The sequence below is a fragment of the Pseudorca crassidens genome, chromosome 11, assembly GCF_039906515.1.
Source record: "Pseudorca crassidens isolate mPseCra1 chromosome 11, mPseCra1.hap1, whole genome shotgun sequence".
Lineage (NCBI taxonomy): Eukaryota > Metazoa > Chordata > Mammalia > Artiodactyla > Delphinidae > Pseudorca > Pseudorca crassidens.
In genome coordinates, this window is record NC_090306.1 from 60,930,391 (window position 1) to 61,039,613 (window position 109,223).

At 37.0% G+C, this 109,223-nt stretch overlaps 3 protein-coding genes across 8 annotated transcripts; 2 read left to right on the plus strand and 1 right to left on the minus strand.

The window, feature by feature from the left end:
• Positions 1-9,113: 9,113 nt before the first annotated feature.
• ZFC3H1 (zinc finger C3H1-type containing) lies at positions 9,114-58,349 on the minus strand. 3 transcript variants are annotated; one of them, XM_067697350.1, is made up of 35 exons: positions 57,525-58,349; positions 52,263-52,679; positions 45,666-45,730; positions 42,343-42,538; positions 41,871-42,094; positions 39,938-40,061; positions 37,712-37,809; positions 36,040-36,249; positions 35,676-35,840; positions 34,606-34,743; positions 33,841-33,962; positions 33,276-33,425; positions 31,346-31,520; positions 30,973-31,104; positions 29,802-30,344; positions 29,610-29,719; positions 28,626-28,757; positions 28,398-28,519; positions 27,332-27,433; positions 27,008-27,127; positions 25,918-26,101; positions 24,396-24,582; positions 22,867-23,055; positions 21,986-22,223; positions 19,582-19,687; positions 19,301-19,499; positions 18,634-18,728; positions 15,279-15,389; positions 14,905-15,009; positions 14,608-14,773; positions 13,387-13,487; positions 11,126-11,227; positions 10,455-10,494; positions 10,125-10,187; positions 9,114-9,995 (listed from the first exon to the last, which is right to left on the minus strand). In XM_067697350.1, the coding sequence occupies exons 1-35, from the start codon at positions 58,120-58,122 to the stop codon at positions 9,858-9,860; spliced, it is 5,967 nt and encodes a 1,988-aa protein (XP_067553451.1). In that variant the 5' UTR covers positions 58,123-58,349; the 3' UTR covers positions 9,114-9,857. The 3 variants fall into 3 exon arrangements, with proteins under 3 accessions (XP_067553451.1, XP_067553450.1, XP_067553453.1); XM_067697349.1 differs by having other exon boundaries at positions 42,343-42,541; XM_067697352.1 differs by lacking the exons at positions 45,666-45,730; positions 52,263-52,679; positions 57,525-58,349 and adding an exon at positions 42,700-42,717.
• A 42-nt stretch (positions 58,350-58,391) lies between these two features.
• Positions 58,392-72,223, plus strand: THAP2 (THAP domain containing 2). 2 transcript variants are annotated; one of them, XM_067697361.1, is made up of 4 exons: positions 58,392-58,750; positions 58,883-59,077; positions 65,127-65,322; positions 68,375-72,223. In XM_067697361.1, the coding sequence occupies exons 2-4, from the start codon at positions 59,007-59,009 to the stop codon at positions 68,762-68,764; spliced, it is 657 nt and encodes a 218-aa protein (XP_067553462.1). In that variant the 5' UTR covers positions 58,392-58,750; positions 58,883-59,006; the 3' UTR covers positions 68,765-72,223. The 2 variants fall into 2 exon arrangements, with proteins under 2 accessions (XP_067553462.1, XP_067553461.1); XM_067697360.1 differs by having other exon boundaries at positions 58,392-59,077.
• A 3,243-nt stretch (positions 72,224-75,466) lies between these two features.
• Positions 75,467-90,586, plus strand: TMEM19 (transmembrane protein 19). 3 transcript variants are annotated; one of them, XM_067697358.1, is made up of 7 exons: positions 75,467-75,636; positions 76,138-76,176; positions 78,386-78,499; positions 85,822-85,959; positions 86,339-86,593; positions 87,593-87,802; positions 89,769-90,586. In XM_067697358.1, exons 2-7 carry the CDS (start codon positions 76,149-76,151, stop codon positions 89,933-89,935), a joined length of 912 nt encoding a protein of 303 aa, XP_067553459.1. In that variant the 5' UTR covers positions 75,467-75,636; positions 76,138-76,148; the 3' UTR covers positions 89,936-90,586. The 3 variants fall into 3 exon arrangements, with proteins under 3 accessions (XP_067553459.1, XP_067553457.1, XP_067553458.1); XM_067697356.1 differs by having other exon boundaries at positions 75,497-76,176; XM_067697357.1 differs by lacking the exon at positions 78,386-78,499 and having other exon boundaries at positions 75,497-76,176.
• Positions 90,587-109,223: the final 18,637 nt, after the last annotated feature.

Consider the following 109,223-nt stretch of genomic DNA (forward strand, 5'->3'; position numbering starts at 1 on the left):
CCACCTGCTGATATTCACACCCTTGTGTAATCCCCTACCATATTGTACCAAGGTTGGTCTGTGAGACCAACATATGGCAAAGGTGACGGTGTGTCATTTCCATCGTTAGATTATGAAAGGCTGCAACTTCCACTTTTAGCGCCCCCTCTCTGTCTCTTTCCGCCTGTCTCTGTCTCTCTCCCCTGGCTCACTAGCTCTGGGAAAACCAGCTGCCATTCCATGAAGCCACTCATGCAGTCTATGGATACATACATGTGGTGAGAAACTGAGGCCTGCAAACAACTATGTGAGCAAGCTTGAAAGTAGATCCTTCAGCCCTAGTTAAGCAAGCCTCAGATGACTGACTGCAGCCCCTGTCAACAGCTTGATACAGCTTCATAAGAAATTCTGAGCCAGCTGAGCCACTCCTGGGTTCCTGATCCACAGAGACAGTGATAGAACAGTTTGTTGCTTTAAGCTGCTTAGCTTTGGGGTCATGTGTTATACAGCAATACATAACGAATCCAACTCTCCTTTATTCACAATAAACAAAGAGTTATCATTCACTAAAATTTCAAGACCACTTAAAAGATTTAAAACTTGGGGAGCCAGAATTACTCCTTAGCATCAGTCTTAGTGTGAAGAACACTGATAGGATGTAGATCAATGGTTAGTGCTACGTTTCTGTACTTGGTAGGCACACACCTCAAATGAGACAGAGCCTGAAGAAAAATATGCTACGTGTAGCCACTGTATTCCCAACATTTAGATGTTCCAGTGATTTGGGACCACATTCCTGCATTCTTTTGTATTTCAAACAATGAAATCCATGCGTTTTTCTCTAGCCTTGACCAGTGCTTCCCAAATTTTAATGTGCGTAAAATCATACAGGGATCTTATCAAAATGTAGTCTCCAGTTCAGTAGGTCTGGAGTGGGGCCTGAGATTCTGCATGTCTAACAAGCTTCCAGATGTTCCTGATGCTGTAGATCTAGAATCATTCTGAGGAGAAAAGGCCTAGATCACTGTAATCTCTTTAGTACATTTCCCACAGTAGGGAATTTCCAACTTTTTAAAAGCCACAGTTTCCTTTCATCTCTTTGCAAGTGCTATCCCCATCCGTCAGCACCGTTTTGTTTCCAAACCTTCAATGGAACTTTATTTGCCAAATAAATATAGGTCCAAACTAGCTTCATATTTTTTATATATATATATATATATATAATGGAGCATTACTCCACTTTCTTTGTCCCAACTTGTTCTTCAGGTCTTAATTACTCTCGGGAATTGAAAGTAATTAGACCCCCCCAACCACAAGCCTTCTCTAGTTACACTGAAATGCTGCCCTAACCCACATTTCTGAAGCTTCTTCCCTCAAACTGCTTCTATAATCTCACATCTGCTAAGGAAGGCTAATGTTATTGAGTATTTAGTGCTCCAGGCACTGGCCTAAGCCCTTAACCTGTATGATCATATTATCCTCACAACCTCAAATAAGATATATAAATGCTAGCTTTAATCTCCTCTTACACAAGAAATGTTGGCTTAGAGGAGTGAACTTTCCCAAGGTTATGTAGCCAGGCGTTGAACGCAAATTAAAGAGACCTTAAGCATTATTGTGATAGTTGTCTCTGAATTTTCAGTCTTCTCTTCTCAGCCCCACCCCCTACATATCTAAATATGCAACTTTCTTGCTTTCCATTCTTCCATACTTCTCAACAAGTTACTACTTAAGTTGCTTAATTCATGTGGCTCTAAGAACATACTCCATCTTCTGTCTTTAGTGTCTTAATCAGTGATGCAACTTAATGATCTTCAGACATAGGTCCATGAATTTGGTTAACTTACTGTGTTGTCAGAAGACAACTCTACTGAATCTCAGAAGCTCAATTTAAAAAAAGGTATGTGGGGCAGGTGGAGGTAGTGATGAGAATAAAAAAATTTAAATACCTGAAAAATCTAGGGGTATCTGATTTCAGACACAGTGAATCCTGCTAGCACCAGAATATCTCTTTCCCCATCTCAGTTCCATGTTCCTCCTGGACCTCATTCTCAATGGGCTTTCACATTGCTTCTGAAGTAGTTCCAGGCTGCCACAGTTCCAGGCTTATGTTCTACTAGTTTAGTAACAACAACAAAAAAGAGCCTCCTTCTCAATAATTCCCCCAAAGGCCCCAGGATTGCTTCTCAGTGAACCAACTTGTCACTTTAGAGGTCGTAGGTTTCCAACTAAGGGCATGCACTCAGAAGTCAACTTCCCGGGTTTGTCATTTACTGTGCCTCAGTTGAGTTACTTAACCTCTTGTGACTCAGTTTATCATCTATAAAATGGGGATTTTTAACAATATCTCATAGGGCTGATATAAGAATTTAAATAAGTTAATCAACCTCAAGCACTTAGAACAGTGTTTGATATAGACTAAGGCCTCAACTAAGCATTAGTTATTAAATGCCCATCCCTGAACCTACTTTAATCAGCTAAGTCTGGGAAATGTGCTTTCTGTTTTCCTATTCCAAACTTAAGATTTATAGAGTAGGATTATAAAACTGGAAGGGATTTTAGTGGTTCACCATTAGTTTTATTTAGAGATCAGAACTAGGTTCAAGCCACTAACCTCATTCTATAGTCTGTTTCATTTCATGGTGTGGGAGAGATGTTTAGCTGTCCTCAAATAGGTTGTCTATGCTTCATCCTTGAATTTTTGCTGTCCATATAGCCACCTAAATAAAGACTACATTCCCCAGCCCCCCTTGCAGTGCCAAATGTCAGAAGAACGGGACAAAAGTGGATATGGTTATATTTAACTTCTATGAAGTACTCTTAAGAGAGGAGGTTTGTCTTTCTCCTTGTTTTTCCTTCCTGCTAAACAGAATGTGAACAGAAGGCCTGGGACTGGAAAAGCCATCTTGAACCATCAGGACCATGACACTGCTCTGTGCGATTCAGAAAAAGCCCCACGCTCCCCATAGAACTTGGGGTCCAGGTGGTCCCCTTTCGTGAATTAGAAAAAGACCCTCCTTCCTCCAGACCGACTCAACCAGTGCCCTAGGATGCCTGATAAGCTAGCTGATCATGGGCTTTGACCATGTGCAGGACATGACAAGCAGAACCATATGTGGCAGCTCTCTTGGGAATAGTGATCACACAAGACAGAAGGTGCCTAGGCCCTCTATCACCAGGGAGTGCCACACTGCCTGGATTTTTACTTAAGAAACTTTTCTTCCTTCCTTCCTTCCTCCCTCCCTTCCTTCCTGCCACATCGCCTAGATTTTTACTTGAGAAATTTTCTTCCTTCCTTTTCTCTTCCTTCCTCCCTTCCTTTCTTTCCTCATTTCTTTCTTCCTTCCTCTTTTTCTTTCCTTTTTTCTTTCTTTTTTGTATTTATAGCCAATTTTACATTTTTTTTATTTTTCTGCATAATTTTATTATTTTTTAATAGTTGATTTACAATGTTGTGTTAGTTTCAGGTGTATAGCACAGTGATTCAGTTAAATATCTATACATATACATATTCTTTTTTAGATTCTTTTCCCTTATAGGTTATTACAAAATATTGAGTACAGTTCCCTATATTATACAGTAAGTAGGTCCTTGTTGGTTATCTGAGCCACTGCTATTTTCATTTGCCAGTCCTAACATAGGAGGCTCATTTACAATATATTGGAAGCCCTGGATTTTACTCTTGGCTATTTCTACTCAGACTCTCCTCTCCCACCCCCCACTAGATCACATTGCTTTTATTCAGTACTGCATTAATCAGTCACCAAAAGTCAATGCTGCCAATTACTTCCTCCTTTACGTTCTGTGATTTTTATCTCTTTCCACCACTGGGACCAGAGCTCCCACCAGATTTGGCCTCATTACAATAAAAAGTAAAATCATAGTTAAAAATAAGGCAATTCTCTACTCTTAAGATTATGTTCCTGGAGGGCTGTCTTCCAGCTTGGGGATCATGCAAACTTTATGCAATTTCTCTTGCCTGATTAGGTCATTTTATTACTTCTGCCTGGAAGCATAAGTAAGCTTAAATTGGTCAATACTGCCATGCCCTTTATAAGCAATTCCAATAAAAAAGTATGGAAAGTGGCTTGGATTACTGGCTACTCTTTGCACTTAAACGAGCAACGAATGCTCTTTCTAGACCCATCAACAAGTGAACACTGAGTCCCGAATTAAGGAGTGGTCTTTATCCTCCATTACACCATAAAAAGAGCCCACCCAACATGCTGAGAATCCTCAGAACTGAAAAATAGTCTTCATATCGACCCTTTAGACTTAAAAGTTAAGACCATCTGCTAATGGATTGTCTTACCTGTTATTTTAGGCAATAACACCAGGAATGAACCACTGAATTTAGATGGCAGTGATCGCCGTTGTGTTTTTTAATTAGACAGCAATTAACTCATGCTTGACTATTGGTAGTCATATGCTCCAACTGATGGCAATGAAATTATGTCCAAAAAAAGCAAATTGTTATTTTATAGCATCTCTTTGCCCTCAAAATTTTGGAAAATGATCCCAAACTCAAAATATTATTTTTTTAAAGATAACTTCTATTATATGATCTCTCAACACCCCTGAGGTAAGTACTCATATTTCCATATTTTGTATATGTAGAAACAGACAAGAAGCAATGAAATGTCCTGTCATGATTACACAGCTAGTGGGAGCTAAATCTAATATCTAGATCTTTTAGATATGCTTTTTTCATTACAATGGTTCACACTCCTCTATTTCTTTGTAGCTCCATTTCAACCAGCATAAAGTGCCAAATATATCCACAGGCAGTCTCATAACTTTGACTGTAGGATGTGCCAAGCTGAGTGTTGGTTTTGGTCTTGGCAGGAGATGTCCTGATTACCTCCATTAATGCAAACAGCTCACCAACTCCTCTATCACCCTTCCTAATTGGTTCAGCTCCCTTAGGCTGCTGGCTATTCTCTTTCATAAGTCTTACATCACTAGGTAAGAACATTGCAAGACTTAATTTGCTTGACAGACCAAACAACATTGTAAACCCACCTTTGATTTTGGCTGAATTGATATTCCATCTTGAAGCTTTAAAATGACCAAGTAAAGGACAAATGCAGTATATTCTCTTTTAGAACAGCTGCGCAAATAGCTTTCATGTTTGGATTTGGGCTTTTACTTCATACATTGAAGATGCCCTTGAAGAATCGTATTTGTTTCTGTTTTGGGTGGGCTCCAAAACTTACTAAAAACTTTGCATAAAAGCAAAATATTCATAATTCTATGTGGTAGCTGTGATACAACAGACTTATATTCTTAACAGTCTATTCACTGTCTTCTATGCAGTTGTGTCTTTAAACTGGAGGAAAAAATTCAGACCCACCAGCACTCGCCATAGTCACATCACTTAAGACCAATCAAATTGGCCTTGAATATTTCAGATCTTCTGCTTTCTTGTTGAAAACAGGAAGCATATATTCATTCTAAGTTCATGCAAAATTTTTTCCTCCCCAAGTGAATTATTTTATTCCTGGCATTACTGAGTTCCACGTCAATTGAAACATTTTTGGAACTGGGCTAAAATATGTCATTTGGAAAAATCAGTTTAAAGCACTGAAGACTGGGCCATCTCCAGGTAGTTCTTCTATATAAATAGAATAATAACCATGATTCATAACAGAGCCACAGAATATACCTTATAGCCTTGGCTGGGAATGAAACAGGGCTCTGCAAGTTGCAGATACTAGTAAATGTTCAAAGTAGCATTTTATTCATACGTTACCCAAAGTTAGGGAAAAAAGAAAGGAAAACACTAGTAGCAGCAGTTGTAACTCCAATTTGACTTTCTTTGTCAAGGCTTTTTAAATTGGGCCTCATAAGACTGACTCCTACTCAATCATGCTCATATGGATTTAGAAGCACAATATGCCTCAAGAGGTCTCTCTTCTGGACCTGTGTGACTGCTATGGAGTTTCACATGTCTTACAGTGTCATCATGTCTAACAAATTGTCAGTTGTGCATAATTAGCACAAAGCCAGAGAAGGTTTTTAGGAGAGGAGCTTCAAGATGGCAGAAGAGTAAGACATCAAGATCACCTTCCTCCCCACAAATACATTAGGTTTTTAAAAATCCACAGGTTTTTAAACAGTGCAAATCATCCTACAACATTTAGGTGTAAGTGCCACATAATTTTTGAAAATAGTATTACCTGCCTCAAGTTTTCATCCTTCTATTTTATGACTTAGCCAATAATCCACTTCTATCTGGGAAGACTTTCCCAACCTCCAACCCCAAATTTGGAGCCCCCTTGGAAATGCTTCCTTGGCATATACTCTTCTGTTCTGTTAGACTAAGGGACCTCTATTCATCCTTGTGTTGAGAGTGTCTTAGCACAGTGCTCAAATTGATTCTGGAATGAAAAAATGCCTGACTCTCTACTATGGGGCCTCTGAAAACATGTTTTTGGGTCCCTCGTCAAGGTCACTGAATGAAAAGTGGAGACAAATTCAATAGCCGTTTCACCATCTATGAAAGACAGAACAGCTTCCTAATATCTACCTCAAAGATGTCAGAGAGAAAAAAATGAAAAGCTCTTTTCACATTTAATGCAGATATCTCAATCAAGTAGTACTCAAAAAGTATCACCTAACGATTACTGAGGAAGGCTATGTGAGTGGTGGTGGAAGATGGGAATGAGAGTAGGGTGGGGCCACACACCCTTAGGTGGCTGTTCACTGGCCCCTGAAACAGTGAGCACACAACTGAAGAACACCTGCAGAAAGTGAGGACATTTTTTGGTGGTATATGGAATAGAGCCCTGAAAAAATTTCTTTTAATTAAAAAAAACAAACTCTTTTTCAGCTCAGCTCTATGACCTACACTAAAAAGTACCATGACTTGGAAAGATAGAGACCCAATTGTGAAATTGTGAGGGACAAAAAAGAATATAAAAAATGTTCCTTAGAAGCCTACCTTTTCTTGAAAAGCTCTTGTTCCAAAATGCTCTGTATGATGGCTGTTAATTTGTACTGAGGGGCAATGATACATTTGCAGGCATAATCCCCAAACCTGCAAGGTCACTAAAATCATATTTCCCCATTCTTCCCTCGCACTAATGTTAACAGAGAGATATGAAAGCAGACTTAAGGAAATTATGACCTATCTGTGAAAACATGACAGCTTTCAGCAAGAATATTGGTCCTGCTTTGTATTATAGCCACATGTTCCTACTTTTTCAACAACCTTGAAAAATAAATATTTAAACTCCAATCTTCAATAAAGTCCCTCTACATTTGTTGTCAGCTTTTGCTTGTCTGCTTAGTGCCTTTAGTTCTTAGATGTTGCACCTGGAGATTCTTGCTTGCTTTATGATGTAGGTTTATATGCCCTTTAATTGAAAGCAAACCGCCTTAGATAAGCCAGTGACAACAATGTTACAAGGTCCACTTTCCGTTAAAAGGCAAATAGAAATATTAGGCTGTTCTCTAAAATGAAGAAAAACACGTAAAAATACACTGCAATCTGCCACACCACTTCCTTTATTGGAGATAAAACCCCATGGCCTAAAATGCCTCTTTTGTGTTTTTCCCCCCCTGACAGGAGTGGGAGAGTGTAAGGAACTACAGTTCTCAATGACTAATCTTTTCTCACTGTATAACATTTCTTTGCCCAAAGAAAGACTTTAGTCATAATGTTAAATATTATATTCATGTTACTATAATAACTATCAACTTTCACCCCAAGTTTTGTTTAATATTCTAATTATTACTTGTTCAAAGCACTTCATTAAAAAGAAAGTAAAAGTGAATATGGAAGGATGACAGGAACATATACTTCACTCATAAGCAGTGCTTGCTATTCTTTTGTGGAGGTTAAAGTGAGTCTGTAAAATGACAGGAAGAAAAGGTGACATTATCTTTAAGGCAATATAATTTCTATAAGATAGCTTCATGATTTTAAGTAGCAATACGACAACTGAATAAAAAGGAAACAGCTGCTTAACATATGCTAAGGCCTCTGCCTGCATGACTGTGAGCATGTGAACTGGGACCTCTGGAGTTGTCACAATGTACAGCCTGTGTGGCTGGATCTTGCAGTTGCATTCTTTTTTTAAAAAAAGAGACAAACATTACTGCTGATGGAATTGTTAATGCAACAAATGGTAGGTTTTAGTTAGAATTTACAAAAATTCAGCAGTCTCCAAAAAACTATGAGACATTTCAATTAATACCAAAAATATTACACTATGGGGAGACAGACTGGAAATATTTTTCCAAGCACCTAACAGTGGTTTTCAAATAATCAGGGAAGGAAAAACTTTCAAGGTTGAATAGTTAAATGCATACAATGGGGGAATACCCCTCTGGGATTACTATCTTCCACCCAAGTTTCTTTGGTTTTAGATAGAAACCATATAGCCTCTTTTTGGTTTAATGAAAGACGCTAGACAAATGGGTTCTGTTCTTGACCTCACGAAACAGCACTTACTAGCTAAATATGCACCGTCTGGTAGGCACCTTAGTAGAGCATCAAAACATGGCTTTATTTTAACTAAGCATTATAAAAATGTACAGATGTACAAATTTGCCTAGTATTTCATGGGGCTGTTGCTCTGTCTTCAACAATTAGATTGCATTGTAGCTGTAAGACCAGATTTGTGGCAGTGTGTGTCATTAACAATTTTTCTACCAAGCGCAAATAACCCACTACAGACTGAAAACAAAACAAAACAAAGCAAAACAAAAACAAAGTCACCTTTACATTTGGTCATATTGATATTCAACGTAAGACCGCATGTCACTAAGCAAATCATTCAAACTATAGTTGGGAGATACTTTCTAAACCCCGTGGTCGTAAGAACAAGAAATTGAATGATAGTGCAAGCCTATCTGTTCACTGTCCTCAAAATAGAACAGGACCCATCTTCTCGTGAATTTAAAAAGACACTGGAATGTTTTTATGGGAAAGCAGTTCAAAATAAGAAGTACTGATATAGTTATAGTGAATATCCATATCTCCTACTTCAACCCTTTCCCACCGGAATGTGAAAAGTGAATAAAGACAGCAACATTTTTCAAAAAGTTAACTTATATTAAAAATATTTTTATAAACAATTTTAATACTACAAAGTAGTATTGCAATACAAAGCAGTTCAAATATTAACTGTTCTTTAAACTGTTAAACTTTATTATAAATTAAAATTTCTTTACAAAAAAAATTGCACATAATATTTGACCACTCTTAGGTTCTGATGCACTGGCATTTGCAATAGTTTCTTTAATCTTCAAGTTAAACAGTCTCGGCAAGGAGTCCAGAACGTAGAAAGGGCAATAAACAACCCTGTTAGAGCATTCAAGTGCAACTAGCAGACTTGTGGCCATGGCAGTTACACTTTCCTTAAGATGGACTGCTTAAGTTTTAAATCCTGAAATGAAGAATCTCAAAAGGTTTAAAGAGGAAAAACTAAAAGGGACTGCCGGCTTTTTACTGTAAACACAGCCCTGGAAATTAAATCCCAAACAAGAATCTCTCAGGCATCAGAGAGTGTCAAGTGAATCAGGAATAGCACAACATAAAGGAAGGGGGAAAAGTAAAAAATAAAAACAAAAACAAAGCAAAATGAAAATAAATGTCAGTCACTTTGAGGAACTATACTTACGTACATGATGTTATGAGAATCTGGCAGGGCCTAGAAGCAGGCCAAACAGGAAGTTCATTTATCCAAGCGAAGAGGGTCATGTTCATTGCTTCCGGTTTTGAGGATAGGATATTGTAGGGGACTTGATATGATCAGTAATGCTTGTCTGCCTTACACAGACCTTAGCCAGGGATCAGCCTAATCTTGAAGGATCATTCAAATAATTTTTGGCAATTATTATAAGGACTTAGAACTGACTGCACCCAGTGTTCAGTGATTCTTGCTTTCTGTTTTGTAACTGTTTAAATTTAAGAGCTCATTTAGGCTGACTCCAATCTCTTGGCACTTGGAAACTAGTTTTCTCAGGTTATCAGTTTTACCTCCTTCTGACGCTTCAAACAAGAGTTGCTGTAAAAGACAGGGAAGCATAGAAGTAAGACTTAGCTAGATTTTGAGCATTACCACATCAATGGATATGGCACATGCAGAAAATTTATAGGAAAACTTCAAGATGAAATAAAAGATAAAAAGCATTACATCTTTCCACAGTGATGCACAAAGAGGTAACTTCTGTAAGGCTCTCTGATATAAACGGTGGACCTATAAGATAGATATATATACAATTCCATCAGGAAATGTGGTGGAAAACACCTTCATAATCCTAACTATTTGAATGGTACTTCATAATATAACAACATTCAAGACAACATGGTTATGCTGGATTTTGGAGTTTCCAAACATTTAGAGTTCTTAGGATGTTAACTTCTATGCTTTAATCCTTTTAAATTGAGAAGTCAACAAAAAGGGCAGAATAGCTATTTTAAAAAAAAAAAAAAGCAACCCATCTGATAGTCAATCACGGCTTACCTCTCTTTGTCCCTTTAGAACAATCTCAGCAGCAATGGCTCTAAGAAAAAGAAAGGAATATAGAAAAGGGAAAAGAAAAATTTATATATCTTTGAACAAAATGAGATACTACCACTGGCAGAATACTGACTGTGGGAATCTGAGTACAAAACTTCCTGAAAGTAACAGGCTAAATTTCCAAGGAGGGTAACCTATAGTGAAAAGAAAAATTCAACAATTTTTATCAACTTTACAATAATAAAGCAGACCAGTGTTTTGAACATAAATAACGTTCATGAAAAATACTCATAATTACTAATAAAAAAAAATACTTGGCACTAACACCTTTAAAAGAAAGAAGACATCAGATTATAATAGGGGGAAACCCCGCATTTCAAAAGCGATAGTCTTAATATGTGTATAGCAGATCTGTTTGTTTGGTAACAGTATTGTTATCTATATGTTCTCCTTCAAGGAAAATTAAAACTATCCATTTTGCTTCTAGAGGCAATTGTTAATGAGCACGCCTTCACTCTTGGTATAAAACCTCAGCAAGTGCCAAAAACAAATCTAAATTAGAAGAGAGATCTCTCCGGGGGAAAAATAGATGTCATTTCAGATTTACCTGTCTGGAGCAAACCTTATAAATAAAAGCAATAGCTATAAAAACATGTACATGATTGTTGCATTACATTTTCCAGGTGGCCAGGCATGTTGGGATATTATATGTAAACATCTTGGCTTGAAGTTTCAGAATCTGAACATTGCTTTCTTCCCATTCATGTTGAAGTAGCCTGTAAAGTACATTCAGGAAAATGAACAAAAGCATTGCAAGTATAGGGAACTTGAGCTCTATGAGCAGAATGTTTGATGAAGCATAATTTTTGGTCAGTTAAATTCTATCGAGGCTATTCAGCAAGTATTTGTAGAATGCCTCTTACAAAACTTACCCTGGGAAAGAAACATGCAAACTAGCAAAAGGTCTAGTCAAGACCCATACCATCTTCAACAAACTAAAATAAGGCTGATGTATTCCTATAGGATACTAAAGCATTCTCTCCAAATTACACTCCACATTCTCCCTCCCCGTAAATTTTCTAAAATAATGAATTGATATATTAGTGCAATTTCTTGGTATTTTTCTTTCTTTATTAAACACAGTATACTTAATTGTGAATGTTTCTTGAGCTAAAATGTAATAAGTACAGTGACTAATTATTAAGTTCTCTATTCTGAAAAAAAAAGGACAAGGATGACCTTAAGGAAATAAGAAGTATCAAAAGTAGAACTTTACCAACAAAACCAACAATTAAACTACCTATATTCCAAAATGCCTATCATTATAGAAACTACTCAAAACATCAGCACATTTTCTATTTCACATGTTTTATCAAAGGTGATGTTTTATAATACAAATTTCTATAATTAACTTTGGCAGATTAGCATGCTTATTACTAAGAATCTTTATTATAAAACGCTATGGTGTTATTTTGTTACTCTTATCACAGTCTTAAGCCTTTGAATTTTTTTCAATCTCTTATATCATTTTCCTACATACACGCTAAGTGGAATGTAAATGCTCTAGAACACAAAGGGATATTTGATAACTATTTTAGGCACCTTATAATCCATAAAACAAGCTTAGAAACATAAGACACAACTGATGCAGTGGAAATGACAGCACAAGTAGAAGCCAAAGCTTTAGTATGCAGTGTACCTTTTTGAATCAAAAAGCACAATTCCTGAGGGTTGAAATGGGTTTTACTCTATCAGAGCAGAAAAACTACAAAGAAATGCTCTAAAAAAAATCTTGTAATTGAATGTATGAAATCCCTGGATAAGTGTTTCTCAAATGTGGTTTGAGGGCTCTAGCTCAGGAATCTGCATTTTAAATAACCATCCCAGGAGATTCTGATACATGCTAATATTTGAGAATGACTGACGTATATGAAAAGAAGTCATAGTAGGACTTCCCTGGTGGCGCCTGCCAATGCAGGGGAAACGGGTTTGAGCCCTGGTCCGGGAAGATCCCACATGCCACAGAGCAACAAAGCCCGTGCGCCACAGCTACTGAGCCTGCACTCTAGAGCCCGCGAGGCACAACTACTGAGCCCACGTGCCACAACTACTGAAGCCTGCGCACCTAGAGCCCGTGCTCCGCAACAGGAGAAGCCACCGCAATGAGAAGCCCGCACACCACAAGGAAGAGTAGCCCCCGATCGCCGCAACTAGAGAAACCCCACGCACAGCAATGACGACCCAATGCAGCCAAGAATAAATAAAAAATAAAATAAATTAATTAAAAAAAATAAGTCGAGACTTCCCTGGTGGCACAGTGGTTAAGAATCCACCTGCCAATGTAGGGGACGTGGGTTCGAGCCCTGGTCCGCGAAGATCCCACATGCGGCGGAGCAACTAAGCCCATGCGCCACAACTGTTGAGCCTGCACTCAAGAGCCCGCAAGCCACAACTACTGAGCCCGCGTGCCGCAACTACTGAAGCCCACGCGCCTAGAGCCTGTACTCCGCAACAAGAGAAGTCACCGCAATGAGAAGCCCGCGCACCGAAATTAAGAGTAGCCCCCACTCGCCGCAACTAGGGAAAGCCCGCGTGCAGCTTATCTCTTTAACACTTAAAAACCTCTTAAGTAATACTCCTTTGCTGCATAAAACATGCTTTGTGCTTATAATGCATGTACCATGGACAGATGGTATGTGCTTAGGGGACACAGGTGAACTTTACTTGAATTATATGCCCCCTTATAATCTGCAGTTTTCTGAAGTAACTAGTTCTCCACATTGACTTTTACACGAATAGTTACATATTGCTTAACAACTTTGAAATTAAAGTGGAAATGAGGCAATAGCCAAAGAGCAGACTATTAGCAAGTTTTCAAGAATAATTTTATATGAAGAGCCTATACAATTGAGCTAAGAATTTTATTTTTTCTTACCTCAGTGCAAGTCCAGAATTAGTTGGCATAATTGAGCAAAACCGTTCCAAGGTTTTGGAATGCTGGATCTTTGGAATACAGCTCAAATAAAAGAAAATAACCTGTGAAGGTTGGGGAGGTGGGGAAAGGAATACAACAAAATGTGAAATCCAGTTACCTATGTGTTTTAATGAGAAAACCAAAATGGTCTTTAAGACATGAATGTATAAATTATAACAATGTATGATGCTGTGAGTTACAGTTCCTACCATTAATTATATTAGTGACTTTCCAAATATGAATTAGGAAATATGGTCTAGTGATGAGAGCCATGGACTGAGAACACTGACAAGAAGCCAGGAGTCCGGGTTTTCATTCCTGAGTCTACCTTTACTTGCTGTATAGCTGGGCAAGTCATAGGGCTAATAATACCTGCCACATCTTGCTCATGGAATGCCCGTGTGTAAATGACTTAATGTCCATAAAGTAGTTTGAGATCCTGGGATAAAGAATGGCATAGAAGTACAAAGCATAATAATTGGTTATCCCGGTAACAACAAAACCACCCCACCAAAAAAATAAATAAATAAAACACAGAGATGTTTTAGTCTATACTGAGCTTTAGTAGCTTTTAGCTTACACGCACTGAATAAAAGGGGTCTCTGAAAATAAATCAATTTTTAAAAAACCCTTTGCTTCACTGCCTACAAGAAGATGACCTTATAAATATATCAATATCCAGACTCTACTCTTAAAATTCCAAACAGCATCTGATTTCAGCTTTCTTATGTCCTATGTATAGCTATATCTGCTTGACAAAATACTGATAAAAAGAGCAGCTATAACATGTAAGCACATTCTTACTTATTTTGAAGTTATAGAATTTTTCATTCAGTAAAATTTCCAATTACTCAAGCAAAACATTACTGACATTATTACAATTACTTCTTTTGATCTCTCTTCTTTAATACGTATTAAACCTTAACATCTCTTCACTTTTGCTTCAATGCTGAATTTTCTTAAATAGAAGATAATCAATATGCACATTTTATCTTAACTGAACTTTAAAGGGCTCTGTGCCTAGATTTTGAAGAGATAAATAGAAAACGTGGTCAAGAACAATAGTAAATGCTAGTAAAGTGGTCCTAGGAAAATCTCTCGATATTAAACAGGAGTTTTGCTATCATTTAAGTCCCCTACTTTTGTATAAATATCTAAAGAAAATAAGTTTTAAATTCTTACCCTATTATGAAATTCATAGTTGGACCAGTAATCAGCACTGCTAAAAGGAATGGGGTATCGGGCAGGGACTGTAACCAAACATCTATTCACTAAATCAGTAAAAAATCTGAATTCCTGGACTTTGTTTCTGGATCCAGCAGCTCTATTATTGGCAAAGACAAGATAACTGCCAAAAGAAAAACATCATAATTTAGAATAATTAAGCCAGTAATTCTCTAACAAGAAAGCTCATCAACCCTTCCCCAACCATATCCCCTTATTTCAAATCCCATTCTTATTAAGAGGAATTAAACTTACTCCAGCCAAATCTTCTGCACTATATCAGACTTCATGGCCACCCCTAACGCTGCCTCATATGCCTCCACTGTCTCTTTAATACTTGATTGAAGAGGATGACAAAGGCTGTTTAAAAAATGAAGGAAAACATTGTATGTCTACACCTCAATTCGATCAGGTAAAGGAATGACAAAGTATAAACATTACAGATATTATTACAATAGAATCCTTCTTTTGAGCTTTCTTTTTTTAATAACATATAAACCTTAGCATCCCTTAAATTTTGCTTCAATGACTTTAGCAACAGGTTAATTTTAACACAGTGTAATTCAGTAATAAATAACAGATGCAAGCCTAGTATGCAACATTTCTCTCCACAGTAGATAATGTCTCACCAGTATATCAGCCACAAATAAGGAACTTGGTGGTTAAACATTTCATCATCAAAATTTCCTTTACATAAACGGGCTGGAATGTCAAGTGGTCCTGGGATATTTAAGAGATACCTGAGGAAAAATATCATGTTTAAAATTATGCCTATGTACACATGGATTACTATTGCTTTTTTTAAAAAAAAAATTCTGTTTCAACTAAAACTTCCTTGTTTATACAGTAATGAGACTTTATTTTCATGTGTATACCATACCGCTTTGGTCACATCTCTAGCATCATATATTTATTATCTTATACTTACTTGAATAATTCTTCTTCTATAATGATTTTTAAAAATTTTATAGCCCAAATTAAACAAACCACCATAATCATCTAATGAAACCTAATTAAAAACAGAGAATAACAAATGAGACTACCAAGTATCTAAAATTTTCCCAAAAAATCTGTACTTTCTTGGAAAAAAAAATCTTTGAGTTATAAAACTTGATATCTGAAAACAATTTCTCTCTCACATACACACAAATACCACTCTACATTTAATTTTAGACATGATATAAAAGCGTATTCTATAACATATTGGCCCATAAGGCACTTGTCAAAAAGAGGTCTATGATCAAATAAGATTGAGAAATACTGCAAATTAAAGCCCCCTCTTAAAAAGCCACAAAACGTATTAGGATATTAAAGGCTCTAAGAAGCCAATCAGTAAAAAAATCTATTTTACTTTGGTAATTCAGGTTTCCCCCCAATATATTTGAATCTGTGTGTATAACATTACTAGCATCTTCAGGAACAATGTTTTTAAAGGCAATACGTTGATTTCGACAATGACAACCTAGTATTAACTGTTCACAGTGAATTTAGCAATTATTTCAAGGAACTAAGTTTTAATGGATTAGAGAGGCTGTATGGCGGCTGGGGTGGGGGAGGTTGTGTGCTGGGGGCCGTAAGAAAGGGAAGAAATGGTACTTCTAGAAGGCAGATTATCATCCTGACTTGGCCGTAACTAGCTGTATTACCATGAGTTAATCACTTAACTTCTAAGAATATTGACTTTTCTCAACTGAAAACTGCAATAAGTAAGAAGAGATAACTTTAAATCTAATCTATATAAGACTATCCCTATGCCAACTTCAGTAAGGTGAATGAAATCCCCAAGTTAACTTTTATGGTTATCTACTAGTCTTCAAATTGATTTGAAACACACGAAAATTACTCCATCTCAATCTTTCTGTCTGTCCTTATACTAAATTTTACACATAAAATTTTCCAGTATAAAATTTATACTAAATGTTATATAGAAAGAAAAATGACAGACTCTAATTCTAAATAAATATTACAGTTCTACGTACTTTGCTTTACAATTTCTACTCAAGAAATAAAAAAGTATTTTGAACTTATGAAGAGCACTGACTTCTCCTATTAATAAGCTTCGGCTCTTTTATAAATTTTAAAAATTTCTATCAATACCAAGTTAAGTGTGGCAATGCTGAAAACTCTCTCACTTACTGCCATTCTCTTAATATTTGACTTTTGTATAAATATCTAAAAAATAGATAGGCTCTCATCTGTGCAAGCTTTCACCACATCTACCCAAAATAAGGACTTCAAATTGTCTAAATAAGCACAGGATACCTTTTCCTCATAATTCTTGGTGAATTATCAATTATAACTTTACACACAAAAAATAATAAAGCAAGATGACTTAGCAAATAATGAGAAGATTATTTGGAGTAGCCCACTTTCACATTTTTATTGTCACTTATTTATTCTGCTTCATTAAGCTGACATCAAGAAGATCTGAAGATCTTTGACCATGGCACAAACTGGCAGCATCTTCTTCAAAGCTAAAGCAATTACCTCCATGCTGAAGGGAAGATCAGAACCAGCAAGTCTTTAAAAGTCTGGTTCAGCCTTGAATTTATCCTGTGCTTAAGTCTGAGATGTTAAAGCAATCTAATTTAAACAGGGAGAAAGTCAGCATGGGGAAGCTAAACAATCTCTAAATTTCTCATACAATAGTTTAATTTTTCTCTATTAATTTGCATTTCAAATTATTCTTTTGTAATTAATTATAAGATGTTAATCTATATGTAGCAAAGCAGAAAGACTTTCAGGAAGAGTACTAACATCACTATGTCAATAAACTGGCTATCTACCGTAAGAGGACAGATGTAAAGACTCAAGTCTGGTAAAGAATGGTGACCCCAAACTTTTTGCCATATCTCAAATAAAACTGCCATGTTCACAAAATATTCTAGGGTGGATAGACCACTGACTTAACAAAATGTGGGTTATTTTTGAAAATATTTTTTTATATAACACTGCTATACTGTGGGTGGGTGCAGGGAGGGAGCACCTAAGAAAAGAAAAATATATGCAAACATTAGACTTGCATATATAAATCTAAGACTCTATCTTCACTTAGTATTTTCCACAAGAATATTTTTTTAGGAGATATCCAGCTTAGACCTATCTTCTCTCAGTTCTTCCTAACATACAATAAAAAAGTATGTCATGACAAATATCTTCCTTTTGATTTTGTTTTACTTAGGATCAGCAAACTACACCTACCTTCATAAATAAACTTTTATTGGAACACAGCCATGTCTATTCATTTATATACTGTCTATGGCTGCTTTCTTCCTACAAAAGCAAGGTTGACTAGTAGTGACAGGCCATATGGCTTGCAAGCCTAAAATATTTACTATCTGCCCCTTAAGGAAAAAAGTTCGCTGATCCCTACAGAGAGATGAGGAAGAAGGAAAGAGAACGTTAAAAGCCTCCAAAAAAATCCCACTCTTTAGGATCTGAACAAGAACTCACAGGGAAGCAAATAAAGGTAGTAAATACAGAACTCTATATAAGCTACTGAGAAAGTGATGGTTGAGAAAAGAATTCTCCAAAGTTTCTTACTCAACAACTTTCAGAAGTTAAAGCGGTTCTCTTTAGAATTTTTTTTTAAAAAGGCATATTATTTACATTCACTTTAAAATCACCAATCCAATAAATTAAAACTCATTTTTTCGAAAATCACTGAGATTGTCTCAGGATAATTTGTTGCTACAGTATTAATTGCTAAAATTAACAATGACAGTAATTAAAAGAAGCATGAATCACCATGGTGTTAACATAAATTTAGTGTTCTTAATCCAAAGAATGCAAAACATTTTACATCTTGTGTCTATTTTTATTAAATTCTACTGCCCTTATAACAATTCTGTAAGAGGGTATTCAAGTGTCCTAAAAAAAAAAAATCAGTCTAAAGTATAATCAATCCACCAAGAAACTGGTAATCTTTCCACTGAGCTACACTATTTCTCATTCCTCTACAAATCAAGAGTTCTACAAACTTACCGAAACAGATCCAAGTTACTATACTTCTCAAACCCAGGTTTAAAGAAGGATGCGATAAATTTCCGCAAAAATGGAAGAAGATTATCTCCTCGATTCTATTTTTAAAAGAAAGAGGAGGGATACACATTAGGCTTACAATGCTTAATTAAAATCTTTCAAGGGAGGAAAAGCCCTCCCCCGCCCCCCCAACCACTGATTAGATTAGGTTTTTTGAGTAGGTGGAGGTAGAGATGACTTTTGTATTCTGACCTCCAAATTGAACTAAACATTAAACAGTTTAACACCCAATATACCACAAGCTCAAGTTTCACTCACCAATTTCACCAATTAGCCATTAAGCTCTATTTACATGTTTGGCACTGTGCTAGGTGTTGGGAGTAGGGGAGCTCTAAATCAGAATAAGACATGGTCCCTGCCCTCTGGGAGTTCTTAGAGTAGTATACAAAGTAGTTATAAGCAAAATTACAATGTAATGTAATTACGTGCAATGGTAGAACTATGCATGAGGTATTATGGCAGAAAGAGAAGGAATACCTAACAGTATTGCAAAGGGCAAAAGGATCAGTAAAAGCATCCCAGAGAGGCTGATGCCTGAAACATCTTAAAGGATGAATAAACGTGAAACATAAAAATATCATATTTAAGAATTATGACTTTTTTTTTTTACCTGCGAGATGAAGAATTTGCATGTATGATAAAAAACCTCTGCATTCTGAAGATTTTTTTCAAATGCAGTAAGCCACACTGCCCTAGCTTTGTCGTGCTGATTTGTTTCCAAATATAAAGCAACAAGGGATTCCAACAACTGGCAGTTCATGGGACATGATTCCAATAAATATTTACAAAGCTTCACTGCAGCCTCATACCTTCACAAGAAAAACACACATTTAAACACATGAAAAAATCAATTTTTAATATGAGGTTAACTGCTTGTCAATTAAGTTTTACCTCTCAAGAAGCTGGTGCAGAACAATCATGTTTGTGTAAAGTGGAACACAAGCCTCTACTCTTTCCTCAACAGTAAGGCTCTCATCTGTGCAAGCTTTCACCGCATCTATCCAAAAACACCACAATAACATGAATCAAACATAAAATGAATTATCTGACTGTGTTATTTAAACTCTAAGGTAGCCTATTCTTTTGTTTGACTACATCTTATTCACCTTTACTAAACTCCTGGTTTTCACCCAAAGGAGGTATTTCAGGTATCTCCAAACTCCTAAAATTAAATCTTTCACCCTCACTTTCCTGTTAAGAATAAAACACCCAGTATGAGCTCTTGCATCTTTGCATTTATACTAAATTCCTGAAAAATTATGTCAAAGAAATTAAAGAATGAATTATCTTTTCATCTTTCTCCGACCCACTTCAAGAGGCCTTGCTCTGCTGATCTACAGCCATTTAAACGTCTCCCCCTAAACTTGATCTTTTCCTTACTCCTTCAAAACACTTTTCCCTTTGTAAAGAGTCCTTTACTCGATCTTGCTACTTCTTAGAGAAAAGTCCTCCACTGTTTCACTTTGCCCAACTGTCACCATTTCCTCCTTGCCCAAGGTGGTATGACTTCCCAGAACTGCTGAGTTTAAAAATGAATGTCATTCTGAAACAGCACTTTTGAAGTTCACTTATAAGGATCCTATCTAAACAAATCTATCTCTACATTCATTTTATCTGATTAGCATTTGATAATGTTCTTCCTCTTCTTTTTAATTTCTTCTTGCCTCTGCTTCCAAGAGATTGTTTATATTTTCTCTTGGTCTCATTCACTGACTCAATCTCCCTTTTACCCCTTACAGCTACACTTTAAAATCTCCATTTCCTCAAAGAAAGTATCTCATAGCTTCAGCTGGTGAATAACTTACTGGGAGTGCACATTAAAAACTGTAAAGCACTATATAATACAATAATTTCTATGTTGATAACTTTCAAATCCATTTCTCTATCCATAATTGTCCATTTAAGGTGCACTTCCTTATTTCCTTCTGCCAACAAGCATTTCCACTTGGGTGACCAATTATCATTCATAAATACCACTCCTACTACCAAAATCAGTCTTCCCAATTCACCAGTTTTCTATTAGTACCCTTACCTTTTCCTGGTCTCAAAACCCTGAAATCATCTTTGACTATTTTTTCTCTTCTTCCCTGACATTTAATCTGTCCCTAATCTCTATATGGTAACTTAAAATGTCTCCAATAAATACTCTCTCTTTCCCAGGTTACTTTTTTTAATGCCTCAGTTATGGCTGTCAGCTTCTGGTTGGTTTTCCTACCTTTGGTATCATTTCTCTCCAGCATATTCTTTCTTTCTTAAAGAATTTCTATTGTCATCAAGCCTACCATACTTAAAAGTTCTTGAAAATCTGGTATCATTTCCACTTATCAAGCTTAATTCCTACTGTTCTCCAGCACAAAAAGTCTCACTTTGATAAGGACTCTCCCTTCTTCTAAGCTCCCTTTAAATCCATTGCACCAATTCCTATCTACTTGTTGCTTTTTGTTTACTTAGCTCCCCTAATAGGAATGTCCTTTTACTTCCTTTCTTCCCTAGTTTATTCAATGAACATTTACTAAGCGCTCAGTACACTGCCAGACATTATAGGCCCTTGAGAAATACAAAAATAAGACAAGAGTCCCATCTTTGAGGAGGAGGTCCACCATGTCAGTCACATTATAGGCAAGCTTCAAAGTCTAGCTCTAAGTCCTAATTTGTCTGTGAAGACATACTTGATCATGCCAACCTGCAATAATCTCTTTCCTTCAGGTTTATGGCCTGTACCATGTAATTCTCTAAATCACAGATCCCAGTCTCTTCTCTAAGCACAGAATTTAGACTATATACTAATAGTTATGTGGCCTCATATGTTTATTAATTATGTCAGATGTATAGATTTTATCTTTTGACTAGGCTATATACTTATTAGAAGGGAACAGGCTTTATATCTTATGTATGTTCCAAAGCAGATACCTCGGTTAGTACATAGAGGAATCAAACTCACTGACTGATGGAAAAAAGATTAATTACTTGAAAAAATAAGATATTATCTTTTAACTTTCACCTTGATAGATTGCTTTACAAAATTTACCTGGTTCTATGATTCAATCAACTCATTAAACCTATGTAAATATGCTATATTATGTACATATTTAGCTGATATCCTTTGCCATAATCAGAAAAACGTAGCTTTCATAGATGCCAATGCCCATCTTATCTGATTCAATCCTTAATTTTTTAAGCATTTATATAATAAAGTGTAAAACTTGCAATACATAAATTTGTTTCATTTAATTTTGAAGAATCATAATAAGCAATAAGTTGATGTTCTAAATAATTTATAAACATTTATACTTACCTTCAAATACTGCTAACAACATGTCAGGATTAGTCTTTACATCTTGAACTGCTTGCCACGGCATTAGAAATGGTTCTATATTAACAATTCTTGAAGGATTGGCATTAGACGGATCATAAAATTTTGAAGGGAGAACGTTGAATTCGATAAGATGTATGTAGGCCAGCCATGCCAAACATCGATCACTTGTTTTAAGGTATTCAGCTACTATTCCATCATTAGCCAATTTCAATGCATTCTAGGTAAAATGGAAAAATAATCTGAAGGTGTTTTTAAAAATATTCCTAATAAGATTCAACTGTGAAGGCAAAGAAGATTAAAAGTGTTTTATTTCTTTGGCATGGTTCTTAAATACCTAAGTCAAAATTCTGATACTCACCAATTTTTTGAATGGAGAAACTCTTTAGAGATATCAATACCAGATTAACATAATTTTTACTATGCTACGGTTTATAACATAATTAATGAAAAGGTTAAATTTATTTGTATATTTTAAGTATTTTGAGATTCAAAATCTAATAAGATAAAGAGAAAAGAGTAAAAATAAACAAAAAACCTCACCACACCCATATAGAAGATTTCCACTATGGACTAATTTTTTCCCTTTATGGTTTGAATATTGAAGTTTATTCTGGTGGGTACTCAGCAAATATTATTTTCATTTAAACCTCATAAACACTCTAAATAAGATATTATCCCTACTAAATAAGCAAAGGAGGAAACAGCTGTAAACTTACCCAAATTCACACAACTTACCAGTAAGTGGCAAAGATTCAAATCTAAAGCCTGTGTCCTTATCTTTCAACAATGCTACCTGTACTGTTTTAAACCTTTAAAAAATTCTCTACAGAATGTCATTAAATGCTATAATAAATGTTTACCTGTAAAACTGCAAGTGCACTTTGGCATCTTCCAGTAAATATGTGTAGCTGAACTCTAAACAAAAGAGCCTCTAAAAGCTGAAAGGACAGAATATCTGATGCTTCCCGCTTGGCTGCTCCCATCAGGAACTCCACCATTCTCTCACATACGTAATCCTTTTCTTCAAAGGTGCTTTCTAGGTGCAGAAACTGCCCAAATGGATTTCACATGATTACTCCTGCTTCATAAGAATATCTAAAACTACAGATTTTTCACATTTCATTAAGAAACTATCACATATTAAAAATTCAATTTCTATAAAAAGGATAATTACAAATATGTATAAACCCATTGTACAGTACTATAACCTAGATTTCCCCTTCTACCACAAGTTGGAAAGTGGAATCAGATGAAAACTAAAACAATACAGATACACTCTCAGAATTATCACTAAAGCAATTTCACGTCTCCTTTCCTTGAATCAATAAATGGCAGCAAGACCATGATGGATCTCCAAAAGCTCACGTTTATGATCACATACAATCTGAATTGCTCAGGTGTGTGACTGTATAAAAATTTTGAGAATAGCATTCATATAAGAAATATGTGACAAAATAATTAAAAGATTTAATCTTTTAAAGAAATTAAAAGGTCCTTTAAAGACCAAACAACTTAAGGAAAAACATCACACCCTATAATTTGTGGTGATCAATAGCATTAACTTTGGTACAAGGCTGCAGGTTAAAAGCCAAGCATTTTTCATTGTCTAAATCTATTCAGTGAGTTAGGAGAGTAACAAAGTGGCAAGTTCATTCATTAAGGGATACTATGTTATCCAAATCTGTCTGTTCTGAATTTCAGTTAGCAAGTAAATGACAGATCTGATAGTAACAGTTTATATGAAAGTTTATCTGAATCTAATAATTCCTGAGTTCAGCTGGTAAAAGTTCACATATTAATGAATATTTATTTTATAAGTGAATTAATCATAATTTTAAGTTTAAGCCTGGGTAAGAAACACCCCATTTTCTCAGAGAATGAGGAAAAACCCACTTTTTCACCAAATCTTTTAAACTTAGCAAGGTTCGATATTAGTATGATTTACAGATAAAGTTTTTTCCATAAGTAACAAGGGCATATAATAAAAAGACCAAATTATTTCCTAGCTTTCATGAAAATGTTATATAAGCATAAAAAGAATATTATTAAATTATTTTCAGGTGCTCAGCAAAAAATTCATTTAACTTTGCCCAAACCAAAACTGCTTAAGAATAGGTTAGTGTAAAATGTTTTAAAATGTTTGTTTCCTCATTACCAATAAAGTAAACAACAACAAAAATCACCTCTTCACTAAATACTGTCTTGTTTAGTCTAAGTTAATCCTGACCCAGAGAAGTGGCTTTGAGGTTACTGGACAGTGAAAGTAAGGTTATTATTATATCTATATGCAGACAAAACATATGATCTATTAACCTACACATCAATATTTAAGATAACCTAAAGAATTATTGATAACAAACACACACACAACTTTATCTTTTCTACTCACAGTCCAAAAACTTTGATAATCAGGAGCATATTCAACAGCTGTTTCACACATTTCCTGCACCTCCTCCTTGGTTCCTCTTTTTGAGAACAATCTGAGGTAATGACACCAAATTTCTGGATTGTCTTTGTTGTTTTCCAAAGCTCGAGCCAGAACATTTAAAGCAGAATCCAAGGACTCGGAACATAGCCTACATGTTTGAAAGAAAAAGTAGGACCATTTTTTTTAACACTTGAAGATACTTTTTAAATCAGTCTAGTTCTAATAAGTCAACTTTTTAATTCCATTTTCTATTAGAACCTACCAAGAAGTTAGAATCACCAATGACAAAGGGAGGTAGATTAAGATTTTAAATCACATCCATCCAAAACAGGTCCCGATTTCCCACTGACCCAACAATTCCCTTTTAAGTGGATGTTCAATGCGCATTTACCAGATAAAAACACAGTGTTATAAAACCACTAGATTATCAACTTCAAATGTGCTTTATGTCCATGTTCAGCAATACCTTTTATGATTTCCACTGGTCTGGGAATGGGAAAAGTTAAACAATTCTCCCTCAAGGCCAGCTACTACTAGCACAAAATAATCAAAGCTTTCAATATAATAGTTCTTTTCAACAGTCAAGGGCTCACTATCTCTTGGAGGAGAAAACTGTCTCTCATGATCCTATTCATAAAATAATGTACAGTTTTTTGGCCTTCACTCAGTAAATGAGTCAGAAAAGAAAACATTGTAACTTATCCTATCAACATGAAAATGACACACAAGGTAAGTTAAATAAGCACCATATTCAGGTATGTGTGATGTATTAGCATTCTGCAGTGCTACCTTAAAAAAGTTTTTATACCAAGTTTTAAGACAGAGCAGTCTGTTTAAAAAAAAAACAAAAACACCTTACTATTGTAATTCTACAATTACAGTAATAAATATTACTCCTGGTAATAAGAGATTATTCCTGGCAATCCTATCAACAAGTAGGAGTCAAAAAACACAATTATTTAATAGGAGCTGTCATTTTTGAGATAAATTACTATTTATCTTATTTGAATACACATAATATAACACCACACACAGAAAAAAGTCAATTCACCAGAATTTAGAGTTTCTTAGACAAGCTTTAAATCTCCAAATTAAAATTAACATAAAATTTAACCTGTTCCACTGTGTCTTTATCACAATTTTATTGAGACCATGACTACCTGACGTATTAAAAAATCCAATGATTAATTCTTGGACCACTCAGAATTTACTGTTTTAACTGACACTACTTTGAAATAAGAGCTTACTTAAGTTAAAAACTGTAGCTAATTAATTACCCATACACTAAGCCAAGCACATAACTCAAGATCTAATCTTAAACTTTTTCTAATAGCTTTAAAACAATTAAGTGCTTTTGGCTTTGTCAAAAAAACAAAGACTCCATTGATAGTAGCAAGGAAACCTGATTACCAGAGATGAAATAAACTTCAAACATAAAAATATAAATGTGCACCAGTTTACACAAAGATAGAAGGGGACGTACCCCTCATTTTGATTCAAGTACTTGTATGCAAGCTTGAGCCAAAGTTGTACATGAGAAGGATTTTCAAGCACACTTGCTTCTAAATTAGCAATGTCATCAGTCTCATTTGTAAAGTATCTGACATCATCTGGAGTGACAACTGTATCCAAAGCTGGAACATTTATTCGGTTCTCTGGCTGGAAGACTATAAGAAAAAGCACTATTAGCTTCACAATTTCTCTAAATCCACAAACCCAAGAAAAAACGATTGGCCTTATCTTTAAAATAATATAAAAATCTAAAGCTCATAGCTTTAAGGTAGAGCAATCATATAGTTTATTCTCCAAACCAGGACACTTCTAAGAGTAAAAAGGGATGTTAATACAAATTACACCAGGATGACAGGTATAAACTAGGACTCTGCTGGGCAAACCAGAAGTATGATCTCTCTACTCTAAGCGTAAATGACATCAACTGATAATTCACATTCATTAAGTTTTAAGAGAAAGTTATAATAATTTATGAAAATGATTTATTCCATATTCCACTACATCTAAATTAGAGAAAAAGTGTTAATGTAAATAAGTACAGGAGAGCATATTTGCTAATCCACAAATAGTAGGCAATTAAATTATGCAAACTTGAGAATATAATGTAAGATGTACTCGACAATAAGGCACTCATTTATACATTTCTTTGTTCACTCATTTAATTCATTCATTCTGTGAGCCTACTGCATGTCAGAAAACAAAGACTCAAAGATAAAACAAAACAGAACTCCTGCTCTCAAGAAGGACACAGGCCAGGCAGTAGTTCTCAAATAGAAGCAGCACTGCTCCCCTCTCCCCACTCAAGTAATATTTAAAGCTGTCACATTTACTAAAGGGTGATCCATGCATTTACTGGGCAGGGGTCATGAAAACAAAACATCCTGCAATATAAGGCACAGTCTTGCCCAAGGAAGAACTAATTGCCTTAAACGCCAAGCAGCATCACTTTTTTGAAAACAGAAACTTTTAAAAGGCTAGTAGATTACACCAAAAGATTAGCAAAGTGTTAGCAAAGTGTAACACGACAATTTAATGATTCTGGATCTTAAATTACTTCTTACCATACTTAATAGGTCCTGTAGACTGTTCCTCATCACTACTGAAATTATTCTCTGAAACAGGTTTTCTCCAAAACTTTGGCTTCCACTTTCTTTTATCTTTGTAGGTTGTAAATGGAGGTGCTAAAGTAGACAGGAGAAGACTGCTGGTTAACAGAACTAGTCTTTTATAGTTTTGAAGGATACCCAAATAGTACTCAAAAAGAGCTGAATTTATTCTATCATGTTACTCAGACATGGTATATATATATTTCTACATAATGCCAAAAAAATTGTTCTCATAAACTCTAAGGTCCTTTTGTGCGAGAGAAAGATACATATACTCACTATGGCCTTTACTTTCATTGACATTGCTCACAAGGAGAACAGCCATCTGGTCCATTGACATTCGATCTTTGTTTACTCCAAAAAGTTTCTCAACATATTTTTCTGAAATTAGAGCAATGCTATCTTCATAAAAAGTATAAAAAATATGGATTACAGAGATGAGGCTAATTAAAGAGTATGAAGTAAAGAATACTTTAAAAATTAAAGGTACTAGTCAAAAACACCTATGGCTTTCTAAGGGCAGGGTCTACATTATCTTAACTACTACAGCAAATCCTACCATATCATGCACCCCAATGTGGACTGAAAAAAAGTATTTCCTAAAACAACCTAAGCAAGTGAAAATTAAAGTCCCTAATTAGGAATGACTAAATAGATTCAGTGATGTCACAATCACTCTGAGTTGTGATAATACTGAATTTAACAAACACTAATTCCCCTACTTCGAAAAGACTTGTAGTTTAAGGTTTAATATTTGGCACTCAATCTGGGGAAAAGCTTAACAACATTTATTCACAATGTCTGGCAGTAATCTATGCTTTCTACAGTGTCAAAGTGTATAAAGTCCTTTTTTATTTCATTGTAGAATCTGAAACTATAGTCACCTCAACTTCTAATCCCCCTCTATTTTTGAAAATAGTAAATTAAATAGGGTCTATTTTTAAATCACTGGTAATATTTCTATACTATGTTAACATATTCTTCTAAATAAAGTGAAATATTTAGATAAGCTCCGTCAAAAGAACTGTCTGCAATAATGGAAATGTCTTACATCTGCACTGTCTTACCGGTAAGCACTTACCAATACTGAGCTCAATAGTGCCTACTGAGCACCTGAAATGTGGCTAGTGTGACTGAGGAAGCCAAATTTTTATTTTAATTAACTTAGATTTAAATAGCAACACATGGCTAGTGACTACTGTACTGGACAGAGCAGATCTAGATAAAGTGTCATAGATGAATGTATTGAATTATTATGGCTATTTAAAGATGTCAACAACTGAATATAAAACTTTTAAATTGCCTAAATTCAATTTTCACTTGGGAAACAAGAGGTCTTTAAAACCTGCTGCAGCAGCAATTTCTTCATCAGTGCTTGTCTCTGAACAACCAATCAAAGACAGATTATATGACAGAATGTCCTGGAATAGCTGTTTTCGGCTAAGCGTATAGTCTTGTGTATGCTGCCTAAAATAAAATAACAACACAGAAAAGATAATCATGTATATATCAAAGCTACATAACCAAGACTGCCTTTTAAATTATAAAATGTTAACAAATAAAAACTACTCACCACTGACAATCATCATCATTACATGTTCCTGTTAAATCAAAACGGCAGAAACACTGATCTGGTTCGATCATATTACTATATGATACTGAGCTTAGGGGAAGTTTTTCCTTGGTTCGATAGTATGGACTAAATCTAAGAAGAGAGGTAGAGAGGCACATTACGATGCTCCATAAACATTCCTCAGAAATTTTTTCATTTTTTCTTTCTCAATTAAAGTTTCTATACTTTGAGCTTACTATTTATCTAATTACTTAATGCCAAAATTAACTCTAGAAAACAACCAGAATATCAAGTCATAGGGACAAACTACTTTTATACCCAGACATAAAATATCTGAAATAGAAAACAAAGAACAACAATATCCTGTATTCTAAACGTAGTGTTTTCCTACCACATAATAAAGTGGTGTGTAACACTGGTATTTCTTCCACACATAACCAGCCAACCAAAAAACTAGAGAAAAAGTCTATACTACCTGGTAGGTGTTGTACGATTTTACGATTAAATCATACCAATTTAATAGTCTCACAGCTTCTAAAGAGTCTTTAAAAAAAAAAGAGACAACCTCCCAAAGTTAATCATTGGAAAGTGTCAAATCAATTTTATGAAAGCTAGCCAATGCATTCCTTAGAATAACAATAAAATTAAAAAGCAAAAATTTTAAATTCTCATAAGACTCCAGTTATTTTTCCTAAAATCCTTAATAGATATAGTAATTCAGAATTCTCCACAATTTCACCAGTAGCCAGAAATTAGGATTTGATAAGAATTAGTAAACCCAAGTGTGAGTTAAATCTTAATTCCTATTTGGTTCAAGTCTGACAACAAGGCACTTAAATTTTTATATTCCCTAAAAGGACAAGTTCATTTCTGAGCAGCCATGATTCAATTTTTTTTCATGGTCATCACACATTCCAGATTAAGATATCATTAAGAACAAGGAGCAATCCTGAACCTCAAGTTTACTGAATCTTTCTTCTATACCTGTAAGACTTAAAAACTAAAAGGGGACTATGGTAGGGTCTAAACGGATATGGCTTCACTTCTGTTGTTTTACTCTGTCCTGTCACGAAATCCACATCCACAGAAATCTCCTGCAAAAGAAAAGAGAAATTTCATAAAATAAAGGCTAGGGTGAATTCTAGATTTTATAAAGAATATGAAATGTTCAGTTACCTGACCATGCAAAACCTTGTCTGTAATGCCTGTGGTAGTTTTTAAAATCAGTTGTTTTAAGCTATCAGCTTTTGAATATAATTTCTGCAATTCACCAATTTTTAACCCTAGAAAAAGTTCTGGTTTTTCTACTGCATTCTTAGTAGGTTTGTTTATACATTCTTTGTTAGGTGTATCAGTGTGCTTAAGGTTAGGTTTAGTAAAAGAATTGGATTCTAAGAAGGATCTTCTTCTTTCTCTGTTTGACCCAGACAAAATCTCATCATCAACATCATTTTCCTCAGTGTCCAGACTTAATTTATCTTGAGTCAGATCGTGAAGTGAGGGTTGAGGCAAAGAAAATTCAGGTTCCTCTTCCACAAGTGGACCAATATTTTGCTGTTCCTTTGCTTTAAGGGCCCTGGCTTCTTTTAGTTTCTGAATTTTCAGGGCATATTCATATTCTAGCTTTTGCAATCGTCTTTTTTCCATAGCAATTAGTTCTGCTGAATGCTTTCTTGGACTTGATATTGGAGAATTGTCCAGTCTCATCATTTTGTTAGGCTGGGGGGAAAAATGATATCAATATTTTATACTGCTATGACTTTATAAACAATTTTTGGTAAGATAATTGTGCTATCCCTACAATACAATGCCAACATTATAAAACTAAGTCAATAATGAGATTAAAACAGTTTTACAAAAGCCTCCAACAGATTTGCTAGTTAATCTATGAGGTACCAAAAACAAACAAAACAAGTCAAAATAAACAAACAAAAAAAAGTTTCCAAATATGTGGATGCCATTTAAAAACAAAACTTTAATCTTGGGCTTCCCTGGTGGCGCAGTGGTTGAGAGTCCGCCTGCCGATGCAGGGGACACGGGTTCGTGCCCCGGTCCAGGAAGATCCCACGTGCCGCAGAGCAGCTGGGCCCGTGAGCCATGGCCGCGGGGCCTGCGCGTCCAGAGCCTGTGCTCCGCAACGGGAGAGGCCACAACAGTGAGAGGCCCACATACCGCAAAAAACAAAAACAAAAACAAAACACAAAAAAAACAAAACAAAAAAAACCTTTAATCTTATTCTCTTTAAATCTGCAGGGAAAGCTTGAACTTCTTATGCATCTCTTACCCTCAAAAGAATAATTAAAACCTTCTCCTTTTCAAACATTAAATATTTCTACAAACAACTTACTCCAAGGTGATCTTGTTCCAGTTTACGTTTTCCTATTTCTTTACTAGCCACTGCTTTTGCACGAGCAAGTTCTTCTCCATACTTCAGAGTCAAAGCTTTCTTAACTGTAACACGTTGTTGAACTCTGTGAATCTGAAATATAGGGTAATTCTGAGTATGTAAATCTTAGGAGAGGAAATACCTTCTTAAACATAATTTCTTTACGGTATTCAAATGAAAATTAAAAATATGCTAATATTACATCTCAGTGGAGAACAATGTGTAGGTTACACATTTTGATGGCTTTGGTTTATGGTTTTATTAAAAATTTGGCCCATAAAAACGTGTAGTAAACATGGGACTACAATATTTGAATTTAAGAAAAGAACATTACTTGTTCCTGAAGCTTCTTCAAAAACATTCTGTTGACACTGAGAATTTTCTCTGTTGCCTGAAGCTGCTCTGTAAGTTTTGTAATTTTTGTTTCAGCATTTCGAACAGATTCTTTCTTCTTAGCTTCTTGCTGTACTAGATTCTTTAAAACAGATTCATCTTTCATCAAGAGAATCCTAATTGGGAAATAACAAAAGTCTTATGAACGTTTTTCTAAACTAGTGGACTGACACCATCAGAATAAAAAACTTACGAAGTAATAGCTCATTTTTAAAAATATGTTTATGATACACAGAGGTGAATATTTAGAAGAATAAAATAAGTATTCAGATAGACACTGTTAAATTTTATGAAAGCAAATATGGGTTGGCCGTTTTTTTTTTTTGGCAGCACCACGCGGCTTGCGGGATCTTAGTTCCCCGACCAGATACTGAACCCAGGCCCTCAGCAATGAAAGTGCAGAGTCCTAACCACTGGACCACCAGAGAATTCCCTGGGTCGGATCTTTAAAAAAACAAAACAAAACATGCGTCTGAGTAATGTGAATTACAGTTGAAAAGCTATTAATAGTAACCTTCAATGTAGCCCTAAATAACTCCTGAAAAATGAGGACTTAAGAGGGCTTCCCTGGTGGCACAGTGGTTAAGAATCCGCCTGCCAATGCAGGGGTCACAGGTTCAAGCTCTGGTCCAGGAAGATCCCAAAGGCCGTGGAGCAACCAAGCCCGTGCACCACAACTACTGAGCCTGCACAATAGAGCCCATGAGCCACAACTACTGAAGCCCATGTGCCGCAACTACTGAAGCCCACGCGCCACAATGAAGAGAAGCCCCGCTCACCACAACTAAAGAAAGCTCGCATGCAGCAACGAAGACCCAACACCCCCCCCGCAAAAAATTAAAAACATAAAAAAACCTCAAATAAAAAAAGAAAAATGAAGACTTAAGACAGAAAATCACTATGTTTAGTTTCATTTATAACGCTCCTAATAATAAACACACAAATAAACATCTAATAAACATAATCAAGCACATTTAATTTATTTACAAACCTCTAACTCATTTTATCTAAAGCAAAGCAAAGGAGAGAAAAAGAAATCTAATTTTTAAACAATAGACAGATGTAAAGACTGGAACTGAGAAGTAAAAATCAGGACAAAAAGACAAATTTACAGATTTTCATCTTTTCAACTACTGAACATTATGATAAAAAAAAAAAATGAAGCATCTTTCCCAGAAAGATACCATATTTCAAACAGTCACAACACATGACATCTAGAATGAATCATAAAAACAGAGAATATGTGATAAAGAGAATGGGGAATAGAAAGACAAAGAATTTTTAAAAATCTTTTCATTTGTTATAAAAGTTATTAAAGAAATGGAATCTAAATGAATTTATTTTAATTTCTTTTAAAACATACACAGTACCATTTCTCGTTGATAATTTTGGAGATTTATGGTCACCACAATATTTCATCTATGAGTAACATTTTTCAGATCTCTAATATCAGGGTACATCTTAATGTTACTGCATATCATAGTTTTTGTAATAACACAATATTTGACCATGTGTCTTACTTAACAGACTAAGTAATGACTATTTCCAACAATCAAGTCTACCAATTTTAACAATAAAAATATGCTTCCAATAAAGGTCTTTAAAAAACATGCCAGAGGTTTTAAAGCCATACATAAATCTGAAGGGGAAAACTTTCTTTTGAAGTCTTGATATTTTTATTTAAACATTAATACTATTACTTCACGTAAATGTATAATTCAACAAAATGATAGCCTTCTCTAGGCCTATCAAGTATGAAAGAATTGGTAATCACACAGTATACTTATTACTGACATACACCACAAAAATATATTCCTCTAATATAGGAACACTTAGATACATGCAGTATTTAATCAGATAATGAGACTCACCTATGTTTTTTAAGTTTTGCTTCTGCATCTGTAACCTGCTTAGTAACCATTGCTATCCTGCCAATCCCATCAATTTCTACATCAGAGTTTGCTGGGGATGATGAACTTGTCTTCAGCTGATCTGATTTAATCAAACGCTGTTTCTCACGACTAAAATAATCAATAAAGATTAATAAATTATACCAAAAAATAAACTGAAATTATTTTTTAAGATGTATTCTATTTCATAAAATAAAGTAAAAATATTAACTAAGTGACTAACATATTGACTAATAACAATGATGACCAATATGCATGACCCAAATTGGCATTCAGAGCTGATAGTGTAGTTCTCCTTTGTAACAGCTTTTATCTTTTTCTAAGCTGTTTATACCTCGGTGCATCACTGCCTTCAAGCTTATAGGTGATCATCTGGCTCCCCCTCCTGTGCAAGTTCTAAAAACATTAACTCTTCATCTTGGATAAAAATCATCATCTTCATTTCCCAATGCCAATAAACTGTATACAGATTAAGCACCGAAAATAGTACACACCTTTAAAGCTAATTACATAAAATGCCACTTACTTGGCAATCTCTTCCTTTAACAATCTATATTCAATCTTCTTTTCTTCAGGCAAAGCTTCAGGTGTTCGCATGGGATCATTTTCTTTTTCAGATTTTGGAGGTACTTTCGGTTTTGAAGCTTGCTAGAAAACGTTTGAAGTCAACCAGATCAAAAGCTTTTATAATCCCACACTAAGATCTATATTTTACATTATCCAGTGCACATTTATATATTTAGAAATAAACATCTTCATCATTATTTTCTATTCCGTTTAAAAAAACACAGTGCTGGCCATTAACCACCAAATTAATTGTACAATCCCAGTAAGTAGTCAAGACTTATGGTTTGAAAATAATTGAACTATTTCATATCTAAGCAACTGTTGCAATTAGGAATAGGGATAAAAGTTGTATTTAGGTGATACACTTTGATAAAAACACTATTTTCTGGTAATATAACAAAATTCCAAAACAATAAATTTCCTTAGTACAGAGGACAATTATCCACACAATTTTACTATTTTGAAAAAAGTGACAGTCAACTGGAAACAAAAAAAAAGGAGTTTTTTAATAGTTAAACCTATCTAAATTTATACACACTTCATTATATAAACTCCTAATAATACAAATACTTATTTGTATTATTTATAATTTCCATAATTCTTATTTATATTTCCATAATTCGATATATTAAAAATCTAAACCTCTAAGGTCTAATTTCCAGGAAAAACAAACAAACTTTAATGATTGTCAATAAATCTTTGCATCTTTCATTACTGCACTTACCTCAGCAGTTCGTCTTGCTTCTTTAATCATGGACTCCAATCCACCAAAAACACTATTGGTTGACTTGGATGCCTCTCCATCAGATTCACTATCATCGGAATCATTTAGGGTTACAACCACTGATTTATGCTTTGGAAGCTGCAAAGACAGTATATTTGTTACTCTTGATGACAGAAGTATCTCTATCCTTTTCTTGGCTCTACCACAATTAGCTTCATGACCTTGAACAAGTCACTTTATCTGTACGAATTTAAATTCATAAAAATAATGGGTTTCAAGCAGACAGTCTATGGTTCCTCCTGTTTATATTGTATTAATTGACTTACTTTGTCCCACTCCACAGATACTGGTTATATCCAAAAACATAAAAATATTCTATTGATTATATTCTCAGTCTCTCTAGATACTACTATCATCACTTTCTTCATTAAGTTTTATTTTCTCCAACTTTCTATAAAGAACCATAATGCAATCTAAATTAACCTTTTAAAGCCAAAGAAAAAATTAATAATTCTACATTATTATTAATAAATCTTTTTGGCTTTTGTGCTTATATATGGAGAATAAGTACACCGAACAGAGGCAAGATTTCAACTTGGCTTTGCTCCATTTATTTTACTTTAAACCCATTAGAAAACAAGGTAGAAATAAATTGTCATTTCAATCTCCTTAATAAACATTGAAAAACATCATAAGTTCTTCCATTATAGTACAGTCATTAATTGAAAAATTATGAGCCAAGATGGGAGAAATAAAAAATATATATAATTTGCTTTTAAAACTGACTAGACAGAAAATCTAAATGGACCAAGTTATATGGAACAAAAACTGAGGGAATGGCAAAAAATACCTCTCTGAGGAAAATAATGCTTCCCAAAAAATATTATCATGAACTCTACCAGTTTACAAGTGAAGAAGCTGCTCCCATTTCACTATTAATAAATAAAAATAATACATATATGTTTGTATATAATAAACTAGGAGTTAGGGAATAGGACAGCAAAACTGCAGACAAATTTCTCACAAGCTGTTTAAATAACAATAAGACTAATTATTTTGTTTGTTTTTACCGAGATCACAGTTCGTGGAAGACGAGGTCCTCTGTGAAACTTTGGGTTCTGTATCCTAGGCTGAGATACTGTATTAATACTGACTATCGACAGATTGCTTCTTGGCACAGGCTGTGAATTGTTCAGAACTGGAGGTGAAGGTGGGTCACTATTACTGGATGTTTCCTAAAGAAGAAAGAGACAGATATGAAGCAATTTTAAATGAAAAGAAATTTCTGTCCCTTTAAAGGTCTTGAGCAAAGTACTATCAGACTTATCCCCACTTTACTGAAAAGCCCAATGAATCCCAAACTAGCAGAGAAAAGTAGGGCTACCTAAAACTAAGCTCAATAGCACCACCTAGAGGTTCAGGTACCTAAATTACCTCTGGCTTGAAAGCTCTTTTATTCGCTAGAGATTTAAGTAGCTCTTCTCGGAGCAGCATTTCTTCCTCTTCTTCCTCATCTGCAAAAGGTGGTTTTGGAGGCTGTTCTGGATCTTCAGGTGGAAGAGGTGGTAAAGGTGGTAGAGGAGGTAGAGGTTCAAGAGAAACACACAAGCCTTCCACATAAGGCTGGCTCAAAGGTGGTATTGACTAGTTGTTTTTAAAAAAGAAGAAATAATAATTACTATGCATATTTTACCCATTCCAAGTGTTTATCATTAGAGTAACATTAAATTAGAAAAAGGTATACAGGTTATTACTTTACTGTAAGCATAAGTGAACTAAGAATACTGGAAATCTCAAAACTAACCAAATCCAATATTCAGCCATGAAAAAGTATAATTTTTACAAAAAATCAACAATATTTGAAACATTTAATTTATAAACTTAAAAATAGAGAAATCAAACTTTACAGTGTCTATCTGCCTAGATGACTACCTGAAAACAAACAGATAACAAAAAATCAGATACAACACTTAAGTAAAAATCAAAACTTAGGAACCAAAGGGATTCTGGGTGGGCGTAGTCTAGAGTATCTCAAGAATTAATTGTAAAGAAGAGTCACCACTACCCTCATAAAATCCTTGTGAAATGGCTTCTTCGAGATTATCTATAAAGACAATTTTACCCAAATCCTTGAATTTGCACATATTTTTGCTTCAAAGACTTTCCAGTATTTCCCTTGGCATATAAAACAATTCAAGGAAGAAAGAAAAAATAAAAATGTTTCTCTCTCACTCTCTGCTCTAATATTCCCCTCATCTTCAACTTCCTAGGAGGACACCAGATATCTACCTAGGAACTGTGAAATGGCAAGGTCCCCACTAACCTATTAAGAGAGATCCAGTGTGACCTCTAGGTTCTCTCATCTGAAATAACTTCAGAAATTTTACTTTGTGATCCCCCACTTCCTTTTTTCTTCTTTCTTTTTTTTTTTTTAACAGGGGACTGGCAGTTCTTTCAAAAGGTAGGGAAAAGAAATTAACTTGCATAGACAATGCTTTTCTTTTACTGAATTTTCAAATTAAAAGTAACTATTTAATCAAAAGAGGAGAAAGGAAAAAAGTTTCTAGAAGCACCTTAATGCACTTAAATCCCAATTCCCCCTAAAAAAATCCAAAACAATAGATAATTCTTACTCTGCTTCGGAATACATTTTCTGAGGAACAAAGAGGAACAAAGAGAAGAAAGAAGGAAACATACTAAGTACTGAAAGAAAGTCAACATGAGATTAAAAATTAGCTATGACCGCCTGGAGGGGTGGGAGGGAGGGAGACGCAAGAGGGAAGAGATATGGGAACATATGTATATGTATAACTGATTCACTTTGTTATAAAGCAGAAACTAACACACCATTGTAAAGCAATTATACCCCAATAAAGATGTTAAAAAAAAAAAATTAGCTACGAAAAAAATCTACCAAATGGATAGTCTGCCAATAACTAATCAACTGTTTATTCCATAGATTTCATAGCTATTAATTCTGATAAGCAATTTTGATTTTACGCTCTCTTCAAACCTAACAATTAATTACAGGCCAGCTTTTCAAAACAAATTAGAAAAGACATAAGGCTACAAAATTTTCGTAGAAATCATATCAATTCTCACTTACAGAAACCTGAGGTGGTGGAGGCAAAGAAACAGATGGTGCCGGAGAAAAATACCCCAATGAACATTCAGAGAAGAATGGTGGTTGCACTGGTGAAGGAGCTGTAAAAAAAATTTTTGTAAGAGTTTAATAATAGATGTATTTCAATAGGAATAAATTAAATTTATGGTATTTTTGAAGAAATAAAATTGCATCTAAGTAGAGTACAAGTGAGATTTTATTAATCTCCAATAAAATATTTGACTTCCATGAGACCACCTCCTTATTGTCCTTATATCATTACAAAATCAGCCATCCACTTACGCTGATATTTAGTCCCTCAAAACTCTCTACTTTGCTCTACTTTTCACCTAGTGGTGGTAACAGGGAATAGAGCAGGAAAGGCTAGAAACACACTTTTTTTTTTTTGGAAATAAACATACTTTTTAAGAAATAGTAAAACAAAAAATTCCCCTGAATCTGCCAAAGTGTCCTAACCAAAGGAAAACAGTGATGTGGTGACTCCATTCCTCCCTTCATGTGGAGAAAAGTGAAGAAATGGACTATTTAAATTGGATAGAAAGCAAACAGGACTAGGAATGAAAAGAATTACCCACTGTATTTAATTATTAAAGTGTACACTTTTTCACATTTTAATAATTCTGGGGAATTCCCTGGTGGTCCAGCGGCTAAGACTCCCAATGCAGGGGGCCCAGGTTTGGTCCCTGGTGAGGGAACTAGATCCCACATGCCACAACTAAGAGTTTGCATGCTGCAACAAGAAGATCCCACATGCTGCAACTAAGACCCTGACGCAGCCAAATAAATAAATAAATAAACATTAATAATTCTGAAATAGTTACTGATGCATCTCAGTTAAATTGTTAGCATTTCTTCCTTGGCAGCAGCTAAAAGTATTGATAATTGCACTTTTTACTGTCAGTGGTTTCTTTAGACTCACTGAAATCTGGCAGATTCAAAGACTACTCTTGCTACTCAATAACCATACAACCTTAGGGAAAACTAAAATTTCTTCTTTGTCCCCGTTGTCTCTCAAGTCAATATGGATATTAACCACATGCCTTATATGGGGCTGACCTGTGGCCCAAATGATGCCATTTGACTATACACTGACCTTTAGAACACTTTACTTCTTAAAAACATAAATATTTGTAATGAATACGGCAAAAAGTTAAAATTTACAAAACTGAGTAGAGTACATTCTCTGTATAATAATTTTTTACAAAATTCTTTTAAGAGGGTAGATCATAAAATTATTTTATAGAAAGAGTAATAATAATATTGTCAATACTTGGGAACTACAATGAATCATCTCCAAGAACCTGGAAATATGAAAATTAAAGATTGACCAAAGAGAATTAACCTATGAAATCAAAATACAAGATTATTAAATATGAACCGAAACATAGTAACCTGAAAATGAGCACTTTTATTAACATTACCAAATCATACAGATTTTGCCTTCTCTCTAGGCACACTAAAGTAGAATTCTAGTTTAATTTGGTCTCACAATATGACCACTGGAAGAAAAACACTGATCATGTGGCCTTGCAGGTAAGTATTCTAGTTCCTAGAACACCAACTGCATTTGGTTGTCTGCCTCAGTCTTATGTGTGTTAATTAGTAAGAGAACAGGTCTCTCACAGCTGATCACCACTGAATATCAACTAAAGCGAGCCTCTAGCACGCAAGGATGGTCATACCCTAAAATGTGCAATCTAACTGAGGTACAGCCCTAACAGTTCTAACCAGCTGATCCTAAGACACCACTAGTATCACTTTCCATCTCCCTATTCCTACAGAGTATCATCAGTGGAAGGAGGAAGGAAGCCTAAAATCAAGAAAGATCCCCCCCCTTTTTTTAACTAAAGCGAAGAATGCCTTAGATACAAAGATACTTAAGAAAGCAAAGGTTTGTTTATTTGTTTTTTAAAACAGTGTTCTCACCTTTCCCACAATATTCACTTTTTAGATCACACAGTTAACAGTAAAACACTGCCTTCTTACTAAAATGCTATATAGAAAGAAATACTTAGAAATAAAGGTTAATATTACACATTTGAGGTTTGCTCTTGAATTATTTATAACACCAAATAATGTCTATGGTTGTACAGCCCACCAGCAAATCTCACTTTCATTACACATTTCTTGCAAGGTTTTGGGTAGCTTTGTGACGATTTTCTACTTAATAATTGTGAACATGCATATGTTTTAAGGTTTAGCTCATACCTGGAGAATTGGTTTCACTATCAGTATCCATAGCAACTTCTTCATAGTTATCATATTGATAAATGCCTCCTCCACTATCAGTAGGTTGCTTATCTAAGGATCGTCTCAGGTCAGGGTCTGAGGACTAATTACACAAGATTTTTTTTTAGTTTCACAATATTTTCTGTCTTAATCTATTCTTAGGCTAGAAATTGCAAAACAATTAATAGTTATATTTTATGTAGAACAGTATCAATAATCACGATGATCCAGTTAGAACTGCCTATCACATCTGATTGGGGAAATTCAACACACATGACAGGTACACTGTGGTTGACATTTTACAACTGTCAGAAAATGAAACTAGCAAGTACTATATATACAGATGAAATCTCCCAGAGTGAGCTGAGCCACTAAATAATCAGCTATTCCTCTAGAAAATAAGATGACCCTAAGCTCATAAATACTAATAGCCTCTCTCTGTAAGCTAAGAAATCAGATAAATGAATTCAAGTTTTATGTAATCAAAACTATATTTAGAATATTGCCCAAATAATCCTTAACATTTTAGTTATGAATAAACTAATGATAACTGAAGACTAAAAACTCTTGTTATATGCTCGTACGTTTTCTTTTTTTTTTTTACTTCTTAAAATGTTCCACTCGGAGACAGTTTATAACAAATTGAAAACTAGCAAAAACTATCTGGGGCTTCCCTGGTGGTGCAGTGGTTGACAGTCTGCCTGTCGATGCAGGGGACACTGGTTCGTGCCCCGGTCCAGGAGGATCCCACATGCCGCAGAGCAGCTGGGGCCGTGAGCCATGACCGCTGAGCCTGCGCGTCCAGAGCCTGTGCTCTGCAACGGGAGAGGCCACAACAGTGAGAGGCCCGCGTACCGCAAAATTAAAAAAAAACTATCCAGATGGATATAAGAGTAACATACAACTATTAATACAATACTTCTCTAAAAAAAGATTCTATCAAAGTGCTTTCTGGAAGTTCAAAGTATGAATACTTATATATTCCTTACTTAAGCAAACCTAACTCTTGACTTGCTACAATTAAATAGCTCTTATTCTTAAATATCCCTCTATTCTTTAATAATACACCCACGAGTGTATGAGACTACACTCGTGAGTGTATTATTAAAGCTCAGAATTCTGAAATTTGTCACTGCTAATAGCAGTAGATCAGTATTAAATCTCCAGTTTACTTCCTAACACCATCCATAAAAGAAAATGACTTAGTCATTATCAATGACTTATACATAATAAAGGCTCACAAATGCTTGATAACTAAAGTCACATGCACTAACGCTATGACTATATGACGATTTAACTTTCTTTAAAATAGTCCATATCGGGCTTCCCTGGTGGCGCAGTGGTTGGGAGTCCGCCTGCCGATGCAGGGGACACGGGTTCAAGCCCTGGTCCGGGAAGATCCCACATGCCACGGAGTGGCTGGGCCCGTGAGCCATGGCCACTGAGCCTGCACGTCCGGAGCCTGTGCTCCGCGACAGGAGAGGCCTGCGTACCGCCAAAAAAAAAAAAAAAAAAAGTCCATATCAATTAATCATGACACATTTCTAATTCTACATTACTAAAAAATGGAAAACTAATAGGGAACAGTCATTTTAAGAATAAGTCCTCACTACAACTCAGTAATGCTACTTTCTTCTAAACAGAAAATGACAAAAAAGTCAAAAGGAAGCTTTTCTAACCATAATATTATACTAGCCTTTCATTTCTTTTATTTCTAATATCTATAACTATAAAAACGACTCATTCTCAATTATAACCTACCTTCCCTTCTTCCCAAGAGTTATTTATATAATGAGCTCTATCAAACAAAAGAATGTAATACTTTTTCTTAGTTGACTGAATTTATGAAATAAGACTATAAGAACAGTTAAATTTGAGTAATATTTTGATTTTGTATTTTTGAACTCCTTACTTTACTCCTTGATCGCCTCTTTCCACCAACCAATTTCATGAATCGATTGTATTGCTCTTCCTGATTTGAGAGATCTCGAATTTTTCTGATTTCTTCTTCTCTTTTCCTTCTCTCTTCTTCTTCAGCTTGTTTCCGTTGATCCTCTTCTTTCTGTCTTTCCTGTTCTTTTTGTTGTTGTAGTTTCTTCCATGCCTTTGTTTGCTGCTTCCTCAATGCTTGTTTAGCTTTAAATAAAAAATATAGAAACATCAGTATCTATTAGAGTTAGAATTTTCTAGAAGATAAAAGAAAATAAGAGCTTTAACATTTTTTTTCATTATTAAGTCATATATACAGCTGCTCCTCTAAGTTCATTTATATACGATTATACTTTAGTCAGAATATAATTCTCAGCTCAAAACTTTCTGAATTAAAATCTAAAAACCATACTGATATAGGAAATCAATTAAAAGAATTTAACAGAAATGATCACCTGTAGTGCTAACTTTTTTGGCCGAATGTGTTTTTGTACTGGTTTTAACTTTCTGCTGTACAGTTTTCATCTTAGTCAGCTTTTCTTTGCTTTCTTTCATCACCTGCTGTTCTTTTTGTTGCCATTTTTTACTGGCTGACTGAAGAGCCAAAAGACGAAGCTGCAATTCAGATAGCTCCTCTTCATCTTCACCAAGCTTCTTTAAAAAAAGAAACAGTTGCCATTTAAAGATTCTATTATTTGACTTTAAACATATTACCAAGTCAAATCTTTTATAAGATCAGTTAGTTAGTTTTAAGGCAAATACTTAAATGGTAAATATTAATACAAATAAAATAAGGAAACTGAATAACTTACCATAGCCCTATACTCTAATTCAGTCCCTGTAATACAAACAGAAGATCAATCTGTAGAGGGTATGTGTTTATATGTAAGTGTGAAGGGTTAGAAGGGGAGAGTACAACTGATAATGAAAAAAAAAAGTTAAGGGTTAGAGATTGGCATTTAACTGCCTCCCAAACAGGAGTAGAAATCTGATGGCAGTGAATGCAAGAAGAAATCAACCCAGGGGAGGTAAGGAATGAAGAACGAAGTGGTTCCATAATCATGTGTACTTGTACTAGCCTTACAAGTACTACACAGAACAGGCACAGTGAATGTCAAGATACAAATTTGCAAACTTTTTAAAATATATATTTTATAAATCTTTTATAAATCTTTAAATCAGTTTTTTTTTTAAGAAGACATTGATGAAGCATGGTATTTTTTTTTTTAAGATGTTGGGGGTAGGAGTTTATCAATTAATTAATTTTTGCTGTGTTGGGTCTTCGTTTCTGTGCGAGGGCTTTCTCTAGCTGTAGCAAGCAGGGGCCACTCTTCATCACGGTGCGTGGGCCTCTCACTATCGCAGCCTCTCTTGCGGAGCACAGGCTCCAGACTCGCAGGCTCAGTAGTTGTGGCTCACGGGCCTAGTTGCTCCGCAGCATGTGGGATCCTCCCAGACCAGGGCGCGAACCCGTGTCCCCTGCATTAGCAGGCAGATTCGCAACCACTGCACCACCAGGGAAGCCCCCTTTAAATCAGTTTTAAAGGAAAAAATATGTAAAGATTTGCTTATATTAGAGCATTCCATGTTCTAAAGCTACAGATATTTATCTGAATATTGAAAATATTTTGAACACCCAAGACTTCTTCAGGGAAGCTAAAACAGGAAAACAGTTTAGGAACAAATGTATGAGAACTTTTTTTCAATTGAAGCAACTTCTTAATTTTTTCACTCCACTTTTTTTGAGTTAACTTTTAAAATTATTCTATTCTGTACATTTTAGCTAAAATATAACTGAAAATGTCAGGCAACCTAAGCAGAGGTTCTAAATTGGAGTCCATGAGACTTTAGTGGGAGAGAGATAAGGAGTCCTTTGGCATCCCCATTCCTTGAAGTTAAATACAAAGCTGTATGTGTTTTTCCTTTATGTGTATATATGGAAAAGGAGGGGCGACTCAAAAGAGGCTAAGACTCAAGAAGGTTAAGGCCCGCTTACCTAGTAACTTTCCCTTATAGGTGAATTGTAATTACATTTTTAAAATCCAATAAATTATTTAATTCTTAAACATAAAAAAACCCCCAGTGGATCCTACCTAGTAGTTTAACCTTATATAGACTATTATAAATCTCTAATTAAACTACCAACACATATTTCAGTACTTCAGTTTAACCAAGCCAGGATACAGTTACTCTTTCCTTTTTTGGGAAATATATGTAACAAATGAGCTTAAAAATTATCATGAGTCTTTTTTACTCCAAGTCACTTAAACATATCAAATTCTACTGCTTGGTACTGAAGACCTACAGCCATGCTATCCAAAAATGGGACCAACAAGCCATGTATGGCTATTTAAATTTAGCTAAAATTGAATAACAACTTTATTTCCTCAGCCACACTAGTCACATTCCAAGCGCTTAATAGCCACATGTAGCTAATAGCTACCATATTGGAGAGTGCAGGTATAGAACATTTCCATTATTGTAGAAAATTCTATTCGACAGTGCTGATCCAGAGCTTAAGTAAAATAAAGTTATCATTACTGTTCCACTGAGACTTAAAAGTCTTTGATTATCTTTTGCTACTAACCCTTCTGGAATGAAAGAGACCACTGATTCTGTCATTCAACTATATGCTACTTAAAGCAGCTACTTGATCAGCAAGAGCACTGAGCCTCATTCAAACTCCTTGTTCTGACGCCTAAGTCCTATGTAACTTTAGGCAAGTCACTTAATCTATGCACATGAATCTTAGTTCATCTGTAAAAGAGATGTCAACCTACCTTACAGAGTTATTCAAAACCATACACATATAAATGCACGCACGTGTATGTGCACATGCGTGTGTATCTATTATATTATCATCCTTAAATTCAGGACCCTCTCTTTCCTAAAGCTTCTAGGCTCTTTGCATCATTTCAGTTTACCCATAAAAAGCATAAAAAACTGAAATCTTAATAGAAGAAACTGCAGATATTTCAGATCTCTAATTCAACAAACAAAAGGCTTGGGCCAGTGAATACCTATTACACGTCGAACACAGTGCCTGATGCTCTTGTACTTTATCCTGCTGAACCTCACAACAACCCAGAGAACAGATGACATTAAACTCATTTTGTAGAAAAGAAAACAGAGGCAAGCAAAGGCTAAACAGCATACACAAGGATCACTCAGCTAATAAGAGGAGCTAGAATTGGATACCAGGTCAAGGTTTGTCTAACTCCAAAGCTTTCTCACACAGCATAATCCCCCAAAATTAGGAAAAGAAAATCTGTGGAGGAAAATGAGAAGTTTCAAAATCCAAAAAAGCAGGGCTTCCCTGGTGGCGCAGTGGTTGAGAGTCTGCCTGCCGATGCAGGGGACACGGGTTCGTGCCCTGGTCCGGGAAGATCCCACATGCCGCAGAGCGCCCGGGCCCGTGAGCCATGGCCGCTGAGCCTGCGTCCGGAGCCTGTGCTCTGCAACAGGAGGGGCCACAACAGTGAAAGGCCCGCATACCACCAAAAAAAAAAAAAACCAAAAAAGCAAAAACATTATCTATAGATACATATAACATTTCAATTAAATTAAATGTAATCTAATTGAACCCAGTGGAGATACTCCAAGATGTCTCTCCAGATTTTCTTATCTTTAAGGCTTATATCCAAATGAAGGTATAGCAATGCTGAAAAACAAAAAATGAGTGAAAAACAAGACAGAATTTCCCTTTCAAAAGAACAGAGTAAAGCAGTGCAAGAATCAGTCTTACAGAGATATCCAATCTCACAAAGCAGTATCTTACCTTTTCAGATAGAATATCTGAGGCACTAATTCTTCTCGTTAAATTTTGTTCCTTATCTTCTAATCCTTTAAAATAAAACAGCATATTCTGAATGCTTTAAAAGGTTGCCACAATCAATTTAAAATGCTATATGATATTTACTAGTATTTATTTTAAACGGTCTCATTAAAGGGTCTCATTTTCTCAATCTCTCAACCAAAAGGAAAGAATGTTGTTAGAGAGAATGAAAATCTGAACAAACTTTCCACATCAGTCTCATTTCTGAAAGTTATAATGCAAAAACAATTCAAAATATTAAATTATAAATTAAAACTGCACTATGGTAAGAATGACTTCTGAACTAAAAATAATTATTTCAAATAAGAACAGAATTTACAAAGCAGACAGACAAGAAACAAAGCTTCATTACTGAATAGATAATACACAGAAAAGAATATGTGATGATTAATTCAGACCTCAAAAGTTGAAATGAATTCAACATTTAGAGATTGTATTGGATTTATTCATTAAAGAAATGTCTTCGGGACTTGGCCAAAAAGTAGAAAAAAAAAGAAATGTTCTCTATTTATGCAGAAAAGCATCAACAGAAGTAGGTTAAGTATCAACCAAATTAAGTCCTTCCACACATTTTCCAGAATTCTAGCCTTGGGCCCAGATTTCTGATTAAGCTATTACAAAATCTTATTTATATATTATCTAATCTATGACAGCTCTACAAATTACACAGTAAAGTTACAGTACATATATAATAGTACTGAGAGAGGCACTTTCATAGCTAAAACAGATTAAGTTAAAAACTAAGAAAATCTTTTCTTAAGATGACACAAATAAATTTGCAAAGCTAGGATTCAACTAAGTCTAAACTCCAAGCCTAGTTTTTTTTTCCATAATACCACTACCAGTATTCCAAATATCCTAATTTGATTGCTCAAGACCTACTGATAAAAGAATAGGCAACTTATTCAATACATAGAAAAATTATTATATCAAGTACCTAGAAAAAGTAAATGGAAGGCAATCACCAAACTTTGAGTTAGGTCAGTTCTGCCATAAGGCTTGTTTTGGAAATATGAATTTGTTGCAACATGATTGATATATTAGAAAATAATCTGAGGACAACACAAATTTCACATTTGCTTACGTACAATTTGCGTCCAAGAAACACTAAGAGAATGCAGAAAGCTGCACCCAGGTGATCCATGTAGGAATATACAAATCCCACGCATGGTGATCAATTTACCAGCTACTTCAGTTCACTGTATATGCACACCCATCCCCATCTGGTGTTGCAACTTACTGTCCAATTTCAAATAACCTTCCTTGTTCTACTTCACAGTAACTCATAAGCTGCAGATCTACTTCCACAAGCACATTTTAGGTCTTTTCCAAGGTAAAGTGACATATTTATTGTAGTATTTCAAGCATTTTTACCCATTTAATGTGTAAACCTGCATTACCGTTTTTATTAGATTCCAATCTTTTTTCATGTGCCACTGACAAGGTTTTTGAGTGTTGTTTTCCCTAACACCATTTGCCCCTAGCCCTGTGCCTTTTATTGTGCAATTCTGCAGTGTAGTGATTTCCAGGAATGCATGTCACCTTATAACAAAACTGACCATACTTCAAAGAATAAGAGAATAGTAATAACTATTAGACAAAAATGAACAAGGAAAAAAAATAAAGACAGACTTTCCACAATAAATGTACAAAGAACTTTTCTCCTATACTATGAGTCATTAGTCATGAGAGTTTATTAGTTGATGAGGCTCTCTTTCATCTATAAAAGATGGCAGCACCTCCCTTTAAGGGAGCATAGAGGCAACTATGCACTAAGCTGGCAGCTACCTAATGAGCACAATGTCACCTGAAAAACAAGCACAAACCGTAAATTTCAGACCATAAATCTAACTTTACACAAAGATTAATAAAAGCAGGTTATGATTTAATTGACCAAACATGTAGTTTGGTCCTTCTGTCGTACCACTATCATGGATCTCTATAAAAATATTTCTATTTCAATTCTTACTCAAAACTTCCGAAATGAAAATTGGTCTTGTGCAGTCATGCAGTATTTTTAAAATTATTACCTGAAATTCTAACCCGAGCTAGAGACAGTCAGGATATAGGTGGTAGCTAAAACCATAATAACTGAGAACATCCAAGGAGAAGAGAACGGTGAGGACATCAACAGTTAAGAAGTTACATAGGAAAAGTATTTTTTTTAAAAAAAGGAAAATCAGAAAGTTGCAAGAAACTACTGATGTGTACAGTAGCATAGAAATCCCCAAATTTCAGGATTAGTGAGAAAAACATCACTGAATATAACAGATGTGTCTACTCCCTACAGGATACTCTCAACATAGCAGCAGTGATCCTTTGAGAATTTAAAACAAATTATGCCAATCCTTTGCTCAAAACCCTGCAACAGCTCCTATTTCACTCAGAATAAAAACCATCTTACAAAATACATGATCTGTCCCAACTCGTTATCTCTGACCTCTTCTCTCCCACTACTCATTCCCCATCACTCTCTCTTCTTTGGTGGCACTGGTTTCCCTGTTATTCCACAAATATGCCAGTACCCTTCTGCCTAAGGGTCATTACTCTAGTTCAGTGATTCTCAAACTTTATCAAGTATCAGAATCAACAAGAGGGCTTCTTAAATACAGATTGCTGGGCCCCATTTCCAGAGTTTCCAATTTAGTAGATCTGGGGTAGGGCCTAAGAATTTGCATTTCTATCAAGTTCCCAGGTAAAGAAGGTCCAAGGACCACAGTTAGAAAATCAATGCTCTAGCTATTTATTCTCTTTGCCTAGAAACCTATTTCCCCCATTTGGCTATTCACCCACCGTCTTCAAAGCCTTTGTTTAAATCTCACCTTCAAATTCAGGCCTCTCCTGATCACCCATTAATACTGCAGCCTATACCCACTATCTCCATCCTAACTTACTTACTGCTATGCTTTTTCTCTCTCTACAACTGTTATTTACTCATCATATTTACTGTCTCCTCTTCTTAAAATGCAAGCCCATGAAGGCATAAATGACTGTCTATTTTCCACTGATGTACTTCCAAGAGGCTGGAATAAAGTGCTCAACTAAATTTTGAATAAATGGAAGAATGAAATAAAAAAGGAATGAAAATGAAAAATGAATTTTGCAATTAGGTCAAAGTAACTGTGCCATGAGTAGTTTCAGTATTCTGGTAGGGTCAGAAAAGCAAACTACATTGAGTTAAGAAGGAATGACAGGTGAACTGAAAGGAGTCAGCGTAGATTAGCCTTTCCGGAAGTCTAGTTGAAAAGACAGAAGTTGGGCTTCCCTGGTGGCAGAGTGGTTAAGAATCCCCTGCCAATGCAGGGGACACGGGTTCGATCCCTGGTCTGGGAAGATCCCACATGCCACAGAGCAACTAAGCCCGTGCGCCACAACTACTGAGCCTGCGCTCTAGAGCCCACAAGCCACAACTACTGAGCCCGCGTGCTACAACTACTTAAGCCCGCGCGCCTAGAGCCTGTGTCCTGCAACAAGAGAAGCCACCGCAAGGAGAAGCCCGCGCACTGCAACGAAGAGTAGCCCCCTCTCGCCAACTAGAGAAAGCCTGCGCACAGCAACGAAGACCCAATGCAGCCAAAAATAAATAAATAAATTTTTAAAAATGTTTTATTAAAAAAAAAAGATTGATAGCTGACTTTTCAAAATCAACAATGGAAGCCAGAAAATATCTTCAATATACTGAGAATATAATTAACTAATCTAGAATTCTAAACCTAAGAAAATTGTCTTTAAAATAGGATAAACAGAAATAAGGTTTTCATATAGCAGACACAAACTAAAGGAAATTCTTAAAAATGTATTTTAAGCATAAGTGATTCTAGACACAGAAGGAAGAGTGAGCCAAGAAAGTGTTAAATACATGGGCAAAGGTAGGCAAATACTGGTCCTTGTATATCAGGGAAAGGGTAAATAACTTGATTAACTTTAAACACTGATAAGAATTCATGTTACAATTCCTAAAGGAATCAATGAGACCAAAAACTTTGTATCTAACTTCCAAACGAGTAAAAGAAAAAAAAAAAGTTGTATTAAAAAAAAAAGTCAAAAGAGGCAAGACAGAAAAAAAAGAAAAGGAAATAAATACAAATATCAGTAATCATGAAAAAATGTGAACTATATGTTCTTGTTAAAAGACAAAGATCGTCAGGTTAAACTACAAATGAAATCCAGCTCCATACAATGTACAAGTAACATTTGGGACATGAAGATATAGAAAGACTGAAAGGATGGAAAGTGATATACAAAGCATATATACTTAACAAGAGAAAGATGGTGTGTTTATTAACATGAGACAAAATAGTCTTTTAGGCAAAAACATTACTAGAGCTAGAGATCACTACATAATAATGAGAATAATAAGTCAATTCCCCAGCCTCAAAGTATTTAAAGCAAAAACTGAAAACTAGAAATCTACTACCATACTGGCAGATTTTAGCAAGCCTCTCAGCAATTGACAGATCAAGCAGATCAAAAAATGTTCATATCTTAGAAGGAAGATGTGAACATAAAAGCTTGATCTAGGGGCTTCCCTGGCGGTGCAGTGGTTGAGAGTCCACCTGCCAATGCAGGGGACACAGGTTCGTGCCCCGGTCTGGGAAGATCCCACATGCCGCGGAACGGCTGGGCCCGTGAGCCATGGCCGCTGAGCCTGCGAGTCCACAACAGTGAGCGGCCCGCATACCTCAAAAAAAAAAAAAAAAAGCTTGATCTAACAATCCAAACATTCCTTTCAAACACACAACAGTTACGAAAATCAATCACATACTAGACAATAAAGCAAGTCTCTACAAATATTTCAAAAGATTGCTACTATATAGATCTCATTCTCTGACAATGTGATTGACTTAGAATTCAATGACAAAATATACACCTAAAAAACCTACATGTTTTGGAACATACTTCTAAACAGCCTATAGGCCAAAGAATAACAAAAATTAGAAAACACTTAGAACTGAATGAAAAAAATTTACAAATGACAAACTGAGATGCAGCTAAAGTAGAAGTTTCATAGCCCCAAATGATGTTAATAGTAGAGAGGCTAAAAATTAATGAGTTTTAAAAGCTGTGGACTTATTTCTGGGGAAATTTTTAAAAGATGATGGGAGACACAATTAATAACTGCTGTGGATAATAAAAATGTAAGATTCTTCAGAATAACTTAGTATAAACTGTACAACTTACAGGAAACGAGCACATTACAAGAAAAATAGTTTACCTAAACTGCCTTAACCAGAAATAGAAAACATAAACAGTCAGTAGTTTAAAACCTTCCCAGAAAAAAAGCCATCCTGGCCCAGATAATTTTATCAGCAAGATCTACCAAATATCCCAGGAATGATTCCAACCTTAAAACTATCCCAGGGAACAAAGAGGAAACCACTCCCCAACTCATTCTGAGCATCATAACCTTATACTAAAACTTGTAAGGAAAAAGAAGGAACAAAACTACAGACTATGAACCTACGTGAAAAATCCTAAACAAAACATTAGCAAACCTTTATCTATGAAGGTTTTGTAACTGCCCCAAACTGGAAGAACCAAATGTCCCTGAAGTGGGAAATGGATAAACAAACTGTAGCATAGCCATATGGGGCATTCAGCAATAAAACAGAAATGAACTACTGACATAAGCAACCACATGGATCAATCTCAAATACACTATGCTAAGGGAAAGCAGCTAGGGTTAAAAGGCAATGTTCTACAAGACTCCATTTATATGACATTCTGGAAAAGGCAAAAGTATAGGGTCCGAAAACAGACCAGAGGTTACCAAGTAGGGTTGGTGGCATGAGGGAATCGGTGGGAGTTAATGAAACTGTTCTATGATAGTGATGGCTGGCAATGGTTACCCAACTGCTTGCATTTGTCAAAACTCAAAGAACTATACAGTTAAATGGGTAAATTTTTACTGTATATAAATCATACATTCATAAAAAAGAGGAAAAGAAAAAATTAACAAACCAAATCCATGATGTATAAAAATGATATATCATGAACTAACTGGATTTATCCCAATCATACAAGGGTGGTTTAACACTACAAAAATCAATTAATATAATCCATTACACTAATAAATTAAAGGAGAAAAATTAGATGCTCTTCTCCATAAATGAAGAAAAAAGATTTGATAAACTTCAAAATCCATTCATGCTGAAAATTTCAAACAAGGAATGGGGGCTGGGGTGGGGGTGAACACTTCCTTTACCCAATAAAGGACTCCTACAATAAACTTAGCCAACATCATATCTAAAAGTAAATGGCAAAAGTATCCCCTGTAAGTTAGGGAACAAAGGTGCCCACTACCACTTATGTTAAAAACTGTATTATTAGTCCTGATCAGCACTTAAGGCCAAAAGTGGTGAAAGATCAGAATGAAACAAAACTTGTCATCACCCAACAATACGACTATCTACTATCTGCAAAAAGAATTCACAGATAAAACACCAGAATCATTTCAATGAAGTACACTACCAAAATAACTAGTTACCCCTTTAGAGGAAGAAGCATATCATCACTAATTGAAATTTTAAATTCCATTACCTTGACTAGATTCAGTAGTGTCAGATTTCAGGGAAAGCTGTTTTGTTCCATCTTTAACTTTTTTCAACCGGTTCTTATCTCCTGGTAAAGTCAATTTTTGCCTGAGTGGTTTTAATTCAAATGCCTGAAAAGTTTTGACCTGTGTTTTCTCCTCAGGAGCTACTTCTTTACTTGAGTCCTTTATAATACTGACATTATCAGTGCTTGTTTGGTCCTCAAAGTTCAGTGTTTTAGGATCTTCTTGCACATTCTCCTCTTTGCTACTCAAAGCTAGTTTTTCATCCTTATTGATGCACTCTAGTTCCAACTGTATTTGCTTATACTTCAAAAGTAAATCTTCAAAAGTTTCTTCCCCACAGTTTTCACTTTTTGATGAATAATTCTGTTTTCTTGATGGAGATCTTCCAAAACTTTTAGCTGAACAGCATATTAAGGAAACCAGTTTCCAAAAATTTTCCAGTTAATGTAACAAAAACACATTAGACTATAGATGAATTGTCTCCCTTTTTCATGTTTTTCAAGGAAGATGAACTGATATTTTAAAATTACTAAATGCCATTTAACACATGTGCTGCTAATGCCCACTTTCATTATGTGCCCATACTTTAAAATTAACAAGTATGCATATAAATAGTCCACTTACAAAATCACTCGTGTCACTTATTACCTGTTGTATCCACAGGTATTACACCTAGTTAGGTTATAGCATCCTTCCTTCTGCAGGTTATCAGGAAAGCCCATAATGAGCTGGATGTTAGAGATTCCTTTCTGAAGGAAGAGGGGAGAAACTGAATGGTTTGTCACAGATGTGGATAATTTACACTTCAGATAATCAGAAGAAAACGTTTCTTCTTTTTAATTAGTTTCTTGTCATGTCTCAAATTTTTAAAAAGAGATAAAAAATTAACACTGACAATAGTTAAGACTAAGTTATGAATAAGAAACACTGTATTAAAAACCTAACAGATAACAAGTACAGAGCTCATCAAGTATACTAACATCCAACATATATATAACTAAGACAATGAAGGCAGTTAAATAAAAAAAAACCTTAAGTTGTATTCAAAATGTATCTTCTAATTTTCCCCTGAAGAAAAGGATATCTAAAACCAATTACTTTTGGGTTTTTTTCTTCTCTAACATAGTGATACATAAAACTTAACTTCTTGGTTGGAAATGGCTACAAGGTTCCAAACTACAATTTTTATTCAAATTAATTCATACATATGAGAACTGTTCCACCTCACTTCTCCAGCCTAGAAATTAACAAAAGACAAGTAGTGGTTTTAATATGTCATTTATAGATCATTAAATTCGCTACGATATAACATTACAGTTCCCTAAATAGTTTCTTCTCTGTGTAACAACTTAACGGAAAAGCAATCTACAAAGATTTTTTTTTTTTTTTTGCGGTACGCAGGCCTCTCACTGTCGTGGCCTCTCCCGCCGCGGAGCACAGGCTCCGCGGCCACGGCTCACGGGCCCAGCCGCTCCGCGGCATGTTGGATTCTCCCGGACCGGGGCACGATCCCGCGTCCCCTGCATCGGCAGGCGGACTCCCAACCACTGTGCCACCAGGGAAGCCCCCAAAATTTTTAAACTTCCCTAATGACCAATTTAAGAATGGGAATTACCACCAAATATTTTAGAAACTAAATGAGCACTACAACTGAAAATCTTTAACAGTTCTGCAGCAAAACTGTTCTAGTAAATCTGTTTTTCTGATCTCTTCAGAGCTCAGTTTCTTGAAACAATACTAGTTTCTCATTACCTGTCTTACTCCTCCACCAAATGGAATCTGGCTTCTGCTGGCTGAGTTTATCCACCCTGACTTCTCTGCAGCACTAAACACTGTAAACTACTTCTCTCTTAGCTTCCATAACTCTACTCTCCCTTTGTTTCCTTATTTTTTTTTTGCCTGTAAGTTTTCAGGACTCCTTTCTCTTCCAACTACTGCAAAAATGGTGCTCGCCAGTGAGCTCTACTTAGTCTCTCTCTGTCAATTTTGAGCGTTCTAATGCACTCCCATAGTTTTGGCTGGTGATAGCCATTTAGGGTTCTATCTCCCACAAGCCATTCTCCATCCTATTGGTAGACTAATCTTTCTAGAACACAAATCTGATCAGATCTCATCCCTTGTTTTAATCTAAGAATAGAGTCCAAAATCCTTAAAATGGCATATAATGCTTTCATGATTCCTTTCCAATCTCACCTCTTCCATGTTTATCACAATTTATGCATAGCTTTGTGTCTAGGTTCTTCTGTTCTTCAAATTGACCCCAATTCAAATATCACCCACTATGTGAAGTCGGGCAATTACTTGCTCCCCCACCCCACCATTACATACTCTCTGTACATAAACTATGTAATTATCTACATTTACATCTCACTTTTCCAATGTAGCTACAGTCACTTAAAAAAAAAAATATGACTAGAGTCCTTGGAAACATTCACAAAGGGAAAAGATTCAATACGCTAACAAAAAAATAAAATAACTAAAGGACAGAAAAATGAGAAGCAACTGAGCTATGACTAATTAATCTCCTTCAAGGCTAAATGAAATCTCCTACTTCTGTCTATGCAGAACAGCTACGATGATACCAGCACTTAAAAGATTTGAAATTGGTCAAGATGCAATTTCTAACTGAAACCTGGTTTAAAAAAAGAACTGCCATTCAACCTTTACAATTGCAGGTGAAAATGGAATGACTTTCTACTGATGAGACACTGGACTCATTATGTTAGCTCTGATCAGATTTGAAAGTTTAAATCAGCAGCCATCCAAAGGAGATATATGCTAAGATTGATTGACAAAGTGTCTCTCACTAAGGAAAATTAAAAATGAATGAGAATGAAAATAACTACTGCAATAGAATCTATTTGGTGTATTAGATTCTGATAGAATCTAATATCTAAATAGAATATGGATCTAAGTAAAATAGAATCTAAATAGAATCTAAACAGAATAATGGTTATTCTATTTCTTTAAAGCTGCATCCAGCATACCTTAATTATTACAGACAAAAAAAGTTTTAAAAAACAAAAACCCACCTGCATTCATGCTACTTCACTTCTAGATTATGGAAGTGAGTCACAGAATAATCCTTCTTTCTTAATGCAATATTTGTAAAATGTCATTATTACAATCATACAGTGGAAATATGAATTAAACTTAGTACAATCATGGTATTAAAGGAATTTGAATTAACAAAATTTTGTATTACAAATTTTGTTTGCTCACATTACACAACAGTGGCTGGGAGCTATGTTTTCCTTCACAAATTCTTATAAAGAATACCACCTCTAGGATGGATTAGTGATACTTCACAAGGAAAACAATGAGCAGAAGATCAAAACAATCATCCTTAAGTGCAGCATCTGTGAAAAGAAAAACAGCAAGAGAGCTCATTTCTGATAAGTTACTACAGAGATCAAACTGGATATTTTCCCATACTTGTTTCACAACATCATGTGCCTGTTCATTAAAAAGAACATATAAGATTAACAATTAATAAAGGTATGTGGTAGAGGTACTGAATGAATGGACAGAAAGAAGGCAAAGGCAGGAGGTAGGCAAGTCCACGTACCACTTCCTTCTCTAATATAAAATAAACTAAGAAAAAACTTTAAGCTCCCATAGTACTTTTTACATACCTGAATTTGAACCTTTTACACTGAACTATAATTATTTACATTTGCCTCTCCAACACAAATTAGAAGTTACATCTTCGTATTCTTAAAAAATTTACATATTTGTACTTAAATAGCCTTTCCATTTTTAGGCTCAGAATTGACAACTAACAAATCCCTGGTTAAAAAAATATCTTGGGCAGAGGTTTTCTAACTTTATTGAAAGAGCATTCCTCTTTTTAAAAGTTAAACACCTACATGATTTTTTTTCTGAAACAATCCTGGAGTGCTCCTAACCCAACTTTTGATTGTAGAAGTTTTTTCAGAGCAGTAGCACCAGAAGCTCCTACTTCTTACCTAAACCTACATTTCTGGTCCCCTTCCGATCCCGACATCTGGGAAAGACAGTTTGGTCCTAAGTATTCCGTGAAAAAAATGTTGAGTGTCTCCCAAACAAATGTCTTTATATGTAAGTTTCATATATAATGAATATATTAAAAAATCATTACACCATGGAAATTACAACCAGTAATAAATGTTCTAAGTAAACTATTTTTATGCAGTTATCATGGAATATGTCAAGACACAGTTCTACAAAAAATCTGAAAAAGTATATATTACATTACTACAATAAATTATAATATATATATAACTGAATCACTTTTCTGTACACTTGAAACACACGTTGTAAATTAACTATATTTCAATTAAAAAAAAGTTTTTTAATACATAGTTCTACAAACACGTCTTAAAATGGCAAACCCTCAGATGAGTAAACTCAGGAATGTTTACGATAACTATGAATAAGATTAGAGGGGACAAAAAACAGATTATTTTGCTATTTTCCTTCTTAACCTCTCCATAGATTCCACCTTCCCATAAACCCCATAGTTTCCAATATATTAAAATAAAAATGCTGTTAAGTTTCATTTTCTATCTAGCTCACATTTGTCAGCAGTAAGAGTTATAAAATGTCCAAAATGTGAACATAATAGAAAAGTTAAGAAGGTAAAGTTTCCCCCAAAGATATGTGAATTTCAAACCTCTGAATTTGAGTTGGCGAAAAAGATACCAGTTCTTTTTTTTTAACTTCAAAAAAGCGGCAGTGTGTAAGAGTAAATCAAGAAAGGTAGAAACAGAATCACAAACAAAACCAGTAGGATTATGAACGATGAAACCTCACAATTTTCAATGTGACACTGCAATATGAAATAAACAACAGTATTCCCCAAACTTTTTATGGCCAGTATCTTTTTTCTCCCTCTAACAATCTAAGGCAACTTCACGTAACAAAGTTCCTGTACTAGCAAAAACAAAGGCTAATGAAACTTGGGCTTCTGATGTAATACTGCAAATCTGATTTTACACTGTCTCAGATTCCACCAGTTTGGCCCCCATCCATAACACGTTCATGTTAAAAAGCAATACACCCAATAAAGCAATTTTAAGAAATAACGCTACAGTTTGACACATGGGTGGGGATTACCAAAGAACCGCCTACGTTAAGTATACTGACACAGTGAAAACAAGCGGTTCTGACGGTTCCGAAAAGTTACTCATCTCACAGATCTGAGAAGACGCTAAAGGGAACTTCAGTGACACACCCAGGGCAGACCGCCACGTTAAGGATACAACTCTTCCGAGGTGGAGAGGGCTCTCGCCAGCTCTGACTGCTGCCGAATCCGGATCCAGCTCCTCCTCCCAGAGGAGGTCTGCCCCCCGGCTTGCCTCCTCGCTCACCCCCTCCTCGCCCCCGACTCCAGCGACTCCCACCCCGGTAAGGCCTGCCTCGAAAACGGAAACGGTCCAAGGCGATGTGGCTCCGTTCCCAAAAGGACGGCCGGGGGCTGCTTTCGGACAGTGAGCTCGAAGGCATCCGCACGGAGGGCGGGTGAGACCGGAACGGCTCTTTGGGTCGGTAGCTGCTGTGTCCCCTGAGGTGGCCCCGCTCCGACGCGTGCCGCGAGCGTGAAAAATTCCTCAGCTGCTGCTGAGAAGAGGACGATGACGAGGAGGAGCCACCGCCTCCGCCGGATCCACCGCCCCGGGCCGGGTGAGGAGGCCTTCGCCGCGGGTACGGTAACAGCCCGCCGCCACTGCTGGTGCTGCTGCTCCGGCTCCGTACCTGGCTGTTATTATCGTCGTCGCTGATCTCCCCATCTTCAAGCTCCCCTTCTTCCTTGGGCGAGAGGCCACTGGAGGCCGGGGCCGGAGTATCTGCAGTCGCCATCCCGGGAGCAGCGCGTTCCACACAACCTTAGCGCTCTGTCCGGGGATCCGCCCGTCAGCTGCCTTCCTGCTCAGTTTCCTTCTTTCTCAACGGACCCGGTCGGTGCGGCCTTACCCTACTTGCTCACCTAGCGGGCTCTGCTCCCCAACTTCCCCGCACCCCAGCTCTTTCTCGCCGGACCGTCGCAACCCACTTCCCTGCCCTAGCGCCCCCTTGCTCCTCCGCGATCTGGGCTCTTCCTCCTCGCGAGAAGAGAGCTCTGGAAGTGGCTCTGCTCGTGACGTCACTTCCTGCCGCACGCAGGAAACAAGGCTCCCAGTTCACGCGATAATAATTAGGACAACGCGATTCTCACTGGGAGTTGTAGTCTTTTTTTTTGGCTCTCGCTTAGAGTTTGTCCTTCCAGTCTGAGGCCCGTCCCCACTCCAGACGCTGCTTTGGGGTTTCTGGGTGCGTGGCGGGGTAGGCGGGCCCGTTCTTAATCTCGGCCGTGAGAGTTTCAGGGGGATGGGAGGGACACACGTCTTTTTTTTAATTGCTCGGAGGACAACTGCTGAAGAGAAGCAGTAGTCCTACTCCCTTTTGGGAACCTGAGAGAGGACGGGGCGCGTCCGCCATGTTGGTGAAGGCAAACGAAGGGAATTAGAGCTCCAGGACTGTCGGCTCCTGTGGCTCAAGTCCGCCATATTAATAAAGAGAAAGGGAAGGCTGACACCCCCCCCTCCCCGCACACATACGTACACCCTTTCTTCCCACCTAGCTCCCTCAGCTTAGCTGGGTGGGCCCTTCCCCAGCCTCGCTTGCCCAGTCTCTTCCCGAAGAAAGCGTAGCAGCCCGCGCCTCAGATTAGGCTTAAGACAGCGCCGAATGAGGGCGAAAGGGAAATGCCGACCAATTGCGCCGCGGCGGGTTGTGCTACTACCTACAACAAGCACATTAACATCAGCTTCCACAGGTAACCTGGGCAGGGAGTGGGGGTGACGGAAACGGGAGTTCCTAGGCTGGGTATCAATTGTGTGGAAAGAACAGGATTCTACTAATTCTTATAAGTTCGCTAGCTAGCTAGCTAGTAGCAGGGACGCATCATTTTTGCCCTTTGTGTGTGTTTCTCAAATCTGTCCAATTTTTCGCTCCCTTCGGGGAAGGTTTACTCACTTTGTAAAACAGAGCCAAGTTCTCTCCGTAATTACTCCTTCTCTAGAAAGTGACAGGAGGATACCTTAATTTTCTATTCTTTTACTCCCTATGTGTTAGACCAAGTTTTGATATTAATGACGCCATAAGAGGAAGCAAGATCTGCCTTTTCAAGTCAGCAATCACCTAAAAAGCCTGCTGTGTTCCCGTATAATTAGTCAATTCTCACTAGCTGGATTGACATGGGAAGCATTTAAATTTCAAATAGTCACGCACAGTAACTCTGCGGAAAAATTGAGTCATCATCGTAAGTAGCCGTGGAATTAAGCGATGTTAATGAAAGTGGAAAAAATAAGCTTTCTATTCTTACTAGAACAGAGTATTATAAAAAGAACCCAGGTTATGTTTTGCCTTCGTTTGCTGGAAGAGCAATCAAAATTCTTTATTTCTGTCAAATCAGAACTCTGGAAAGCGCTTTGAACCCTACATGAAACATAATAAGTACTTGGTAAATGTTTACCTTCTCTGCAAGTGCCTGCCATATGCCTGAAGAAAAGAAGCATTCAAAAAGTTAAGTACAAACAGTTCTGATTTTATATACCTCACAACTTAAGATCTTAGAATGTAGAAAATGATATCCTTGACCTTTCTCCCTACTTCATTATGACAAAGTGTACCCACTTATTAAAAGTTACCACTTAAAAAAAAAATCCTTGTGGTGTTTCTGTTTTTCATCTACTTCATGCAAATGTAGTGCTTTATTCATTCATCCATCAAATGTGTACCAAGCTCTTATTTCCCCGACATGGTGCTAGTGATCCAGAGAATTCTTAACCTTCCTGGAGTTGGAATGAGAAAGACCAACATAAATAATCGTGGTCAAGTGCCAAAGAAGAGACCTTCAGGGTCTCTAACTTAGCCTTGGAAAGTCAAAGAACACTTCTCAAAGGATGTGAAATTTCAAACGAGACCAAAAGATGACATAAATTTGGTCCTGTACGATACTTAAAGGATTTTCTGTTTTATCCAATGAGTACTTGAGAAGCTATGGAGGGCTTAAAAAGAATGGCGTGATTAGATTTGTATATTAAAAAGCCCTCAGGCTGCAGTGCAGAGAATTACAGTGTTACTTAAAGAGCTGGTCAAGCATCATCAAGAGATGAATTTGACAGAAAGGAGCTTATTACAGAATGTTAATGCACCTGCTATTTCACAAGGATATCCTGCTACAGCATCAACTGAACTAAATGTACTTCTGTTGCTGGCACAATCAGCACTAGATTAGGAGAAGTGAGCGTTGATAGAGAAAAAAGTTGGGAACCTGTAGTAAAACAATGGAGAGTCCACCCAGTGGCCTAGACTACAGTGGTACTGACAGTAGAGATGGAAAGTGGACAGGCTTGAGAAATGTTTGAGGAGAAACTACCATATATGGTCATTTGATTTGGAAGATGAGGGGGAAGGAGGATTCAAGGGACCAATAATGAATGTTTAGGAGATGCACAGTGGTACCCTAACATACATACCTCCTCTCCATGTTTGACTGTTTGCTATGAAATTAACATTTTCATGTGTAACCCCATAAGTTTAGGTGTTAAAATAACATTATTTATAATAAAATTAATCCCTATTTCATAATTAACACTATTCACTCCTTTCCTAGGACATTGGTAGACTTCTTTATCCCCATGTACAGCTTATATTGCCCAAACTTACTGTCACCATTTTTCTTTTACTCAGCCCATTCCAGTCTAAGTGTTGCCAATAATAATCTTTTGAAACTGTTCTTGCTAACATAAATTGTCACTCCAGCGTCCTTTTTTCATGGCATGTGATCATTTCCTCCTTGAAATACTCTCTACTTTGAATTATTTGACACTAATTTTGTGATTTTCATCTTACTTTTTTGGCCTAACTTCAGTCTCCTCTGCCACTCCACCCCCTGACCAAGGTCTTCCCACTCTTATCAAAAGGATTGCAATGGTTCCTGTGGTCTTGGTTAACATTTACCTGTTAATGCCTCCCAAATCAATACCTCTGGTCCGACTCTCTCTAATGAGTTTTAGACCTATCGGTAAAGTGTCTCAGTTATTTCCCTGGTCTCTTCAGTTCCTCACATTCAGCGTACTAAAACTGTACTACTGAACTTGCCCTTCTCCCTAACCTATACCACTTCCCATATTCCCTTTCTCAGTAAATGGAAACACCATCCACCCAGAAACTAGGAGGTCATCCTCCCTTGACTTCTCACCATTCCCTCTCAGTTGGATTATTACAACAACCTTTTAACTGGTTCACTGCTTCCATTCATGCACTCCTAACCGCTCGTCTATAATCAATAGTGTGTTGCTAAATTTTTAACAACAGGATTTCCAGGAAAGGGGGAAAGCCCTGATTTGTAATGTTTGTCCAATTTCCATGATATAAATACTCCCACCATAACTGGTTATAAGCTACCAATATGACATCACTGATCATGGAGTTGGGAAGAAACGTGCAATACTACCCTATTCTATAGCATTTATTCCATACAGGTGTAACAGACATAAGTAACCTGAAGAGTATAGACAACAGTAAAATAATTAGGAAGTGATGGGTTTTTAGTATTTATTACCTTTGTTTTTAATTTATTTAAATGCAAACTTACATAATTTAATTTTTAATAATGGCTGTGTTTAACAACCAGCTAAAACATTTTCTGTTGACAGCTCTAAATTAGGCCTCTTAATGGCTTACCAATGCCATTTTGGATAAAGTTCAAAATTACTCTTTAACTTGGAAAGTCCTCCATCTTCGTTTCATATCATAACACTCTTCCTGTCCCCAAGGTACTCTTTAACACTCTTCACTACTACCATCCTAATTTCCCTAGCTAATTCGTACTGTCTTAAGGCTTCTTGACGAGATTAGCTCTTCCTGTTTTATGGTTCCGTGCAATCCTGTACTTACCCTTTTATAAACTCATGACACTTGTAATTACTTTTATAATAATAATAAACAGCATTTATTTAGTATTTACCACATACTATGCATTGGGCTGAGCATTTACTCACAATGTCTCATTTAATCCCTAGAACCACACTAGGTACCGTTATTACTCCACTTTATGGATGATGAAACTGAGGCCTAAAAAGATTAAACAACATTCTTAAAGTCACCCAGCTATTACACGAAGGAGCTGGGATTGATACCTGGTTTGATTACAGAGACTATTTTCAGCCACTCTTTTCTACTACATCAAGCAAGCTATTTGATTCTCTACCTTCCCCATTACAGTATACCCACATAGAAGGTAGACATCATAAAGGTAGATCAGTTTTGTTTACTACTATGTCTTCAGTGCCTAGGACAGTGCTTGGAATGTAAGAGGCATTCAGCTGTTAAAGACCCAAGCAAAATAGCATTGTTAAAATACTGAGTGATTTTCCAAAACTACTAATGTTTCTGAAAGCCTGGTTCTATTATTGTGTAAACAAGAATATATCCATCTATTAACACCACGTTAATTTTTTAAAATTAATATTTACATGATTTATTATTACTTAAATTCAGTTTATGGGCTGCTTCTCCCACCCTTTGAATTTGCTGAGAAAAATCCAAACAACACGTGCAAAAACATGATTAAGGTTAATACTGTATAAAACATTATCTAAAATCAAATATAAAATTGTTGATTATTCTTATTTTATTTCAACACAGGTAATCTCAAGATTATTTAGTAATGCCAAACTAACTCCATTACTTTGTATATTCATTGATTCACTCAAAAAGTTCATTGAATGCTTACTAACAGGAAAAAGTAGTGAAAAAACAGCTCCTAACCAGGAGAAACCTGTGATCTAGTGGTGGAGATAGAAAAGTAAACAATTAGAATACAGTTATATTAGTGCTATATGATATAGGAACATCTGACCAAGTCTTCTGATCATAAAAAAACTTGTTAGGAACATAGGATTCCTAAACTGAGTCTTAAAAGAAAGAAGTAGAATTTGATCACGTTAAGGTCCAATTGGAGACGTTGGTTTCATAATTTAAAACTTTTTTTTAGTTTAAAAACGAGCTAAAAGGTGAGGGGGTGAAAGGTAATATTTGAAAGAAAGTCTTCATATATCTGAAGAGTCTTATACAAATGCTAATACAATAGTGCTGATAGTACTTATTTGTGCTTGAAGTCCCAAGAAGAAGAAGTGTGCTTATAAACTAAAGCTTAATTTTTAGCTTAATCCTCAGGAAACATTTTCAGATCACTTAGATGAGAAAGTGATCAGAAAGCTTGGAGATGAGAATACATTACTATTAAGAGGTGAGGGCTAGGCCGAGTAGATAAAGTCTCCATTAGAGAGACTTGTATTTCTAGTGAAATGCAAAACAACGTACATATATGAAAACATGTGAACTGCAGAGTGACACACGAATGTTATCCCCAGGTGAGGGTGTGTTTGGGGCAGTGGGGGTGGGGACATGAGATGGCAGGGTGTCTAAGTAAGTAAGTCTGGGCCTTCACCTCTGTGGCCCTCCCTGCTGGTAATTTGAGCAAGACTAGTATATCTGACACAGCCAAAGCTGTTACCTAATGAAGCTTCAGTTGGGGGTTTTTGAGCCACATGATCTTCTAACATAAATTTAATGGTTCTTTTTAGGTACTAGTGAGTTCATAATTAATACTTCAAGGATAAGGTAGTCAAACTAAAGAAGAGTTCAAACTTATTACATGTGAATGTTGATTCCTCTATTTGCAAGTCAGTCAACACAGTTACCATTCGAATTTTTAGACAGTCCCTTGTATTTTTCTCTTCCTTAACAGGTGTACACTGGGTGCATATCAGTATATTTTATATCTGAAATAAATATAAAAGGAAAAACATTCCTGCTGGGCTTGTCATCAGCATTTTACTTTTTGTAGTAATTAATTATGCCTTCTACTGTACAACATAGCTTAAGAGGTCATTTTTTAAAAACATATGCAGTTTAACTTCATGCAAGTAATATAGTGAATTATAAATTCATATATTCTGTATTTATATTAATTAAGCAAATTTTTGTTGAGTCCCAACTGTTTGCAAGGCACTACGTAAGTGTTAAAGTTAGATAAAAAGATAAAATGAGGGCTTTCCTGGTGGCGCAGTGGTTGAGAGTCCACCTGCCGATGCAGGGAACATGGGTTCGTGCTCCGGTCCGGGAAGATCCCACATGCCGCGGAGCGGCTGGGCCCGTGAGCCATGGCCGCTGAGCCTGCGCATCCGGAGCCTGTGCTCCGCAACGGGAGAGACCACGACAGTGAGAGGCCCGCGTACTGCAAAAAAAAAAAAAAAAAAAAGATAAAATGATCCATGTCCTCGAGAAACTTATAATCTTCTTTGATTTCACTGAAAATTTATTAAAATGGAAAATTACAAAGCAATGTAGTAAGTATCATAATGAACACAGAGGAAGGAATACCAGAATCTGTCTTGATAAAATTTAATCTGTAGATGATCTGATTTGTCTTGACCACGTACATGAGCAGCAGATCAAAGCACTGTAAAATTATTCCTGCTTATAATGGATCTACATAAATTTGATCTAGATCAGTTTAGTCTTATTTATTTTACTGCCCTTGTTAAGGACTAGTTTGGGAAGAAAGGTCTCTTTTTAAAACCCTGAAAAATTAAACCACTTAAGTTAGTTTTTTGTTAACTTTTTTACAACTTATAAAAATGAGCATGAATTGGTTTCTGTTCCAGTATCTGGATACCGGAAATTGTTAAATTTATATGCAAATGTAAGACACTTTAAATTGTTACCTTTCAAATTTTCTTTTAACCATTGAGGTACAACCAGAATTGTGATAGTTGGAATTTGAGTTGCCTTTTTTTTTTTTTTTTTTAAAGGTTTCCTTTGGATCCTAAAAGAAGAAAAGAATGGGTTCGCCTGGTTAGGCGCAAAAATTTTGTGCCAGGAAAACATACTTTTCTTTGTTCAAAGCACTTTGAAGCCTCCTGTTTTGACCTAACAGGACAAACTAGACGACTTAAAATGGATGCTGTTCCAACCATTTTTGATTTTTGTACCCACATAAAGTCCATGGTAAGTAATACTACTTTTATGCCATTTTAACCATTTTTAGAATCCATCCCTTTTTGTTTGTAACATGGAACAATTAAGAATATATTGAGGGCTTCCCTGGTGGCGCAGTGGTTGAGAGACTGCCTGCCGATGCAGGGGACGCGGGTTCGTGTCCCGGTCTGGGAAGATCCCACATGCCGCGGAGTGGCTAGGCCCGTGAGCCATGGCCGCTGAGCCTGCGCGTCCGGAGCCTGTGCTCCGCAACGGGAGAGGCCGCAACAGTGAGAAGAGGCCTGCGTACCGCAAAAAAAAAAAAAAAAAAAGAATATATTGAAATTCATATATAATACTGTGCCTCAAGAAAACTGCAAAACTGAAGTAAAGATGCAGGCTAGAATTAGTGCTCAGCACTCCTGACTCCAATATTCTTTCCCCAACCTAAACTGTTTTATTATATTGGAATTTTACATCATTGTTTATTATTATCAATAATTGACCCATTGGTAAAACTGAGAAATGGTAATGAAATCTCCAGCATCGCTCTGCTCTGATTTTAAGATGATATGCAAATAATGTGTGTTAAGTGCTTTCAGGGCAGCACACCCAAAGAATACCAGAGTTACACCAAAGAATGTAAGTTCAGAGGGAGGCATAACAGAAAACCTCATAGAACTCAGACATTTCGGCTGGGCTTGAGCTTGGAGTTTGGAACGTAGGAGAGGGTTCTTGACTTTGCACAGCGCAGCTGCAATAGCATGATAAGAACAAAAGATAATGAGTTGAGGAGTGAATGGAAAATAAGTGTTAGCAAGTGATATTTAAAAGGAAGGAGAAATTTAAGGTATAGTATGAATGTATTAAAACAATGTTTTATCTAGTTAGGGAAGATCTGATCAGAGGGGAAAAAGCTAGCTGAGAAAGACAGCGTCACTGAAAGGTTCAGAAGGGAGGTTGTCAGAGTGGAAATTGAAAAGTGCCTTTCCCTCATGTAAGAATCCTCAAAGAAATGTCAACAAAATAAAGAGTTTAGCTTTGAAAAGGAAGATAGACATCTTTTCCTCTCAGAGAGGAAAAATCACTGCTTTTCTTGAGTTATTTTTGACAGTTAAATTTGTAAATCTACATGAGTTACTATCTGAATGGAAGAGAAGGGAGAGGAGATTGTGGTAAACCAATTATCAGAAAAGCTCCAGGAGGGCAAGCATTTCATTTCTGAATCCTCAGAACCTCAAATAGTGCCTGGTACATAGTACAAACTCATATATTTATTGAATTTGAAGTATACCTTGTTTTTGACATTTTGATCATTTATTCATTCAACAGATGTTTACTAAACTTTACATTATGTCAAAATCCAAGTTAGATGCTGGGAATATACAGATCAAAAAAGAGTCCCTGCCAATTCCCCTAGACAGAAGGAATGCCAGTTGTAGGTTTCATGAAGACAGGAACCATATTTATCTTACTTGTTCACTGTTGTGTCCCCAGGAATTCATAAATGAATTCCTGTGTTTCAATAAATGTTGAATGAAAGACAAAGCTATGGAATTAATCAAATAATCTGGGAACTATAAGTGGTTTAATATTATTGGAGTAAAAATTAAGATGGTGGATGGCAGCACTTCCCTGGTGGTGCAGCGGTTAAGAATCCGCCTGCCTGCCAATGCAGGGGACACGGGTCGAGCCCTGGTCTGGGAAGAATCCACATGCTGTGGAGCAACTAAGCCCATGTGCCACAGCTACCGAGCCTGCGCTCTAGAGCCCACGCGCCACAATTACTGAAGCCTGCACGCCTTGAGCCTGTGCTCCACAACGAGAGAAGCCACCGCAATGAGAAGCCCGAGCACCGCAACAAAGAGTAGCCCCCGCTCGCCGCAACTAGAGAAAGCCCATACACAGCAATGAAGACCCAACTCAGCCAAAAGTTAATTAATTACTTTTTAAAAAGATGGTGAATGGCAGAATGGGGTGAGATCCTAAATGGTACAGTATGCCATGTAGATATTTTGGCATATAAAAAAGATATTTTTTTCTTTAAATAATAGGGAGGCAAAGAAGAATTTAGCCAGTATTAAATCATCAAATCTGTTAGAAAATTATTGTGTGGCAGAAAATAGACTAGTGAGGATCAAAATGAGCCAGAGATCAATAAAGAAGTTTTTAATATATTCAAGCCAGACATGAATGATATGGGCTTGATACGGGTAGTAGCATTAAGAATGATGGAGAGGAGGGACTTCCCTGGTGGTTCAGTGGTTAAGACACTGCGATTCCACTGCAAGGGGCGTGGATTTGATCCCAGGTCGGGGAAGATCCCACATGCTGCACAGTGTTGCAAAATAAATAAATAAAAATAAAAAAATAAAAAAAAAGAAATGAAGAGAGTGAAAAAAAAAGAATGATGAAGAGGCGAGGATTTGTGATACAGATATTTAGGAGATAGAATTAATAGGACTTGATGACTAATTGAATGAAAGAGATAAAGGGAAAAAAGGGTCCTCAGGTTTCTGATTTGGAAAGAAAGTTTCTAGCCAGATTTTAAAACCTTGAATGTATCAATAAGATATAACTGTGCATAATTAATAGGTAAATCTATTCAGGAGCTTGATACTTTGGAATATGTTTGTATTAAGTAGGACCACAGGTCTGAAATATTAATCAAATTGAGAAGATAGTATTTACCTAAAAAAGAGATCAAATCAGTATCACAAATAAACCAAATGTCTAAATGCATTCTATACTGGCCTTAGAATATTGCAAAGAATCTTTTTAAGTCTCTACAGAATCATATTCAATAATTTGGAAGAGACCTAGGAAGTCCATTCTCTATTTCCAGACCAATGCTTTTATCTCTCTGGAGAGAAAAGACAAAAAGAAATAGGTGGCTGGAGTTAATTCAACCAGTTGAGAAACTTGAATCCATGACTACATGAGATAGGCTGCTAATGTTTCCTATCAAATTTTTAAAATCAGTTTTTAAAAGAGCAGTTTAAATACTGTTATCCAAAACAAAATTTACTTATTTGTGATATTCCATAATTTATGTTCAACCCTCTAATTTTATTCTGCTCAGAAACTCAAGTCAAGGAATCTTCTGAAGAAAAACAACAGTTGTACTCCAAACGGACCACCTAATTTAAAATCAAACATGAGTAGTCAGCAAGTACTACTTGAACACAGTTATGCCTTTAGGAACCCTATGGAAGCAAAAAAGAGGATAATTAAACTGGAAAAGGAAATAGCAAGTTTAAGAAGGAAAATGAAAACTTGCCTACAGAAGGAACGCAGAGCAACTCGAAGATGGATCAAAGCCACGTGCTTGGTGAAGAATCTAGAAGCAAATAATATATTACTTAAGGGCACATCAGAACACATTTTACCAACTGCCTTAAACAGTCTTCCTTTGGAAGATTTCAAGATTCTTGAACAAGATCAACAAGGTAAAACGTTACCAATTCTCTAACTGCAAACAGACTAAAAGTACCTTCAATTAGGATTTGATGCTTGAACTTCATTCTGTTCAAAGGTAAAGATATTTAAGGAAATTATTCCAAAATTGGGTATTTAATAAAGTTTTACCTGAAGTAACAACATTACTGCATAATTTATTTATGAAGACTTGGTTGCAAAAAAAAAATGGAGAACTTCTTATGAAACTTATTTGAACGAGAATGGAAGTGCCTTATGTGAGAATCATGTACTTAAAATTTTTTCTAGGAAATTGTATGTTTGTAAAGTGTTTTGTGTTTTTGTCTTTTTAAACTTCTTTTAAAGAACAGTCTATGACAAGTAATGTTTTTAAATTATATTATAAAAAATTTTTTTCCTGTACCAAAGTTGGGATATTACATTCTAAGTAATTTGCCTAGTAGGAGTTAACCAACATGAAATAAAACTTTAAAACTGCTGGATTTTGTATTAATTAAATTATTATTTTTGGCACTGTGATTGGGAAAAATTTTAGGAAAAAACCTGAAGTACAGGGCAAGTTCTTTTATTTAAACTTTTCATATCTTTTTATCAGTAAAACTGAGCTAATCATGGCCTCCCTCATAACAAAATTAGCTTTTGCAATAGCTTGTATAAAATATTTTGAAAATAGTATTTTCAAATGTGAAGTACCTTTGCATCATCCAAGTAACTCAGACTACTAAAAACAGGTAGCTGATTATATTCACCTTCTAAGAAAGTATGTTATGAAATAACAGAGATTGAGATCTAGCTTTTACTTTAAACAAAACGATAAATGTATACCACATTTATTCTCATAATAAAAATATTACATATTCTATGTCAAAACTGATACGTTAATAGGCAAACATGCTACACAGTTCCATGTTAGGAATACTCCCTCTGTCCCCATGTGTGTTGATACCAAAATTCTTAAGCTTTCTTTTTTTTCCATAAACCCACAATAGAATTGAATTATAGAAAAGTACTTACCATATTATATCTTTACAACTTATAACCTAAAATGAAGTCAATTTATCTTACACATCAGCTTGATTTTTGTCTCCTCTTTTAGTGAGAGTCAAATAGAGCAACCATACTGCATAACAAATAGAATGTAGATCTTTTTAAAAATACATGTGTCTCTGATAAAGCTATGCAAGTGCTAATTATTTTACAAAATAGAATACCAGAACTATTCTTATAGTTTCCATTTGAACAATTAAAGGGTTTGCCTTATTTTACCAGATAAATGTTTAATAAGAACCCTTTCCTTCAAACAGCTTTGGTCAAATCATGTAAAAATTTATTAATGTACAATCAGGTTACCCAGGCCTGATTTGAGCTTCTGACACCGCCATATGAAAGTAGCATATACATAATCACATATTACTGTAAATCCTTCCCATAAGGTAATGGCTACTTGGTGATAAAAATTTTTTTATAACATTTGCTGAGATCCTAGCAAAAAGTCTTTTTATATTATTAGCACCCTTTCTTTTAATAAGGAATGCCTCCCAAGCAACTAGATGCACAAAGGCAGGAAACGTCTCTTTTAGTTATCATCAGGCACTTAAAATAAATATTTATGAAAATTCTTTTGTGTATAATGTAAACCTTGTTAGTCATGTTATCTTTTTTTTTTTAAGTCATGTTATCTTTAATATTGGATGTAGCTCCTCGGAATTGTCATTACATGTTTTCAACTATCTTTATATGGTTTCAAACATACACATCAGCAAACACTTACTGACCATTTCTATTTTATACCTCAAAATAAGTTGGGGAAGTAATCATTTAAACATAAACTATATTTCCCAAGTATAAACTCTCACGTGGTTCACCGCCCCTCCCCAATACAAAACAAAACACTAATGCAGGCTGATTCCCATCTACAATAATACTCTGATATCTTAATATAACATTTTTAAATCACAAAAATAAAGCATTATAAAATACAAGCTTTTGGCAAAGTTACTTAGACTTCATTTATTAATATTTGAGAGCACTGAATAAACTACCACTCAGTAATTCTAAAATAAAAATTTTTGCTGGTTTTTCCATGTCATTTTCATGTTACTGTTCCAATAACATGCTCCAAACTCTCCCTGCATCAAATTATTTTAACATACATCTGTCTACCTTAAAACTACTTTTATTCATAGAGAAAAACGTAAAAGGAATCTTTTAAAAATCCTGTTTTCAGTCTGTTGATAAACTTATCACTTAGCTCATAGACCATAAAACTAATCAAAATTATAACAGTTCTTTGTCCTCTGCTTTGACACAACACATATCCTCTGTTTTATGCCTGTCATTCATTCTATGTCTACCAGGCACTAACCCCTACAAAGGACCAGCCAAAGGCTAGGATTTGATATAAAGATGAATATGACATGATTTTCTGCCCTTAAGTTGCTCAAAGTCTCTTGCGAGAAACAAATATTATTCATAATACAATGTGATAAATGCTATGAAAGATGTATGTGTGAAGCGCTTTGAATTGGAATTTAATGAGAACGTGTAAACTTTAGACCTTTTTACAATGAACCAGTTTTCTTTTGAAACAAACAGATTTTCTTCTTATAATGACTTACCAAAGGAGATTTTCTAGAAGGACATGGGTGTTGACCTGAATCACATACAGTGTTTATTTAATGAATTGTAAGACTTTTTTTTCCCCATTAAAATGAACACTGAACAAATTTGTTGTTAATGATACCTTGTTAAAAGGAAAACATAAGTAAGTAAAATATTATATCAAAGCCAAGACTGAAGTTTGACATTTGATGTTTTTACTAAACAACAAACCCTACTATCACGAATCTTTAAAAATAATTTTAACTCAGAGTCTTAAGGTGAACAAAGCACTATGGCACCAGTTAGTTCTCTTACTTGCTCTACACACATATTCTGTGTGGTAGGTGGTATTATCTCAATTTATAGATGAAGAAATCCTTGTTAATGTAATTTATTTATTCATTCAGACATTTATAATGTGTCAGCTGGCACAAGGGATAGAAATGCAGTAATCTAGGAAGTTCTAGATTGAACACTGGTCTTCAGCCTCCAAATCCTCTTCTCTGACCTCTACATTATAACCTTCTGTTAAATATATGAATCATTAAAATAGGACAGGTTATGTGTCTCAAAAAACTAAAATAAAAAATATTGTGTGTATATATACAGTAAAGACAGTCTGTGAAGTCATTGTTGATCTCTTCGAGGTAGACTTTATAATGTTGGGTTTTTCTAATCTCATTTCTCAATGTTAGAATACGGGTAAATTTTAATTTTGGTATAATATAGAAAGTGGTTCCTCTTTATGTCAGAATATGGGATTGTTTTAGTATTTAGACAGTTGGAAACTTCATAAAATTAATGATTTTATAATGTATATTAAACAATTGCATATTGTTTTCACAAAAAATGTATTCTGAGTATGTTGATATTAAAAACTTTTCCAAGGAAATTACTGTCATGCCTATTATTTCTAAAATATGTACATAAACATTTATGTGGAAATCCATCCCCTAAATTGATCCCCTAAAATACTTCTGTAGAAGTCTGCCTCCTTAAATTGAAGCAAACTGTAAGCAAAATAAAGATATGTAAAGCCTAGAAGAGGAATTATCATTTTCATTTTATGGCTCAAATTAAATCTAAACATACATTATAGTTTATTTGCACTGTTTTAAATACTGGTTATACAATCTACACCAGATATATGAAGGGCTATAAAAATGTTCTGTCTACCCTGACAATAATTTGAGGCTCACACAGAGATTTATTTGTAGATATGCTTACCAAAGCATTATTTTAATAGCAAGGAAATAAGATATGATTTTTTCTTATTAATTTTTTCTAAGTATTAAAATATTATTTAGTACTTTAATTTAAAAAACACTTTTAACATTCACTAAGAGACACTGAGCAAACTAGAATGAACCAGATGGAAATGGTTCCTGTCCTCAAGTCTACGGGGGGAAAAAACAAATTCCATTTGTTTATTCCTGCCCTCTCTGTCCCCTACCATCTTCCTAATGCCCTTTCAGAATAAGTTGAATCTAAAACAACATACCAGTCTTCAAATTGCTGCCTAGGCTTTTAAAATTTGTGCTCCAAAAGCTTAAAAAAATAAAAACTTTGGGTTCAATGCCAAGAAAGCAGATAGTGCCTATCTCTCAGATGAATTTTCAGTTTAATTATTTAGCTAGTATTTCAGACATTTTTATGTCTAAATCCTCCATTCTCATGAATTTCTATTTTCACTCTCTTAACCACCACATCTTTGCATATTGCCCTTACTTTAGCTTGGTCATTTAGCAATCTCCCTGTCATCTTTTAAGTATTAGCCCTGATGCTCCCTCTCTCTCTCTGACACTTTTCCTTAACGTACCAAAGTGACATAAGTGCTTCTCTTCTTGAGTCCTGTTTTATACATAACTTGGATAAAGTCATCATCTCATTATAATGTTATTGTCTACACATCTGTCTTCATTTTCTGTGTTCCTTCAAGGCAGTGTGTGTTTGTATGTATGTTTTTTTCTTTTTGGGACTCAGGGGTCTGGCATGTATATATTAGCCATTCTAATATTAGCACATTTCTCTTTAGATTTCACAAAATCTAAATCACTCCTTTGGCTTAGATTCAAAGTGACTGTACATAGAACCCACTGATATTTTCCTAGCATCAGTAAGTGCTTTTTGCCATTGGGATGATTTGTACAATTGATATTATGTATCAAATGTCTATCCCAGAAAATGTTTATGTCAAAGAACACTTAAACATAAATAGGTATTTATATTGTGAAATTTAAAGATTATTACTCCAACAATGAATTTTCAGTCTGTTGCTCTGATTACAATAACAATTCTCAAACTGTAATGTTTTCTGAGGGAAAGTAATCTGTGGTAAAACAATTAACTCTGTTGGAAAGATTTAACAAAAGTGTTCAAAGTTTCTTAACTTCTCAGAGCCTTTAGTGCACTCTCACAGTCCTATGAGGAAACAAAATTTCTGAACCTTAAATTTGATCAGAGGTATTTTGGAGGGGAGGTGGTGGTGGAGGGTAGCGTACCTACCAATATCTTGAGGAATATAGTTTAGAAAATGCTTAACCATAAAATTCTCTGTTGCTAGAAAGTGGCTTTTAAAGCAAATAGAAAAAGACTTTGTTGAAATGTTTTCAGATTAAGTCTCTAAACATTATCAGATTGTAAAATCATTGTTTCTTTTTAAAGAATATTTTAACTACATTAATTCTCCCAAATTGTTTCAGCCTTAAGCTCAAATAACTTGTTTTATGAAGAACGACAGCAATAATTGGACACCGGGAAAAAATGGAAGAGAAATATTCATTTGAAGAGTCAGTCACCAACACTGTTACTATTTAATATGCAATTTTAGCTACGTATTCATGAGAGAGAAAATCATCCGTGACATTCAGGAACTAGCCAGACAAAGCTAGCCTTCATTGTTGTTAGAAGATGGCCTGCACAGCCCATGGTTTCCTATTAGACACAAAAATCTCATAGAACACCAAAATCAGGCAAGATAACCCTGTAACTGTACTAAAGTGAAGGGGGGGGGAAAAAGCAATACCAGTTCATAATTTTGTCTAAGCAAAGACAAAAACAAGGTCACTATGCAAACCACAAAAATATTAGGTTTTATTAATAATAACTATGCCTAATTGTCTAGTATCACTAATATGGGCCAGTCAGCTTTCTAAGGTAATCCAATTACTTACCTGTGCTGAACAGAACCAGATAAAACTTAAGTGGGCACATAATTTCTGCATAAAGACTACATATGCATATAGTAAGAGAAGTCCACTACTGTTTAGTCCTACTTCACAAATTTGGTTCTCAGGTAATTAATTGTATGCCTTACCAAAGGAGAGGGCTTCAAATAGTCTTGGCATATAATACAGTGTGAGTTTTCAAAAAGTAATTACTTTCAGCAGGTTAAAACACGTTTGGGTACTATGTCTGAAAGTGAGTTGCTTCCTCTTTTTACACTGTCAGCAATTAACTGAAAAAGTTCAGAATGTAATGTAATTATCAATTAGTTACTGTTAACCCAGCAAACAAAAATTAATTAAAACGTGAAATAAGCCACAAGATTCATTTGTTTAAGGTGACAAGCCGTTCTGCTTTCTAAGTGAATTGACTGAATGCACAGACTTTAAATAGGAGAGGTGCGGGAACAATTTCCACAATGTTCCACATAATAATTACTTGAGAATTCAATAGCAGGAACTATGTCGAGCTATCTTTACATTTCCAGCGGCTAACAGTGTCCAGCACCTTACAGATGCTGTTTTTAAGTGATCTTCTCAGTCATAAAATTCCCTTTCCACAGCCCAATATACCCCCCACCTCAAAGAAGTCCATAATATTGTATGCCATGAACTGTTCACAGACGAAAAAGCATTCGAATCTGATGCTTGACATGGTCTACTGGGTCTAAGTTCACTTGCTTTCATTCCTCTATGCTGTTACTGCCTTGGTGGTGGTTTCACTTTTCAGCGTTTGGGTATGTCCTCAAACACAAGACTTTTATAGGTGTTCCAAGGGTCCAGACTCTAAAGAGCATTACAAACGTACCAGGGCCCTGCCGACGGCAGTCCTCGCTTGGTCCTCTGGACCTTGGAGTCGCCCTTTAAACGCTCACGTAAGCGAGGCGACGCCCACGGGTGGCCGCGGCGCAGGCGCGCAGGAGGCGAGCCACGGGACGCTGACAAGCGGCGAGGAGCGAGCTGAGCTCCAGGGTCCTCGGCCCTGGCCGCCTGGACCCGGCCTCTAGGGCTGCGCGGGCGGCCGTCGAGAGTGACCGCACTCCGTCACTCGGGGCTCGCCACAGGGACACCCCAAATTCCGGCACCGCGCCTCGCCTCTCTGCATTTTCCGACCCCCAGCGTCAGCGCGTAGGCGGGCGGTGGGGGCGGAGCTCGCCCTCCCGGGCCGCTGATTGGCTGCTTCCGCTTCCCTTTCACCTTCCCGGTTGCGAAGTTCAGGTGTGAAGGGACCGCGGTCTGCGAGCCCGCCGCTGTCTGAGAGGTTGCGGTTTGCTCTCGCAGGGAGGCGTTAATCTCGCTCAGGCTTCTGCGGCAGCGCCCCACCAGCCCAGTTTCCAGAAATAGTTTGGGTTTATATTATTTTCTCGGACGGTGGAAGATGTTGGCATTTATGTTCGCCTCTACACGAAGGTTTTGCTGGCAACTTAAATGACTATTTTTCTCAGAAACGCGAGATATTTCCCCCCCCAGGTGTTCATACTGTTATTTTTCATGACAGATCTTGACCACAATACATACAAAAAATACATAGAGATGATAACTAATATAGTTATATTGAGTCTGATCATTTGCATTTCTTTAGCTTTCTGGATTATGTCTATGACTGCAAGCACCTATTATGGTGAGTATAAATGTTCTAAATTGTCTTTCTATAACCTAATCGGTGAAATTTAGAAAGTACCATTGTGAACGCCAAAACTCATATCTTCTGAATGGTTATAAACTGTTGTGTTTACTTAATTTCCACGGCCTGATTTGCATTTACTAACATGGAAATATGCAGTGCCTTGAACGTTTTAAAGCTTTTAGTAAATGCTGCTTGTCATAATACTAGTTATACCTGTTCCAAAATGTCTTTTATTTCATGTAATTATTACATCTAGCTTGGTGAAAAATAAGTGAGGTTAAACATAATTTTGCAAAGCAATTTTAGTGATGCTTTTAATAAGAATATTAGTAAGGAAGTTTATCAGTTTCATGTGTCCTGTAAAATATAAAAAGTAAAATGATGATACAATGTTTAGATTTGGAAGATTTGTCTGCTGTTTGGTCACTGCAAAAGAACAGACTTGTTTTAAAGGCTGAAGCCAATTTGCATAAATATGAGGTACTCTGAACTCAAATCTTTTTTGCGGTACGCGGGCCTCTCACTGTTGTGGCCCCTCCCGTTGCGGAGCACAGGCTCCGGACGCGCAGGCTCAGCGGCCATGGCTCACGGGCCCAGCTGCTCCGCGGCATGGGGGATCTTCCCGGACCGGGGCATGAACCCGTATCCCCTGCATCAGCAGGTGGACTCTCAACCACTGCGCCGCCAGGGAAGCCCTCAAATCTTTAAGATTTTGAAACTGCCTTAGAGCATAAGTATGCCTTTGTACAAACTTCATTGGTACCCCTTTATAAAAACAATACCGTTCAGTTCAAAGGAAAAGTGAAAAACAGAGTGAGAAAGTAAACTCTTATAAATGGTTTTATCATAAATGATTACCTTTTTAGACCTTAGTCCTTTTGCAAAAAAACATGTGAATAATCGAGTGCGTGTTCTCCAGGTTACACGTGCTTTCAAGGCTGTTCGTTCATAATGATTCCCAGTAGGGGATGAGGGCTCGGGTAGGAGAGGTATGTGAGAAGATTCTCCTTAATGCCAGTATTAACTATGACTTGAACTACATAGAATAAATCAGGATTTGTAAATTGAAGTGACCCCTTGGGGCCAGGCACCTGATGCAGATAAGTGAAGCTCTCCAAGGCTTTACTGTGCATATTAAGCACATGGGAACAGTTTACACTTCTAGAAATAGGATTTTCCCAATTTTTTTTTAACATTTCACCCTCTTTGTGTTGCATTTTCCAATTTTTGATAGAAACCTGGGCACAAGCAATAGTTCACACTTTTCTTTACTATAATCACTCAGCCTTGGTGTTTAAGAGTCTGTCAGGAATGGCGGGGACTTTAAATGGGAAAGCCATGACCTGTCTAAAGGAGGTGACTTCTCTACCTGTAGTCAATTCTGCCACGTGGGCCTGAACTTCCAGTTTTTAAAAACAGAAAACAAGAATCTGGATTTTTATACGAAATTTCCTAAACTTTAAATATTGATTCAAACTGAAAAAAATTATGCTAGCTAAACAAAACATCTGTGAGCTGGATGCAACCTTTGGAAAAATCAGTTGCTAACCTTTGCGTCCTGAGTTGTGTAGCCTGTGGGAGGATTTAAAAAAATCTCTGTGAAAGGTAGAGAGAGGAATAATTGGATCCTGTTAAGAAAGGTATTTGTTCTATACAGTTCTTGAGAATGAATACATGCCTCCTTTCCAAAAAAATAAAGAACCAGAGCTTCATTTCAGATCTCCAAATATCTATCAAATACCCATTATTATAAATAGTTGTAAATGGTTCTCTAAACTTGGACAGGACTTATTTGGTCATTCCGCACTAGGATTGTCTCTCTGAAAATATATAATTCTCAACATGAATATTTTACTTTGGTGGCTTTATCTCAGTTTCTCTACTTACCACAGTATTTTAATCCAGAATGCAGTTATCAAAACTTGCAGCTGGGCTTCCCTGGTGGTGTAGTGGTTGAGAGTCCGCCTGCCGATGCAGGGGACGCTGGTTCGTGCCCCGGTCCGGGAAGATCCCACATGCTGCGGAGTGGCTGGGCCCGTGAGCCATAGCCGCTGAGCTTGCGCGTCCGGAGCCTGTGCTCCGCAACGGGAGAGGCCAAGACAGTGAGAGGCCCGCGTACCGAAAAAAAAACAAAAAAACTTGCAGCCAAAGGTAACCTGTGCAGGCTTCATACAATTTGTGCTCTACCTTTATAATTTTTCAGGTAACTTACAGCCTATTTCTCCTTGGCGTTGGCTGTTTTCAGTTTTTGTTCCCGTTTTGATCGTCTCTAATGGCTTTAAAAAGAAAAGTCTAAATCATAGTGGGGCTTTAGGAGGTATGTTTTTCTTCTGAATGTTTAACCATATAATAAGTGCTTGCTTATATAATTTAAACTCATGTTTTCTAAATTCTGAATATATGAGCCTATGAATCACAATGTTGCATATTTTAGACAATGATAAAGTTATGCATTACTCAACTTTACTATTCTGTCAAAATTTCAGATACTAACATACCCTTTTAGTGTGATGTACAAATTGAACCTTGTAATTGATAACAACTAGATTAGTAGGATAGACTTTTGAGGACCTTGGTTATTCTGCTCCTGAGTTGGTTTAAATTTTCTGCTAGCGGAAACATTGGAACATTTTTCCTCAAGGTAAAATAGAGGAGCCATTGAGAAGAATAGCACTTGGAAATTGCTGTTAATAGCCTGAGGCAGAGTAGTCCCAACTGAGTATTCTTGATTCATTCTTCAGAGTTGAGATGGGGACAGGCCATTTATTTATTCTTCTAGCAAATATTTGTTGAGCAGTTACTGTGTGCCACTCTTCTAGAAACTGGGGATATAGCTGATTTCAGATTTTATGGAACTTTTATTCTTTAGTACAGATAGATAATAAACAAGTAAAATACATAAAACTTTTAATATAACGATAAAGTTTATGAGAAAAATATTAAAGATAATAAAGTGTGTATATTGGGGAATGTGGGGCATTCTTCTGTGGATAGGGTCTGGATTAACCTTTCTTCTAAAGAGGTTGCTTTGAACTGGGACCTGAAGAAGTCAGAAATGAGAAGATCTGAGAGAAGCATGTTCCGCTGACAGACAAGTAGAAAGGCCCTGACATGTTCAAGCCTGGCTTGTTCAGGTGTGAGAATAAGACTCATTTGACTGGAAAATAGGAAGAAAAGGAAAAGTAGAGTAAGATAAAGTTGAAGAAGTGGGTAAGGGCCAGATAATACAGGGCTTATCAGGACACAGTAAAGATTTTATCCCAAACTAGAATCCCCCCTGCCTTGAACCAGGGGATTGATGGGATCTGATCTGACTTTGGGATTTTCATATCCTACCAGTGTTATAAGCCCCAAGACATGAGGATTCCCCACCACCACCACCACCAAATACTTCCTGTAGGCTGAGATCACTACAGGATAAGGATTATTTAGAACTGGCAGGTCTTGAAGCTGCCTACCTAGCCTTCAAAATGCTGATAATCATTAGCCCTAATGCACTGTAGAGACACCCTATCCCCTCTGTGTTCACATACAGCAGATGTTTCATGAAGTTTTATAAACTAGAGCAGGCCTTCACGGAGGCAATATAGCCTGATAAGTAAAAGAACAAGCACTAGAATCAGGCAGGATGAGTTTGAGTAATAGTTATGGCTTTGGAAAAGTCACGTAACCTCTCTGTACCTCAGTTTTCAGAGAAATGGGTTTTTAATATCTAACCTAGAAATTAACACAACATTGTAAATCAACTATACTTCAATTTTTTAAAATTTCAAAAAATAAATGCTTCCTGTGCATAAAAAAAATTTAACCTAGAGAAGGACAAATCATGAAAGTAATAAAGCTTAAACTTCATGGCATTTCATTTACGATGGTACCTTTCAAGGTTCTAGGAAGAGCCCTAGCAGTGTGCTCTCATGGTCTTCTTGTTTTGTAAATTTTACAGAGGTAAAAGATATTTTTGTGCTTTTTTTTTAAAAAGAGGGCCCCCAATTTATAAGCATCAGGACCCACAAAATCTTGATCCACCCCTGATTTCATTCTTAGGATTGCAGTAAGAATTAAGTGAGATAATTACTATAAAGTTTTTAGCTCAGAGCCTAGCACATAGCCAACATGTATAGGGTGCTTTTTATTATTAGGCACAGTTCTTCAGAATCATGCTCATTTTCCTTCTTCATAATTGAGATACATTGTTCAAGTTCTGTTGAGAAATTGAGAAATCTGTTGTTAGCACTTTGAAAGTAATTACTCATTTATAACAAATAATTTGAGCAATCTCTATTTGAATATAACAATATAGAGTTATGCTTTGCTAAAAATGTCCTTTCTCAGGTAGCCTTGCCTTGGTTTTCATTGTTCTTGACCTGTGGGAAGAAGCGTCAAGTTCTTCTTGAAGTGCTGTCTTCCTTTGGCTTCCATGCTGTATATGATCCTGTTTCTCCTCTTACTTTTCTGATCTCCACTTTTTTTTCTTTCCTACTACCATTTCCTTTTCTGCCTCCTGGCCCTTTGGCCTCTACTCCTCTCCTACCTGGCTTGATTTAGAATTAGAAGATGTAGGGTCTTCCCTGGTGTTCCAGTGGTTAAGACTTCGCCTTCCAGTGCAGGGGGAGCAGGTTGGATCCCTGGTCGGGGAGCTAAGATCCCACATGCCTTGTGGCCAAAAAACCAAAACATAAAACAGAAGCAATATTATAACAAATTCAGTAAAGACTTTTAAAAAAAGAATTAAAAGATATATATTTGAATTGTAGCATTGCCATCTGCTATCTTTGTGAACTTGTCCATGTCACGTAACTCCTCAGAGACTCACTTTCTTCATCTCCTATGAAATAGGTCCTTATGGGCTTATTGGTGAGGCTCAAACAAGATAACGTGTGGGACAACATATCTTTTTAAACTATAAAGTATTATACAATAAACTCCCCAAAGACACAGAGTGTATCATATTCTTCTGTGTCCTAAGCATTTTTGAATAGCGCTACATGCTCTTACAATAGTGCTTAGGAAATATATGTAGATTGATTTTAAAACCACTACCCTTTTCCTAGTCATTGCATTCTGTGAAATTTTGGTATCTTTTTTGTTTGGAGCTTTTTTTTTTCCTTAAGGACAAAAAACTGTAATGTTGATTCAAGGTATATCATAGTACTTGGGAATACTGTCCTGAAGTATAACTGCAAGTCACTTAAACTTTGTGTTATAATTTTCCCACCCATCAAATTAGAGGGAATAATATTATCTATAGCATTGACTTATCATGAGGAGTCATACGTGTAAAATGCTTAGCACAGGACCTGGCACTCATAAAATAGCAACATGTATTTTATAAATGTTAGTATTGTTTTCCTTCCACAACTACTATTACAGTCATAGGAATTTTACTAAGGTTTGCCATACCATGTCTTTAGTGTGCTTGGGATTGAGAAGAGTTTCAGAACTTCCTCAGGATCTGGGTATTTAGAGTCCTCTGTGACACAGGAACATATACCTCAGTGTTGAAGGAAGAGGGGAGGGGTTGAGGCATTGCTTAGGGTGGACACTGAAGTGAAGGGCTCTTGTCTCCTTGAGAGAAAGAATGCTTCTAGAATAAGGAGAGGATCACATGAGGGGTTATGTGAGAATGTACTTGTAAACTGTAAAGCACTGTGCAGGTGATTTGCTCCAAGAAAGTGTTGTCTAGTCTAGTTTTTCAGTGTGTTCCTTTGAACATGTCTGTGTGGACAGTTTGTCATCAGTCTCTTGGCTTGACAAGTTTAAATTTAATTTCACTTGCCAAGACGCTTAGGCTTAATGGTTTCCCATTTTTTTTTATTCATTCATTCAACAAATATTTAGTAAGGGTCCCCTGTATGCCAGACATTGTTCTGGGCACTGAAGACTTAGTAATGAACAAAATAGATAAAAATCCCACTGTCAGAGGAGACAGATGATAAGTAAGATGGGTTTGAGGCATTTAATCCCCAGAAGGAGATGCTGTAAGTGTAATGGAAGTGCACAGCCAATGAGGTGTTGTCAGGAAGGGCCGGTGGTTGTGCTCTGTGTGTTCTCACAAGGATGGCCTTACCTCTTTGGTTATCATAATTCGGGTCTGGCGTTCAGTCTTTTGAAATAGAAACCTCATTCTATCAGGTACCCAGAGTTGATTAGAGCCAAGAAAACTGGTTTATGTTGCCATTGTTATAAGAGACTAATATATGAGCCAGAATGCTACTTTATTAATCTGATAAAATATAGAACTGCGGGGCCAACTGGAATACAAACATCACTGTTCAGACATGTCCAGTTCTTGCAGTCAGACCACTTGAGAAGTCAGATTGTAATGAGAAGGTTGCTTTGGCAGAGTACAGAGTCTGAGAAACAGTCAGTAATGCAAATCCACAGGTCAAACAGTCCTGTCCCTTATATAGTATTTACGTCTGCCAACCTCTGGTTCTCTTGGCCTTCATATTCAGTATTTTGGGCTAACCAGCCTTCTTTTGATTCCCATAGTCTTTCTCTAGGCAAATTACTTATAATATAATTGATTAGGTTTGAGTTTATTAAGTTATAAAATTCCAGTCCTACCTTTCCCTTTCCTGTCTCCCAGATATTATTCCCAGGTCCCCTTGGTTGGAATTTTGGGTAACTCTACTCCCACTATCAAAGACATTTGTAGACAGTGTTGTTTTACTTCCCTAGATGGCATCTGCCAGTTATAGAATTTACCTGTTTTAAGCTCAGAAGGCAGCCATAATTCTTGAGTCTTCACAGTCTTTGGGAGCATCCGATTGTTATGCAAATTAACTCCTTAGCATGGACGATTAAAGATGATAGAGGTGGGTTGAAGAGGTGGAAAAGACACCAAGTGGAGTTAGCAGTTACTAATCTAAAAGTTGTCGTAACTGGGAGATGCAAAAAGTTCTAAGATATTTTTTAGACTACATAAAAGAAATCATTCCTTCAAAGCACATTAGCTTCAATTTATTTCCTCATTCCGAACCTGTCATCAACTTGAACACTGATCACTTCATGTGATATTTTGAGGTGTTTGAAGTAAAAAGGATGTAGATTCCTTTTTGTAGCATATCAGTGTAGGTTATTTTAGGGCCATCTCACTTTGGGTGTGCTTAAGACTGTGGAACAAATTGTTAACAGTGACTGACCATAGAGAAGGGATGGGAGTGGCGGTGGTGAGGGAAGGAGGCACTTTGACTTCTGTATGTTTTGGCTTTCCCCTCCAATACCCATGTAGTAATTTTGTAATAAGTTTAAAAACAATTGAAAAAACCTAAAGGTTGGGTAACATAATAATATTCATCTTTGTTATTATAATAATAACACAATTGCAATAATAATGATGTTCTTGTTGAGGTTTTGCCACTGTAACTGCCATTATTGCCAATGATATTAGATAACATTTATTACGGGCCTCTTACATGCTGGGTTTATAATAAGCATATTATAAAAATTATCTCATTTAACTTTTCACATCAAGCCAGTGAGGTAGGAATTATTCTTCTTCTTAATACACCAATGAGAAATTGAGGCTTAAAGTTAGGTAACATCTAGTCATGCAGAAGTAAGTGGAAGAGTCAAGATTTTAACTCGAGACTGTTCAGCTCCAGAGCTGAAGCACTTTATTTTACTTTGTACAGCATTATAGCGATTTCTTGCACTCTCAATAAAAAAGTACTAAACATAAGTAAAATGCCAATAACCGAGTATCTCTGGATGGATCAATCAGTCAGGATGGAGCTAACCAATAGAAAATTTCCTATTGCTACAGAAATAGGAACCTGGTCCCTTGTTCTATTATTTAATACTTATTTATTAAATACATGGTAACTTATTTAATAATTATTTAATATCTATTCTGTTACTTAGTAGAACTTTGCTTATTGTGTTATTTAATAAAAATAAATCTTAATATAGCAAAACTCAATCTATTTATCTTAAGAGTTCCAGAGAGCAGAAATTGTCAACCATGAACCCCATGGTTGCCACTCTTGGGTGCCACTGATCTGAGTACTCAGTGGCAGACTAGCACATTCTCTCCCTGAAAGAAGGAAGATAAAATTGTCAAAAGTGTGCTTGAAAGTTCAAAATCACATATAGAGAATGCTACCTTTTGTGTAAGGAAGAAGGAAAAATAAGAAAACATGCATATATCTGCTTATCTTCATAAAAGAAAACACAGGAATGATAAACTGGAGAACAATGATGTTGAATACATACAAAGAATGGAAAGAGAGCAAAATATAGAGGGAGGGACAGAAGGGACATGGGAGGAAGTGACACCTCTCTAAATATACCTTTTTGTATAAGTGTGACTTTTAAAAGCATGTTTAAGAATATCAGTGAAGTTGGGAAGGGGGGGATCTAAAACTGAAAGCAAACTAAAACAGATGAACCCAACTGTATTTTAAATGAATACTATAAGCTCACTGAAGGGAGAAAAAGAAAAAGAGTAACTTATGGACCCAGTATTTAACTATATTCTTTATTCCTTCAGTCTGGGGTTACAGGAAGGGGAGAATTACAAATTACTATTTTTAGTAGGTTTGTTTTTGTTGTAGTATGGGTGAAGCAATTCTAAAACAGTTTTTTAGATGTAATAGAGATTGAGCAGATGAGTGAAATTGTCATTGTTGTTTGAGGCCAGAGTTCTAACTAAAGAAAAAGGCATACAAATATGGAATGGGGAAAAGCAAGAGAGAACCTGTGGAGATAGATTGGAACTGGAGTTACGGGTGTGATCTTGTGATTCCCCAAATATTTATGTGTATGTGTATATACATATGTATGTTCCCATATATAAGCATGCATATATATGCATGTGTGTATATTTGTATGTGTGTGTATTCACTTGCTTTGTCCACAAAAAGCAAATATACTAGAACACACCATAAGCCTAGATTTTGACCTCTGCCCTCCATTCCCCACTGTAATGAACCAGAGCTCCTCAGAGAAACGGCTGCTTCCAGGGCTGGGGCAAGGTAGGTCTAAGATGAGCCTTGAGCATTTTGTTATGCCCAAAAGAAAAGAAATGCTAAAAAAAAAAAAAAAGAGGGAGAGAGGGAGATCATGTCACAAGAATGCTGTCTTGAGCTCGTCTATCTTGTCTGATATTAGTATAGCCACTGCTGCTCTCTTTTGGTCACTTATTTGCATGGATTATCTTTTTCAATCCTTTTACTTTCAGACTATTTGTGTCTTTGGATATAAAGTGAGTCTCTTGTAGACAGCATATAGTTGGACCACATATTTTTATACATTTTGCCAATCTCCATCTTTTGATTGGATCATTTAACCCATTTACATTTAAAATAATTACTAATAAGGGGAGACTTACTTCTGTCATGTCGGAATTTGTTTTCTATATACCTTTCTCTCCCAGATTTACTCTTGGATGCTCTATTTATTGAATTTTCCTTGTAAAGTAGAAAAACATCCCAGGCTATGGGGGGAAAATGTAAAAAATAGAAACTTGAAAGACCCTATACTGTTTGGTAATATCTTAGTTGGTAAAAATGTAAAGGTATGGGAAATGAACATTTCCAGTTATAATATGAAAATAACTGAAAAAAATCATTCTTTTTTTCACAGCATTAATGTATGGACTAAGTGTAATTTTGTGTATATATGTGTTTCTTTCAGGGCTCGTGGTTGGATTTATCCTAACCATTGCAAATTTCAGCTTTTTCACCTCTTTGCTGATGTTTTTTCTTTCTTCCTCAAGACTCACTAAATGGAGGGGAGAAACAAAGAAACGTCTAGATTCAGAATACAAGGAAGGTAGAATGAATTATGTTTAACGTTACTTAAAATAGGAACTTTTATTTCATCTTAACATATCATAAGCTTTTAATCAGAACATGTTTAGACTATTGAAACGTAAATTTTATGAGAATTACTTTAGTAGTAGCCTGATATAGTTTATTATTACTTTACCACAATAGCAAATAACAGCAGAATTGTAGAAATACTGAAGTCTATCATTCATTATTCTAAAACAATATAGAATGTGGGCAAAGTTACCATCCCACTTTTAGTCATTTTTGAAATTTTAGTCATTTTTCTTTTAAGTTTTGAAATGTAAGTTCCTAAAAATGCATGATTTTCCTCCTGAGGAGAAAACATTTTTTGTCCTTTTCATTCCCTTGTTTGTTCCTAGGTGGGCAGAGGAATTGGATTCAGGTATTCTGTAATGGAGCTGTGCCCACAGAGCTGGCCCTGCTATACATGATAGAAAATGGCCCTGGGGAAATCCCAATAGATTTTTCCAAGCAGCACACTGCTTCTTGGATGTGTTTGTCTCTCTTGGCTGCACTGGCCTGCTCTGCTGGAGACACATGGGCTTCAGAAGTTGGCACTGTTCTGAGTAAAAGCCCACCGAGGCTGATAACAACCTGGGAGAAAGTTCCAGTAGGTGAGTCTTTATTTAAGTTTCTTTAAAAAACAAAAATGGGGAGACGCAAGAGGGAAGAGATATGGGAACATATGTATATGTATAACTGATTCACTTTGTTATAAAGCAGAAACTAACACACCATTGTAAAGCAATTATACTACAATAAGGATGTTAAAAAAAATGAACAAAAAGCCTCTTGATTTATTGTGTTTCTTATTTAAAAGCCTTTTAAGAATTTCAGTTTGTCTCCTTAATTGGAAAATCGCTATAGGATATTAAATCGGTGATAATAAATAATATTTGCAGGAAGTGTTAGTAATTCCTAGATAAATGATATAGAAACATAGAGATTGGCCCACAGGCTTATCAGTGGGAAAGGGAAAGGAAGGAAATGATACAGTATTTCTTGGGAGCCTGTTAGGTGGTTAGTGCTTCAATGTATATCTCATTTCCCCATTATCATTATCAACTACTACTACTACTAGTACTGCTACTAGTACTTTATCATTGTCTCCTCCTCCTTCCTCTCATTTTCCTTCTTTTCCCCTTCATCATCATCATCATCATAATAACAGTTAACATATTTGAGTACCTACTATGTGCAAAGCAGTGTTCTAACTGCTCTCCATGGATTACTGTTTACTCTTAATAACCATGTGAATTGGTCCTTTTATTATTTACATCTTACAAATGAGTAAACTAAGGCATAGAGAAGTTAGGTAACTTAGTTAAGTAACTTAGTTACTTCACCACAGTAACCAGACTTGGAAATGACAGGACTAAGATTGAAACCAGGCAGTCTAGCTCTACTAAACTATTCCACATCACTGCTTAGAATGTCAGGAGTTACTGAGGAGAAAAGCCTGTTTTCTAAGTAGGATGGTCTTTGGATTGCATCAAAGTGAACCCTTTCTTTAAATTAGTCTTGATTAGATAGGTACCAAAATATTTTGCTTTTTTTGACTTTATGCGTTTGCTGATTGTTAACCAGATGATTTTATCCATGTTCTTCTTTAGGGACCAACGGAGGAGTTACGATGGTGGGCCTTGCCTCCAGTCTCCTTGGAGGGACCTTTGTGGGCATTGCATACTTCCTCACGCAGTTGGTTTTTGTTAATGATTTAGACATTTCTGCTCCTCAGTGGCCAATTATTGCGTTTGGGGGTCTGGCTGGATTACTAGGATCAATTGTGGATTCGTATTTAGGAGCTACCATGCAATTTAGTGGTAAGAACATTACCTTATTGTTGTAACTTATTGGTGTATTAAAGGAATGGGAACTCAGCCATGCACACTGGTGGCAGGGCCTAGCTGCTACAAAGAAGGTATGTTTTAGACAACACTCATGTTTATGGGCAAAAAATTCGAGGACTGTATTTTTGACTAATTGTATAATAAGTTATTTTAGTTTCTTTTCTGTGGAAAGTGTAGAGCATTACAACAAGGATTTTTAATGTAGGGTTGTTTTTTTCACCCATGCTGTTGACTGTTAAATGCAGTAGTCTGATCATGACACTGAATAAATGTGTCCTTAAAAAAAATGGAGGGACTTCCCTGGTGGTCCAGTGGTAAAGAATCCGCCTTACAGTGCAGGGGATGCAGGTTCAATCCCTGGTCAGGGAACTAAGATCTCACATGCCGTGGGGCAACTAAGCCCACGTGCCATGACTGCTGAGCTCGCACCCGTGCGTGCCACAAACTACAGAGCTCTAGTGCCCTGGAGCCTGCACGCCACGACTAGAGAAGAGAAAACCCACACGCCACAGCTAGAGAGAAGCCCGCGCACCACAACGAAAAGCCTGCGTGCTGCAACTAAGTCCCTACGCAGCCAAAAATAAATAAATAAATAAATCTTTAAAAAAAGAAAGAAATGGGGAAGAAATATGGAAAAGGAAAAAAAAGAGATGTGATAATAAAAACAATTGCCAAGGCACAGGTTGTTGGGGGACCCAGAATGAAAGAGCAAAGTCTCCTCTACCATTTTGAATTTCTCATTCTTTTGTGTCAAATTGATTGAAAGAGAATTACTCCTACAGAGCAGTGAGTAGAAGCTATGCAGGGAAGATAGGATAGTGCAGGAGAGAGATGCTTTTGCTTATGGGACTTTACCTAATCCCACGGGCGCAGAATTTTGGAGTCAGATCATTATAATGTCCCTCCTTCCATTTATTTTCCGAGTCCATTTGAGAAATAATTATTCTAATAATCTGACTCTACACATATGATGTACTTTTCTACTGTGACATCATGTTTGCTATCCTCCCCACTGAGTTTTTAGTCCCACTCAAGATATATGAGAGAGCCCGTTTTCTCCAGAATTTTCTGTGCTTTGCATCTAAGGCTCTCCTGTCATGTCAGTGTACTGACATGTTCTGTTAGGTGTGTATTTGCTCCACCCTCTAACCAACCACGTTTTCTCCTTTGATTCATCCAGTGAAGAGGCTAGACATCTGGAGAATGGTTCGCTGAATACAGTGCTCCCAATTCTCTTCATGTCCCAAGATAATCGACTTGTCCTTCCACTCCCCTTTCCACCATCAGAACATTTGTTCTCTCAGGTTCATTAGTCTTATCTAGATGCTGAGGAGGAAGCAATCTGATTTTAATTTATACTAAAGGGTTAGTAACCATATATGCACACGCACGTGCACACACACACACACCCCCCCATTATACGTTTTTGTAAAGAGCCTAGGTTTTATTCTAAACTGGGCTCTAACTGGGAAGTTTCTGATCATATTGAGTGGGTTGGGGAAAAAAATGTGGGCTGGGGAGCAGATTAGATTCATCTTTGTGTGCCTTCTTTGTGTAGGCACCTTGCTACTCCTGGGTATCCATTGTAGAGGCTCCTATTCTCAGGAGTCTCACAGGTTGGTTCTAGGAGGGGAGCCACTGGGAAGGCAAGCCCTGTCTGCCAGTTTCATGCCATCTCTGCTTTTCAGTTTCTCCCTTCTACTTTGGAAAGAATTCCAGCATTGTTGAGAGAGCAGCATTGAGGTGTATTGAAACCCATTTATTCAAAGAGACCTTTTGTAATCATGGGTTCTGTATCACTCATCATATACATTATCCTCTAAAGTCATTTTACGAATGGCTGAGAATCTTTGAAAGATTATCTCCTTTGGAGGAGAAAGCTAATTTTTTTTTCAAGTCATTTGGATTTTCCACCTCACTTGCTTCTTTTTCATTGCAGGTTTGGATGAAAGCACTGGCATGGTGGTCAGCAGCCCAGCGAATGAGGTGAAGTACATAGCAGGGAAACCCATTCTTGATAACAATGCCGTGAATCTGTTTTCTTCTGTCCTTGTCGCCCTCTTGCTCCCAACAGCAGCTGCTTGGGGTTTTTGGCCCAGACAGTGAATTTTATTTCATTTACTAAAGTTAAAACTTCGGTAAATTCAGCTAAATTTGCAATTCCAAGTCTCATCCCAAGAAGAGTAATTGTAATGACAAAGCAGAAAGGCCAGCTTCTCCTCTATTCCATTACAATGGAACTCCACGTTTTTCCTCTCTCTGAACTCCATTGTAACAACTAATATCTTTTTGGTGAAAGACAAGGCTCATAGAATTTATGCATATTTTTCTTCTGCTGAATGGAACTTGAGCCGTGAAACTATAATGTCCCTATATATTGAACTGAAAGTTCCTGCATGGTAGATATAAATTTTATTTTGTTTGTTTAAATCAGTAAAGGGACTAAAAATAATAAAAGTTTTAAATGGCTCAGTTGTGGCAGAGAAATGTCACCATGCCAATTATCCAAATGTTGTATCTGTTTTAAGTATTTAAACCGATGTGTGTGGAAGCCTGAATAAGTGTAGTATCCTGGACTTCTCCCATTACTTGCCATTTATTATTGTAAAAAGTGTGGAGTTGGGGCGGCTGGGCCCGTGAGCCATGGCCGCTGAGCCTGCACGTCCGGAGCCTGTGCTCCGCAACGGGAGAGGCCACAACAGTGAGAGGCCCGCGTACCGCCAAAAAAAAAAAAAAAAAAAAAGATGAATGAAACAAGGACTGTGCCATCCATGTGCGATGAGAGGGGAAGACAAATGTATGTAACTAGCATGTTGAACAAATATGACATGTGGTCTGTGATTTTTCAAAGTGACTTTATTTTTTTCAAAGTGACTTTATTTTTAATCTTCTACTGGCCCTTTAAACTTCCCATAACCTTATATAAAAACTCCAGCAAGCCATGAACATTTCTTCTTATTCTTAGAAACAGGTAGGAGAACAGGTGAACTGTGAAAGAGCAAAGAACCGTGTTCCCCTTTCCCACTGCAGGCTTCCAGCTAAAGCAGGTCCAGGGTGAGGGTTGGGATTTGGGTTTTTTTGGCTTTTGTTTTTTAACCCAGGTTTGGCTATTCTAAATGCTGAATTGAGACTTTCAATAAACTAAAATTTTGCTGATGCTGGTTGACTGTTTGCCCCCCAAATTCATATGTTGAAATCCTAACCCCCCAACGTGATGGTGTTAGGAGATGGGGGCCTTTGGGAGGTGATTAGGTCATGAGGTGGAGCCCTCATGAATGGGATCAGTGTTTTATAAAAGAAACCCCAGAGAGCTCGCTTGTCCTCTCCACCACGTGAGGACACTTGAGAAAATGGCCATCTGCAACCCAGAAGAGGGCCCTCACAGAATCTGACCTTGCTAGCACCCTGATCTTGGACTTCTAGCCTCCAGAACTGTGAGAAATAAATGTCTGTTGCTTATAAGTCACCCAGTCTCTGGTATTTTTGTTATAGCAGTCGGAACAGACTAAGACACTGCTGTAGAAGTGGGAAGGGAGGTAGAGGCAGGAAGAAGATAAATCTGTAATGATACTTTTGCCTCTCCAGGCATGGCAGATGGCAAAAGCTGGTGATATTGGATGAGTCTGGTATAGAAGGTTAAAATTGGTATTGGCTTGGGGGTGCTTTTGTGGGCTATTTGGAGGTTTCCTGCTGAGCCCCTCTTTTACAGTTCTTACACCAGCAGATGCATCTCTAGTTCAAATGGTTGCTTGCATCAGTTATCTATTAACGCAGACCACCCCAAAACTTAGTGGCTTACAGCAAAAACTATTTTCTCAGTTTGTGGCTGGCTGTTTGGGTTGGGCTCAGCTGGGCAATTCGATTTTACGTGATGTCAGCTGGGCTCACTCACCCATGTTTGCAGTCAGTTGACAGGTCCGCTGGGGGGCTAGTTTTGATGGCCTCATGTGTACGACTGACACCTTGATGCTGACTCTTGGCTGGGCTTATGTGACCCATCTGTCATCCTCCAGTAGGCTTCTTGATGACACAGGCGTTCCAAGAAGGATAAAGTAGGGGCTGCAAGTTCTCTCAAGGCCTAGCCTTAGAAGTCTCATGATATCATTTCTGCGGCAATTATTGGCCCAAAATGTTAAAAGGCTACTTAGATTCAAGGGGTGGGGAAATGTACTCCACCTCATCGTGGAAAGAGTAGTAGAGTCACACTGTAAAGGAGAAAGGTGACAGATGTGATGCACTGGGGGCCATTATTCTAACAAACTACCACTGTTACTTCTCAGCTCCTGGACATCTAGCCTCTTTCCGCTGTGGTGTTCTCACCTCTCAGGTAACTGTATTGGATAGGATTCAAGACAACCTCATGATAAGGTTTCACCAGGTGAACTTCATGTGCTCCATGGGGAAAATCCCTTGCTTTGACAACCTCTGAAAGTGCTAGCCAATCTCAGTGCAATCTCTGGCTTTACCATCAAAGAGGAGTCAGGCACTTTCTTGCCCCCTGGAGTCACAGGTAGGAGTCAGCCCCCAGGATGAATGTTGGCTTTAACTTTCTCAGGCGTGAGTCAGGCACGGGCCATCTCTCTCTCTCTCAACTAAACGAAACACTCTCCAAAGGTGCACTTGAAGTTTCGTCCCCAGGTTGGGGACTCACAGCCCAGCTACCACTCTCTCTAAAGAAACTGTTCACTACTCTCCTCACAGAAGCTTTCTCTTCTCTGGCCCCATTTTATAACTCGGGTCTGGCTGAGGAGTCTAGGAGTTATGCAACAGGTTGTCAGGTTCTCTATGGAAGGGTGTGTGTGTTATCCTTACTTTAGTCTCCTGATGTCAATCATAGTAGCATCTCCATCAAAACCAGGCAGTTAGAATCATTTGCATCCTAGCACCATGTGTTCACATATGTTACGATGTGTGGCTAGTGTATAGCAAGAGTATGACAAAGGCAGTGAGAACCCTGCCACTAGCTGCTTGGGTGATGTGGGAACACCTGGCAGAGAACATTAAGTGGGACATTACAAGATGAGTAAAAGTTTGCCAAGTCAAGATGGTGGGGACTCCCTCCCAGAGGGTATGACAACACATCCAAATACTGAATTGCAAAGGGTGTGATATTTTTGAGGGGAAAAAAAAGTTCTCTGTGACTAGAGATTAGGTAGAGGGAAGTTGTATGAAATGAGACTAGAGAGGTAGTTTGAGATCCATTTGTAGAGGGCCCTAATACTAGCTATATGACCTTGGGGCAAAACATAGTCTTTCTGTATGGAAAATGGGGTTAATAGGCATACTTCATTTTCACATATTGTTGATATCAAATCAGTCATGTGAGTGAAAAGCCTTTGAAGAAATCATGTGTTGTAGGCAGAATAATGGTCCCCAGAAGATGTCCATGTCCCAATCTTTGGAGCTTGTGGCAACCATACCTGGCAAAGGAGGCTTGCAGACGTGATTAAGCTTAAGAACCTTGAGGTCGGGAGATTATCCTGGATTATCCTGATGGATCCAGTCTCCTCACATGCTTCCTCAAAAGTGGAAAACCTTTCCTGGCTGTGATCAGAGAAAGAGATGTGACAACAGAAGGAGGGTCAGAGAGATGCCGGTTTTGAAGATGGATGAAGGAGGCCACAAGCCAAGGAATGTGGGCAGCCTCTAGAAGCTGGAAAAGGCAAGGAAATGTGTTCTTCCCTAGAGCCTCCAGAAAGGAAGGTGGCCCTGCTGACACCTTGATTTTACGACTTCTGACCTTCGGAACCGTAAGGTAATAAATCTGTGTTGTTTTAAGTCACTAAGTTTGTGGTAATTTTTTCAGCAGCCACAGAACTAATAGACCATGTCAGCTTTGAAAGACAGCATAATGCAGCACAGGCTTGGAGCTAGACTGTCTGGGTTCAAATCCTAGCTCTGCCACTCACTAGCTCCATGACCCTGTTTACTTAACCTCTCTGTGTCTCAGATTCTTCATCCATAAAATGGGGCTATTGTTGCTGTGAGGATCAAATGAGTTCAGTCTTCTGACATACCTAGCACAGTCTCTAGCATATAATATGCAGTCTGTAAATGTTATCATTACTAGTTGACACATCTAAAGTGCCATGCAAATGCAAGTTGCTTCTACTTTTATATTTGGTATTATTGTTATTATTCTATGAAAAAGATAACTCCCAATATTATATGAATGAACTGGGTTCATGTAATTCATTTTGCAAGAGAGAAGAAAAGTATATTTTTTTACATTAAAATATATTAACCAAAACCTCATTCTTAAACTTTTGGGATGATTTTTCTCCTAATGAGATAATGGGTGCCTAATAGTAAGTACAAGTCTCCCTATGCTGTTTAGACTTATTAAGGTTATTTCCCTACTCATGCTTCATGCATCTGGGCCATCTGGACTATTAATAGTCCCAGAATATATCCTATGCTTTTCGATATCTCCATGTTATTCCACACATTCTTACTAGAGGGTTCTAGCTTCTGTTCTGGCAGGAATTTCACTGGCATCTGTGAGAAGACATATGTACTTCCACATGATAAATTAGATTCTTGAGTGATAGGATTATGGAAAATAACCTCTGTGTCCACTTTCCAAATTCCTTTACTCTTTTACTTAATTTCCACCTCATATCCCACCCCCACATTCCTACCTTTAGAGCCTTTGAGGGAAGAGACAAGAGCTATTACAAAAAGTAGGAGGTGCTGTCTAAATATCCAGATCACCACGGTCCCTGCTGGGCTTCCATCTGGTAGAAGAAGAGAAACATCAACTCGCTTGAGAGGAAATGTCTTTGAGCCATCTTTGTGTCATACTTGCTGTCCCACTTTCCTTAAGAACTGGATGGCTCTCCCCAATTTTTACATAATGACAGGTTAAAATGTGCTCCTGTAAGATTTTTCTCACTGCCCACCTCCCACCACCACATTTTTGTGTTCCCAGTTATAATCAGGGTTGCTAAGATGACTTAGTGTGCAATTCATAATGCAGCCTTCACACGACACAAATGCTCTTATAATTAGCACTGTAAAACAAAAGAAGCGATACACTTTTACACAAAGGAATTGGAAGCTTGTTACACAAAACAGTTTGGTTTTAGTTTTTCAACTTCTAAGTTTGGGATTTTCAAACACATACAAAGTAAACAGAATAATATAATGAGCCCTGGTATATCCATCTCCCAGCTTCAACAATTATTGACATTCTACCATTCCTGTTTCATCTATACTGCCACTCACTCCCAGTCTTCACCTGATTTTTTTCTTATGGTTCTATTTTTTGAAGTAAGTCTTTCTACATTGGAACACAAATATTTTTAACTGTATAACTTTGACAAATGATACACCCATGTGAAGCACACCCTTTCAAGATATAGAACATTTCCATCACCCCAGAAATCCCCTTGTGTCGTTTCCTGTCAATTCTTCCTCTTCCCAGGGGTAATAACCATAAAGTAGTTTTGCCTGTTCTAGAACATCATACAAATTGCATACAGTGTGTACTCTTGTGTCTGGCTTTTTTTTTTTTTCATTATAAGGTCTGAGGTTTATCTATATGGTTACATATAGGTAATTTCTTCTCGTCGCTAAAAAGCATTCCATTGTATGATGTCATAAACAACCTCTAAGATGGCCCCTGGTTTAGTCCCCTTTCATATTGAATAGAGTTGGCCTGTATTATCAATAGGATATGGAAGAAATGATAGTATGTGACTTCTGAGGCTAGTTCATAAAAGACATCACAGCTTCTACCTTGCTTTCTTTTGGATCACTCATTTCTGGGGAAAGCCAGCCTTCCTGTCACAAAAACACTTAAGCAAGCAGTGGAGAAGCCCACATGGAGAGAAATTGAGAGCTCTTGTCAACAACCAGCACCATGTGAAGTAAATCCTCCAGTACTCTTCAAGCCTTCAGCCTGGCCAAAATTTTGGCTGCAATTTCATAGGGACTCCACCTAACTAAGATGCTCCTGAATTCCTGACCCACAGAAACCATGTTCTTGAGAGATGTTGGTCTGTAGTTTTCCTTTCTGGTTGGGTATTAGGGTAACGCTACCCTCATCGAGTAAGCTAGGAAGTGTTCCCTCTGCTTCTATTTTTTTTTGTAACAGATTATAGAGAACTGGTATCTTTTGTTCCTTAAATGCTTGGTAAAGTTCACCAGTGAAACCGTCTGGGCCTGGTGCTTTCTATTTTGGAAGATTATTAATTATTGATTCAATTTCCTAAATAGATGACCTATTCAGATTATTTCTCCTTGTGTGAGTTTTAGTAGATTGTGTCTTACAAGGAATTGGTCCATTTCATCTAAGTTATCAAATTTGTGGAAATAAGAGTTGTTTATAATATTCCTCTATTATCCTTTTAGTGTCTATGAGATTGGTAGTGATGGTACCTCTTTCCTTTGTGTTATTAGTAAAAGTCTTTCCCCATGTCAAAAGCTAGAGGAGGCTGGAGTTGGGTATTTCCCCATCCCCAGGAGGGTTAGGCTTGGTGAAATCGCAGTCACTTAGGTTCTAGTAAAATAGTTTTCCTTGAGGGACAACCTTGGTAAGGAAAACTGAAAGCTCTGGGCATATTTTAAATGGTTACTTTTCTCTTCCCCCTGGAGGGATTTTCTCTGATCTTTACAGTGAGAATTTGGTATGGCTCTTGGAGGTAAAATTCAGGAAAGTATGGGGTTTCCCTAATCCGGGGCCCCCTAGGAGTTTTTAACTCTCAGGCAGTCTACACTGAGCTTCCAGCAGTTTGTTAATTACAGTTTAAAGTTTTTCTATTTATATTGGCTCCGGCTGCTGGCTTTTGCTCCTGGGCTGCTGCTCCCTGTTAGCTGTGATTCTCTGTATCCACCTGTCTGTCTCTCCAGTTTTGGGGGAAGTAGTTTGCCCTGTGACCTTGGTTCTTTGATAAATCAAAGAAGAGTTGTAGATTCTATTAGTTCAGCTTTTTCCTTGTTGTCAGATGAGAAACTTGAATCCACCAATGTGGTTTTAACCCTTATGTTAACCATTTACAAACTGTGTGATAAGACTAATTTTCTTTTTTAATTAATTTATTTATGTATTTATTTTTGGCTGCGTTGGGTCTCTGTTGCTGCGTGCGGGCTTTCTCTAGTTGTGGCGAACAGGGGCTACTCTTCGTTGTGGTGCACGGGCTTCTCATTGCGGTGGCATCTCTTGTTGTGGAGCATGGGCTCTAGGCGCACGGGCTTCAGTAATTGTGGCACATGGGCTCAGTAGTTGTGGCTTACGGGCTCTAGAGCACAGGCTCAGTTGCTCCGCGGCACGTGGGATCTTCCCGGACCAGGGCTCGAACCTGTGTCCCCTGAATTGGCAGGCAGATTCTTAACCACTACGCCACCAGGGAAGCCCAAGCCTAATTTTCTTATCTGTGAATAGTTACTTTGCAAAGTTGCAAAGAGATTTGGAGTTCATGTATGCAAAGCACTTGTAGAGGAATTTAATGACTGGTAGCTTTATTACTGATTGATGGTACACTTTTCTGAGGAACTGGGCACGTTCCAAATAGTAATCCAGTCTGAACTAAAGATTAACAAACTTTCGAAACAATTAAGCCTTTAGTCACTTCTGCTTTCACTTGAAAACTGAAACTCAGTTCAGTTTCCAGTATCTTCTAGTACTCACTTTACATTATTGTACAGTAAAAATTGTTTTTCTCAATGATGACTGAATTAAACTTTCATTCATTCCATATATCTAAATTACTTTCTTGATTCTCTTGTTTTATATCTGCAGCAGCAAATCACTTAATGCTAGAAAGTTCACTGGACTGAGAAATGGGAGAAATGAGACCAAATCCTAATTCTAGCACTAATTAGCTGAATGATTTTGGGCAAGTCACTTAAATGCTTGAGTGTCAATTTCTTTATCCAAACCACAACCTATTCGAAATGGACGATCAAAAACTCCTTTCAGGACTAAATTTCATTTATTAAATATTTATTCATGAGCTATTGGTTGTACAGATCTTCCTTGACTTATGATGGGGTTACATCCTGATGTACCCAATGAATACTGAAAATATCATAAGTTAAAATGCATTTAATACACCTAACCTACCAAACATCATAGCTTAGCCTGGCTTACCTTAAACGTGCTCAGAACACTGACATCAACCTACAGTTGGGCAAAATCATCTAACACAAAGCCTGTTTTATAATAAAGTGTTGAATAGCTCATGTAATTTATTGAATACTGTACTGAAAGTGAAAAAACAGAATGGTTATCTGGGTACAGAATGGCTGTGTCGGTTGTCTACCCTCACAGTCGTGTAGCTGACTGGGAGCTTCAGCTGACTGGGAGCTTCAGCTCACTGCCACTGCCCAGCAACACGAAAGAGTATCCTACTTCATATCGCTAGCCTGGGAAAAGATCAAAATTCAAGGTTCGAAGTATGATTTCTACAGAATGTGTATCACTTTTGCACCATCGTAAAGTAGAAAAATTGTAAGTCGAACCATCGTAAATCAGGGACCGTCTGTATTGTACAGTATTAAGCATAAAGCATTGAGACAAGGAAGTAGGACAAAATAAACATAAAGCTTATAGTCTAGCTAGGAGTTTAGGCCTTAAGCCAATAATCCCACCAGTAAATACGTAATTACACATTGTGATAGGTGTTGTGAAGAAAACTATAATGTTGGTGAATGATTACAACAACGGGACCTAGAAGGACTGATTGTATTGGAAAGTCAAGAAATATTTTTCTGAGGAAATGATATTAGGCAATGGCCAGGTTAAAGAAAAGGCGCGGGGTGGGGGGGCGCAGGGTGGGGAGTAGAGAGCATTCCTGAAACAAGAAACAACCAGCAGAAAAGCCCTGAGGCAGAAAAGAGCTTGGCCTGTTAAAGGAGGACAAAGGTGTCTGGCCAGGCTGGAACATAGTGAACAGTGGGGAGAATGATTCAAGGAGGATGGGTCGAGCCCCCAGCAGACAGGGACTGGACCTCCATAGAGCCTTGCCTTGTCAGACTTTGGATTCTATCTCAATGCAATGGAAAATGACTGCAAAGTTTTTCCAAATTTCCGTGATTCTGAAATTTAGCCTTACTCTGTAGTCCTCTCTCTAAGATCTGTATTCTGCAGAGCAAAAGAATCTGAGGAAACTCATTTGCAATGACTAATACATGAGGAGATCAATCTACAAACACTGAATTTTCTTTGGTGTAGGAGTTAAGGAGTTGGCTGCAGAGTGAAATCACCTGGGAAGTTTTGAAAACTCCTATTGCCTTGTTTCTCCTATGGAGAGATTTGATCTAACTAGCCTGGGGTACAGCAAGAGAGTTTCTAAAAGATTCTCTGTGATTCAGATGTGCAGCCAAAACTGAGTACAATTGAAAGGGAAAGCTAAAAAGCTCAGAGTTTTAACAGTTCTTGTTCACCACATATGCATCTATTTTCAGAAGGAACTTTTAAAAACAACCCATATGCTTGCCAGGAACTGTTCTCAGTACTTCACAAAAGTAGACTCATGATTCTCACAATAAGCCCATAAGAATACTCATAATTTTCCCCATTGGATAAATAAGGAAATTGAAACATAGAGTGTGAATAATTTGCCCAAGACCACATCACTAGTAAACAGCAGAGCTGGTATTTGAGCTGAGGCAGTCTGGCTTCAAAGTACACATTCTTACCTGCTTTGTTGTAAGACCTCTGTGGAGTAAAAGAGGTGACAACCTGCCTGCTTTCTACACTGCCAGTGTCAACTGAAAGAAAAACACACAACTTAAAAGTTGTAGGTTAAGTTTTATTCAGGGCCTCACTGAGGACTATAGACTGGGAAATAGTCTCTCAGTAGCTCTGAGGAATTACTCCAAAGAGGTAGGGGAGTGTGTATATATATATATATATATATATATATATATATATACACACATACATATATATATGTGTGTGTGTGTGTATATATGTGTGTGTGTGTATATATATATATATATGAATTTTTTTGGCTGGGAAATATATGTGGTTACACATAATAAGATTACTGCTAATCACAAAGAACTCTCAAGTTCTAGAGAGAGGAAAGGAAACACATTCAAGAGAGAAAAAGACCTAATTTTGTAAATTAAAAAGCCTCCCAGAATTCCAGGGCAGGCTGAATTGATAGAAAAGACACATGCACAATCTGGTAAAATTCCTGAACTCTAAAGAACAAATATTATTTGCTACCATTTAGAAAGAACAAGCTGCTGAAAAAAAGAATCACCTTTGCATTGGACTTCTTATCTGTAACACTAGTAGCTTCAAGGCAGTAGATTAGCATCTTTACAGAGAGAAAAAGCAAGATTCTTTACCTAGCTATGATACAATTAATCTGTCAAGTGAAAGAACGATCTTTGAGAATGTGCAATAACTCAGAGAGTAGATCATTCCCATGCCTCATCTAGAAAAATATTAAAGAAAAGACAACAAATTAATGGGCACAAATGCTTCAAAATAGTGAGAAACAGAATGAGCAATACACATTGCTATGTATATGCAGAGTTACATGTAAATAGAAAAGGATAGATTGGGCATGTGTAAAGTAAATTTGTAATAGAAAAACTTGAAAGGAAACTCTAAGAATCTAGAAGTCAAAATATGAAACTCTCAAAATCTAAGAGGGTTAGTGGAAGAAGAGAGGAATTAAAAACTTCTAAGACCTCATGGACAGAGGGAAGAAGGAGGAGAGTGAAATTATTCTAAAGACCTTAACATATTGGTAAAGAGAAGTAGAGGAGAAACAGAGAACCAATTTAGCTCCACTGCTAAGATGGAACCTCTGAGATCTCTACTGAATGACCCATTTATTCAGCGAGGTGTGTTCACTCTGTCTGATGGGCACTAGAATGATCCCAAGTCTTGTGTGAGCCCTAGGAATTTTCTTGCATCACAGCTCCTCTGTAAATATTCCCTCCTCAGCAGTTGTTCTTTGCCTCACCTCATGGAGTTTTACCTTTCACACACAAGACTGGAATTTAGTCTGAAAGAATCAAGGAGGGACATCTGTGAAAAACTTCTGGAGTTCTTTTTCTAGTACCTTTCTCTCCTATTCACTGTCCCACACATTTTAGCTGTCTTGGCATCCCTGAACTTTAATCTCTATCTTCTCATCTTAATGAGACTTTCCTGCACTGTGATGAAAATTGTCCTTAGGGAGAAAGCCAGGGCATTCCTAGTGCTCACCTACTTTGTTTCCCTTTGCTGAAAGATCGCAGTCCTGTGCTGCCTGTTGTCCAGTTGTTTCATATTTCCCCCCTACTTTTCTTTTCTTTTTCTTTTTTTTTTTTTTTTTGCGGTACGCGGGCCTCTCACTGTTGTGGCCTCTCCCGTTGCGGAGCACAGGCTCCAGACGCGCAGTCCTAGATATGTCTCCGGACATATCAGTCCTAGATGCATATGCACCTAACAACAGAGCTTCCAAATACATGAAACAAAAACTGACAGAACTGAAAGGAGAATTAGACAAATCCACAACTGGAGTTGGAGATTTCAACATAGAAGTAGTAGACAGAAAATCAATAAAGATAGAGAAGATCAAAATAACCCTACCAATTCACTTGACCTAGTTGACATTTATTAAAAACTTGACCCAGCAATAGCAGAATACACATTCCTTTCAAATACACATAGAATGTTCACTGAGGACCAGATTCCTGGTCATGAGACAGATTTAAACAAATTTAAGGAATAAAATCGTACAAAGTATGTTCTCAAACCATAATAGTTAAGTTTATAAATCAATAGCAGAAAGATATATGGCAATTCCTCCAATATTTGGAAATTAAATGACATTTTAAAATAACTATCCATTTTCTATTGCTGCTATAACAAATTATCACAATTTTATTGGCTTAAAACAAAACAAATTCATTATCTTACAGTTCTATAGGTTAAGACATCCAACATGGGTCTCACTGGGCTAAAATAAAGGTGTTGAAAGGGCTATGTCCCTTCTAGAGGATCTAGGGAAGAGTGTGTTTCTTTGCTTTTCCTGGCTTCCAGAGACCACCTGCATTCCCTAGTTCATGATTCCCTTCCTACATCTTCAAAGTTGGTAAAGGTGGATCACATCACCCTGACCTTGTTTTTGTCATCACATCCTTTGTTTCCTGCTTGCACTTTTAAGGATCGTTGTGGTTACATTGGGCCCCCCTGGATAATCCAGGATAATCTCACTATTTTAAGGTCAGATGATTAGCAACCTTAATTCCATCTGCAACTTTGATTCCCCTTTGTCATGTAACCTAACATATTCACAGGTTCCGGGAATTAGGATATAGACATTTTGGGGTTGAAGAGAGGGAGAAGAGGGACATAATTGCGCCTGCCACAATTACCCATGGGTCAAAGAAGAAATCCCAAGGGAAACGATAAAATACATATAGATATATAGTTTTTAACAGAATGAAAATGAAAATATTCAGTGTTAAAATTTATGGATGCAGCTATTATAAACACTTAAATAGAAAAGAATAAAAATCTCAAACCAGTAATCTAAGCTTCTACCATAGGAAGCTGGAGAAAAATACAGCACATTAAAGCCAAGCCAGCAAAAGGCAGGAAATAACAAAGATAAGAACTCAGTGAAGTTAAGAACTGAAAAATAATTGAGAAAATCAATGAAATCAAAGCTGATTCTTAGAAAAATAAATAAATAAAATTGATAAATTTCTTGCCAGACTGACCAAGAAAAATACACAGAGAATATATAATAACCAATATCAGGAATAAAAGAGGGGAAATCACTATTTATGCACAGAGACTAAAAGGATAATGAGATCCTATGAACAATTTAAATTAAGACCAGAAGTAGACTGAGGAAAGTTTGTAATAGTGATAAAAGGGGGTGGGAGGAAGCTGAAGCCAGAAAAGTAAAAGAACTGACAGGTAGCCCAAGAATGAAGTTGATGACTATGATTCTGTATTGATGCACATAATCTAGGTGGCTCAGAATAATTTTCCAGAAGTTTACTTGAAGGTTAGTGTTCTGTGATGATGCAGTAGACATATAAGGATATAAGAGAATCAAGAATGCTGGTAAGAGAGAGTTTAGCTGCTCAGTAAGGAGTCCAAACATAGTGATGGAGGAGAGTGGGAATATGAGGGAGCTAGAAGTAGGGGGGATAGAGAGACCAAGAGAAAGCTGATAGATGGACTGGGAAATGGGGGTGAATTTTCTGCATTACAACTCCTCTGTAAATGTTCCTTCCTCAGCAGTTGTTCTTTGCCCTGCCTCATGGAATTCCACCCTTCACACACAAGACTGGAATTTCATCAAAAAGATTCAAGAGAGAGACATCTATGCGAATGGAGGTTGGGAGTTGGTGACAGATGGAGGTTCAAGGAATTGGAGGTTTGTACAAAGGCAAAAAAACCTTACTGAAAATGAAGGCCTAAGAGAGCTGGTATTTGGGAAGTTTGGTCAATTTTTTTGTATCTCCCATGTTCCAGGCATTATTCTGGACACAGGATATAATGGAGAGCAAGGCAGACAGATCTTTACTACCATAGAGCTTACAGCTTTAATACTGATAAATAAATAGGTAATTGTAATACTCAATGATACATGCTATGAAGTATTTAGAAAGTGGTATAGAGGAACGGTAAAATTTTAAATGAGACCGTACAAGGCAGGAATGAATAGCCAAGAGAAGAAAACACTCAAGCAAATGGTACTGAGTGCTATAATCCTCAGTATTTATGTGTACTACTTACGAATTTCCCATTAGACCATCCACAGCTATCAAAAAGCTCTCCATTCTCAACATCACAAATCTCCCATTAGAGCCCTCAGCCAAATGATTTCACGAGGGCAAAGCAATTTTTCTAAGAGGCTTTTCCGTCTTTACACTGACTTATTTCTCAAGAAGATGGAAAAGGACAGTCATTCGACCTAGTTTAAGTGGACAGATCTCTTCAGAATTTCCAGTTCCATTTAACTACTGATATCTAGTTTTAAAAAGTGAGACTGACTCAGACTGCTTGCCACCTTTCTGAACGGAACTTTTTAGTAGGGTACTTTGGTACACACTGCTGGTACACAATTCTATTGCCAAGCATGTCAAACGTACACTTTCATCTGATACAACCGCATGCTCTGGTTATTTCAAAATACACGTACAATTTATAAATAGTAATATAAAATGCATATTACATTTAAACTCTTTGGCTTCTTTGTTTGCCTTCCCTTTTTAACTCTTGAGGTTGTATATTTTTAGTATAAATTGGTAAGTTCTGAGAATCTGCAGGTTTGACTTAAATTCCTTCTTGGACAAGAATATGTAAAGTTTCTTGAGACACTTTTTTTTTATATATATACAGTAAGATACATGTCTAATAAAGATTAGGTACAGGGTATTAAAAGACATCTAACAAGTCTTGGGCTGGGAATAGGAGGGAAAGCTCCAGGTTGGTTTCTTTTCTTTTTTTTTTTAAACATCTTTATTGGAGTATAATTGTTTTACAATGGTGTGTTAGTTTCTGCTTTATAACAAAATGAATCAGCTATACATATACATATATCCCCATATCTCTTCCCTCTTGAATCTCCCTCCCACACTGCCTATCCCACCCCTCTAGATGGTCACAAAGCACCGAGCTGATCTCCCTGGGCTATGCAGCTGCTTCCCACTAGCTATCTATTTTACATTTGGTAGTGTATATATGTCCACGCCACTCTCTCACGTCGTCCCAGCTTACCCTTCCCCCTCCTAGTATCCTCAAGTCCGTTCTCTACATCTGCGTATTTGTTCCTGTCTTGAGACACTTTTAGTTAACATTGACGCCTTAAGGTTAAATGGCTTCCCTCCCTAGCCTATATGTCCCTTGGAATATTCTTGTTTTCTACAACTCAGAAGAGAATCTACTTCTAAGTCATAGTCTTGAATGTACTCTGGCCAATCTGGTAAATTTCATCGAGCTGCTTGTGCCCCTTTGTGGCCAGTGCTTACAATTACAGCTCAGTTTTGTTTGCCAGGGAGAAGCATTTGAATTGCTGCTTCACATGCATGAACAGTGGCCTCTAAAAGCTAGAAAGAACCGCAGGGAGATGAGATCAGAACCAACCGGAAGCTAGGTGCACATAGCTGCACAGGAGAGAGTAGGTGAGCAAGGACCAGATTTTGCTTGAAAGGAGAAGGAATTGTGGATGCTGGGATGGCCACTACACCTCGTAATTACTTCTGTGTTGCCTCCCACACTAGAATATGAGCTCCGTGAAGGCAGAAATATCTTGCCTGGCATTCAACAAAGGTTGCTGAACAACTGAGCAAATAAAGGAACAAATGGGTTTAGTTCACAGAAGTTTCACAGTAGATGATAGCTATTTTTCTTTCTATTGTTAATTATTCTTATTAGATGCTTAAGATGGAAAATGCTTTGATTTCATTTAACAAAGCCCCCTATGTCCAAGAGCATTTCTCAAACCTCAGTATTTTACAGGCTTAGCTTTATTTATTCACTTGTTTTTAATTAATAAATATGAATTGAGCACTACATTCCAGGATCTGGAGATACAAAAATGTGACAGACAGAGTTCTAGCCCCCAGTGGAAAGTACATCAGACTATTATATTGAAAATCCCTGTTTTGCTGCCAAGCACCAAATTTCAGCTCCCTTTGCTCTGGCAGCTGCAGGAATAATATCTTTAGTTTTGTTTCCTCTATTTCCTTTATCTCTATTATTGTATCCCTGTTTTTTCCTCCACTTTATCTCCTAATACTCAATATATTCTTTTTCAAATGATTGCATATTATAGTATATTAAACCCAAACTTTTTTTAAAAGTTTTTTAAAATAAATTTATTTATTTAATTTATTTATTTTTGGCTGCGTTGGGTCTTCGTTGCTGCTCACAGGCTTTCTCTAGTTGCGGCGAGCAGGGATTACTCTTCGTTGCAGTGCATGGGGTTCTCATTGCAGTGGCCTCTCTTGTTGTAGAGCACGGGCTCTAGGTGCACAGGCTTCAGTAGTTGTGGCACGTGGGCTCAGTAGATGTGGCTCATGGGCTCTAGAGCACAGGCTCAGTGGATGTGGCTCACGGGCTCTAGAGCGCAGGCCCAGTAGTTGTGGCGCACGGTGTCAGCTGCTCCGCGGCATGTGGGATCCTCCCGGACCAGGGCTTGAACCCATGTCTCCTGCACTGGCAGGCATATTCCCAACTACTGCGCCACCAGGGAAGCCCAAACCCAAACTTTTTGTATCTGTAGAAAAGCTATACAGAAACAGTGCATCTATATTAGAATTTTCTATTGATATAAGTAGTTATAGCGGTATTTTTGAATTCCTTTTTTGTCCCTAAGGAGAAACCTAATTAGAATAAGAATGTATTCCCTGTAACAGTTGCTAATGGAAGGAATGTTCATGGAGGATTATAAATGCCTTGGGGATACAAGATGATTCTACATGAAGAAATGCAGCTGAGAAAACACTTAAATGATTGTTTAAAAGATATATATAGATAATAGTGGCAAAGTTGGAAATAGTTTCCTGAGCTCTTGAGTTTCTCATTCTTTTACTACTTGTTCAGCCATGCTTTCTGTTGGCCTCAATAATATAATACACCTAGGGGATTTATAATTATGATGGGCTGCAAAAGTATACATACTTATTAGGCTAAAGCAGGGTTTCTCAAGCTTGGCATTTTGATATTTGGGGCAGGATAATTCTTCGCTGGGGCAGGGAGGGGAGTTGTCCTGTGCGTTATTATAGAATGTTTAGCCTCATTTCTAGCCTCTTTGCACTAAATGCCAGTAGCTAAAATGTCACCAGATGTTGCCAAATGTCCCCTGGAGAGCATAATTACCTGTGGTTGAGAACCACTGAACTAAATCAACTATGTTCAGTTAGTTCCTAAGCATTACAAGTTTAATTCAACCCCTACCTATTAAAACTGTTAAACCAACATCTCTAATTACTACATTGTAGCTAAACCCGTAGGCACTCACAGGTCTTTATTTAACTTGATTTCTCCAAAGTATTTCATGATTCCTTCTTTTTTAAGACCTTCTCTTCTCCTTAACGTTGACTTCTCCTAGTTTTCCCTTTACTTCTTTGGGTAGCCTTTGCAGTTCCTCTTTCTTTGCCCATCTCTTAAAAGTCAGTACTTTCAGGGTTCTGTCCTAGGCCCTGGGGCCGCTTACTTTTATACACTTTCTCTGTGTGATCTCATCCACTCCTGTGGAGTCCACGTCCCTGTCTATATTGATGACTCTCTCATACTTGCCTCAAGCCAATATCTCCCTCCTATGCTGTCAGCCCATATAGCCAGGTATAAATACTAGATATTTCTATTTGGGAATTTCTCAGGGCTTCAAAATAAAAATGCCCCAAGCCAAAAGAACAGAACCAATTTTTTTTTCTTCTACTGTGTTTCTTATTTCAGTGAAAGGCATCACCATTTACCAGTTGCCTAAGCCAGAAATGCAGGGCTCCAATTCCTCTTTGTCTCTCTTGCTTTGCTTAACCATGTCTCCTAAATCAGTGCTTTACAAACTTTAGTGTGAATAAGAATCACAAGGAGGATTTGTTAAAACTCAGATTCCTGGATCCTGCCCCATTCTGATTTAAGGGGGAGAGTGAGAGTGGGGACTGAAAATCTGCATTTCTAACAAGCTTCCAGCTGATGCTGGTGGTCTGCAGACCACACTTTTTTTTTTTTTTTTGCGGTACGCGGGCCTCTCACTATTGTGGCCTCTCCCGTTGTGGAGCACAGGTTCCGGACGTGCAGGCTCAGCGCCCATGGCTCACGGGCCCAGCCGCTTCGCGGCATGTGGGATCCTCCCAGACCAGAGCACGAACCTGTGTCCCCTGCATTGGCAGGCGGACTCTCAACCACTGTGCCACCAGGGAAGCCCTACAGACCATACTTTGTGTCACACTGTCCTAATGGACTTCTCACTGTTTTTATGATCAAGCCCCAAATTTTTAGCATGACTTTCAAGGTTCTGCATGATTTCATTTACTTCCTTACATTCATTTCTCACCATGCTCACCTCATTCCTGGTGCTTGTTTAATGGCATGCTGTGTCCTGAAATCTGAATGTTTATCTCTTTGCTTGGCTGATTCCTACTCTTCCTCCAATGTTCAGATCATTTATTTATTCTATAGAAGGTACATGACCTTTGTCCACAAACAAGAAATTTAATTTTTCTAAAACTGAACTTATTTGACTTCTACTAGATAATAGAAACTAAATCTCAGTGTGGGTAATCTTAGTCAGTTCAGAGTGTCCTTCACATCTTGCCCAGGTCATATCAGTATTTGACCTACTGTTACTGAATCGGTTGACTGTACCCATGCCGGGGTCCTAGCCCGGGCTGAGACCCATTGTCTCGGCTTCTTTTTCTGCTCAGATTTGTACAGCCAATAAAGAAATTGATGCTGAGACTCGAACAGCACAAGCTTTATTCAATAGCCAAAGAATGGAGAAGCAGGAACTTCGTTCGCAAATCAACTTCTCAACCCGATTTGGGCGGAGACACCATATATATAGGAGGTTTGAGGTAAAAGGGAGGGAATTGGAAAGAGAGGGAGAAATATTCATAACTTATCGAAGAACAGGGGTGTGATTTGGACCCGAAACTGATGCAGCGCTCCTTTTCAGTCCTTGTATGGGCTTTTCCTGTTGCTGTCATGGTGCTGGTGGGTGTGTCATTTAGCATGCTAATGTATTACAGTGAGCGTATAATGAGGCTCAAGGTCTACTGGAAGTCAAATCTTCTGATATCTTGGGCCTACTTGGTTCTAACCAGTTATTGTTTTACTCCTCGCAACTTCCTCCTGAAATTTAGATAAGAGTAACTGGTTTCCATTCAAGGGAGGGGCAGGGGGACGATTCTGGGGCAACAGACTTGGTAACACTATGAAATTTGGAGATGCTGGGCATCGGGGTCTCAGTTATCATCATCCAAACGTGCTGGCATCTGTCACCTATTGCATTCTCATAGCCACTTGGCCCTCAAGTACTGCTGTGTCCTCCTTGTCTTAGCCACAAAATCTCTTCAAGTAGAGTGACCAAGAATTCTGGTTTGTCCAGGAATGAGGGGTTTCCCAGGATGTGGGACTCTCAGTGCTCAAATCAGGACAGTCTTAGGCAAACTGGGATGAAAGATCACCCTGTCTCCAAGTCTAACTCTATGAGTTTTCCTCTGTAGCTTGTAGAAACATTTGAAGACTCTCTTAATACTGGCATTGAGGAAGCTCTGTAAGTTTATTTCCGGTTTTCTCTCTAGACACGTGATGCAGCCACCGCTACTCTATAGCTCCATGTCTATCTTAGATACAGGTGAACTTTACAAAGCTTGTTACCTTCTCAGGCTTTGTTGAGGAAAAGAGAAATTTGTTTCCTTTGGTCATATATTCCCCAAAACTATCTGGGATGCTATCATTATGAATATATTGGGC

Bases quoted from the DNA above. Each gene is read 5' to 3' on its own strand.
- ZFC3H1 (XM_067697349.1), bottom strand. From the start codon at position 58,122: ATGGCGACTGCAGATACTCCGGCCCCGGCCTCCAGTGGCCTCTCGCCC. The intron at 31,105-31,345 runs GTAATGTTCTTT...CCTATATTTCAG, and splicing joins TGAAGAAGCTTCAGGAACAA to ATTCACAGAGTTCAACAACG. The intron at 28,758-29,609 runs GTATAGAAGAAA...CTCTCTTCTTAG, and splicing joins TTAGTTTTTAAGTCTTACAG to ATTTAGTCCATACTATCGAA.
- THAP2 (XM_067697360.1), top strand. From the start codon at position 59,007: ATGCCGACCAATTGCGCCGCGGCGGGTTGTGCTACTACCTACAACAAG. The intron at 59,078-65,126 runs GTAACCTGGGCA...TTTTTTTTAAAG, and splicing joins ATTAACATCAGCTTCCACAG to GTTTCCTTTGGATCCTAAAA. The intron at 65,323-68,374 runs GTAAGTAATACT...TATTCTGCTCAG, and splicing joins GTACCCACATAAAGTCCATG to AAACTCAAGTCAAGGAATCT.
- TMEM19 (XM_067697356.1), top strand. From the start codon at position 75,984: ATGACTATTTTTCTCAGAAACGCGAGATATTTCCCCCCCCAGGTGTTC. The intron at 85,960-86,338 runs GTAGAATGAATT...GTTTGTTCCTAG, and splicing joins AGATTCAGAATACAAGGAAG to GTGGGCAGAGGAATTGGATT. The intron at 87,803-89,768 runs GTAAGAACATTA...TTTTCATTGCAG, and splicing joins AGCTACCATGCAATTTAGTG to GTTTGGATGAAAGCACTGGC.